Here is a 144,179-nt window from a genome sequence, read left to right as displayed (position 1 = left end):
CGTCTGGTCACCCTAATTAATGCAGGATACGTGGAAAATGCATGGACCTATTAAAGAAAATGCGCAGACGTTGGCTCAGCCTGGCTCCGCCTCTTCAGCTACGTAGCTAAGATCGCTGCCGTGGAGCACGAAAGGTGTACATCAATCCACACTCATCGGTTTGACCGTTTTGAGTATACCATCCGGGTCCTTTCACTACACTTCCTTTCGCCCTGATCTTAATTGCAACGCACTACGTACTCAAACTATATAAAAAAGAAGTCATACTAAAATAAAGTATAATGACTGCGGATAGTATGGATATTGGAACAAAGCAATAGACTATAGCTCTATGGCCACCTAGAAGGCTAGGCTATAACTACCGTCACCGGAGCAAGTCCGGCTGTTTTCAAAAGCATCTGTCATTACAAAAGCAACAACAAACAGATCGGAAATATCCTAACAACAGCACGGACGAGAGAAACGTGTAAATCCCTTTATTTACGGCGTTATGTTGTGATATTGTGTGAATAAATACCAAATATATATACCTTTACATTTATGGCAATACCTGTCTTGAAATTATACGGAGGAGTTATGCTGGTGTCGCATACCATTGTTGGGAACTGCAGTTACCGTTCCACCTGAACGGCAGTTACCGTTTCAGAACGGTAGTTACCGTTCCAGAAAGGCATATGCCATGGCATTACCGTTTCAGAACGGTAGTTACCGTTCCAGAAAGGCATATGCCATGGCATTACCGTTTCAGAACGGCAGTTACCGTTTCAGAACGGCAGTTACCGTTCCAGAACGGCAGTTACCGTTCCAGAACGGCATATGCCATGGTATGTCTGTGGTCGCGACGGCAGTTACCGTTTCAGAACGGTAGTTACCGTTCCAGAACGGCATATGCCATGGTATGTCAGTGGTCGCGGTTGCACATGCCACAGGCCAATAAACGATCTCGGCCCTACTGGACGTATGGGCCAGCTCACTAACCCATCCACATAATACACACAAGGCTACAAACACCCTGTTTGTGTTAGTGTGTACCTGTAACCCCCGCCCCCACTCCTAAATTTGGGCCAATAACACACACACACACACACACACACACACACACACACACACACACACACACACACACACACACACACACACACACACACACACACACACACACACACACACACACACACACACACACACACACACAAAGCTGCTTACAAACACATGCACTCACCTGTGCACCCAAGCATGCAACCACCTCAGATTCCGTTTATATGCGTCTGTGTTTGTGGGTGTGGGTCAGGCCCTCCCCCCTCAATTCCTTATGCAAATTCATATTTATTGTGCTATTCTAGTGACCACATCAACAAATATTGAGGTTAACAAGATAAAGTGCATAGCTATAGAAATCGACAAATAAAAAAAAGAAAGGCATTACCCTGATACCAATAGCTATATTTGGCATATAGCATACAACATCAAAGAGGGACCATAATGGCAATTATTACTTGAGCGTCCACTTTCTGAAGACAGCAACTGTTGCCTTTGGGTCGGTTTTTCATCTTTACTTGTGGTGAAGTTTGTGCGTGGGCATCACTGTACAAAGCACTGTACATAGCACTAAAGTTAGCACACAACATGCTAACAGGGTAATGCGCTTGAACGATACGGTACTTACATTCACATACTATGAAGCATTTTGATGTGCATACTAACATTCTAAAGCTCCCCTGCTTGCGTGTTTCTAGCGGATTCTGGGGGATTTCTAGGGTGTTGCTAGGAACCATTAGCATGCTGTCAAATTACATCTGATTGTGCCCCCCACATACCGTTCAAAATCCACCCAGAATGTCCTAGAAGCATCCCAAATAAAAAATGATATTATTGGCCATTTTGGCCAACGTTTTGAAAGTAATAATATTTGAGGGAATATTTTTTTGTTGTTGTTTTAGCAGCGAAATGCACCGTGTGCGTGTGTGCGTGTGTGCGCGTGTGCGTGTGTGTGTGTGTCTGTGTCTGTGTCTGTGTGTCTGTGCGTGCGTGTGTGTGCTTGTGTGTGCTTGTGTGTGTGTGTCTGTGCGTGTGCGTGCGTGTGTGTGTGTGTATAACACGCTATTTTATGTTGAAATGCGACGTAATCCAGTGTTCACGAAAAGTACACTGTCAACGTATGCTTTTGGTGACTGGGTTGGCTCTCAGATATACGTGTTTCTAACAAGATGATATCATTAAAAGTTACATAAAGTAACAGTTTAATAACACAAACGCAGGAAGCACGTGAGCTGCTAGTTTAGCGAAAGCAACCTGACGTCGTTGAAACATGCGAGCGAGCCGATCAAATCCTAATAACTATAAAACTAAAGATCAGACACAATCACTGACTGAAGATTATGCAAGTAAAAAGTATATTTCTCGCTAGAAATGTTATTAGAAACACGTTTAACGGTGAATCGGTCCTAAAATATTGCATTTCCCATTCAGATAATAAAGATTAATAAAGATCATACACATTCACTGACTTAAGATTATGTAAGGAAAATGTACATTTCTCGCTAGAAAAGTCATTAGAAACGCGTTTAATGGTGTATCTGTCCTAAAATATTGCATTTCCCATTCAGATAATAAAGATTAATAAAGATCATACACATTCACTGATTGAAGATTATTTAAGGAAAATGTACATTTCTCGCTAGAAATGTCATTAGAAACGCGTTTAATGGTGTATCTGTCCTAAAATATTGCATTTCCCATTCAGATAATAAAGATTAATATAAGCTACGCCGTGTTCCGGAGCCGCGGGGGATTCTGGGAATTGGGGTTCTCAGTTGACAAATGGGGCTTTTGTTAACTTGTTTTGTTGTTAGGATTAAGTGGGGTTAATGGGTTCGGGATTTTATGTGGTTGTGTGTTGTTCTATTAACATTGTTCGTGTGTTCATTATTGTCGACACCGTCACCGAGAGTGACGTGACCATCGTTTCGTGCAGCTGTTCCGTGTTGAAGTCTCGTTCAATAAAAAACAACTCTCGTTGTCGAGTGTTCAATAAAAACCAACTCTCGTTGTCGAGCGTGCCCCCCCCCCTACAAACGTGTCTCCCCCCCCTCAACAAACGTGTCCCCCCCCCCCCTTCAACTAACGTGTCCCCCCCCCCCCCCCCCCCTTCAAGGGTCTGATTCGCAGATTTCCCATGCTGATATCCCCGAAGATTCTCGGGCATCTTCGACAATTTGGCCATAGATTGTCTCATTACACGCTAAATAATATAATTATAGCCTTGTAGTGACCGTAACATAATTCACCTACAGTATTTCGTTATGTGTTGTTCTTTCAATTGTGTTGTTGTTTACTGCATGTCATTTACGTTCTTGGTGGTTCAGGGATCGCGGTCCCTAAGGATTACGTGCGTCTCATGACGTCACAGACCATGCTGGATTTGTTTACCTTCAGCACGCTTTGTTTTCCGGTTTTCTTTTTTACAAAATAAACGGGAGTCACACGGCTGTGTGCTCAACGTGCAAAGTTGTGTTCTTAACTTATTGCAATTTCCACAGCCTAATTATATATATAGGTTTTGGCATAAACATAACTAGGGTGCACTGTACTATCTGCGCACACCCTTTCTGAAGCCTCTCTCTCTCTCTCTCTCTGTCCCTCCCGCTCTCTCTTTCTCTCTCTCTCGTACCGTTTTGTGGAGCACGTTAATTGTCTTGGAACACTCCCATTCAGAATGCATTGGTTTACATTTCGTTTTGTGTAACACGCAAAAAGTCGGACTATCGTGCTCGGGAACACGCTTCAATAGATTAACGTTGAGCGCAGGAGCACGCAATTGCGTGATACCGGGTTGGGTATTCGCTCTCACTCAGCAGAACCTGAAACAGACAGAGGGTGACATTTTGAGAAATGTCTTGTGTGATTAAATGTGTTTTCTTATGAAGTTTGGCTGTGTTGCACAAAAAACGTAACACTCTTCCAACCTTTGTGATGGACTCATTGTTGCAGTGTTGACTCCTGAACGCATTTTTGTCACTGAAATATATGGATGCTGTCGGGTTTTTACGGCTGTATCAAAAAGCTCAAGTGACTGCAGCCTCGCATGAGTGCAGCCAAAATCCATTAGGGGTAAAGGGAGTGGGTGGATGCCTCTCTTACGAGACACCCAAGCGTCATTTGATGCACCTGATTTTTGTTTAGAGATGGACCTTCCTGTGTAAACACAAATCAGTAGACTGACCCACTTCAAAAGTTAGCAGTGAATGTCAACGTCATTTGCTTTGCGCTGCATTGCATAACCCATAACATTATTTTAGTCGATAACATTTAAGCACAATACTCCTTCATATTGTGGAGAACCTGTTTCTCCACTTTAATTTCCCATGTGTAATTAGGCTGAGACATGCTCTGCAAAACAATGAGAGATGTGCATGCTAACCACCATTTCATCTTTCATAGTCAAAGAAGACAAGGGTGTGCGAGGCACATGACTTTAATGTGTAGGCTACTGTATGTTCCCCTAGCCACATGAGACCGTCCAGGTATTCAAGTTTGAGTTTTACAATGGTGATCTATGGAAGCATATATGTAGCAAAATTCAAATGGCGATGCAATTTGCAATTCAATAAGTCATTACATTATGCAATTGACAATTCATTATGCAATTTAATAATGTAATTTGTAAATACGTTATTCAAAGTGTATTTTAATATGCAAAGGGACAATGAAATCCTCAATAAAATTTGCAAAAGTTATAACAATAAAAATAGAATAACATTTTGTCAAATTTTTTGAGTTCCTTTGTTCAAATTGAAAAGCTATGGCGTCCCCGTGATTGCAATGCACTTCGCCACGCTCCATGTGCTGCAAAATTTAAATTACCTTTCAATCCGCAAAAAACTCTGCAAAAGAGTTTTCAAAACGCTTTGCAAAAGATTTTGCAAAACGTTTTGCGGGAACTACGTCACTTCCTCGTCAGACCAGCTGATCATCCACGACCTAGCACTTGGCACTTTCTTTTCTATGCCTAGCATTGTGCCTGGTTTGACTGGGTTGACGTATAAAGTAATGCGGTGAAAATGGCGGAAAAGACGGTCGCGGAGCTGCTGCGGGAGGCCGCTGCAGCTCTAGAGGAGCAGCATGATGCAGGGTTCGAAACAGTGACCAACATGCCTGCATCGGATCACACCGGAGAAGGGCGTGCAAACCGCGTGTGCCACTTTTCTGCTCGTATAGGCTACTTTACTGAAATAATTATTCAGGGGCGTTATCTCCCTTGGACTTTCTGTAGGTATGCTTTGCTGATCTGAATAAATGTTGTGTCTCGAGTGATACTGCCTTGGCTCACATTGATCCAGAGCAAGAGACTACACCACATCAGGCGACCGAAATGATAGCGAAAGAGCGAATAACATAATCTTTGGCTGGGTTGTAGGCAGTGGAGGAAAACACAACATTAGGTTTTGAATAACTGGTGTAATGGCCTCTTCTTTATGGATACGAGACAAATTCCATGGTCTATAATAACATGGACAGAAGTTGATCTGGCTGCCTCCTGCTCTTAGGAAGTCTAGTTGTACTTTTGTGCACTCGCACTAGAGTGCTCAAGTACACCTAACCGTGCTCAAATCTGCCAGTGTGAGTGTGGCCAGTTTGGCCAGGTCAGTCCAACTTGGCCACTTGGGAGAGGTGTGCTGCTACGGTACGGGCCGCCACGGTACAGATGCTAATGAGCCGACACACGCACGGCTACGCAACCTGAACTGGATGACATATAGTCCATGCGACGACCATGGACATAATAAGGGCGACGAGCCTTCTTTCCCATTAAACGGAAAACATGGCGCCAAGCGATGTTTAAGCTTGTTTGCGTACTCGAAAAAACCCGCAGTGAGAGTGGGCTCTATCTGAGAATGGCTCCAAATAAGCAACAGACTCAGCAAAGTGCGAACTGTGTTCTCTGTGTTGTTGTCCATTGTTGTTAAAACTCTGACTGGCGGCAGACCTTATTATGGTCTATGCAGCGGACGCTTGGTGATGACGTGTTACGACGTGATGACGTATGTACAAGAGCCTACCGTAAAACGGCCAACGGCCACGGCCAGATGGCCTAGTGTGAGTGCACCTCTAGTACTGCAGCTGATCAAGCCTCTGTTGCTCAACGGCACAATGGAATGGAATCTCAGCTTGAAATAAGTCCCCCAATAAATGGTATGAGTTTGAATCCCATGTTCATTATGAAAAAAACATTTTCCATTTATTCTGACTCCAAATACGAATGAGATGGGTATGTTTCTGACATTTTATTGAAAACCAATCAGAGAGGCATTGCAAGAACAGCTACGAGTCTTTTCCCGGTTTCCAACCATGGACCGATTCCAACAGCTGCCGTAGCCACGACAACAAGCGACGCATTCGGCTGATGGTCACCAGTTAACACTGTCACTAGTTGAACTGAAACACCGATTTGCGCACCCTCATCCGGTGCAGGCATGTTGGTCGCTCTTTCGTACCCTGCATCCTGCTGCTCCTCTAGAGCTGCAGCGGCCTCCCGCAGCAGCTCCGTGACCGGCTTTTCCGCCATTTTCATGTCATTACTATCAACCCAGTCAAACCTCGCACAATGCAAGGCATAGAAAATAAAGTGCCAAGTGCTAGGTCGTGGATGATCAGCTGGTCTGACGAAGAAGTGACGTAGTTCCCACCCAGACGCGATTGGCTGATACATTTTGCAAAACGATTTGCAAAATAATTACATTTAGGGCATTAAGCAGACGCTTTTATCCAAAGCGACTTACATCGGTTAATACACACATTGACACACCGAGGGCAGTCAACCATGCAAGGCGACAGCCAGCTCGTCAGGAAGAGGAGCAGTTAGGGTTTGTGTCTTGCTCAGGGACACATCAACACTCATGATGTGTCCCTGGGGATCGAACTAGCAACCTTTCGGTTACAAGAGAACTGCTCTACCTCCTGACCTAAGCCGACCCAAAACGATTTGCAAAATCTTTTTAATAGTATTTTGCGGATTGAAATGTAATTTGAATTTCGCAATACACGGAGCGTATGGAGGACCACAAGTGATTTCTAAATTATATACTTATTGACTGTTTTATGTTGTTTTTGTAGATCCCTTTTTAATTTGAGCTACTTATTGATGGATTAATATTTAATTTGTAAATAATTTTTAGAATTCCTCTTTTTATTGCCCATTAAAATATCAAATAATGAATTACTTTGTATTTCTTTATTACTATTTCCGTGACACTTGTGGTCCTCCATAGGAGCGTGGCAAAGTGCATTGCAATCACGGCGATGCTATAGCTTTCAAATTTGAATAAAGGAACTCAAAAATGTTTACAATGTTATTCTATTTTTATTGTTATAACTTTTGCAGATTTTATTTAGGATTTCATTGTCAGTTTGCATATTCAAATACACTTTGAATAACGGATTTACAAATTACAGTATTAAATTGCATGATGAATTGTCAATTGCATAATGTAATGACTTATTGAATTGCAAATTGCAAATTGCATTGCCATTTGAATTTTGCTACATATATGCTTCCATAGTGATCAGTCTGGCGTTGGATGGGCAGCAATTGATTTCCACATATTGGCGCGGCCTATTGTGGTAAAAAAAACTCCATTCAATTTGTTTAACTGACTATTCTCTTGCTTTCCTTTGTCTTGCGATATCAGAAGGAAGTAAAACTAAAACATAATCTCCTCCGAGTAAATATCTGTTGATCATCAGTTTTTTTATTGCTCCGTTGAGTTCTACACTTTCATCCGTTGCCACCATCGTTTTTTTATATCTTCGGCAGACTGCAGGACTCCTTGCTTTGTTTATGAATTAACTGGAACTCTGTGAGATCTGCTGTGACCTGTCATTTCAAAATCCTGGGAAAGGCTTTCAGCTAGCTCAAGGTCAGACTAATATTTTGCCCTCGGAAGATCAGGAGGGTCTCACGAGGCTAGAGCAGTAGAGGCAGGAATGGCAGCTGTGCAGTTAGACACATATTCACATGATTATAATGATGCCTTTTGTTTGATAATCTTTATCCAAAGTGTAGTTGAACCCCTAACCTGGCAGTGTTAATGTCATGCTGTATCAGTTAAGATATTTTAAAGTGTAAATAGTCTGATAAGAAGAGGAGGGGACCAAGGTAGATAGGTTTCGGGCAATTGTATTTATTTTTCTAATTAATACTATAATTTTGACTCCCTTACATTTTCTTGAAGTAAGTGACATAGCTGAAGTACACACACCCGTTTCTGTGAAATTATCTGTGTGGTAAACAATTCAATTATTTTATTATTATTATTATTATTATTTTATTTAGCTCACAACTAATTAAAAACAACCAACATTTCAGCCTTTCTTTAAAGAATAAAAAATAATAAAATGCATGTAAATAGCCTTTTATTATGTTGGATTTGATGAACCCTGAAATGCCCTGCACACTAACACAGATACACCAACATGCATTAACTGGCTTATTTGCATAATAGTATCGATAGCTCACGCAAATCTGTAATACCCGTACTGAGATTGGTTTTCCCAACCACAAGCCTTATATAAAATACAATGGTTTAAATTCTTAAAAGATTAAAGATAAAAAAAGGGATATAATTGCATATTGAGTGAACCAAAAGAGAGAGAGAGACATTTCAATGTAATGAGTGTCCTATACATGTGTGTACAGACACTCAGATGGACAAAGAGTCAGACAAAGCTCAGTGCATGGATTCAGTAGAGACTTTGTTCCACGAAGCGTGACCTTTCCAAGCACTCAGCGGATAGAATGAAAAGGCGCTGAAATACCCAGTGCAATGGCGCCTCTTAGGAGAAATGTCCGTCATTTGAGATTAACGTGGCGAGAGGTTCCAGGGCATGCCGTGCCTCATAATACAGATAGAGAGACAAATACTGTGATTCATAGGGGAAGTCAACATGAAAGAGAACATACAGGGACCAAAATCCATCAAAGGGGCTGGGGAAAAGTTGTATTGCTATTATTTCAGTGCAATTTTTTGTTAATGGCCAAGCCATATTAGCGAGGGAAAGGCACTGTTTTGAGTTGACATATGAGCCAATTTCAATTGTAGACTGTTCTTGGCACATTCTGACCAATCAGGGCATCTATTCCTAATTGGTTCAGAGAATCCATCTTGCCTATCTATCACAGGTGAGTGAAATGGAAAGGACAAGGACATAATTGTATCCGTTTTACTTACACATTTTACTGTTCTTTCCTAATTCCAAAGTAGAAAACCAATTCTGTCTCAAGCTCAGACTTGTCAGTCTTCCCGCCCTGTCTACCTCTGTCCCCCTCACTCGTCTGTCACTCCATTAGTGCTTCTGATGCTGTCATCCATGGGGCCCTCGTAAAACTTTCAGCCTCTCACGCTTTCCCCCGTTCCATCCCATTTTCTCCCTCTTTTCTATTCTCTTCCCACAGGAAACCGGCCTGGGCGCCGTTGCCATGGCAACGGGGACAACTAGCCATGATCCTCCACTGAGTGTACCAGATAAGCCTGTTTAGATAGAACAGCCCATCCCCTCTTCTCCCTGGGTTTCGCCACTGCTCGTCTTCTCCTTATATTTGCTCCAATGTTTAACCGTGCTCTATGCCCACACTGTTCTTTTTTCTGTCTTCCTCTGATCTCTCTCCCCATTCTGACTCATTATCTGTGGCACTTTTTTCATTTGATTACCTCCTCAGCTCCTTTGACCTTTACTTGCTTCACCTCACCTAGGTTTCTTCCAGCCCCAGACCCCCGTCCCTCTGGGCCTGAGTGAAAGGGACAAGCCCTGAGACTCCCCATTACGACCTCAGGCGGTCCCGTGTTCCCCCTCGGCCCCCCGTGTTTCCCTCTCTCCTCCTCCTCTCAGATCATAGCAGAAACCTGAGAGAGGTTGGAGACTGCCTGGCCAACACCCCCTGTCCCTAAGACATTGGGTGCCAAAGATGGATACATGAGAGACATATATATATATATATATATATATGGTAGGATGGTAGTTAATGTAACAGCTAAGAAAATTAACAAACTGTTGGCAATTAGAGCTCCGTCGCTGAACCACAAGGACCAGAGAGACCGTGTTGGACTTTCCAACTAACAACAACAAAAACGTATAGGAGTTAGTGCATGGGAAGCACTCAAAACGTGCCAACAGAAATGCTGCCATGGCCACAAACTGAATAATGAAGTTAATTATCCACTAATAACCAAACTACCATATGCCCTAATTTCGTATGTTACGGTCAGGTGCTGCCTTCATTACTCTTTGCTAATAACCTATAATGCCTTTTTGAATTAATCACACAGAAACACAAACACACGTATGCAATGCATGCCCATACAAACACACCCATGAGTTTTTGTTAGCATCAGAAATAGACAAAAAAAAATAATAATAATCATTATACTAATAATAATATCTATATAAATATAATTATTATGGTGTGTGATTATATATATATATATATATATATATATATATATATATATATATATATTAGAGCTGTCAGTTAAACGCGTTATTAACGGCGTTAACGCAAATCAATTGTAACGGCGTTAAAAAATGTATCGCGCGATTAACGCAATAATTTTACTAAAAAATAAATTAAAAAAAAGATTTTTTTTTTCTTTGGCTCAAAACAAAGAAGCAGTAGCCTGACTGCTATGTTCAAATGACATTTGTTCAAAGCAGTCGTTTAATTGCACTAGAGGCTCTTTTTTTGCATCGTCCTGTTTTGATCAGTATATGCCAATGTTGTTATCAATAAAAAATCATTTGCACAAGGCAAGCCGATGCCCTTCACCATGTTCATAAGAGAATTAAAATGAGAAGAATAATGGGACAAAAAAATCAAGGGATATTTAGCATAGAAAAATAATTTGCGATTAATCGCGATTAATCGTGAGTTAACTATGACATTAATGCGATTAATCACGATTAAATATTTTAATCGCTTGACAGCTCTAATATATATATATATATATCGAGGGAATGAACATTTACAGAGATACACATTCAGGCATACACGCATTCAGAAACAGGCATTCCTGCACACACACACACACACACACACACACACACACACACACACACACACACACACACACACACACACACACACACACACACACACACACACACACAAATGTCTGCCCCCCCCCCCCCCCACACACACATACACACACACACAGACACATCACACACAGACGCGCGCATGCCCACCCACACCTGTTCTGGGAAGATAAGTGTTGAAACTGAGACCCAGAGTGAATGTGAAGCCTAACGTCTGCTGCAATGCTTAGGTTTAAACCAGCGACTGCTCAGAGCTAAACCGAAGTCCTCTGCATCCATCTACCAAAATAACTGTAGGTTAATCCATGCAACACTCTCCTTGCTAAATGTATGTTCTTTCTCATTATTTTCAACCCATGCTCCCAAACGTGTTATACAATGTTGTGTATATAATAATAATAATAATAATACATTTAATTTAGAGGCGCCTTTCAAAACACCCAAGGTCACCTTACAGAGCATATAGTCATCATACATATTTAAAAAAAAAACAAGACATTGTGGAAAAAATAAATAAATAAATAAATAAATAAATAAACATAAGCAATAAGAAATAAATAAAACAAAAACAAGACAAAACAAAACAAAAAAAACAATCAAAACAGTGATCAGTTAGACGTTGTGTGCGAGTTTGAACAGGTGAGTTTTGAGTTGTGACTTGAAGGTTGTAATGGTGTCTGACTGTTTTATGTGTGGGGGGAGGGAGTTCCAGAGCCTGGGTGCTGAACAGCTGAATGACCGGGCACCCATTGAAGTGAGTCGTGATGTGGGGATACATAGTAGTCCAGCAGAGGTTGAGCGGAGGGAGCGGGAGGGAGTGTATTCTTGGAGGAGGTCGCAGAGATAACTGGGGGCTAGGTTGTGGAGAGCTTTGTAGGTGAGGAGTAGGGTTTTGTATTGGATGCGGTAGTGTACTGGGAGCCAGTGAAGTTGAATGAGGACAGGGGTGATGTGGTCAGATGATTTGGTGCGGGTGATGATCCGGGCGGCTGAGTTCTGAATGATCTGCAGTCTGTTGATGAGTTTGGTGGGGAGTCCGGTGAGGAGGGCGTTGCAGTAGTCTATGCGTGATGTGACAAATGAGTGAACTAGGATTTCAGTGCTGGATTGGGTCAGTGATGGGCGGAGTCTGGCGATGTTGCGGAGGTGGAAGAATGCAGTCCGGGTGATGTTGTGAATATGGGGTGCGAATGAGAGGGTGTTGTCCAGGATGACGCCGAGGCTCTTGACTTTGGAGGAGAAGGGTACTGGGAATCCATCGATAATTATGAGTGGAGCTGGGGTGTGTTGTGATTTAGTGAGGGTGGATTTGGATCCGATGAGCAGGGCCTCGGTCTTGTTTCCATTGAGTTTCAGGAAGTTCCTGCTCAACCAGCTCCGGATCTCTTCCATATAAGATCCATCTCTCTCTCTCTCTCTCTCTCTCTCTCTCTCTCTCTCTCTCTCTCTCTCTCTCTCTCTCTCTCTCTCTCTCTCTCTCTCTCTCTCTCTCTCTCTCTCTCTCTCTCTCTCTCTCTCTCTCTCTCTCTCTCTCTCTGACGGAGCTGGTCGTGTAGAGAGCAGAGCATATTTTTTTCCAGTTTTTTTGCCAATGTTGGCGTCTTTTTTTATTTTTTTATTTTCTAACAAGTAGCTGTCTAAAGTCAAGTGTAAATTTGCTTAAAAAGGTCGCATTTGACCGGCTTGGCGGTTCGCCAGCCGCAGTTTTACTGCAAACAAACATTTGGTAGAATGGCCACGACAGGTGGTTCCGCGAAGCCCCGTCTCGTACTCACTCCCAGGCATGGCTGTAGGTGCGTGCCGGACAACTCAGTTACGGTGGAGGATGTTTTATTGGCAATGTGGGAGGTAATTGGTGGTGGAAAGAAAATCAGATCTGCCTCCCGTATGAATAAAGCCATTGTGGTTTTTTTATCGGAAACCGCTTTGGTGAATAAATTGATCGAGGAAGGGCTTGTTATTAAGGACTTATTTGTTCAAGTTTTACCTCTATCTTTCTCTGCCAAGAGGGTTGTTCTCTCTAATGTACCCCCTTATTTTGAAGATGAGATTTTGGAGAGGATCCTCTCCAGATACGGGGTTCTAGTCGGCTTTAAAAAGCAGACTTTATTTCATGTGGAGAGCTTCAGATTACAAACGTTCATGATTTTGAGTGAACAGCATCGGGACCTGGACGTGGCTGTGAAGCTGACACAGTGAGGGAAGGACTATGTTTCCTCAAACTCCATGAAATGTTTCGCTTGTGGAGAACACAGACATTTCAGGGGATCATGCCCGGGTACAGAGCAGGGAGGACGGCCTTCTGGGGCCAAGAACACTGCAGGTGCAGGTGCAGCGACGGCGAGTCGGGCTTCTGGGGAGCCGGCACAGGGTGAACGCATGCCTGGTCCCGCACCAACACGTACGGTACCTGTTGCGGAGACACCCGGGCCCGCACCATTACCAACGGGACCTATTGCGGATTTACCGACACCCGATCCCGCACCTTTGGCACCGGGACCGGTTGTGGACTCCCAGATCCCTGGTCCTTCTGGTGCTGGAGCACAGGGGACGTTCAGCTGGCGGGAGAAACAGTTTGGCGCAGAGATCGCCGCGTTGCTGGAGGACGCAGAGATCGCAGCATCTCTGGAGGACGCCACGGAGGAGGGCGCAGAGATCGCCGCGTCGCTGGAGGACGCAGAGATCGCCGCGTCGCTGGAGGACGCCGCTGAGGACGACACAGAGATCGCCGCGTTGCTGGAGGACGCCGCTGAAGAGGACGCGCACGGAACGGCGGGTTTGCAGCAGCTGAAACCGGCCAGTCAACCAGAACGGAGCAGCGGCAAGCGTAAAGCGAAGAGCCGTGTGAGCCAGGCGGGGGCGAAAACTGGGCGCAGAACGCGCTCTTTAGAGAGGAGTGGTGCGCTTGCTGGGGATGAATCAGAAATTGATTTTAACGAGTACCAGGAAGTGACCATGGAGAATGTGCAGCAGCCTGTACAGGGGGAAAGTGTGGAGATTCCAGGGAAGTTTGTTCGGGAGGGTAAGCAGAATTTGTATTCTATTACCAGACTCAAATTTCTGGACGACACAAAGGGTCAGCGTAAGATAAGCCTTACATCTTTCTTTCCTGATTATAATTTGTTTCTCCTCTCCTCTACTGCGGCTTTAAGGAATGCCACCATGACAGAGCTTACCATACAGAAGCGTTTCCGCATTAAGAAACTGCAGAGTACAGTAAGGGCTGAATTAAGTAGTCGGGCCAAATCCACAGTACCTCCCAATGAGTGTTCATAACCTGTTTTTACGGTTGGTTTTTCTTACCATCTTCATGGCCACTATTATTCTTGGGACCCTAAACATCAATGGCTGTAGAAATCCTAAGAAAAGAGTGGCACTACTGGACTATATTAATCTTAAACAGTCCTCTGTTGTCTTTTTACAAGAGTGTCACTCCGACCAAGATAACCAGCCTCAGTGGGAAATGGAATGGAAGGGACCAGTGTTTTTGAGTCATGGTTCTAGTGTTGCTGGAGTAGCTACTCTTCTCTCTCCTGGTCTACCTTGGCAAGGTTTGTCTCATGTGATGGAATGGTTTTGTCTTTCTTTAATATCTATGCTCCTTGACTAGGCCAGGAGAGATGTGTTTTTTTTAAAGCACTGTCTGACGCACTGAAAGGCTGCCCCCCAGATAATGTTCTTATTCTAAGTGGGGATTTTAACTCCACACTGGACCACACTTTGGATAGGAACCATGACGAGCCTCATCCCCAATCAGCCAATGAGCTGAGAGCGTTGATAGCTTATCATGGCCTTGTGGATGTGTGGAGAGAGGAATTTCCAGAGTCTAGACAGTACACCTGGTTGAAAACTAATCGAAACATGCCATCAGGGGCAAGGCTAGACCGTATTTATGTCAGAAAACAGGATAGGGGACGTTTTTTTGAAGACCAGTATTACCCCGAGGCCTGTCTGACCATCACTATGTCTCTGTGTCAATTGTCACCACACTTCATAGGCCGAAGAGCCCGTACTGGCGTTTTAACAGTAGGCTACTTCAGGATCAGGGGTTTGTGAGTTCTTTCACCTTTTTTTGGGAGACCTGGAGGGTGGAGAAAGCGCGATGCAAGTCCCTAACACAGTGGTGGGACCTTGGGAAAGTCCAGATTAGATTGTTTTGTCAGCAATACACTGCAAATTCCACCAGAGCGGCAACCACAGCAGCCTATCATAAACTAAACTTGAAGCAATAGAACAAGAGATTTTATTTATAACTGCGAAGGCCAGTGGTAGGGATATGGCAGGTTTTGAGACCTTTCTGAACCAGAATAAGTTGCAACTCAGGAGCCTTTTGGAGGATATCTGTTTAGAAGATCTGTTTAGAGCTGAAGATTGTGATGTATCTGCGGGGTATGAGCTCCTGCAAGATCTACCACGATTAGAAGAGGAGGAGGCCCTGAGTCTAGAGCACCCCCTCTCCTACAGTGAGCTCACTCAGGCGGTGCAACAGCAGAACTCTGGCCGGTCGCCTGGTTTAGATGGTCTGTCGGGTGAATTCTATAAGGCTTTCTGGTCTCTTTTAGGGCCTGACCTGCATACCGTCCTCCAGGAGTCTGTTGAACAGGGAAATCTCCCTTTGAGTTGTCGCAGGGCAGTCCTGTCTTTGCTCCCCAAAAAAGGGGATTTGGGATACTTAAAAAATTGGCGCCCTGTCTCCCTCCTATGCGTGGACGCAAAGATTTTCTCCAGAGCACTCACCAACAGATTAAAGGCTGTAGTAGGCTCAGTGGTCCATAGAGATCAAACATACTGTATCCCAAATCGATTGATTTTTGATAACCTGTTTCTGGTTCGTGACATCATAACCACAGCAGCCTATCATAAACTGAACCTGGGCTTTCATTCCTTAGACCAGGAGAAGGCTTTTGATTGGGTCGATCATGGTTTTCTGTTTAGAACTTTGGAGGCTTTTGGGTTTGGTCCAGTTTTTGTAGGCCTTATCAAGTTGCTTTATAAAGACATTTCTAACATCCTTAAGATAAACGGCTCACTCACCAGACCTTTCTCTGTGTCGAGAGGAATACGGCAGGGGTGTGGCCTCTCTGGGCTTCTTTATGCAATATCTATTGAACCCCTCCTTGTAACGCTGAGGGCACGCCTGGGCACCATCGCTGCACCAGGGATTCCACAAGCCCCTACCTTGTCACTTACAGCCTATGCGGATGACGTAACAGTGATTTTGCAGTCGCAGGAGGATGTGCAGGTGCTTTCCCAGGTTTTACAAACCTACCAAAGAGCCGCGTCCGCTAAGGTTAACTGGGAGAAATGTTCTTCCCTATTAATCGGAGATTGGCAGGACTCAACACCACCGGTTCTGCCACAACGTTGTGTCTGGAATTTGGAGGGGTTTAAAATTTTGGGGGTATATCTGGGAACGGTTGGATATATGAGTAAGAACTGGGAGGGGATGGAGGAGAAGATAGCAGGTCGGTTGCAGCGCTGGAGGTGGATTTTACCGCAGCTCTCATATAGAGGGCGGGTGCTGGTGGTCAATAACCTGGCGGCATCAATGTTGTGGCACAAAGCGTTTGTACTTGACCCCCCTGTCACACTCCTCTGTAGTCTCCAAAAGGCTTTTGTAAATTTATTTTGGGAAGGCTATCATTGGCTGGCCCCAGGGGTTTTATGTCTACCAGTGGCTGAAGGAGGGCTGGGACTGATTCACCTTGCAAGTAAGGTTGCCTCCATGAGACTACAGACAGCTCAATGTCTCCTCTATTCTCTCTCTCTCTCTCTCTCTCTCTCTCTCTCTCTCTCTCTCTCTCTCTCTCTCTCTCTCTCTCTCTCTCTCTCTCTCTCTCTCTCTCTCTCTCTCTCTCTCTCTCTCTCTCTCTCTCCCCATCCATTACTTACTTACTTATCATTAGACGTAAAAAATTGTCCAGTTGGACAAAACTAAGATGTTCCTTTTGTTCCACATTTCTGCATTGTACAATTCTGGCATGAAGAATTACAATGCGTGCATCCTTTGCACTCTCTAATGCTGTCATCAAGTAGTTTGTGGTGGCTGTTTGTTGTGTGTGTGTCTGAGGGGACCGGGATTAGTTTGCTGTGGTGTGGGGAGCGACAAAAGGTTAGAGCTCCGTCTTTGTCTCACAATATTGTGGCGAGCAGCCACAAGCAGGAGACTGGAGCCCAGGTTAAACGGTGACGCAACTCTCCTGCCTCAATACACTGCACGACCCCGAGAGCTGCCTTTATTTAAACACCACCACATAACAGAAAACACGGCACACCTGACCAACACACACAACACTCTCACTAATGGTCCCGATCACACTACACATCACAATAAAGACCCCAAACCCGTTGACCCCACTTAACCTAATAACAGAAACAAGTTATCCAAAGACAATAAAACCCCTTTTCCCCAAACATTATGATTACCCAGACTCCCCGGGGGGTAGGAGTCGCCACAATATGAATAATATTGTGAGACAGAATTCATAAATTATTTCAGTATCTCACCCTCCTCATCTTTTCTTACTCACATCTTCCCGAATCCCCTACCCCTGTGTCTCTGCTTCTCAAATGTATTTATTTTAATATTTTAATGTGACCATTCATTGATAGTTGGTCTTGTTTGCATTTTGACATTTTATATCATGGAAAGTGTCTTTGATTATTTAGAAAAGAGCAATATACATACAATGTATATTTATTAGTACTATTAGTAAATATAAATATACATTCAATTCATTGTTAGTCACTGTCAATTTTTAATTGGAATAGTTTACCTAGTATTAGGCAGGCGATTTAAAATATCCCAATCAGTGCAGACCTATTTGATTTAGAACAGGGTTCAGAAATGCCTGAACATTCCCAGTGAGGGGCTGCCTCCCACCAGGCTCTCACACACACACAAGGCTGTGGTTCGGAGAGCAGGCCGTGACCTCCACACGGAACTCACCACATAACCCACACATTCAGCTCTTAGTTGTCTCTCACTAAACAGTGAGCCAGCAATGGCCAGATGTCCTTCTCCATTGTACATATCTAGTGCACATTTCGAACTCTTTGGTCTCCTTCAAATGTGGTTTAGAGATGATGTTTTTATGATGTTAAGAAACAGAGTGCAATAGAGTGCACCTTCCTCTGCTAGCCAACAAGGACGACACTGCTCCTTAAAAGGTTTTGCATGTGACGCATATTGATATAGTCTATTAAGCATAGCTATAAAGCTTTTCCTGTAGTTACTTTAATGCAAATAAATAGCACCTACCAGCGAAACTTTGATTTGATGTTATATGCAGCAGTCATAAGTAGTCCTTGTTATGGACCAATTTGATTCCACATGTGACCATAGTTTGTCAGACCAAGATGAGGTAAAGCTGCAGTTCTTATAGGATCTCTTCCTTCAGAGGAAAATTAAATGTTTACATAGATAACAAATGGACCATACCATTCATATCACAATTTAGTCCACTCTTAAATTTGAGCTGTTCCCTGCACAGTTGAAAAGAATGTCTTCACTGTCTTCCCTGGGAAAACAAGCAAATGCTTAAAAATGTAACTAGATTTTTTATGTAATATAAGACAAATACATAAGGGATGGCATGCCAGCCTACTAATTCTTATTGCCAGCACACCAAAGGAGACCTAATACTAAGTGGTAATTTTAGATCAACTATTAGATAATTTGGGAAAAACTTGAATCCAAGGGACATTAAGTACAAACCATTTTTTACTAATGGCCCGTTCAGACTACACGATTCTCAGACATTCCTCCACGATTTACCATGTCACACTATACGATCGCAGAGTCAGGAAATCGGGGCTTGCCTCGTCGTAAGACTGGCCACACTACAAGATTCTCAGACATTCCTCCACGATTTAACGTGTCACACTTTAAGCGTCTTATCGTTCGATTAGAGTACCATATTAAGCGCTATATACATTTTATTTATTATTATTATTATTATTATTATTATTACTATACGATCTCAGAGCCAGGAAATCGGGGCTTGTCTCGTAGTAAGACTGGCCACACAACAAGATTCGACGGTGCGATGCTCTCTACTTTGTATCATTCACGTTTGCACGTTTGTTTATATCTGCTCAATGCGGCAATTCCTCACAGTAGTTGCGTTGCGCGTGACATGAACTATACAAAGTAGACTGTAGATGTGCATGAATGATGATAGTGTAGACAGCGAACGGTGTTACACCCACTAGCTTTATTAGCCCAGTTCCCACCACCAATAACGACCAACGCGCCCCAGCATGCTGTGCGTCCCCGAGACGTCAGCACGCAGCAGCAGTAACCATAGAGACCGTCAACACAGTCTAAATAGACGCAGCAACAACGTAGCCTGGCAACAAAGCCAGATCTTCTTGATCGAATTCATTTTTGCGGTTGTTACTCCTAATCAGCGTAGTGCAGTGAAGGCAGTTGGTAAACACTGCGCGTGAGCTCAAGCTGTTCGCGGGCTTCCCTCACGCAACTGGGGGCGTGGTTCCCTCATGTCATGTTATTAAAGGATCTATCTATCTATCTATCTATCTATCCATCTATCTATCTATGTCAACAATGTATACGTCATGCGATTCCCCAAAAAATTCTGACATGCCAAACATTTCGTCGTGGGGTTTTCGAACGTCGCAGACGAAAACATCGCAGATCGCAAGCATGTCACATTACAAGACCTCGTCTCGTCGCCGACTCCTCAAAATCGTGTACGATTCGCAAATTCGTCTGCGACGAAAGAATCGGGGCAAAATCGGGCTGAAATCGTGTAGTCTGGCCGGGCCATAAGGGAGGATGTAGACATGAGGAGGTGCCACTTTGTGGAGGTGCTCCTGGCTCCCAGCCAACTCCACTACTGCACTCCAAGCCAGCTACCGCACTCCCAGCCAGCTACCGCACTCCCAGCCAGATACTGCACTCCCAGCCAGCTACCGCGCTCCCGGCCAGCTACCGCGCTCCCAGCCAACTACCGCACTCCCAGCCAGATACTGCACTCCCAGCCAGCTACCGCGCTCCCAGCCAGCTACTGCGCTCCCAGCTCCACTACTGAACACCCGGCTCCACTACTGAACACCCGGCTCCACTCGGCACTCCCAGCTCCACTACTGTGGTCCCAGCCAGCTACTGCACTCCAAGCCAGCTTCACTACTGCACTCCAAGCCAGATACTGCCCTCCCAGCCAGCTCCACTACTGCACTCCAAGCCAGATACTGCACTCCCAGCCAGCTCCACTACTGCACTTCGAGTCCCAGGCAGCTGAACTACTGCACTCCCAGCCAGCTCAACTACTGCACTCCAAGCCAACTCAACTACTGCACTACAAGCCAACTCCACTTCTGCACTCCCATCATTATGAATCCCATCTCAATGTTCCATCTTCATTCTCCATGGGCTATGACACACACACACACACACACACACGCCCGCCCGCCCGCCCGCCCGCCCGCCCGCCCGCCCGCCCGCCCGCCCACACACACACACACACACACACACACACACACACACACACACACACACACACACACACACACACACACACTCTCTGCAGAAATAATATGCTCTGATTGGCTCATTCAGGGATATCTACAATTAGTGTCATAGTGCTCAACCCTCCTGGCCTCTTGTGGGTCCTGCAGCAAAGCAACCTGTCAGCCAGCTTCATTAGACTGGAGAATAGGAATGTGTTCACGAACACACACACACACACACACAGACACACACACACACACACACACACACACACACACACACACACACACACACACACAAACATTCACACACATATACACACACATAATGTATGCAAGTACCCATATAGTAAGTTAAAATATGTCAGGGGTTCAGTTCAGCAGAGATGATGCTCCCGCTGCGCTTGACTGGCTATTAGCTGCAGCTGCCGTTGAATGGATGAGCGAGGGAAAGAAAGAGAGAGTGAGAGAGAGAGAGAATGAGAATGGGAGAATCCACACGTTGCCAGGAAAAATGGAAAAATAAAGCTCTGTGTCTGTCACTGTCCTACTTTGTCAATGTTGCAATAAAAGTGTTTTAATTTGCCTCAAAGCACCCAAGGATGAGGTGCCAAAGGTAGTGGTGTGTTTTTTGGGATAAGGGATTACCCCATGAGGACTTCCCAACATACTCTTCTCTTAGTAGCACTTGGTTATTATATTGTTAAATTGTTATTTATGCATCATGTGTTAATTTGCAGTTCGCCCCCTAGGGATGAGTTGAGGGACTCACAGTGCAGTCTTTGTGCAAAGCGTTCTGTGAGATGCAATTGTGTTGAGAAAAGGGTCTTGAACAGTGAAGTTTCAAAGGCCATTTCTTTATATTTACAACCCCCCTAGGCTTTACCTTATTTTCATTTTGCCCAAATTTTGGGGAAGAAAATGCATAAAATATTTCCACAAATAAGGGTGTGGTCTTTTTTTCAAGTGAATATTTGAAGGTTATTTTCAGAAGAAGCTGTGGAAATAAAGAACAATATCTATAACAAATTAAAAAATATAAGCACTTTTACATGTATCACACATCTTAATATAACAATGAAGAGGCTGCTGTAGCTTTTCCTTTCAACAATTGCAATGATGGTTTGTTTTTATAAATTGTGGTATAGCAGAGATAGAAGAATGTTATCTTGCACTCTAAATAGTTTAAAAGTAAACCCAACTTGTTTGGAAGCCATCTTCAGTATTAGAGACACTCTTTGCTCAATTCACGTTTGATGCCTTTGAGACCTTCAAGAAAGATAAAACATAATGAAATTCAAGCCTGTTGAGCCAAGAACGTTTTTAAGTAATAGGTGTCAGGAAAAATGTCAGGATTCCTCTTTACAATTGAGAGACAAAACTCCCACAACCATGCTTTGATTTGTCGGCGTGTGCACATCGGTGCACGTGACTCACTTTTCTTCGTCGAGCGAGTGAAGGAGTTGCAGTGGAAATGTCCTTAATTGATAATTGTTCAGATGCATGGATTTTTCCTACTGCCCTTGGATCTTTTGAGTCACACTTGCCCCTAACGAGGAGGATGCCTTCACTCCACTGAGGACTGGCAACATGTCTTTCTTTTGCTCAGAAATTGCCCATTTGTATCTGTATGATGTGTTTGTGGTGCTAGTGTAGTTGCTTTCGAGCTGCACATGAAAAAGTGCATGTAGGCTATGCTGCATTTGGTAGCTAACATGATGAGCTCAGAGGGTTGGAATCTCTGTACGGGGTGAGGGTATCTTTAGGACTCATCCAACACGGCATTGATATGTGAGTAATGAGGGGGTATAGAGAGCATAAGTCAAGCCCAATTGCTGTCCCCTAAGGAACTTTCTTCAATAGAAATATGTAAGGCAGTCAACAGCGAGAGACAAATATTTTTTTATTCAGTTTGATTCGCGCCATGATACGGTGGCGCTGAGCATTCACCAAATAAAAAAAGGTTTCACAGTTAATGTAGCCGTTAGCACACCCCTATGAGTATTCAAGAGTTATCCAACACAAATATATTGCAACCAAGGCTTACAATAACTTTGTTTAGCCACAAAAAATGTCATAATTAATTACTGAACAATGACCAAGACAACATTATTGTTTTTAACATTATAAATAACATTCCAATGCGCCTATTCTTCCCAAAATGAGGCATTCATTGCGATCTGAATCGATGTAAAAAACCTATTCCCATGTTAGATCTTATGCCTTATGTTTGTGTCTCCCGGCTACTGGTGAAAAATTATCTTTCTAAAACTGTTTTGAACAAGGGGAAAATAGTTATTCCTCAATGCGCTTTCTTAATGCCATATTGAGACTGATAATGGAGAGTTTATGGAAGTGATTTGCAGGCAGCGTGATTGGACGATGTTTACATGAATTATTCACATTGACAGGCCTGTTTCTGCTGCTAATGATATTCAAAAGGGTTTTGAATGGGAAGTCCTTGATCGCCCACTTCACCCCCTCGCTCTAGCTGATTAGATCACTAGCAGCATGTTTCAAATGTCATTGTAAAAATGACAAGCTGCAAGGTTGTCTTCTTGTTATAAGATTAAACATTCTTATTTTTTATTCCTCTTCACTTTCGATTGAAACTTGCTCCACATGCTGCCTGCTTTGCCGCACACTAAACACTAGCAATAGGCCAATTATAAAATGCTGTTTTTATTCATCATCAACAAAGATGTTACAGTGTGTGAAGTTGAGAGTGATTTAGAGGCAGTGTGAAACTTAGAAAAATATTTTTATTTATGTTAAGTTTTAGGATACAGCTTTCACAATGTAGCCTACAGTAAAACTACTTCTGAAAGCTTCATCCAGACACATCCACTAAATTAGTTTTCTTCTGTAGAATATCTCCGCAATGAAAGTGGAAACAACAAACAAAATATGTTTTCATAGGCCAAAGTAACCGCCAGTGATATGCATATGCCAATGGTCAAGAAAAAGAAAAAGAAATCTGAATTCAGAGTTGACTTAAAGAGGGACTGTACGTCCACACCAGAAGCGAATTGAGCGACCAAATCGCCGGAAGTTATTCACTTTCTATGGGCAAGAGCGACCAAAGCGACCAAAGCGACCAACGCTACCAGCGGCCAAAGTTGAGCGACCAGAGCGTCAAAAAAAAGTTGAAAACGTTTTAACTTTATGCAAATGACTATGACGCGCTTCAGCGGCCAAACACTGACAGCCAATCGGAATGTAGACGCTCTTCGCTTGCGTGGATCCCGGGGAACACCGGCAGGCACTTTGGTTCCTACCTACCTTTATTCACTCACTGAACAAAATGTCGGCTGAAGTATTAATCGCGGCTGTAACTGGGCACCCGGTGTTGTACGACCCAACCCTTTTTCAGTTCAGAGATTGAAACGCCATAGTGGTTTGGATACCAAGTGATGAGCGGGAGTATTTATACATCTAGAACGTTCGTATTTAAGCGGGAATCATTTTCATTTGCTCTCCATGCCACCAATATAACCAACCAATCGCGTGTAGCATGCTTTAAACAAAACCAAAAAAGTTTTTGAAATCGTCACATAAACAAACTAATCGACAAGACGAGGGATAAATGAAGAGGGATATATCTCTTGTCTTTTATCCCTCTATTCCCCAGTAATCACGGAGCTTGAGGTGAATAATTGCTAATTAAATAGTCTAGATATATAGCCTAGTCAAGTCTTTATTAATACCAAACGACACAAATCGTCGGGAATCCATTTAGGTGGTTCGGCCCACACAGGAGTCAGGACAGTAGCCTACAAGACCACACAGAACAAGTCTGACTGGACATACACACAATACATCACATTAAAACTAGACACGCGTTGATAGATAGATAGACGGATAGGCTTAGATAGATAGATATGTTCCATTATTTGCCTTGCGGAGCCAACCAGTCCTGTGCACGTATGCAAATTAGCCATGTGCGCCAATGTCTATTTGTTTTGAGTGCGACGAATGATATGAAGGTATTATTGTAGCAAAAGTCTTTAGCACCTGTAACTGCAGAATTTGAATGCGTACACTAAAGTCACAGTAAATTTGAAGTCGTATATATTTATTTTGCATGTGTACTCTAAAGTCACAAATGTGTAACAGTACATTTGTAGTCGTAAAAAATAAATAATATATTTTTTATACCATTGTAAACACAAAATAGGGTCTACGAGTACGCAAATCTGTGTTACAGGTGCACAAATCCTTTTGCTACAATTATTGCAGCGCAGTTGGTGCAAAACACATTCGCACACCCGTGTTTCATAATCTGAGAACATGCCCAAAAGGTGTGCATTCATAAACCCAAATTTGAACTAATGCATCAGAAGTTGCACATCTGTGAAAAATTTTCCTCACAAATAAAATGATAAAGAACGCTATGTTAATTCAGCATTTTAATGAGCGAGGACAAATCCATTTTACAACTGCTCGAATCTGCTCCAGGAAGTCTCAGCTGTGGGTTTTTTTGCAGGTTGTTTTGCACCACGTCTAGGTGGTAAATGTGTAGCAAAAGTATTCGTATCTGTAGATGCCAGATCGTCCGTGAGCGGGACAAAATAGTCCCGCCCATAATTTCCTAATCCAATGAAAATCGCCGGCAGGGATGCGTTTCTCAAATTACACTGGGACCCCCTGCGTGCCAGCCATGGAGCTATAAAGATCACAGCATACTCAGCGCGGGATAAGTTTCTTTCTGGAGAAGTGAAGAGGGCGTCCTACTAAACGGAGGTGGGTATCCTACATTATGTTAAATTAAATGACTTAGTTCAAGTGAATTCTCCCCAAAGAATTGCATTAACATTTCTGAATTTATGTTATGGCGACCATTAAAATACATTGAAGGACATTTGCGGCATGTTTATGAAATATTTTGGGGGGAATTCACTTGAACTAAGTCATTTCATTTAACATAATGTAGGATACCCACCTCCGTTCAGTAGGACGCCCTCTCCACTTCTCCAGAAAGAAACGTATCCCGCGCCGCAGAGGGACTATTTTGTCCCGCCCACGGACGCTCTGGCATCTACGGATACGAATACTTTTGCTACACATTTACCACCTAGACGTGGTGCAAAACAACCTGCAAAAAAACCCACAGCTGAGACTTGCAGGAGCAGATTCGAGCAGTTGTAAAATGGATTTGTGCTCGCTCATTAAAATGCTGAATTAACATAGCGTTCTTTATCATTTTATTTGTGAGGAAAATTTTTCACAGATGTGCAACTTCTGATGCATTAGTTCAAATTTGGGTTTATGAATGCACACCTTTTGGGCATGTTCTCAGATTATGAAACACGGGTGTGCGAATGTGTTTTGCACCAACTGCGCTGCAATAATTGTAGCAAAAGGATTTGTGCACCTGTAACACAGATTTGCGTACTCGTAGACCCTATTTTGTGTTTACAATGGTATAGAAAATATATTATTTATTTTTTACGACTACAAATGTACTGTTACACATTTGTGACTTTAGAGTACACATGCAAAATAAATATATACGACTTCAAATTTACTGTGACTTTAGTGTACGCATTCAAATTCTGCAGTTACAGGTGCTAAAGACTTTTGCTACAATAATACCTTCATAGAATGAGTGCAGATCATGATTTGCAGATGCAGATCAGTGAAACATATTTTAACTACTACAGCACGCAGGGTTTTTTGTTCTCGGTTGTAATTAGCATACATTTTAGGAGGTTTTTTTTATATTGGGGGGAATCACTGTCCTACTTGTTGTCGAAGCACCTTATCCAACAAGCAAAACCGTCTCGGCAATATGGCCAAAGTGTATGGGAGAGTTCACTCTTTGATATGGCTGTCTGTACTAAAAACATACGGCTCCTTTAAATGCGTCTCCATAATTGAATTGTACGTGATGAGCGACTTGAGCGACCAAAGCGAACAGAAATATTCGCAGCGAAACTTAGTGAGCGACCAAAGCGCCTTTGACGCTTTGGTCGCTCCTGGTGTGGACGTACGGTAGACCGAATCCCGTTTCTTTGCTCGAAGCTAAATCTCGCTGTTGCACGATCACGGGCAGCGAGCCGTGTCCCGAATGCCATTTAGGGGAGAAGGGTCCATCTGCAGGCTTGGCCGTTTCCGTTATGACACAAGAACGCCCTTTGAGTCCTGGTAGCGTTTCATCAACCAATCACGAGGTGTTTCGAAAGGCATACTGGGTTTCGCAAGGCATACGTATGCCTACGTGTGTCGTAGACCGTACTTGCCACTGCCAGCAACCATTTAAATGCATCTGAACGTCAATGATTTGGGCTAGGCTAGACTTTTAACCCCTTGACTAATCAAGGGGTTAAATGGCGCCAGGGTAAACACAGTTGCACTCATCAAAAGAGGAGCTGACCCAACCCATGGACTCTGCGGGAGCGCGTGGATAGGTGGATGTTGTTTTGGTGCTTGGACCTGACGAGGTCTAGGTGCCAAGATAACAACAGAAATAAAATATTTCCTTAGAGATTATGATAATAACAGACATTTTATTAAAAAGTGATTTTATAATCTAGAAAAAACAATCGGCAATGCCTAAAATTAGACCAAATAAGTACGATAAAACGTTATCCAAATTTCAAATTCAGGTTATCCACAATGACAAATGTCATTTAAAATAAATAAATAAAATAAAAAAAGGATGTGTGTGTGAGCCTGTTCTCGTGTGTGTCTCAGGGCCGCCGAGGTAGGGGAGAATCCTCTCCTACTCAGAGTGATGGAATACATAAGGGGATACTGAAAGCATACTTCAGATAAAACAATATGGTTCATTAGTAAATGGAAACAATGTATCAATTCAGTGTTGAATAAACAAGATATGGACAACATAGAGGGTTTGGGTTGGATACATAGTAGTGGATAAAAATTTGGAAAACACTAAATGCAAGCAATAGGTAGAATAAAAGGTTAAATTAGGTCGTCCAATCTAAATAGATAGTGTAGGGCAATCGGATAGGATTATGAAGGGAATTGTGATTTTGAGTAACGGTTAAGACAGAAGTGAGTCGCCCAATATTGAAAATGCAAGTTTTAATAGTGTGATTTTTGTTTTCTTTCACATCTCCCTAGTTAAAGGTTGGGTATGGGATTTGCGGAAAATATTTAAGGAAAATATGTTTGAACAACTAACTGCTGCCTCTCCTGGAACCGTCACCTTATCGTGGTGGAGAGGTTTGCGTGTCCCTGTGAACCTGAGGGCTGTGTTGTCTGGAGCCTTGTGCTCCTGGTAGGGTCTCTCATGGCAGAGTGGTCTCATGTGAGGGGCCAGACTAAGAATGGTTCAAAAAATCCTCAATGAATAACGGAAGAAGAGGAGATGTGACTCGGCCCGGAGGAAGCCCTGGGCCCCCGTCCGGAGCCAGGCCCAGACGGAGGCCTCGATGGCGAGTGCCTGGTGGCCGGGTTTGCCACGGAGCCCGGTCGGGCACAGCCCGAACAAACTACGTGGCACCCCCCCTCTCTTCATCCCATGAGCCCACCACCTGTGGGAAGACCCGTTGGGGTCGGGTGCGCAGCCACATGGGTGGCAGCGAAGGTCAGGGGTCTCGACGGACCAGACCCGGGCGGCAGAAGCTGGCTCTGGGGACGTAGAAGGTCACCTCGCTGTGGGGAAAGGAACCGGAGCTTGTGAGGGAGGTGGAGCGCTATCAGTTAGATCTGGTGGGGCTTACCTCCACGCACAGTCTCAGCTCTGGTACCGTACACCTGGATAAGGGTTGGACTCTATTCTTCTCCGGAGTTGCCGAGGGCGTGAGGCGCCGGGCGGGTGTGGGGATACTCATAAATCCCCGGCTGAGCGCCGCGGTGTTGGAGTTTACCCCGGTAGACGAGAGGGTCGCCTCCCTGCGCCTAAGGGTTGTAGGGGGGAAAACTCTGACTGTTGTTTGTGCGTATGCACCAAACAGCAGCTCAGAGTACTCGGCCTTCTTGGAGACCCTGAATGGAGTCCTGTATGGGGCTCCAGTAGGGGACTCCGTAGTTCTGTTGGGTGACTTCAACGCCCACGTGGGTAACGATGGAGACACCTGGAGAGGCGTGGTGGGGAGGAACGGCCTCCCTGATCTAAACCCGAGCGGTCGTTTGTTATTGGACTTCTGTGCTAGTCATGGATTATCCATAACAAACACCATGTTCGAACATAAGGGTGCTCATAAGTGTACCTGGTACCAGAGTACCCTAGCCGAAGATCAATGATCGATTTTGTGATCGTGTCATCTGATCTGAGGCCGCATGTTTTGGACACTCGGGTAAAGAGAGGGGCGGAACTGTCAACCGACCACCATCTGGTTGTGAGTTGGATCAGGGAATGGGGGAAAATTCCGGATAGACCTGGTAAGCCCAAACGAGTAGTGCGGGTGAACTGGGAACGTCTGGAGGAGGCCCCCGTCCTAGGTATCTTCCACTCACACCTCCGGCGGAGTTTTTCTGGCATTCCTGTGGAGGTTGGGGGCATTGAGCAGGAGTGGGCGGTGTTCAAAGCCTCCATTGCTGAAGCTGCGATGGCTAGCTGTGGCCTCAGGGTCTTAGGCTCCTCAAGGGGCGGTAACCCTCGGACACCGTGGTGGACACCGGTGGTCAGGGAAGCCGTCCGATTGAAGAAGGAGGCCTTCCGGGATATGATATCCTGGAGGACTCCTGACTCGGTTGCAGGGTACCGTCAGGCCTGAAGGGCTGCAGCTGCTGCCGTGTCGGAGGCTAAGCAGCGGGTGTGGGAGAAGTTCAGAGAGGCCATGGAGAAGGACTTTTGGTCGGCACCAAAGTGTTTCTGGAAGACTATCCGGCACCTCAGGAGGGGGAAACGGGGAACCATCCAAGCTGTGTACAGTAAGGATGGGACTCTGTTGACCTCAACTGAGGAGGTCGTCGGACGTTGGAAGGAACACTTTGAGGAACTCCTGAATCCGAATAACACGCCCTCTATGTTAGAGGCAGAGCTAGAGGTTGATGGTGTTTCGTCGTCAATTTCCCTGGTGGAGGTCACTGAGGTAGTCAAACATCTCCGCAGTGGCAAAGCCCCAGGGATTGATGAGATCCAGCCAGAAATGCTAAAGGCTCTGGGTGTTGAGGGGCTGTCATGGTTGACACGCCTATTCAACATCACGTGGGAGTCGGGTACAGTGCCAAAGGAGTGGCAAACCGGGGTGGTGGTTCCCCTGTTCAAAAAGGGGGACCAGAGAGTGTGTGCCAATTACCGGGGTATCATACTTCTCAGCCTCCCTGGTAAAGTCTACTCCAAGGTGCTGGAAAGGAGGGTTCGGCCGATCGTCGAACCTCAGATTGAAGAGGAACAATGCGGTTTTCGCCCCGGACGTGGAACTACGGACCAGCTCTTCACTCTCGCAAGGATCCTGGAGGGGGCCTGGGAGTATGCCCATCCGGTCTACTTGTGTTTTGTGGATCTGGAGAAGGCGTATGACCGGGTCCCCCGGGAGAAACTGTGGGAGGTGCTGCGGGAGTATGGGGTAAGGGGGTCTATCCTCAGGGCCATCCAATCTCTGTACTCCCAAAGCGAGAGCTGTGTTCGCGTCCTCGGCAGCCAGTCAGTTTCGTTCTCAGTGGGTGCTGGTCTCCGCCAGGGCTGCGCCTTGTCACCAATCCTGTTTGTGATATACATGGACAGGATATCGAGGCGTAGGCGTGGTGGGGAGGGGTTGCAGTTCGGTGGTCTGAGGATCTCGTCACTGCTTTTTGCAGCTGACGTGGTCCTCATTGGATCATCGGCCTGTGACCTTCAGCACTCACTGGATCGGCTGGCGGCCGAGTGTGAAGCGGCTGGGATGAGGATCAGCACCGCTAAATCTGAGGCCATGACTCTTAGCAGGAAACCGATGGATTGCTTACTCCGGGTAGGAAATGAGTCCTTAGCCCAAGTGAAGGAGTTCAAGTACCTCGGGGTCTTGTTCGCGAGTGAGGGTACTATGGAGCGTGAGATTGGCCGGAGAATCGGAGCAGCGGGGGCGGTATTGCGTTCGCTTTACCGCAGCGTTGTAACGAAAAGAGAGCTGAGCCGCAAGGCAAAGCTCTCGATCTACCGGCCAATCTTCGTTCCTATCCTCACCTATGGTCATGAGGGCTGGGTGATGACCGAAAGGACGAGATCGCGGGTACAAGCGGCCGAGATGAGTTTTCTCAGAAGGGTGGCTGGCGTCTCCCTTAGGGATAGGGTGAGAAGCTCAGCCATCCGTGAGGAACTCGGATTAGAGCCGCTGCTCCTTTACTTAGAAAGGAGTCAGCTGAGGTGGTTCGGGCATCTGGTAAGGATGCCCACTGGGCGCCTTCCTTGGGAGGTGTTTCAGGCACGTCCAGTGGGGAGGAGACCTCGGGGAAGACCCAGGACTAGGTGGAGAGATTATATCTCAACACTGGCCTGGGAACGCCTCGGGATCCCCCCGTCAGAGCTGGTCAATGTGGCCCGGGAAAGGGAAGTCTGGGGCCCCCTGCTTGAGCTGCTCCCCCCGCGACCCGACCCCGGATAAGCGGACGAAAATGAGATGAGATGAGAACTAACTGCTGTACATAAGTTTGTAATCCCAGCAAAAGAAGCACAGAGTTACAGAGTTGGAGGAGGAACCACCAAGAGGGGTGGAGCCAGGTGACCAAGTGTACCTGAGGATGTTCAGGAGGAAGTGGAATGAGCCCAGGAGAGAAGGACCATACAAAGTCACCAACGCAACACCAACAGCCATCCAGGTGGAAGGAAGTGCCACCTGGTATCATCTCAACCACTGCACAAATGCCGCTCAACCCAAAGCCAGGGATGAGCGTGAGGAGGAGGGTGAGGAGCCAGATGCAGACACACCTGGGGCTGACCAGCTACCCCAGGACCAGACCCAGCCGAGCCAGGAGCAACAAACACATGATGATGCTGAAAATGGGGAGCTTGTTCCTGATCCTCTACGGATTGTGCCAGATTCCGCTGGCTCAAGGACAGATCCAGAGGAAGGATGAAACCATGGAAACAACACAGACCTGGAAGAGCCAGGAATCAGGGGCTGGTACTGAAAGAAGCCTGAGAGAAACACAGGACAATCCGGCCCCAACTCATTTAGGAATATTGTGGGGAAAAACGGTCTGTCTAGTTACTGGACCAGATAAAATGAGACGGAGAGGTAATAAAGTCTGTCGGCACGAGGACCTTGGATTTATTAAGTAAAGTGGCAACGGTTATACAGAGTCATAAAGCGTGAGAAATCGAATATGTCTAAGTCCCTAATCAGCGCTGATGGTTCGTCCGGAGCTTCGCCTCCGTGGAAGGTCTGCTTCAGAAGAAGAGTGAAGAGTCCCTGTGTGGTACAGTTTTTATGCTGTATCCTCCTCTCGATGAGGTGTGTGTGGTTCTGTGTGTTTTGCTTGGTCTTGGCTCCCAGGCCCTGGGAGAGCTTCGTAACGGGGGAGAGCTCCTCGTGTCTCCGGTGTGATCAATTAAAACGGGGGAGTGCCCCCCCCCCAAAGTGTCTCGTGTGTGATAATTAATGTGGCTCTCAGGCCCCTGGTGTGGGCAGGGGTATCTCTTGGTTCCTCCTAACGGGGAAGAGCTCTCAAAATGTCTCCTGTGTGATAAATTAATGTGGCTCTCCCGTTCTTGAGGATGACTGGTGCATTGTCTGAGTGTCCACCATCTGCCTGCCTGGGAGATGGGGCCTTCAGCTCCGGCCTTGACCTGACTATATATTATCATGTTTGTGTTCGTTGGGTTAGAGCAAGAGTTGACTATATTGTAATGTGTCCATGTGATGTGCTCATCAGGCTAGGGTAGGAGTTAGCTATATTTATAATGTACATGTGATGTACTCAGCAGGTTATTTTTCCCAACATATCCCCCTCAAGTCGTCGCAAGACGACTTTTACTCATTTGGGGTACGAGGGATAGGACTCCAGCACGGGACTACCATCATAACACCATTAGAAATAACAGAAAGAAGGCAAAATGATCATAAAAACAAACAACCATGAGCATGGGACTAAAACAACTCGCTGGACCTGGTGTATGGGGAAACCACGTGGGATACGGAGCATACGGTGGTGGAAACAGGACGCTGGGGCCGGATGATCTTCATGTATTGGTGCGCTGCATTGCGTGGGGGCTCTTGGACAGTGGGGCAGGGGTCTGTTCCATGTTCTCCAGCCGGATCAGGTCGGGCCCCTCTGGTGGTCCCTCGTCCAAACTCCCCGGTGTATACTCGATCCCCAGGTAAGCCTGGACGGCACCCGCTGCACCTGTAGTGCCCATCGCTCACTGGGCTCTCCATCCATCCCTGCCGAAATCTGATTGCATCATCCTTGGGTAGTTGGTCGGCTCCGGGCGTGTCTGCATCTGGCTCCTCCTCTGGCCCTAGAACTTTGTGTTTCTCTTGCTGGAATTACAAACTTATGTACAACAGTTAGATGTTCAAACATATTTTCCTTAATTCTATTTCTAATTACTCTAATGGAAGTCCCTTTTGGGACCCTTGAATGTTAGGTGAATGCATGGGTCGACCCTTAAGCATTTCATGCGGGGTTAGATGCGTCGTTCTGTTAGTCTTCATGCGATAACTCATTAGTGTCAGTGGTAGTGCATCAATTCAATTTAGTGCTTGCACAAATGTTGTTAATTTTTTGTCTTGAGCGTCCCATTCACTCTTTCCACCATACCTTGTGGTTGAGGATTGGGGCGTAATCTAGTCTTTATTTGACATGCAAATGTTGAATCACTTGTTTGAGTGTTCTCTGAATAAACGTTTTGTCTGAGCTTATTTCTGACGGAATTCCAAACCTTGTCATGACTTCTCCAGTCCGAAACTTGATTACTGTAGCCGCACTTTGGTCTTTTGATGGGACTGCTTCTACCCATCTGTTGAACACTGTTTTGTTTTGTTTTATATTTCACACTCATTTAGCTGGATGTCAATCATTGTTTGCAAGTATGGTGAAAAAAAACCCCTTGTTTTCAAAAAAAAAAATCAAATTCTCCTCAATACCTCCCCCTTGCACAATGGTCAAAACCATGCACATTAAATGATAAGCAAATCTAAGAATGCCGTTGGTGCAACCAACGTCGAAACGTCTAACCTTAACCATCAGCAAACTAAAACCAATCTTTTGGGAAGGGAAATCGAAACCAGTATGTCCAAAACCAAAGCCCAATATGGGTGGGTTTACCATCAGCCGCCGGAGACCACGCTGTTCCAAAGTCATGCACTAAACCGAAAAACGTACATGCGTTAGTGGGCTTCTATACCACAAAGGTAAAATAAAATAAAATAAAATAAAACGCGACATGCCCCGTTCCAAGACCACCTCTGCTGCCATAGCTGACATATCTGACTCCTGTTCCTCCTCCACCTTACACCCCAGCCGGCACTTCCTATGATTGTTGCAGCTCGTGACTTCATGATCAAGTAAGCCAGTGCCCACAGTGACTCTGCCAAGTAATCGTGACTGTGCCTGCCTTAGGTCGTCCTGGGTGTCAAGGTGGGATCTTACCCGTCGTTGGCTAACCAGCCTTCCATACTGGCTCGCTGCAGGATGCCATACCTGGGATACAATCAATCCCCACCAATATGGTGGTATAGATCGCAAAGTGGAGGGATGGAGACAGAGTCTTCAGCCCCAACTGCCCTATGCAGCCAAATGTGTGTGCGTAATGAATACTCCTCAGGGAAACTATAAAACAAAAAGTCATTTATCAGAGTTAAAATTATTAAAGTGTTGCAGCAGCAGTAGTGGCATTTGAAAGGTAAACCCACTACTTCCGAATCCAAATTGACAACATAGCATGTAGGATCCCTTCCCAGCAGATGTGGCATCAATCCACCTGTCATCCTTGACCAAAGAGATACACCCCATATTTTAATAGGTGTAGTCCTACTTGTACAGTTTATCAAGATTACGTTTTTACTTTATGTATATATATATTTTTTTAATTATTATCCTCATCTTTATCATATCCATATTTATTCAATTATTCCTTCCTGTGTGAAAATAATATGAATCACTTAGTTAATAGCAACACCTTCTTTAGTCCAATTGCATTAGATTAGCATCACTGTTGTCCTATTAAAGTATCAACGTTATTGTCCTTATAACCTCCTCATGAACTTCGATGTTCATCATCATGAATGATAACTGTTGTCCTAGGAAGACAAAAAACAAAACTAAAACTAAAACAAATTAGCCATAATGTGAATATCCACTGTGTGTCTCCCTGTTTCTCTCTCCCTCCTTCGGGAGAACACGCTCTCTCTCCCTCCTCAGTACGGGGTGCTGTTTGGTGCAAGACAACAGATAAGGGTGGAATGTGGCTTCTCTCTCTCTCTCTGTGTCTCCCTCCCACGTTGGGTGCGGCCATAACGCCTTGAAAGCGAGTGTGCTCTGGGGGCTGGGTGTGAGAGAAACCATGGGTAGTTCCTTTTCTCGGCCAGCAGAGGGGTTGTTCAGGTGAAACCTATGGACAGAGACTACAAGGAACTTCAAACATGGCAGACAGGGAACTACAAATTTATCAAAGCCTGAAAACTCAACAGAGCTCTACCTGCATTCCTTGGATATGTGGTATTTTATGGCGTATGGCCACCACACGCTTTCAGTTGAACACACTCTATTTCCTTTCTCTGTACTGTGTGTTAGTGTGTCTCTCTGTACTGCCTGAATGGTGTAGCTCGACAAATGGGGGGGGAAATGTGTTCTCTCTCTCTCACCCTTCCTCACTCCCCTTAGGGTCAAGCAGCAGCTAGGACCGTTAACAGATAAGCCTGGAATGCAACATCCTCAACTCCCCATCATGGAACAAGACCTAATAACTATCTCTCACACACAAAAAGATCCTTCTGTCCCTTCATTCACAATTAACTTTTCACTTTATTATATATAACTTAATACTGCTCCCCCTTTCCAAATTTCTATATACACAAAACTAGAAGCTGACCACCGAAATTGGTACAGGCCTCGTCAGGCCGAACCAAAACACCCTCACAGGTTCTAACTTCCATACAATTCTAGGGAGGGGAACTACAACATGAGGTGGAGTAGAGGACTTCAAATATGGTGGACGGGGACCTCAAATGGGAGGACTACACATATGGGAAAGGGGATTACACTCTGGGCCTGAAAATCATACAGAGTCCCTTCTCGTGGTCCTGAAACAACCGTTCATTGTTAGAAAAACACGCACTCTATCGCTACCTCCAACTATCTAGAGGGAAAATGGTCCCTCTCGATCGTCCTCCGACTTTAGCTCTCCTTGATATCTCTCCTTGCTATCTCTCTCGCTCCCTCTCACACACACACCTAAACAGACCTTTCTCATTCTGTCTCCTCCAAACGCACACACAGAAACATCACCTCTTGCGTACACGCGCACAGAGACGCACACAGCCTTTCTCACTCTGTCTCCTCTAAACGCACACACAGAAACATATCGACAGACCTCTCGTTCTGTCTCCCGCAGACGCACACACAGAAACATATCAACAGACTTCTCATTCCGTGTCCCGCACCCACAATCATCAGACACGGTAAAATAGCGTTGAGCATAACAAAGCAAGCAAGCGTTGCACACATAGCCGGGTTATCATTGATTGATTTATTTCTATATTTAGCCGGCCCACAAATACGCTCGTTCTCTTTCTTTCTCTCTCTCTGGGCCTCTTACACACACACACACAGCCACTCCGTCACTCTCTCTCTGGGCCTCTTACACACACACACACAGCCACTCCGTCACTCTCTCTCTGGGCCTCTTACACACACACACACACACACTGTCTCTCTGTGTGTCACTCGTGCCCCAGGCATACTGTTTCCTCTGCAAAGGGACTCTAACCCTGATAAAGGACTCTAACCTTCTTACCACATAGAATTATTTAATACACATTCATTACTTGGCCATCGGTAGTCTTGTATCACTATGACCGATTCTTATAGGCCCTAGGGTCTCGAGGGTATTTTCTTCACCATGCAACGATTCTAGTTTTTTTTCTTCTCTTTCCCTCTGGGTTCCACCCGTGGCCCAGGCATCCCTCTGGGTTCCACTCTTGGCCCAGGCATCCATTACTCGGCCATCGGTAGTCTTGTATCACTATGACCGATTCTTATAGGCCCTTCTCTTTCCCTCTGGGTTCCACCCGCGGCCCAGGCATCCCTCTGGGTTCCACTCTTGGCCCAGGCATCCATTACTCGGCCATCGGTAGTCTTGTATCATTATGACCGATTCTTATAGGCCCTTCTCTTTCCCTCTGGGTTCCACCCGCGGCCCAGGCATCCCTCTGGGTTCCACTCTTGGCCCAGGCATCCATTACTCGGCCATCGGTAGTCTTGTATCACTATGACCGATTCTTATAGGCCCTATGGTCTCGAGGGTATTCTTTCACCATGCAACGAGCCGATATTCGATGTGTCACGCGTTCAGGGTCAATCGGGTTTATGGGGAAATGCTGGAATGCAACTCTATTCGTCCCCACGAGATATCCCGTAGCGAACCGCTCTCACAGTCTCACCTCCTAATGTGGTTCCTATATAACTATGCAGAGTTTGGATTTTATCAACAGGTTCTGCCTACCTTTTGTTGGGCGTACGCGAGGTGAGACTGCAGGAATCGGTCCGGTGCTCCGGGGTCTCGAGGCCGTGCCGCTCTCTGTCTCTCGTTTCCCAGTTGCGGTTCAATTCAGAAAAAATCACGTCGGTGGTCACCAAATTGTGGGGAAAAACGGTCTGTCTAGTTACTGGACCAGATAAAATGAGACGGAGAGGTAATAAAGTCTGTCGGCACGAGGACCTTGGATTTATTAAGTAAAGTGGCAACGGTTATACAGAGTCATAAAGCGTGAGAAATCGAATATGTCTAAGTCCCTAATCAGCGCTGATGGTTCGTCCGGAGCTTCGCCTCCGTGGAAGGTCTGCTTCAGAAGAAGAGTGAAGAGTCCCTGTGTGGTACAGTTTTTATGCTGTATCCTCCTCTCGATGAGGTGTGTGCGTTTGAGGTGTGTGTGGTTCTGTGTGTTTTGCTTGGTCTTGGCTCCCAGGCCCTGGGAGAGCTTCGTAACGGGGGAGAGCTCCTCGTGTCTCCGATGTGATAAATTAAAACGGGGGAGTGCCCCCCCCAAAGTGTCTCGTGTGTGATAATTAATGTGGCTCTCAGGCCCCTGGTGTGGGAAGGGGTATCTCTTGGTTCCTCCTAACGGGGAAGAGCTCTCAAAATGTCTCCTGTGTGATAAATTAATGTGGCTCTCCCGTTCTTGAGGATGACTGGTGCATTGTCTGAGTGTCCACCATCTGCCTGCCTGGGAGATGGGGCCTTCAGCTCCGGCCTTGACCTGACTATATCATGTTTGTGTTCGTTGGGTTAGAGCAAGAGTTGACTATATTGTAATGTGTCCATGTGATGTGCTCATCAGGCTAGGGTAGGAGTTAGCTATATTTGTAATGTACATGTGATGTACTCAGCAGGTTATTTTTCCCAACTATAGTTAGTAAGGAAGAGAGAATAGTCTTATATGCTCAGATACCACCGCAAAACCAAGTTAATGAATTTGTGTTTACTTTTATGTCAGGTAACCAACCATTATGTGCATTAACCTTCCGCCAGAATTATGAACAAGCGCATAGGAAAAGGCGGTGTGAAGTAGATATTCAACCTAAACCAATGAAATGGCGTTTAACAGTAAAGTCAGAAAAAACATAAATATGAGAGGATATATGCCTCTTAAAGAAGTGTCAGAAAGAACATTCAATTTTGCATTAGAAGCAGAAGATGTCATGGTCTGTGTAGTGTCTGCCCCCGGTCCCCAGCTACCAGCCTCTGCCCCCGGTTCCCCGCTACCAGCCTCTGCCCCCGGTCCCCAGCTACCAGCCTCTGCCCCCGGTCCCCAGCTACCAGCCTCTGCCCCCGGTCCACAGCTACCAGCCTCTGCCCCCGGTCCCCAGCTACCAGCCTCCTCCCTTACGGACAATCAGAGTGGGGGTGGTGAGTTTGGGGTACCACCTGGTTCCTCCTGGCACTCCAGCTCCCGCACTGACTCCGGCCCCCGAGCCCTGTCCGGTTCCTGAGCCCACTCCTCGACTTCCAGAGGAGGACCGGCCTCTTCGCCTGTCTGAGGAGGTCCGCCCTGCGCTCCTGCCTGAGGAGGTCCGCCCTCTGCTCCTGCCGGAGAGGGCCCGCCCTCCAGACCGTCCAGGGGAGGCACGCCCTCCGCTCCTGCCTGAGGGGGCCCGCCCTCTGCTCCTTCCAGCGGGGGACCGGCCTCTGCTCCTGCCGGAGGGGGCCCGCCCTCCAGACCGTCCAGGGAAGGCACGCCCTCCACTCCTGCCTGTGGGAGCCCTCCCTCCACTCCTTCCCGAGGGGGGTCCCTCTTCAAGGCCTTCCAGAAGGGTCCCGCCTTCCAAACCTTTTGGAAGGGGCACGCCCTCTTCTCCAGAGGGGACATGCCCTCTACCTTGCCTTCCTGAGGGGTCCCGCCTTCCAGAGGGGGTCCGCCCTCTACCTGACCTTCCTCCAGAGGGGACCCGCCCTCTACCTGACCTTCCTCCAGAGGGGACCCGCCCTCTACCTGGCCTTCCTCCAGAGGGGACCCGCCCTCTACCTGGCCTTCCTCCAGAGGGGACCCGCCCTCTACCTGGCCTTCCTCCTGTGGGGACCCGCCCTCTACCTCGCCTTCGCCGGCCTCCTGAAGGGTTCCGCCTTCGCCGCTGCCAGCCTTCAGAGGGGTTTCTTTGCCGCTGCAGGCCTCCGGAGGGACTGAGCCCTCATCGTCCTTGCCGCCGGCCTCCTGAAGGGTTCCGCCTTCACTCTGCCTCTGCTTGCCCCCCAGGCCGTCCGCCTGAGGCTCCCTGCCATGCCCTGGGGCAGTTTTCTGGCCGCTCGCCTGACACCCCTCCGCTCTGACCCAGTCCATTTATTTATTTTTTTGATTGTTGTTGGTCGCCTGGGAGTCGACCCTTAAGGGGGGGGGTACTGTCATGGTCTGTCGTGTTTTGGTGTGTTTCCCTCCTGTGTTGATTACTGCTCCCTCCCCTATTGTGTCTCAGCTGTTCCTCGTTGCGTGTCTTGTGTTTGTTACTTAAGCCCTTGTCTTTCCTTTGTTCCCTGTGCTGTCCTGCGTGTTCTCTGTAGTTACCCTTGCTCCTTGCTCCTTGCCTTAGCCTTTTGGCGGAAACAAAGTGCAGTTTTCCCCTAACCGTCTGCATCTGGGTCCTACCTTCCTGCCTGCACCCACAACCCTAACGGAAGACTCTTGTATAAATCAAAAATCAACTGGGTAAGGTCGTTGAAATTGATCAAAGCAATCCACTAAAAACTTCACAGAAAAAAAAAAGACAAAGTAACACAGCCACCGATAAAGTAGATCAACCTCCAGTTAGAGATAATGGGATAAATTCATTGGTAACCACTAATAGATTAAATTCAACTCTAGATGCAAGTAAATCTAATGAAACTTCTGATATCAGGGATTTAGCACAACCATCAATCACTAATGTAACTTATATTAGAGAGGAAACAACATTAGCAATCACAAATGTAACTTCTATTAGAGAGGAAGCGACAATACTAGCAACCACTAATGTAACTCCAATTAGAGAAATAACAGTCATGAGTGATCGAATAAACAAACTAGCAACAAATGGTACAGCAGCAACTGCTCAGGGTAAAATAATATTAACAACAATGCTAGCAAAAGTAGAGGTGACCACAATAATAATATCTAAAGAGGATAATATAGAAGCACTGGCAACCGACCGCTATATCAATGGCGAATTTAGAAAATATGGCGACAAGGATCTTAACATCGACACCAATGTCTCTTGAAGAGACTCCCGTGGAGCAGACAACCATTCGGGAGGGTAATTACACTAAAAGCATTGGTCGCCACTCAACAGCTAGGGCCCTAAAATAATATAAACCTGATCCCAGTGGACGCATTAGGGTAAGAACAAAAGACCAGTTGTTCAGGCAAGCAAAAGCAAATAGGTTGTATAAATGGATCGAATTTACTGGAAAACAAATAGAGGCAAATAACTGTTTGTGTGGCAAAAATTGTCAGGATGCAGTATATGTGGTAAATACTAAATAGGATTTTGAAATTTGCTTAAAAGAACGGACACAGCAGGAATATGATCCAGAGGTCAATTTAAAATAGAACACGAAGAGAAGATATCCCATACCAGAAAAAGTATGCTATATGTTCAATGAAATGTTTTCTGTTGTTAGGATCGAGTCACCATAACAAATATCTTGAAGATAAATATGACGGAGAGCCATGGAACGTAATTATGAAAAGATGCCGAGAATTTGAAATCAATATTACCATCAATAAATGATGTTGTCGGTAACTTAGAAAACAATAACCTAAACAAACGGAAGAGAACATACGAACCAGACGAGAACATAAGAATTGATAAAATAGGACAACCCAAACCCCCCACATTTATACAGCATACCGATACATGAAGATAATCAGAGCTATCCAAATCTATGCAAGCTTGTGGACAATCTTAATTTTTTAATTTGTATTATTTGTACTTATTCTTTGAAATATCATTTTTTGTTTTATATTTTTATGTCATATATTCTGAAATGCTAATTTTCAATGCATGCTGAAAATACTATGTTATGATTACTATGTGTGAATTCTAGTTAGACATTTGATAGGATTATATGCTGAATATGGAACATTGTGTTGTTATGATTTAGAAGGGTGTATGGTTCCATATGAACGAATTGCAGGAATAAAAATGTTAATAGGATGTACCACATTTGATAGAAATTCCTGAGAATTATGCAGGTTGAATGCCATGAACATGCTTAAAGGTTTTTAACGATGATGAAATGTAGTGCACTGTTCTTAGCAGTCACAAAAGGGAAGATGTGTGGCAGAAATTAATGATTATATTCTATGGTAAACCATGATTATTATTAGGCCTGTATATCTAATGGTAGAAAACAGGAGCAGGAAGCTACGGAGACATTGCATGCTGACCTCAGCCTGGTGTCCTAAATTATCTCGGGTGACCATTTGGTTAGAGGAATTTGTGATTGATTATGGGCGGACACCTCAAACAAGAAACTGCTGAGTGCTGTGCTGTAGTGTGTGAATAAGACGCTGGAATCTATTAATCCGGCAGTGTCTTTGCAAAGCTCACTCGGCTCTGTTGTTGCTTGCTTACGGGTAGCAATAAAGTCTCTGTCAATACCTGATCCGGACTCTCCGATTCCTCATGCGTATAGCTAGTTGATGTGAATTAAATAAGTCGTTAATAGATTCCACGACATGACTTGCTCCCGCAATACCTTGTGAGAAAATGGAAAAAAATCCCAGGCAAGATGGCTGGCGAAAAGATGCGACAGGATCGAAAACCATAAATGTAAGGGTTTTCTGTGAAAATAATCATTAATTAATGATGATGACCATCGCATTATCTTTATGCCGTTTTAATGTTGTATAGGCATTTTCTTTATAACAAGCACAACCACCAAAACTCCTGGAGCAGAGCTCCCAGACTCACGCCGGGGGCTCCGTGGGCAGCCTGGCTGCGGACTTCGAAGCCTGGCCGCGGGCTCCTCAGCCCGGCCGCGGGCTACGCAGACCAGCCGTGGGCTACGCAGACCAGCCGCGGGCTCCAGGTTGAAGATAAGCTTTAATCCCCTGCCAAGTAATGCCATAGTTAGTTTTAAAAATGCTAATTAGCCTGGAGAATGGTGGATCAATGTGATGCATTTTTTCATTTATTTTGGTAGAAATATCTTCTATCTATTTAACTACCTACCTGTCCGGTCGCTGCCATCACAGAGCCCATCCCTCCAATCTCAATCACCACTTCTTCATTGGTAGCCCTACTTGTTCACACTACCTCCGTCCGTCTGAGGATTTCATTGACTTTGCATGGGGCGCTCGCGATATGCATTGTGGGTCCGTCCGTCCATTCGGCTCCGTGGGCTGCGTCCAGTTGAGAAATGTTCAACTTTTCAGGCAGCGCCGGATCCGTCGGCCAATCAGATTGCGGTTATGCAAATACACTCCACGAGTTTCCTGGATCCATTTTTGCAATAACAAGCAGGAAGAAGCAGGAAAAATCCGCCGGTTATATTTTTTTAAAGAAATGTGGAATGATAGCATTGTTTTTAGTCACCTGTACTTTGTGTCTTCTTTTGTATTTATATCCACACATCGGCTTTGTAGCAGGAAGCGATTTGATTGGCTGCAGTATTCGTCTGCAGAGACTAGTCCCCTATACGTCAGACACGGCCTCGGCCATCCGCCGACGGACGCATGCAATGTAATGTGAACAAGGCGTACGCCCCCCAACCCCCAAGAAGATAGAAAGATTCAACATCCACTGATGGTTTAAAACCGACCGAGATATTGCTAAAATGTGATGGTTGATGCCTTTTGTAATATGCAATATTAGTTCCATTATTTCACTGGTTCTTGTTTGTACGATATTTATGTTTTACATGGATGCCATACTACCTCAAGTTCTATGTTTATTCAGAGACAGATATTGTACCAAAAGATAAAAAATAAAAAATAAAAATAAAGATCAAAACCCTGTCAACGACTACTAATGACGTACTGTAACTGGGTCTTGAGGGGTTGTTGTCCCATTGCGTAGGGGTTGGGTTAAGAGGTAGGGTTAAGGGGTAGGGTTAAGGGGTAGGGGTAGGGTTAAGGTGGAGATTTTGGTAGAGCAAAGAAACGGGATTCGGAAAGTTTGTGTTTCACATTAAGTATCCGTGTGGCCTTGGCTGGTCAGCAATGGATTTCAACGTAAGGGCTCAGCTGTCCACTGTTAAACATACTCCTGCCAATCTGATTCAATAACAACTTGACTCTCTCTCTCTCTCTCTTTTCTCAATTGCCAAATCCAGTTGAAAGTATACATCTTCTCGTCTGAGAGTAGACTTCAATGCAGATTTCTGATTTGCTCTGTAGCTAAATATTCCTTGCGTGCCACCATTGCTTGTTCCTTTTCATCATGAACTGAAATGCCCATTCCCTAGTGCCATTGGTCCTATCATTCTATAACTTTTGGAAGAGGCATTCAACAGGCTCAAGGCCCAATCAGTTTTGTAGTCAGTGACAGAACTTTCACTTCAGCTATTTGTCAAATACCGGATCAAAATGTGTGTAGTTGAGCGAGTGAGGAATCAAGCAGCAGACAGTGAAAGTGAATCTGAGAGGAGCAGAGGAAAAAGGTTAGAAGGGAAGTTGTCAATATATAACACTGCTCCCTATTTGGACTGTTGGATCTCAGTAGACTGGCAAATGTAGATCTGGGTTAAAAACATGGTTCTGGGTCAAATTCACCTTTTCACCAAGAAAATCTTTTTAGATCATCGACCTGCATTCACAGTCACTAGTTGTATCCTTTCACAATCAAGCTATCTACAATGGTAGCCTGAATTCTCCAATGTTGCCTTCCCCTGCTTTAAAGCTGCTAAAGGTACGATTTGAGAGTAATACAGAACCTTCAGAGAGCAGAGAGGAGCAGAAGAAAGTTTGAAGATAAACAACCCAAAACAAAAACAAAAACCTCCCTCTCTGCTCCCTCTCGCCCAGCTTTTCTCCAGCATTAATTATTTAGATACTTATATTATTTAAGAACTTATTTCCAGTATCTATATGCAATACTCATATCAAGTTTGCATTTACACACTTTGGTGGTGGAGCTATGATAGCGCTGTGTCTGTGAATATGATTAACATTTATTCCATGCCCTATTAGACCAAACGATATTAAACCTAACATTAGTAGCTCATTGGATCACCTACGTGTAGTGCTAACAACAGCTCTGACTTGTTTCTGCTTCTTAACACAGAGTGGTCAACACAACAACACAACAGCACATACAATTATATGGGTCTGAGATAAGTGACACCCTATATGTGTGACTTCTTTACCAGGGCCGGCCCTGTACACCTGGTTGCCCTAAGCAGGATAATTTTGGGGCCCTGCTTTGCGGTTGATAGAGTAGTTTTGCCAAAGAGAACCAGCAACTGGATGCATTCATAACCCTTACGTTTTTTATCCGTACCTCTCTGAACATGATTAGCCGCAATTATTAAGCCACTACTTATTAAGTATACTGTGGCGACTCCTACGGGGTCGCGCAGGGGATTCTGGGTATCCGGGTTGCCACACTCCTCAAGCCATTGGATACCATCTCTCACTCCCTCTCAGTTGAAAAATACAATAACTTCCTATCCTTCTTGCCAATTACCGGGGTATCTCACTTCTCAGCCTCCCTGGTAAAGTCTACTCCAAGGTGCTGGAAAGGAGGGTTCGGCCGATCGTCGAACCTCAGATTGAAGAGGAACAATGCGGTTTTCGCCCCGGACGTGGAACTACGGACCAGCTCTTCACTCTCGCAAGGATCCTGGAGGGGGCCTGGGAGTATGCCCATCCGGTCTACATGTGTTTTGTGGATCTGGAGAAGGCGTATGACCGGGTCCCCCGGGAGAAACTGTGGGAGGTGCTGCGGGAGTATGGGGTAAGGGGGTCTATCCTCAGGGCCATCCAATCTCTGTACTCCCAAAGCGAGAGCTGTGTTCGCGTCCTCGGCAGCCAGTCAGTTTCGTTCTCAGTGGGTGCTGGTCTCCGCCAGGGCTGCGCCTTGTCACCAATCCTGTTTGTGATATACATGGACAGGATATCGAGGCGTAGTCGTGGTGGGGAGGGGTTGCAGTTCGGTGGTCTGAGGATCTCGTCACTGCTTTTTGCAGATGATGTGGTCCTCATTGGATCATCGGCCTGTGACCTTCAGCACTCACTGGATCGGCTGGCGGCCGAGTGTGAAGCGGCTGGGATAAGGATCAGCACCGCTAAATCTGAGGCCATGACTCTTAGCAGGAAACCGGTGGATTGCTTACTCCGGGTAGGAAATGAGTCCTTAGCCCAAGTGAAGGAGTTCAAGTAGCTCGGGGTCTTGTTCGCGAGTGAGGGTACTATGGAGCGTTAGATTGGCCGGAGAATCGGAGCAGCGGGGGCGGTATTGCGTTCGCTTTACCGCACCGTTGTAACGAAAAGAGAGCTGAGCCGCAAGGCAAAGCTCTCGATCTACCGGTCGATCTTCGTTCCTATCCTCACCTATGGTCATGAGGGCTGGGTGATGACCGAAAGGACGAGATCGCGGGTACAAGCGGCCGAGATGAGTTTTCTCAGAAGGGTGGCTGGCGTCTCCCTTAGGGATAGGGTGAGAAGCTCAGCCATCCGTGAGGAACTCGGATTAGAGCCGCTGCTCCTTTACTTAGAAAGGAGTCAGCTGAGATGGTTCGGGCATCTGGTAAGGATGCCCACTGGGCGCCTTCCTTGGGAGTTGTTTCAGGCACGTCCAGTGGGGAGGTGACCTCGGGGAAGACCCAAGACTAGGTGGAGAGATTATATCTCAACACTGGCCTGGGAACGCCTCGGGATCCCCCCGTCAGAGCTGGTCAATGTGGCCCGGGAAAGGGAAGTCTGGGGCCCCCTGCTTGAGCTGCTCCCCCCGCGACCCGACCCCGGATAAGCGGACGAAAATGAGATGAGATGAATGAGAAATCTCAAAACTGTGCTTGCTAAATTTCATCCACATGTGGATTTTGAGACGAGAGGGGCGAGCATGCTGGATTTTGTTTACACCAACGTAACCGGTGCGTACCGGGCTGTATCGGATCACATCTCCGTCAAGCTGATCCCAGCATACAGACCGTTCGTCAGACGCTCCAGACCAGCCAAGAAACAGGTGAAAACCTGGCCAGCAGGAGCCATCTCTGCCCTCCAGGACTGTTTTGAGTGCACCGACTGGCATATGTTTAGGGAAGCACCAACCATCGACGGCTTCATTGACCTGGAGGAGTACACAGCTTCAGTGACTGGTTACATCAGTAAGTGCACTGATGACGTCACTGTCACCAAGTCCATCACCACACGCTCCAACCAGAAGCCATGGATGACTGCAGAGGTACGTGCACTGCTGAGAGCCCGAGACATAGCCTTCAGAGCAGGTGATAAGAAGGCTCTGAGCATAGCGAGGGCAATACTGGCCCGGGCTATCAGGGACGCTAAGTGTGCACATGCCCAGAAAATCCACGGCCACTTCAGAGACAGTGGAGACACACGGCAGCTATGGCAGGGCATCCAAGCCATCACCAACTACAGGTCATCTACACCAGCCTGTGACAGTGATGCCTCTCTGCCTGATGCGCTGAACGTGTTCTACGCCCGGTTTGAAGCACAAAATGATGTGATGGCGGAGAAGAACATCCCCTCTCCCGACGAACAAGTGCTACGTCTGACCACGGCTGAGGTGGAAAAGTCACTGCGCAGAGTGAATCCGCGTAAGGCTGCTGGCCCAGACAACATTCCCGGGAGTGTACTCAAAGGATGTGCAGACCAGCTGGCAGATGTTCTCACGGACATCTCACGAGCCGCTGGACGTTGAGGGCTCCCCGGTGGAGATCGTGAAGAACACCAAATTCCTTGGTGTCCACATGGCTGAGAGCTTAACTTGGTCCCTCAACACCGGCTCCACTGTTAAGAAAGCCCAGCAGCGCCTCCACTTCCTGAGAAGGCTGAAGAGAGCCCACCTCCCACCCCCCATTCCCACCACTTTTTACAGAGGGACCATAGAGAGCATCCTGGGTAGCTGCATCACTGCCTGGTTCGGAAACTGCACCAAACTGGACCGCAAGAACCTGCAGCGAGTAGTGAGGACAGCTGAGAAGATCATCGGCGTCTCTCTCCCCTCCATCTCAGACATTTACACCACTCGTTGCATCTGCAAGGCAACCAGCATTGTGGATGACACACTCCCACCCCTCACACTAATTTTTCTCACCCCTTCCGTCTGGCAGAAGGTACCGGAGCATCCAGTCCGCCACAACCAGACTACAGTACAGCTTCTTCCCCCAGGCCATCCGACTCCTCAACTCTAAGGGACTGATCTGATCATCTCTGTTGCCCTTGGTTTATGCACTATTGCACTATTGTTTTTTATTCATATTTATTATATTCATATTTATATTCCCGCACTACTCAGACACATAGTCATATTTATATTTATATTCCCGCACTACAAATTCCACACAGTCACTTTACTGGTTTGCAGTTATATGTAGCATGTTGTGATGTTGTTGTTAATATTGTCGCTCTATGTTGCACCTTATGTTCTTGGGAAACGCTATTTCATTTCACTGTATACTGTGTATATGGCTGAAATTACAATAAATTATCTTGAATCTTGAAATCTTGAATCTTGAATATTTGGAAAATTTGGGTAGTGAGAAATCTATGAAGCATTGGTTATTGGTATAACACGAGGCGTTTTTGTTGTTTAACCAATTAAAACAACTGTATTATCTGATCCTTCTCCATTTAATACCTGCATTTCTATTGCATTGTACCTTGGAATATGTTCTCCATTCAATACACAATACATAGTATTTTGGTCCTTTGGAAATGTTGTAGTGTAATAACAAAAGAGGAAAACATGCAAAAATGTTTTAATTTGTAATCCAACTTATACATACACAAGATAGCATGTCTTTCATGGAACATATCCAAGAAAATCAACAAAGTAACATAACATGAAAAAAACCAATATGTACATTTTCTATAAATTTACAGTGACAAGCCAATCAGGAGATACAGCGTATCATTAGCAGATCAATTGTTTTTGTATTGAAAAATTGTGCAACAAAACACAACCAGGTGACTACCGTACTTGGTGTCAGCTGCAAAACTGTTGTGATTACAGCCAAAAGAGCACAAAATAAACAACAATTCTGGTATCACTATACACATGTTCTCTATAGCTTTGGAAAAGGTCCAGTTGATAAAAAAAACAACGTATACTCTTACATACCACTTTGTGTTCAGCTCAAGTCTTTGTTTGCTTAATCGGCTGAATTGACAGTAATTGAGTTCTAACACAACACACTCTGCTAACACTCAAATGGGGTGAAACTGTTCAGTTGTTTCATCGATTTTCCTGGTTGTAGAAAAGCCACTACGGCGAGAATTTGTGCAACACAATGCTTTCCACTTTTTGTCTGTATCTCTTTTACTACCTGTATACATTCAGAAATCCAATTGGGATATTGAAAGTGTAGTTATTATAGAATGATAATTGTATTAAGAGATTGTAGTTACACCTGTAACGTCTACAGGTATCAGAGTGGTCTTTTGAAAGTTATGAAGGAAGGACAAAGGCATCTAAAAAAAACATAACTATTTTGTCTGTTCTAGCGTGTTGCGGTGACTGGACTGGATGCCTGGACTCTCCTCATGGTTAACCAGCCAGCACCACATCATCAATTTAATATGATTTGCATGTATTTACCTGTATGTCAATTATGGCACCCATTGCACTCCTGACCATCCCTGGAAGAAGGGATCCCCTACTATGCGTTTCTTCTCAAGATTTCTTCCTTGTTAATTAAAGGGAGTTTTTTCTTGCCCTTGTGGGGGCTTGGGTAAAGGGGGTGTAATAAACATTTGGCCTGTTTAGCCCTTTGAGACTGTAATGGCGATTAAGGGCTATACAAATAAAATTGAATTGAATTGAATCTGCAGTTTGCAATAAATACCTTGTTTGCCCTCATTTGTGTTTGACCAATGAAATGGTCAGGCAACAACAACAGAATGTGAAAGAACTAAAAAGATAGGTAGCTCTATGGTAGTAATGGTATCAGATGCAAATTAATAAGTTGTCTATCCTTGCTGTGCAGAAGAGTTGTATTTATTTTTGACTGGTGCCATTGCCAAAGCTGTCTCTCACACAGGGTTTGTCCTTTGAAGCTTCATTCCAGTGTTTCTCTGTGGGAATGGTTTATACAAACAAAAACACACTCTGGCAATGGGATATGACCCAAACATGCCCACAGACACATGCAAAAAACACTCAAACACGCACACACACACACACACACACACACACACACACACACACACACACACACACACACACACACACACACACACACACACACACACACACACACACACACACACACAGAAACAGACAGATTCCTGGCAACACATTTTCATTTACAGTCAATGCCAAAGTTGCAAAAGTTCAGGAGCTTCAAAGCATTGAAAATAAAACAACCAACAAAATAAAAAAAATGTACAAAAAGGCACATTTTAACCCAGTGCTTCTGTACTGTGAGTTTCAAGTGTAAAATGAGCGTCTTCAGCATGGCTAGGTGCACTTGCAATCCTCATCTGCTGTTAACCTTAAGCTCCTCGGGGCCCCCGTGAGCGTTCCTAGCTAGCTGCTTCCAGGAAGCATATCAACTTGCATCACAAGGGTCCCCCGATGCCAGTCATCGCATATGCTCAGATCCGCCGGATCAGCTTACATGAACGCTAGCGTTGGCATTCAACTACTCCTCAATGCCACTGTCATGGAAATGCCGAGCACGCTAGAAAGTCAGCCCCGCATCGCGGTTCTTCCGTCCGCACCATGTTTTGTTGTTATTCATCAGACATCCTCGACAGTGCAGTCCCTCTGTAGGCTGTCCTCTAGAGAATTCGCACACGTTTCATTCCCACGTCATGTCCTTAATGATCCCTTCCATCAATAACAATCATATACCCCTTCCCCTACCCCCACAGCACCTGTGAACTTCCCCCGTCCCCCTGTTGTGCAGCACCTCCCCTTCCCTCACTCCCATGTCTGACACCTCCATATCCTTGGCTCATCCTTCCCACCCTTCCCCCTACCCCTCCCTCTTCTCCTCGACTATCCTTATCACTCTGGAGTGGATCGGAGCACCGGGGGGAAGGGGGAGGTGTGCAGGTGGGGGCAGGGTAGGGGTGATGCAGCGGCGATGGAGCGCTGCGGACCTAGTCGTCACTGCCGCCACCGTACAGGTCGGCCAGCCTGTGGAAGCGGGGGCCCCAGTCCCCCAAGTAGTCGTATTCCTGGTCACCGCAGCTGGAGGACGAGTGAAGGGAGCTGAGGGAGCCAGCTGCCGAGCCGCTGCCCTCGTAGTCGAACACCAGCAGGGAGTCGTAGGGTGGTGCCGCCGGGTCGTTGTCCGCCGCCTTGAGGCCCTGCAGCACAAGACATGTCAAGTTCCCTCGTTAGCATTGCCCTGAATCACGTCAGGTCCTCTCATTAACATCACCATGAATCATGTAAGTTCCCTCGCTAGCGTCACCCTGAATCACGTCCGGTCCACTCGTTAGCATCGTCCTGAATCATGTCAGATTTTCTCGTTAGCATCGCCCTGAATCACGTCAGATCCTCTCGTTAGCATAGCCCTGAATCAATTAAAGTCATCTTGTTAGCATAGCACTGAATCAATTAAAGTCATCTCTTTAGCATAGCCCTGAATTATGTCAGGTCCTCTCGTAAGCATCGCCCTGGATCAGGTCAAGGCCTCTCGTTAGTATCTCCCTGAATCATGTCTTTACCTCTCGTTAGCATCGCCCTGAATCATGCCAGTTCCCTCGCTAGCATCGCCCTGAATCACATCAGGTCCTCTCGTTAGCATCGCCCTGATCACATCAAGTGCTCTTGTTAGCATCGTCCCGAATCACGCCAAGGCCTCTCATTAGCATCGCCCTGAATCACGTCAGGTCATCTCGTTAGCATCGCCCTGAATAATGTCAAGTTTCTTCGGTAGCTTCGCCCTGAATCATGTCGAGGCCTCTCGTTAGCATAGCCCTGACTCACGTTGAGTCCTCTCGTTAGCATCGCCCTGAATAATGTCAAGTTTCTTCGGTAGCTTCGCCCTGAATCATGTCGAGGCCTCTCGTTAGCATAGCCCTGACTCACGTTGAGTCCTCTCGTTAGCATAGCCCTAAATCTACTCAAGCCCTCTCATTAGCATACCCATACAAGCAACATTTTTATTGATGATGATATGGGGATGAGGGTAAACCAGTGAGTCCGGCACGAAGACTGCTTAGTCAGTCAGCACCTATTCGTTACGTACACAATCACACACTAATATGTAAGCAGTGCGATTAAACGTGGACAATCCCGACATGGGCGACATCAGACCAACTCACAATTAAGAACAGCATAGATGAAGTAAACAATTACAAAAAGCATAGAATGAATACAGAAAATAATAAATAAAAAAGTAAAATAAGCATATATTCAAGATATATAAAAATGTGGCAAACTGGCATACGCATCGTCGTTTGTGATAGGTTTGTCCGGAGGCTGGAAATGAGACAAAGAACCCCCTCACTTGTGCATGTAGTGTTTTAGACAGAGACTGAAGAAATAAGAAGCTCTGCGCTGACAACCGACTCAACAACAAGTTTCATGACAATCTATTCTGTATTCTCCTGTATTCCTGAGAGGACGTGTGTGTGTTAGTGCTAGTGTGTATGTGTGGGTCTGTGTGTGTGTGTGTGTGTGTGTGTGTGTGTGTGTGTGTGTGTGTGTGTGTGTGTGTGTGTGTGTGTGTGTGTGTGTGTGTGTGTGTGTGTGTGTGTGCGTGTGTGTCTGTGTTGTTGCGGTTTGCTCATCTATCTATCAAACCCTAATTGTCAGGAGGCTGAAATAACAGCAGGGGGCATGAGAGAGAATAGATTGGGGCGAAACCAAGGGAGGAGGACGGGAGGGGCTAAAAGGAGGGAGCAGGGGGTGGAGGGATGAGGGAGGGGGACGGAGGATTTGGGTCAGGGTGCACAGATGCTGGGTTTATTCCTCTGAGGAGATTCAGCAGATTACCTAGCCACATATAAAGATCTGTGTGTGCATGCAAAGACACAAACTAATGTACCAATTTTTGTACCCATACACTCCCAGCACATACCACAAACACAACCCTATAGTCAACATCCACTTCCAATAAGAAAAAAATAAAAAGAGGAGAGAGAGAGAATAAGGGAGAGAGAGAGAGAGAGAGAGAGAGAGAGAGAGAGAGAGAGAGAGAGAGAGAGAGAGAGAGAGAGAGAGAGAGAGAGAGAGAGAGAGAGAGAGAGAGAGAGAGAGAGAGAGAGACTTTTGGCTTTTGGAGCAGTGTCGGCTGTGTCTGTGTCAGTGTCTGGCAGATTAAGCTGTCTAGAGCTACTCGCCATGTCTGACAGCTCCTGCCTCATTATTCAGAGTTCTGTTTGGCAGATGTCTTTATCCAACCTAACACACTGTAGATGCTTCATGAACACAAACACACACACACAAACAACCCCTAACACCTTGCCTCTCACACAAATGCACACATACCTACCCCCCCCCAACACACACACACACACACACACACACACACACACACACACACACACACACACACACACACACACACACACACACACACACACACACACACACAATGCTTATTTCTGCATTTACTAATATTGATTAATGGTTTATTTAATTATTGTATTATATTACCAAAAAGGTTTATGGAGGAATGTTTACTGTTTCTGTAAAGAGATATTATTACAATAAAACCAAGTGAAAAAGGAAGCAATATTCCAAACTATATTCCAATCATGCCTGGAACACTCACACGCTAGGTGTGAATGTGGCTGCAATGTCTGCATCATCCCCTTTGGGGGGATAATCAGCACAATCAGGAATGACAATGAATTTAACTGAAAAACCCTGAGATATCTCTCAGGGAAACAGCCCCAAAGTCTCTGGGATTATTTAAACACAGTGGATTTACCTCAGATGAATTAAAGAGGCTGTGACTACATCTGAAGATGGCTAATCCAGCTCATTTGCAGGCCTAATTAAGACTTTTATTAGGTCTGTCCGTCTGTCACCCCATTCTGCCCTGCTTAGCCTCATTATAAACCTCTTGGGTCTGAAGACTCTCTTTGGCGCTTGTCCTTATCTTTCTACTAGTCAAACATCCTTCTATATGATTATTATCATGCTGTTATCTGTTCAAAAGGTGGTCAATAGAGGGATTTCAGGGACCTGCCGCCTTCGCAGGCGGATCAGTAGAACAGTAGATCTTCTACCTAGTGCGTTGTATGTTTGTGTGTTGTGCTTTACTTCCTTCCTTCCTCTCCTTCTTTCCTTTCAAAAATAACAATGGTCTCTAAAGACTTGTTAATTAGCCTAATCTTTATTCTGCGTCACCTCGTGAATGAAGTCTCCGATGTCCCCCGGGTGGGGTGCGGCGGAGCGTACGGGGTACTGGTGGTCGTGGTGCATGGGCCTCTCGTCCAGGCGCCGGATGCCCACCTTCACACACTCGGCCTCCAGGGCATCGGGCTGCTGCAGCTGACTCAGGTCATAGTCCTGCAGGGGCATATACAGCACACCACACACACACACACACACACACACACACACACACACACACACACACACACACACACACACACACACACACACACACACACACACACACACACACACACACACACACACGTACATGCACGCACGCACACATAGACATACATACACACACACACACACACACACACACACACACACACACACACACACACACACACACACACACACACACACACACACACACACACACACACACACACACACACACACACACACACACAAACATATAGTTAGAGAATAACAATGTTCTACATCCTATTGCTAAAACCAATGCACCGATTCCAGACAAAGAATCTGTTAAATCAGATAATATGATCGAAGATCATGTAAACAAAATGATTGGGGAATGTTTCGAGGGATGAATGTGATGTAAATGTTTGCCGCTGTATCAGGTATGTTTAAGGAGGGTTTAAATTCACAGAGGGACGTAGGCAAGAATTTGAGAAGGAAGCCATATATCATATGATGGACTGTGGTTATGATGGATAACCACAGAATCCACTCATGGCAGCTAATGTAACACATGGTTATAATAATGGAGGGAGGGAGTTTCAGTTAATAATGGATAAGGAGCATTGCAGATTTAAAAAATCTACGCGCAATCAAAACTGTTGTATATAATACTATTTACTGTGAGTGTAGAAATGTGAATAGAGAAAGTGAGGACACATCTTACAGATGGGTTAAGACTGGACATTGGACAATATTTCACACTATTAGATAATAATAATAATAATACATTTAATTTAGAGGCGCCTTTCAAGACACCCAAGGTCACCTTACAGACATATAGTCATCATACATTTTTTAAAAAACAAGACATTGTGTAAAAATAAATAAACATAAGCAATAATAAATAAATAAAACAAAAACAAGACAAAACAAAACAAAAAAAACAATCAAAACAGTGATCAGTTAGACGTTGTGTGCGAGTTTGAACAGGTGAGATCAATGATATCGATATATGACGTTTTTTTTCCTAATATCAAGGATATAATTCAGCACTCGGAAATCTGTGTGAGACATTGTTTAATGTGTGAACAGGTAAAATATAAAATAAATAAGCTCTCAATGAGCTATTGAGATTAGGTGCCCTATCTTGCGCCCAGCGCAATTGACTTTCTACCTGTACCTGTATTGTTGCTAGTTTGCACCCGCGCAAAGCAGATTTTCCCCCGCAGCAAACTCACACCACTAAACCTGCGCCCTGAGAGGCGTGTCGGCGAAAAGCAGTGGCATGTTGCGGCGAAAATGATACATGGTGCTATCTTACAGATCAATTATGCAGCTACGCAACTGACCGAAAAATAGGTCTTGCACTAGCGGATAGCGCAGTTGGTGCTGCTATTTTGACGTACCATGGCAGGTCGGAACTGCTACATAAGCGTACACATCAGTAGGCTATACACAGCACAAACGAGAAACGATTTGCCTAATTGAAATAGTATGATGGTGATGTACATGTTGGAAAAAATTCCATAAGGGCTGCATGAATGAATACTGTAGTAGGCTATGCCATGCGGTAAAATAATAATAATCACAGCAATAAACTCGAACAAATATCCCAGCCTTCCAAAAAATAATCTTGTTTTAGGATAAATGATAACGTTGGTTCAATTATTTGGGAAAGAACAGCTGATACAGCGGTAATAAGTTGTAGTTTTGAATCAATGCATCTGCAAACACAGTACAGCAAACACAAATTTTCTTGACACAGAAATCGTCTACCAGCCCATAACCTTTAGGATTGATTGATTGATTGTATTTGTACATTGTACTACATTGTTTTACCGCGAGTGAGTGTTAAAAAGAATAAATGAATGCAGGCGCGAATGTGTGTATGTGTAAAGAATGAATGAATGCGTGAGCGTGTGTGCGCATCCATCTGTTTAAACACACGCAAACTAAACAAGGCGATAATGAAAATGTATACAATACTGGTAAGAAACAAGGTTTGTTAATGCATTGCCGCATATCATTAAATACACCCAGAGTTGCGGCCAAAGGACCGCAAATCATAGGTTTGTTACGTTTTCTTTGCAGAAATTTACATGACAAATTGGTATTTCGGAAGTTGTAGAAGAAAACGCTATTCCATCTGTGAATCAAGCCATATTATTTGGCCATACACTGAGCCATTTGAAGTTTGAAATTCATGCAGTCATGCATATGTCTCAACGGAGACTGCAAACGCACTGTCAAAATATCAACTCGTCAGGTTCAAATGCGCTTATGGCTCTTAAAGGGGATGGGAGATGCACTCTCATTGGTTTATTGCAAGTTATGCCCAAATCACACCTTACGGGTAATTAGCCTACCTCAGGGCAACCCTTTTTAGATATGCGTCAGGCGTAAGAGTCATTTATTCGCCGGTATAAAAGCAACATCGCCATAGAACCACCCACAAAGCTACTTGCGTTTGGCGCTTTTCACTTGCGTTTCAGACCTTTAAAATAGGGCCCTAGGAAGCAATAATGTCATGCCTGATCACGTTGGGTAGAGGTGTTGCTGCACTGTCTCCACAGAGACAATGCAGCAATATCATCATGAGCAGTTATAACTGGAGAGAAAGTGAAATCCGCAAGCTGCTGATCATGTGAGAGAAGGGGATGCAGTCGTAATAAACAAAGACGTTGAAAGATGGCGTGATCTAGGACAGAGACGCAGAGGAACTGTCCTTACGAGGCTTTTGTCGGGATAAAAAACCCTAACCCTAACCCAAATGTGGTCAGCAAATAAAGAACATGTTGGCGTTTTTGCACTTGTAAATAGTTAATAGCATTTGTAGCCTACACTCAGACATGAACTCATTATTGCATGCGGGTGTCTTCATTCATAAAAAAAAAAAGTTTCCTCGGTTTTACACAGGAAACTTGAGATAAGACGGTGAAATCGCCGGGCGCGCCAAGCCTCGACCGAACCGGATTGGCAGTGTAGAAAGGCCTTATGCTGGAGAGAGGGCAGTAGTGCGCACCTAAAAAAGCAGCCAACCACTCTTAAAACAGTATCACTGCACGTAGAAATGCGTAATGTCGGGTCACCATTGTTGTTGCATATAGGCCTATAGAGGGGGGTTCCATTTAATTTAATATTGCATAGTTTCAAATAACTCCCGCTCAGCCCCTCGCAGATTACGCGTGACCGTGACGAGTGTGTCTCTAACCTTCCGGGAGTTCAGACCCTCCAGGATTTCACAATGTTGCGATTTGCAACTTCAACCAATCACCGCGAGTTCAGGGTGGTGAACTTTAACGCAATTTTAACCAACCACCGCAACTTTCCCAAAAATTTGACTAATCAGTTGGCGTCGTCTAGAACTGATGTCGACAAATTACCTTCCGCCTTACTTCCATGTCTACTACGTTCGAAGCGATTCAAGCATTCATGCAGCATGTGCGCATCCAACGTTTCACACTTGCCAACCAAAAGATCGCGAAAAGCAGTATCTTGGTATTCACATGAAAGCGGGGGGATATTATTTTGCACTGCATGCAACATTTTGGAGGAACATAAGCATAAATCTTACATTAATAAGCATTTTTTTTTAACATAACTGCAGAACTGCAGGCAGGACGTCAGACGACGAGGCGGCAGATCACTATGACACAGGCTGTTGCATCCAAGTCAATTGCCAGCGCGAAGAGAATCAAGAATAAATTATTCACAGGATAATTTCTCAGTGTTTTTGTTCTTTTAATTAATGTTTTTTTCAGTAATAACTTAATATTTAACAAATTACTGGGGGAAAATTCCAGTAATAACTTAATATTTAACATCAGGAAAATCTTTCGCAACTTTTATCGCAACTTTCACTTCCTGTCGCACTGTAATCGCTAGGAATGGGCATCGAGTCAACCGATTCCTTGGAATCATTAGCAAGCCAGCTTAACGATTCCGCTTATCGGTTCAGGTCCCGGAAAATGTGTCATGACGTCACACACACGCTGCTTTGTTTTGGTTCAGAACGCAGCAAACATGGCGCTGCCGAGGAAGAAGCGCATTGTGCGTTCACACCAAACGCGACGGGGCGACAAGATCCCATACAAAGTGAACGTAGAGACGTGTATCGGGCGAATTTTCTGCTAGAGAAAACCGGCGACAAGTTTTGATTTGTCGTGCCACACTTTCGCCGCGCACAGGCGAGCGCGTTCACGAGGATTTGTGCCGCGACACCGCGAGTTCAGGGTGGTGAACTTTAACGCAATTTTAACCAACCACCGCAACTTTCCCGAAAATTTGACTAATCAGTTGGCGTCGTCTAGAACTGATGTCGACAAATCCTGTCGCACTGTAATCGCTAGGAATGGGCATCGAGTCAACCGATTCCTTGGAATCATTAGCAAGCCAGCTTAACGATTCCGCTTATCGGTTCAGGTCCCGGAAAATGTGTCATGACGTCACACACACGCTGCTTTGTTTTGGTTCAGAACGCAGCAAACATGGCGCTGCCGAGGAAGAAGCGCATTGTGCGTTCACACCAAACGCGACGGGGCGACAAGATCCCATACAAAGTGAACGTAGAGACGTGTATCGGGCGAATTTTCTGCTAGAGAAAACCGGCGACAAGTTTTGATTTGTCGCGCCACACTTTCGCCGCGCACAGGCGAGCGCGTTCACGAGGATTTGTGCCGCGACACCGCAAGTTCAGGGTGGTGAACTTTAACGCAATTTTAACCAACCACCGCAACTTTCCCGAAAATTTGACTAATCAGTTGGCGTCGTCTAGAACTGATGTCGACAAATTACCTTCCGCCTTACTTCCATGTCTACTACGTTCGAAGCGATTCAAGCATTCATGCAGCATGTGCGCATCCAACGTTTCACACTTGCCAACCAAAAGATCGCGAAAAGCAGTATCTTGGTATTCACATGAAAGTGGGGGGATATTATTTTGCACTGCATGCAACATTTTGGAGGAACAGAAGCATAAATCTTACTCTCACACTTTCGCCGCGCACAGGCGAGCGCGTTCACGAGGATTTGTGCCGCGACAAATTCGCTAGAGTTGAAATATTTCAACTTTCACGCGAATTTCGCGTGATGACAGCCAATCAGCGTTCAACAGCGTGACAACTGAGTGACATGTGTAACGTAACAGCCAATCAGCGTTCAACCATCAAACTCAGTGCAATGTAGTCCGGGGTGAACTGCAGCATGGAGGAGAAAGTGATTGTTGCCGTTTGCGACTCCCGGAGCTCTATATATAATAGTATATAATGTAATATAATTGTATAGATAATATCACGGCCAAAAGCTCTGTGCGCCTCCGGATGGCGCGGGGAGCTCTCGTAGGAATTGGGCTTCTCGGGGTTTGTTTACCGGCGTTGCTATGGTTTCCGGTCTTGTGGTTTCCAACGGTTTACTAGGTAGGCCCATCTAATAAATCTCTGTCTAATCAATACTTCATTTTGTTTATGTCAGTTGAATTTTGTTACAAGTTGAATGCAAATGAGCACTGTTAGTATTCCAAAAGGCACAAGCTCTTACTTGACTGTTTTCAGTCTGTGTTTTTAGTTTTATGGCACATAATGATGACATTTGGGCTTAAAAAGCCAAACATATATTTTTTTGTCTAGACCAATTGATTTGAAAATGTACAATTTCCTAATACTAGACGCACTTCTGATCAGATATTAAAGAGATTTAATACAAACAAACACATTTGTACTTATTTTCTCACCCAATGAGAATCGATAAGAGAATCGATAAGGAATCTAGTAATCGCAACAAAAACCTAAAAAACACTGCAACCTTCATCGCAACTTTTGGGAAAAGCTGCAACAATGGAAAGGCCACAACAATCTCAAAAAAGGCCCGCGAAATCCTAGAGGGACTGAGTAGTAGCAGGATTTGATACAATTAGGGTTGTGAAAGAAAAAAAAGTTCACTGTGTCCGGCCCTATACATTTAAGCTAACAGATATAGATATCTGATATTCAAAAAATATATGTAAAAAAAATTATATAACTTCAGAATAATCTGGCGAGCCAGTAATGGCTTGCGGGCCGCCAGTTGCCGACCACTGGTATAGTGGATAAAGGCCGTAGTACCACTACATATGGCTGGACATCTAGCAAGCTAGATGCACATAGACTTTGTCACTCTAACTGGGTCTTCATTCATTCAGACAGCTGGTGTCGGGAGAAGCCAAACGTACGCTTCTGTCCCTTCTCCTCTGCACCCCCGACCACCTCACTGGAAGGGTTTCATTCAGTATTTTGTTTGGGTTATTTGGTTTGAAATGTTCTGTAATGGTCGGTGGGCGTGAAACACAGACTTTGCCAAAAATGTTTGTTCTCTCCTTTGCTTTCACTATTGCTCTTTTCCACAATAAATAAACACAAGCAGATGAGAGGGTATTGCTACAAGAGACAGATATACAGACAGAAATATAGATAGATGTATAGATAGACTTGAAAGTACATAAGAGATTGAAAATGTGTTCAGACTTTTTATTGCACCCACACATAAAAAGCCCAACAGTACTATACCTATGCACTCCACCTCATTAAACCAGTGTTCTAAATGTATTCTCTGAGCCAGGGCAGCACTGCCATTTGTGTCGTTGAGAGCTGGATTTTACAAAGTTTTGGGAACTTACAGCACTTTTCCCATACTTTCAGATTATAATATAGTACTTTTACTTAGGCTAAGTTTTGCAAACTATGCATGTTTCCATTATTATCATCCTTGAATATGGGAAAATGTTTGGCTATTTTTTAGCGATTCAGGGCCAGAAGATTTATAATGTGCGAAGCTTCGAGAGAATGGGACAGTAGAGTCTGATGCAATATTGCAAGATAAATACACACTGACACAAAAGAAGCAATATGAATAGAGAAGAAAGAAAGGAAGAGATATGGGCCCATGTGTCTGAGTATATGTGTGTGTATTTGTGTGTCTGTATGCATTTGTGTGTATGTCAGCGTGCATGTGGTGTATGTGTATATGTCCGTATGAGTACGTTTGTTTGTTTTTTATGTGAATGTGTGTATGAAGGTGTCTGTGTGTGTTTATGCATAGATATATATGTGTGTGTGTGTGTGTGTGTGTGTGTGTGTGTCTGTGTGTGTCTGTGTATGTGTATGCTAGGGGTGTAACGATTCATGCGATGCATCGATGAATCGATTGTCAGTCCTACCGATTCAACTAAATTGATCTGCTAAAATAAATAAATAGAATGAATTGCTTTGGCTTCACCAATAATCAATATAAATGCTTTAAATCGTATGAATCGATTATGATTAATGTTTTAAGACTTAGTTTACACGTTTATTTTGTGAAATGCAGCTCGGTAATCCGTAACTCTGTCATCAGCTAGTCAGCTTGCAAGGAAGTCCCACGGGTGTTTTTTTTCTCCCTCACCCTCTACTGGTGCATTTCAAACATGGCAGAGAGATTGTTAATGCACCAGCAAACTTGAAATCCAAAGTGTGGAAGCATTTTGGCTTCGCAAAGAATGATGGTAAAATTGACAAGGGGTGTCACATTATTGCATGTTTATTTCACGGATATAGAATTTCGGTTCAAAGTTACTGAATCGAATCGTGGTTTACAGAATCGAATCGAATCGTTCCAACAAAACAAAATTGTCCTTGAATCGAATCGCCAACTACTGAATCGTTAATCGAATCGAATCGTCTGAAGCCAAAGATTCACACCCCTAGTGTATGCCATAGAAAGAGATCAAGACAGAGAAAAATGGCGGATGATTAGAAAGACGAAGAGGTGAATTACCTGGTCTTCCTCTCCTCCCCCCTCCTCGTCGTACTTCAGGATATTGTCTCGCACGTCGTCCTCTGGGTCGATGAGGAGCTGCTTGGCCTGCCGTTCTTTGTCCCTCCTTTTCATCCACATCACAAACATCAGCACCATCACTGCAGCAGGGAGACAGGGGCAGACTCATTCAAAACACTGTAGAGCAGAGTGCTTGTCAGGGGCTGAATGGACGTTTCTCTGGTCGAACCCGACCGATGGTCATCCTTCTCCTCCTGAGCAGTTAGTATGTTTTGGTTCAAAAGCTCCAAAAATGTGTTCACAGTGTTAATTTGAATAAATTAGCAGCAAAACGCTTTTACTCAAAATGGCACATAAACGGCATGCTGTTGATTTGTGACTTGGATCACTCCAATTCACTTGAGGAAACTTATCTCCTGGGCCCTGAGGGATGGCCCCCGCACACCGTATGTAAAGGGGGGTCGCTGGGGCCGGCAGTGCGTATCGGCTTGCTTTAGTTGTCAAAACATAACGTGATTTTAATCATAATTCTAGTTAAATATTCTTTATTATGTTTTCCGCGGTGGCGCTCCAACTAGTTAGTTAGCATCAACTGAAATAAGAGGTTGTTGAATGCTGGGTGGTTTTAATAAAGCGTATTAATAATGAAAGCAATGAGCAGCTATGGTTAACCCCTTCCTTTTACAGTCCTCTAATTACTAGGTATTTACCCGGTACATACATGGTAAATCATATTGTATTACTGGATAATTACCACTGGTAATAAGAAGGTAAATACAGAGGTAGTTACCCGGTAAATACATGGTAAATCATAGTGTATTACTGGGTAATTACCACTGGTAATAAGAAGGTAAATACAGAGGAATTATCCGGTAAATTATAGTGTATTACTGTGTAATTACCACTGGTAATAATAAGGTAAATACAGAGGAATTACAGCGGAAGTACCAAATAAAACCTCCACTATTCCCCATCAACTTAACTAAGTACTGTGTTTAGTAATGCCCCATTTACACCATCCCGCTAATGGCCGCTAATGGCCGATGGACCACCGATGTGGAAGTCGGGGTGATTCGGGTGACATCGGGCTAAAAATGTATGATCGGGTCAATTTATCGGGGTAGCATTTACACATACCCGATGTTATAACGATAACATAACGATTTATGACAGGGAAGACACCCGAAGTGCGTTTGGCGTCATTTACACGTCAAATGACGCGTTTGGTGTCATTTGGCGTCATTTCGGGAGAAGGCCAAGGGGAGACTGGTTTAGACTGATATTTATTTATATATTTATTTATATTACAATAGCGATTTTATAATAATAGAACGCCTGTTCTAAATGGGCGAAGTACCCCTTTAATTATAAAAGTAGGACATCCATCCATCACCCCCTATTTATACCCAAGTGACAGATTGAGGGTCTTCCTTAACATAATCTGGTCACAATCGTTATTTGTCGTGAGACTATTGGTATAATTCGGCCTGCAATCTGTATGTTTCGGGTTACATTGGCTAAAAAATAAATAGCGTGACTCTATTGGGTGTAATTCGTGTGCATTCGTGTAATAAACGTGCTATTCCGTATGTCTTCCCTAGAGACGTCGGGTGTCTCTCGGGGGTCTTTCGTGTGTTGAGGTTGCCGATATAAAGACGATAAAACACGATAAAGCGTGGAAAATTAACGTATATAGCCGATGTACCACAGGAAAATTCCCGAACGACTTGCGATGTCTTACGTTATACTCCTGTTCTATTCCCCATTTAGCCGATTAGCCCATAGTAACACCTGGTAACCGATTCTACCCCGATAGACCCAAAATTAACAAACATGTTCGTTCTTTGCCGATGTTGCCCGATGTTACCCGATCATTGAGCTTTTCTTCCCGTTGTCTAACGATGTTCCCGGGAAGAGTAACGGTGTTTCCCGATGCAACCAGGCTATTTGCCGATGTTATAACGATAGCTGCTGATTTAGCCATCGGTCACCATCTGGGCCCACTATCGGGTAGGTGTAAACAGGGCATAACTGTTTTAGGTTTGTAATAACTCAGATTTTGTGTACTTCCTAGGAAAATAGGCAACCAATTCTTAGAAAAACCTATTATCCAAGGTTTATGTTGGTAACAGCCCAAGTTTAGTGATGTACTATCTGGAAATTACCATACTACTTTCCAATAAAATACCTTTTCTTAGTTATTATTCATAGCTACACCCATTTAGAAAGGTTTTTTTTCGATTTAGCACTATGGAATAACTTACCTGGTAACAACCTCCGCAGGAACAGTTTTCCTCTAGTGTCATGGTACATCTTCTTAAATACTGGGTACGAAGACGTTTTTTTCCATGAGTTTACCAGGTTCTTACCATATAATTTATAATAGATACATTCCATTGTCCATGCCGTCAACACAAACTTGTACCATGTACGTTCTGCGACGTTACCAAGTAAAACTCGACAATTTACCCAGTAAGTAAGCTGAAACTGTACTGTAAAAGGAAGCCTTGTTTGTTTCCATGGTATTACCAGGTTCTTACCTTATAATTTGTAATACATTATTCCCATTTACATGCAGTCAACTCAAACTTGTACCATGTACGTTCTGCGACGTTACTAAGTAAAACACGACAATTTACCCAGTAAGTAAGCTGAAACTGTACTGTAAAAGGAAGCCTTGTTTGTTTCCATGGTGTTACCAGGCTCTTACCATATAAGTTGGAACTGGTTATTGCCTTATCCATTCAATCAACACAAACTTGTACCATATATGTTCTGCAACGTCGTTCACCAGTAGTTAAGCACTTTAATTGTTCGCCGGATATTCGGTTTAGCCCGTAATGTATTGCACTTATGTTGATGAATCCGATTGGGTGGTAAACCGAAAATCCGGCGAATATCAAACCGGAGGCTAACTTGCACCTGTTGAGGTGGCATGCTCCGGTAGAGCTGCTCTTTAGCATCGCGCTAACCGGGGCTAACAGAGCCTGTCTCTCCCCGTCCTATTAACTGTACTTCTGGGAGAGAGCCCGATTAAATCCGGATATTTTAATAAGTTGGGTGTTATAGGTTTTAAACAACATGTCTGAGTTGTTTGAATGACAGAAGCTCTGCTAGCTCGATGCTAAAGTGCTAACCGGAGCTAACAGCCTGTCCCCTCCCATCCTATTAACTGTATTTATGGCTATACCTTTTTCTCTTTTTAATATGACCAAACACAATGGCCAGAGGTCCAGCATCTTTTCTTAACTGATAAACAAAATAATCTTTGAGTTCTACATGTTCTAGAAATGTTCATTAATTGACAGTCCTAATGTTTATTTTCTTGTCTTCTGATTCTTTATTACAGTATGGAAGGGGAGATTTGGAGGTACCTGGTCAGGCCTGGGTCAGCCTACAAATCCCAGATGTGGAGACTGCAGGGATACCTCACAGAGAAGACACTAAAGAGCCATCTCTCATTCATCGAGTGGACTCATTGGTTTGCGAATGACCACAAAGATGCTCCCATTGGCAGATTGCTGCATGGCATTCGCCACTTATTCAAAATGTAGAGGTTGAAGCAGTCTTCATTGTGGTCACTTGCCATAATACTGTCATGTTTTTTATCAAAACACCACCAGTAACATTTAAATTGAGTTGATGTGGACGGCTCTTTTTTTTGTCTGATTTTTTCAATATTCAGTGCCTGTTTGTGAGATATGCATTGTTTTTAAGATAAGCCTTTGATTTTGTTTAATTTTAATATGCCTTTCATTAACAGTGGTTTGGGGTTTTATAACAACAATTAAAGTGCTTAACTACTGGTGAATGACGTTGCAGAACATATATGGTACAAGTTTGTGTTGATTGCATGGAAAAGGGAATAACCAGTTACAACTTATATGGTAAGAGCCTGGTAATACCATGGAAACAAACAAGGCTTCCTTTTACAGTACAGTTTCAGCTTACTTACTGGATAAATTGTTGTGTTTTACGTGGTAACGTCGCAGAACATGCATGGTACAATTTTGTGTTGACTGCATGGAAAAGGGAATAATGTATTACAAATTATATGGTAAGAACCTGGTAATACCATGGAAACAAACAAGGCTTCCTTTTACAGTACAGTTTCAGCTTACTTACTGGGTAAATTGTCGTGTCTTACTTGGTAACGTCGTAGAACGTACATGGTACAAATTTTACGTTGACTGCATGGACAATGGAATGTATCTATTATAAATTATATGGTAAGAACCTGGTAATACCATGGAAACAAACGGCTTCGTACCCAGTATTTAAGAAGATGTGCCACGACACTAGAGGAAAACTGTTCCTGCGGAGGTTGTTACCAGGTAAGTAATTCCATAGTGGTAAATCGAATAAACCCTTTCTAAATGGGTGTAGCTATGAATAATAACTAAGAAAAAGTATTTTATTGGAAAGTACTATGGTAATTTCTAGATAGTACATAATTAAACTTGGGCTGTTACCAACACAAACCTTGGATAATAGGTGTTTCTAAGAATTGGTTGCCTAATTTTCTAGGAAGTACACAATATTGGAGTTATTACCAACCTAAAACAGTAACAACTACACGGTACTTAGTTGAGTTGATGGGTAATAGTGGAGGTTTTACTAAGTACTTCAGCTGTACTTCCTCTTTATTTACCTTCTTATTACCAGTGGTAATTACACAGTAATACACTATAATTTACCGGATAATTCCTCTGTATTTACCTTCTTAATACCAGTGGTAATTACCCAGTAATACACTATGATTTACCATGTATTTACCGGGTAACTACCTCTGTATTTACCTTCTTATTACCAGTGGTAATTACCCAGTAATACACTATGATTTACCATGTATGTACCGGGTAAATACCTAGTAATTAGGGGATTGCAAAAGGAAGGGTTACCCAGATGGGTAAACCAAGGCAAAATATTCCAAAAAGCCCGTCCTACTTATGATGGATGGAACTGATTGGCTATGAATAAACATGAACTGAACAGGGAGGTTTTTTCTTTTTCCTTTTCTGTAAATCGGTCACCCCCAATAGCACATGTGTGATTTTTCTTGTTGGGTGAATAGTGCAAGTCCTTCTGTGCAATTTCATGGAACCTTTCCACAATGTCCAAACCACCTTATTTGTACTCTAATACTTTGGAAGCCGCATGTCATTGAAGATCTTCCATAACAGTGTCGGACCCAGACCAAAGAGTGGATCAGAAAGCCACTCTTGTTGTCGCAGCAACCTTATGTAATGTTGAAGTTGAGATTTTTGTCTTTTTAAAATCAAACTTGCACCGCCTTAACCAGAGAAATGATAAGGATAAATTATCAGTTGATGAAAATGTAATTCTGAAGTAATTCTCCACCGGCTCCGATTCAGAAGGGAAAGATACGCAGTATAATCTTTTATTAATACGGTGTTCCCAGAAACCGCAGGGTTCTCAGAAGAACATCCATTCGTGGGAAATCGTCCACACCATCTCTCCACCCCTACAGACCACCATGAAATTGACTGACTTTATTTCCTATCGTCAATTTTTCGTTAACCCTGAAGGAAATGGATCTCAGGAGCATTGCTCGAAGCCTTTGAAACTCACATCTTACTTATTCTGTGGACTTTGAGGGTTTATGCGGATGTACAAGTTTACACGTGTGTCCGAACGCAGGGCATGCTCACCCAGCATCACGATGATACAGATCAGGATGGCGATGATGGCCCCAGTGCCCAGGCCGGCGGCGATGATGCGCTCCATGTCCACGCAGTCCCCGTGCTGGTCACACTGGCATACCTTGACGCGCAGGTAGGAGGTGTTTGACATGGGCAGGTTGCCCGAGTCTGTGATGATGACGGGTACCGTGTAGATGCCGCTCTCCAGGAAGCCGATGCGCAGGCGCAGCTGAGCTTGTTCACCTGGGGTTCGGAGGATCATTGGAAAAAAGTAATGGAGAATTGTATGCATTATTTACTTATCGCTGTGGGTGTGTCTCTGTGTTTTTATTTGTCAAACCCAATTCAACAAATATGGTTTGGATTGAACTATGTCGAAGACTATATGATGATTTCTGAAGAAAATGTGGGTGGTTGCACAGGTGCCCCATTATCACACTAATTATTATGAATTAATTATTAGCACACATGCTAACAGGCTAGCATGCTAATATAATATGTTGATGAACAATATAAGCAATAGGATAGGGTTCCTGGTCTATCTAATCCATACAGCGCCCATACTGACCGTTGAGACGCATGAGCGTCCAGTTGCGGCGGGTGTCCAGGGGCCGATTTGCCAGCTCGAAGGCAAAGGGGCCGGCGTTGGGTATCAGGTCGGGGTCGCTGGCTGTGATGTTGATGCCGTTGGGCTCGGGCCGCTCGCACATCTCCACCTCAGGGGGGAAAACGTGCGGCGCATTGTCGTTGATGTCCAGCAGGTATATCTGCAGGGTGCCTGTGCCACTGGCAGGGGGGTTTCCTGGAAGGAGACGCATCATACAGGGTCAAATAAATAAATACATTGTGGCGTGAGGGGGGTGTTGGGTGTGGTGGGCTTAATGACGTTACTCACTACAAATGCTCATGAATGTCGTTATCTCTCCCCCCCCCCCCCCCCCCCATGACACTGGGTTCGTCCGGTGAACGCCCAGGCTGTCTGCAGGGAGCCAACCAAGCAATATGGTGGTGTGCATTTGTTTATATGTGTGTGTTGCGGAAAGCACATTGGCACTCAGTGTTGGCCGAGTAAAAGACTGTTCGCGAACCTCCAATGTTCTCCTTCCTTAGAGCCCGGCAGAGGCTCTATGGCTACATAAATCAAAGAAAATACAATTGCTGGTTGTCATATATCCCTCCAACAGCTACCCTATAAAAAAGTACAAAGACATCATGAAGTAAATGAGGTTTATTATGTTCCACGAGATTACTTAACACTCATTATTGTATTGCTATTAATATTTTACAAAATTCATACAAAGTCAAAAGTAATGCTACGCATGCAGCTCCACTACAAGGCTAACAAATAGGTATTGTTGCGTGATTATCAAAGCATTGCGTTTGTTCGCAGTATTACATCAGATGATTTCTGGTGTGTGGACACAATATTGTGGGCTGGTCATGGAAAGAGGACTGGCGATATGTATCATGAATCTCAATATCCCACAAGAACTTCTAAAAAAGTGTGTGGGTAAGCGATTGGCAAGTTGGCCATGGATTTTATTATGATCATATTGCCAATTTAATCTAAACCAGGGGTCGGCAACCCGCGGCCCGCGGCCCATGGGCCGCATGTGGCCCTTTGGCGCCGCCCTTACGGCCCTTTGGATAAAATAAAATTAACTCTACATTTATGGGATTAATTTTCCTATGATTGTTGTAGGCCAAAAGTCAATCATACATTATCAATTTGTAAAAAATATTGCTTGTATATTGCATGAAAAAAAAAAGAATCTGAAAAAAAAACATGAAACTGGATGAGAAATGTAGGGGGTGTTTGATTATCTCAATATAGCAAGTTAATATAGTTTTTTGCTCATGCAGGCCCCAAGTGTTGCTGGGAATCAATGCAACAAGACTACTAAGCACTCAACTGGACATCTCACATCTCATCTTCGTCCGCTTCTCAACTGGACAGTCACAATTAAATTGTTTGAAATGTTTATCAGTGTTGATATTTTAAAGCAGGGTTAGGTTGATATTTTCTATGAGGCAATGATATTCAATTCATTTGCACAAACACGGACCAAAACCGAAGGGCCTACTCAATTTCAACTTAAAAACCTGATAGTGGATTTTTCCTGCATTTCTCCCTCATTTCTTGTTAGATGTTAACATCCACTCAAATGCTTGTTTTGTAGCCTATGTTTTATTGCAATTGCATGTATTCAGTGCATAAACTCCAATTGTGGTATATGCCTACACAGGCTATTTAACTGCTATAGTAGCTAAATAGCGCATTACAACAAATATGCGGCCCCATACAGCCATCCACACCCCTTTTCTAACCAACAATGGCCCTTTACAAAGAAAAGGTTGCCGACCCCTAGTCTGCACGGAGGTAGTCTGGAAGAAACCACAGGACCATGTTCAAGGTCACCTAGAGAAAGCTCAAACCCACTCCCCTTAAATAATCTTTTTTTTGTTTGTGTGAAAAGCTATGTTTGCATATTGGTTAAGCCACATCACAGGAGGTTTACGCTAAAAGGATCCCGGCCTAGTGCTTGTCAACATGAGTAGAGGCTGAGGAATTATAGGACAGGGCAAAAATACTGTAATTTGCCTAGTGAGAAGGGCAACAAAATCTAATCACAAGGAATCACTGGAGACCCATTTGGAGTTGGGGCAAAGTGGAGGCTGTTCAACCTTGAATGATTTTTTGTCTCAGGAACAGATAAGTATCTCTCTGTGGCCGTGCATCCAGAACCCAGCTGGAGGTCATAAACACCCTGGCAGAACAGACTGTCAGCCATTCAATGTATGAGACAGTTGGGTGAAAGACTACCTGACAGGCAGACTACAGTCTGTGAGGCTGCAGGACTCTGTGTCACGTGGGGTGGTCAGTTACATGGCCAAGCAACTGTGCTGGTTCACTTCCTGTTCACCATTTGGTATTCTGACTTAGGGTACAATTCTTTCTTGTCACCTACAGATGTTTTCGGATGTCTCTGTGATTGGTGGATCAGTTGGGGTGGATGCATAAAAGACTGGTTGGTGACTTTGCTAAGGGGTGCAGCAGCTGAAACCATCTGCAGCTCAACACAGGGAAACCAGGACGTTGGCGACAGACAAGAGCCCCAGTCACCTGTGTGACTATCCATGGGGAGCTGGTGCAATCCTATAAGTGCCAGGGGGTTCCCCTGGATGGCCTTGGCAAGATGGACATGCCTGGGATCACTGAAGCAGCATATGAAAGAGCCTGAGCCCCGGAGGCTCGTAAACCAGTTATTTGCGTTGTGTGCTCCGAAAGCAGCCTATAAGCCGTGGAAGCTGACAGGATGGACAAACTGCTGGGGGCAGACCTTGTCTTGGTAAGAGGGGCTTCAGGTGAGAGGAAGGTGACTGAACCGCTGGCCATCGTGGACGAGACCTCTCATCCACTGCGTGATACTCTGGACAGGCAGAGCAGCAAGTTAAGCAGGAGACTCGCCTTGGTGCCGTACAAAGCTCCATCTGAGATCCTTACTGCTTACTGCCATCAGACTTTCAATGCCACAGACTTTTCCCTCCTCTTTATGCACATCACTGTCGGCGACTTACACATATTAACCCGACACCTAGTTTTATTATCATTGCAAACATACTAGAGCCCGACCGATTTATCGGTGGGCCGATATTATCGGCCGATATTAGGCATTTTCCAAACTATCGGTATCGGCAATTATAATGGTGGATTAATGAATGTATCTATCATTTTTTTTTCATATCTTAAGTTTGCATATTTTGACATTTTATTTATCAGAACTTGTGTTTGAGTGTTTGTGTGTGTGTGTGTGTGTGTGTGTGTGTGTGTGTGTGTGTGTGTGTGTGTGTGTGTGTGTGTGTGTGTGTGTGTGTGTGTGTGTGTGTGACATCAGCGAGTGAGTGGACGAGTGAGGAGAGCAAGCGGTAGTGTGTGTGTCAGTTTAGTGAAGTAATGAACGAGTCCGGTTGTGATAATAGAAGAATAGAAAAATAAAGTACCCAGCCTGTCAAGAATCGTTGGCCGCTACATTCCGACCATATTCCGACCTATAAGCAGACCCACTGCCGGTCAAAGTGAAGGGTGTTGCCCCCGAGAGAGCCTCGGCCCTGGAGGGAACGTCTCCCCTGTGCTCCTCGACTACGGTCTGGGAGCCGACAGCAGGAAAGGTGTAACACTAACCATCTCATAGTTGGAGGCGGAGCGCAAGAGGGTATACGTGCTCCAATAGTGCGAATTAAAAATAAAGCACATATATTTGAATGATTTTAGCTGGTGTGTGATTGATCGCGGGCACGGGTCGGGTACTTTATTCTTTCTTACTCACAACCGGACTGGTTCATTACTTCACTAAACTGAGACGCACACTAACACTCGCTCTCCTCGAATTTCACTCACTCGCTGACGTCGCACGCACGCCCGCCCCCCCGCCCGCGCACGCCCGCACGCACGCACGCACACACGCACACACGCACACACACACACACACACACACACACACACACACACACACACAGCCAGTGATATGCGCAGGCCGACGAGATAGGCCTACTTTCTCGTGCTCACAAGATACTTTGCATGCCCACTGCGCAATGTGTCGTCTGAGCGACATCTTTTCTTTGTCATTATTGGATGTCAAATAACGGTCTACTGAAGGGGTTGTTATTTAACGCCAGGCGACGTCTACCGACGAGATAGGCCTACTTTCTCGTGCTCACAAGATACTTTGCATGCCCACTGCGCAATGTGTCGTCTGAGCGACATCTTTTCTTTGTCATTATTGGATGTCAAATAACGGTCTACTGAAGGGGTTGTTATTTAACGCCAGGCGACGTCTACCGAACGTCTAATGTTGACGCCCTTCGGACCTCGCCACGGAGGCGGGCTGCGAATGCGTCTGCTACCGTTGCCTCAAGCCGACAAGGGCCCATCTCACAGAAAGCAGATGAACCAGACACTCTTATTATAGGAGACTCAACCATCAAGGATATAACCGGTAAGAAGATCAAAACATGCAACTTCTCATATGGAATGGTTAGTGATATCAACCAGAAACTAGCCACAATCATATTGGAAAACCCCAAAATCTCACAGATTATTGTGCATGCAGGATTTAATGATATTCAAAGAGAACAGTCAGAACTTCTGAAGAGGGATTACACTGATCTATTGGATACACTGGACAAAATACACTCATCAGTGGACCCATATCAGCAGTTGACAGGGGAAGAAACAGATTCAGTCGTCTACTTGCACTGAATACATGGCTTTCCAGAGTCTGCAATGAAAGAGGAAGGGGCTTTATTGACAATTTGAACTTATTCTGGGGGCGCAAATATCTTTTCAGAGCAGATGGCCTACACCCAAACAGGTTAGGCTCAAAACTGTTAAGGGACAATCTTCTCTTCTCGCTTTCCCACAAATCTCCATGGTCTGACGCACAGGCCACAGTCAGAGCACAGGTTGAGAAGAAGCGAGACTACAGCCTCCCCCACACATCTACTCTGCCACTATCTGACACACAGAGCAGACAGCCCACAGACCTTGAAGAGAGACAACAGCGCGCCCGACGCCATCAACACTGCGCCTTCCCCCATCGCTGAAGCTGGCTTGGCGAGGAACGGCCACCCCCCTCCTCTGCATTCCCCCATCGACGATGACGTCCAGCCTCATCTCTCCCATAGCCACAACAACAACTCCAGCCCCAATGACTCCTCCCTTTGCGATTTTCCAGCTGAATTTAAGAAACTGGAATATGTTGGCATCAAACTTGCATCTATGTCAATGATAGCATCGCCAGGTCATGGCCACAGGCTGATAACACCCAAGAGGATGGCGCCCCAGCGCCCCCCCTGTACTGATAGTAGTCCTGAGTATTACTGAGACAAAAAAGGGTTCAGCCGCAGACACAGTATAAAGGAAGTTTCACATAATCTGCTGAACCCAAGGTTGCCTACGTCAAAACAGGGCAACTTTTGCATTCATGCTGTAACCACTAAGAGAGAAAACAAAGGGAAACTTAGACACACTGCTAACCTCACAAATCTCATATCTATTGCCTCCAAACCAAAAACAACCTTAAAGCCTATCAACAACACCAGGATGGCTCTACTTAATGTGAGGTCTCTTAATAACAAATCATTTTTAGTTAATGATTTTATTACCACTTCTAAACTGGATTTTATGTTTTTAACTGAAACATGGCTGGAACAAAATAACAGTGCAACCGTTCTGATAGAGACAGCTCCTCCCAACTATAACTTTTTTGATGCATGTAGATCTGGAAAATGAGGTGGAGGGGTTGCTGCTGTATTTAAAAATGTATTTCAGGGGAAACAGATGTTATTTGGTGATTTTCCATCATTCGAATACCTTAGTGCTGTATTGAAATGCTCCCCCAGAGTTCTCCTATTAATTATTTACAGGCCACCAACATATTCTGCACATTTTTTCGATGACTTCACAGAATTATTGTCTAGCATCTCCACAGAATTTGACAGTCTAGTTATAACTGGTGACTTCAATTTTCATACTGATGATTTGAATGACAAGTGTGCAAAAAAACGTTTTAACATTTTTGACACATTTGAACTGTCTCAACATGTGAAAGAGGCTACTCATTGTAAGGGGCACACTCTAGACGTGGTTATCACAAAGGGCCTCAATGTTTCTGATCCTTCCTTGTCTGACCACTTTTGTGTTTTCTTTAACATATCTTTTATTCCCGACATACAGACAAAATCAAATACTGTCAAAAAACGGTATATCAATGAAGATTCTAATATACTTTTTAAAAAGGCCATCTCCTTTCTACCACCTCTCAACCCATGTTCTGCTGATGATCTTGTAGAAGACTTTAATTTGAAAATTTTGAAAGTCATAGATGTCATTGCACCTTATAAGGTTAAAACGATTTCTGGAAAGCAAAAGGCACCCTGGAGAAAAGCTGCTTCTGTAACAGCAGAGAAAAAAGAATGCAGGAAGGTTGAACGCATCTGGCGTAAAACAAAACTTCATATTCACCATGATATCTATGAAGAGAGCCTCCTTGCCTACAATTTAGACTTAAAAAATGCTAGAGAAACATTTTTCTCCAATATCATTAAAACCAACACTAATAATGCAAAAACCCTATTTGCAACTGTTGACAGACTGACCAACCCCCCAACACAAATTCCACCTGATCTCCATTCCACGCAGAAATGCAATGAGTTTGCAGCTTTTTATACTGATAAAATTGAAGGCATCAGACAAGCCATCAATATCTCCACTTCAAACAAAAATGTTGGACTACCACCCTCTTCAGGCAAAAGTAACGCGGCAAGGATGGCATGCTTTAATGTTATAGACTCTCAAAATCTTGTGGAAACTGTGACACAACTAAAGCCATTCACCTGTTGCCTTGATACTTTACCTACCAACCTCTTTAAGAATGTTTTCGACTGCCTAGCAGTAGACATATTGCAGATAGTTAACAACTCTCTCCAGTCAGGCAATTTCCCAAAAGCTTTGAAAACTGCTATTAAACCCCTTTTAAAAAAGCGGAGCCTAGATGCCTCTATTATTAACAACTACAGACCAATATCAAATCGACCCTTCATAAGTAAAATCATTGAGAAAGTTGTCCTCCAGCAACTTAATCACTTCCTGGCATCAACTGGTTGCTATGACACCTTCCAATCAGGATTTCGACCCCTGCACAGCACTGAGACCGCCCTTATTAAAGTTGTAAACGACATCCGTCTTAACACAGACTCTGGCAAAACCTCAATACTAATGCTACTTGACCTCAGTGCTGCATTCAACACTGTAGACCATACATTACTTCTGGACAGGTTAGAAAACTGGGTGGGGCTTTCAGGCACTGTCTTAAATTGGTTTAGGTCCTACCTACAAAATAGGAACTACTTTGTTTCCATTGGCGACTTTGTATCGGAATCAACCAACGTGGAGTCCCACAAGGTTCGATCTTAGGACCCTCTTTATTTAACATTTACATGGTCCCACTTGGGCAAATCATGCAAAATAACAATATTGACCATCATTGCTATGCTGATGACACGCAAATCTATGTATCGCTATCACCAAATGACTATCGGCCCACAGATCTGCTGTGCCAGTGCATTGAGCAAGTGAAAGAATGGATGTGCTGAAATTTCCTTCAACTAAATGAGGACAAAACAGAGATAATTGTATTTGGTTCTAAAACGGAAAGGCTTAAAGTAACCCAACACCTTCACTCTCTGTCCCTGAAAACCTCAATCAAAGCCAGAAATCTAGGGGTTATCATGGATTCAGATTTACATTTCGACAGTCACATCAAATCAGTTGCAAAATCGGCATATTATCACCTTAAAAATGTAGCAAGACTTAGAGGGCTCATGTCCACCGAAGACTTACAAAAACTTGTACATGCCTTTATCACTAGTAAGCTTGATTACTGCAATGGTCTCCTTGCAGTTCTCCCAAAACAAACTCTGAGGAAGCTTCAGCTTGTTCAGAATGCTGCTAGAGTTCTAACAAAGACCAAAACATTGGCTTCCTGTAGGTCAGAGAATTGATTTTAAAATCATGTTGCTAACCTATAAATCCCTACATGGTTTAGGCCCAAAATATTTAACTGATATGCTTCCACTACATAAGTCTTCTAGACCACTAAGATCCTCTGAGACCAATCTGTTAATTATCCCCAGAGTAAACACGAAACATGGCAAAGCAGGATTTAGTTACTCTGCAACAAATAGCTGTAATAAACTCCAAGAGGATTTAAGACTCTTAAATATATTGCACTTTCTAATATTATTATTATTATTCTTATTTTATTTTTTTAACTTTGCCTTTATTTTCTATTTTAACACATTCTACCCATTTCTTTGCATATGTTTTCTTTTACTTATCTATTATTTTATTTTATTGTATGACAATGTTTATATGTGAAGCACTTTGAGTCTGCCTTGTGTATGAAAAGTGCTATATAAAAAAAGTTGCCTTGCCTCTGTGTAAGGGCTATTTATAGTCCAAATGTGGTCGTTTTTGGACGTCTTTTCAACATCAAATTTAGACAAATTTTAAATGTCACTTTTATACAGTGATGCCAGTAACGCGTTACTTAATAACGCGTTACTGGCCTCGGACCACTTTTATCAGTAACAAGTAATCTAACGCGTTACTATTTCCAAACAAGTAATCAGATTAAACCCTCCGTTTGTCGATGGCCATGCAAATGACCATGTGTTTTTCCATGCATGAGATTTGTTTACAATTATGTTAGTTTTGATGTGCCTTTCCCCGGACGTGATTGGTTGCTGCATCGGAAAGCCGAGGATCCAGGAAGAAAAAATATGGGCGGGCTCAACATTCGCGGCAGCTTTACTCCGATTTACAGCTTGCCATTTAGGTCTTCAAATGCTTAGTTTGTTACTTGATTGAGGCTCTTGTTAGCAACCAGGGAACTGGGCCAGGGTAAGGTTGCTAGAGGTTATCGAAAACCGACACGCAGTTACATCTTTGTTAAGAAACACTAGGCGCACGTGTATTTTTGGAGCTTCTCTTTGGTTATATTCATTTCTTTGATTTGGACAGCACCCAATGGTCCTTTTCCTTTTGTAGTTTTGCCTCCTCTGTTAGTGTTTAATTGAATACCCCAAGCTCCGGGTTAAATAAACAACTTTAAGTTAACCAACGACATCTGGTTTTATGTTGCCAACCCTTCTCCTAGCGGGGGACGTAAACGTCTCCAAAGACTTCAATCTATCAGAGGCGAGTGTCGAACTTGACTCTCCAGAGTCCGCGCCACCAGTTGTTATTAGCGGCGGAACTAGCGCGTGGGAGCCTCTACATTATCGCCAGAGAACTAACCCCACGGGGAGATCTGAGCAGCTCGAGCGCTAGAACGCGCTGTTTACGTCACGCACGTTGAGATGCGTCCGGTGATCGCCCCGTAAAGCGCGCGTTGATATTTTGTCAACGCATTAAAAGTTGGCGAAAGCGGTTGAAAGCCGTGTGTCAGTGTGTGCACCCCAGGGCCGTAGCACCAAATTCTGGGCCCTGTATACAAGAGGTACTGATGCCCCCCCCCCGAATTCCCCCTACCAGCCCCATGCGCAGAATTGTTGAGGGGGGGGGGGCAAAAAGTTAGTTTTGGCAAAACCGGTTGTAATTTTTTATTTCGAGGCGGCAGGGGGTGTTTTCGCAGCTTAATGTAAGTAATAAAGTAACTTGTAATCTAACTTAGTTACTTTTAAAATCAAGTAATCATTAAAGTAAATAAGTCACTATTTTAAGGAGTAACTAGTAATCAGTAATCTGATTACTTTTTCAAGGTAACTGTGGCAACTACTACTTCTATAATTTATTTATTTTATTTATATGTTTATGGTTGTTTCCGTCGGAAAAAGAGAAACGGTCGACTGCTTTTGACCCATCCGGAAACCGGTGAACACATGCACACATGTGGAAACCACCCATCCACATTTTTTGTGCACTGGTCGAATTCCAACCGGCCCCCTTACGGTTACTGGTCCAGCTCCTTAACCAGTAGGCCACATACCAGTGCACACACACATGAACACACACACACACACACACACCAACCCGGTATCACGCGATTTCGTGTTCATGTTAATCTATTGAATCGTGTCCCAGAGCACGATGGTCAGACTTTCTTCGTGCTACACAGAACGAAATGTAAACCAATGCATTCTGAATGGGAGCGTTCCTCTGATGTTTCCGTGCTACACAGAACGAAATGTAAACCAATGCATTTTGAATGGGAGCGTTTATCAGACGAGAAAGAGAGAGAGAGTGTGCGCAGACAGTACAGTGCACACTCTAGTTATATATATGTCAATATTTCCGATTTTTTAAGCAGACCTCTTCAAAAACTGAAACGAACGTGCGCGTTTCTCAGACAATTATCGTGCTCCACAGAACGAAACGAGAGAGAGAGAGAGAAAGAGAGAGGGAGGGAGAGCGAGAGGCTTCAGAAGGGGTATGCCCAGATAGTACAGTGAACCCTGTAGTTATTTATAGGTCAATATTTCACAATTTTTAAGCAGACCTCCTCAAAAACTGACAAACAAACGTGCTCCACAGAACGCGCATTTCTCAGACAATTAATGTGCTCCACAAAACGAAACAAGAGAGAGAGAGAGAGAGAGAGAGAGAGAGAGAGAGAGAGAGAGAGAGAGAGAGAGAGAGAGAGAGAGAGAGAGAGAGAGACTTCAGAAGGGTGGTGCGCAGACAGTGCACCCTCTAGTGATATATATATGTCAATATTTCCAATTTTTTTAAGCAGACTTCCTCAAAAACTGAACAAACGTGCTCCACAGAACGCACGTTTCTCAAACAATTAAAGTGCTCCACAAAATGAAACAAGAGAGAGAGAGGGAGACAGAGAGAGAGAGAGGGAGACAGAGAGAGAGAGAGAGACAGAGAGAGAGAGAGACAGAGAGAGAGACAGAGAGAGAGAGAGAGAGAGAGACAGAGAGAGAGAGAGAGAGAGAGAGACAGAGAGAGACAGAGAGAGACAGAGAGAGAGAGAGAGAGAGAGAGAGAGAGAGAGAGAGAGAGAGAGAGAGAGAGAGAGAGAGAGAGAGAGAGACAGAGAGAGAGAGAGAGAGAGAGAGAGAGAGAGAGAGAGAGAGAGAGAGACAGAGAGAGAGAGAGAGAGGCTCCAGAAGGGTTGTGTGCAGATAGTACAGTGCACCCTCTAGTTATATATTTGTCAATATTTAAATTTTTGCAATTTTGAAGCAGACCTCCTCAAAAACTGAAAATAAACAAATAAATAATAATATCTGTGTAAACCAATGCATTCTGAATGGGAGCGTTCTCTGATGTTAACCCTATATATATATATATATATATATATATATATATATATATTGATCATACAGGAGAGGCCCTCGTAAGCCCATCAGTTACTTGGCTCCGCAGTGCAGCTCTCTTTTCCACTGTGTTTCGAGAATTTCTATCGATATAATGAGACAGGATGTAATGATAAAGGCAAGAAAATAAAGGCTCCATGGTAATTATAATTTAAATATAATTAAATTAAAGCGTGAAACGAGGGAATAAGACCATTTAGTTGTGGGCCAGCCGAGGCTGAATTTGAACCGAATTCGGCCTATAACCTTATTTTTTACATCGTTTTTATATTATCAATGTTTTTATATTGTCTGGTATACCGGAACCACACTTTGGCCTACACATTGGTGGAAGTGCAGATAGGCTACAGATCTTGTTATAACGATAATTGAATGAAAGCTACATGTCTACTTATAATATTATAACTAAAGAATTGTATAGTTATATATAATGTATATTTTAATGGGGGGGCAGGGGGGGCAGGCTGCGCAATGCATGCTCTAGCATACAGATCTTCTTATAACGATAATTGAATAAAAGCTACATGGTCTACTTATAATATTATAACAAAATAATTCTATATTTATATATATATAATCTATATTTTAATATTTAATTAATTTAATATTAAACCAATGCATTTCAATCAGGTGATTCTTTTGGACTTCAGAAGGGGGGAGCGGGCTGCGCAGGGCACACTAACAGATCTTGCTATTGAATAAAAGCTACATGGTCTACTTATAATATTATAACTAAATAATGTTATATTCATATTTAAATATAATATATAGCCTATATTTTAATTTGTAATTAAATCAATAAATTTCAATCAGGAGATTTTTTTTCGTCTTCAGAAGGGCCGCGCAGTGCACGCACTAGTTATGGATTGGTCAAAACAACAAACGATTTTTGCAGCAGACCCCCTCAAAAATTGAAACTAACCACGTCCCTTAAATCCAGTCTCACAGGATGTAGTATAACTACGTTGGTCCACCGCGGAAAATACATTATAATAACAGCTCTAATCATGACATGTCCTATTCTTTTCAATGGGGCTAAGTCCATGTCAATTGACTGTCATGGTTGCTATGGTGGTTGCTATCCACCACCCCCTCTGCTCCTTACATGGCTCCAAAAACCACGCGGCAACGGAGCTGCCGTCAATTATGTTGTTTTTGTCGTAAACTAGGGTCCGCTGGTTAGGATATAGACAGATATTCCAAGGTTTCCTTCAAAAGGCACCTTGGATGTGTCTATTTTCTGCAGTTTAGACATGTACCGTAATTAATAAGTTACTTTTTTAATCTATATATTTTTAATCTTTGTCTGTTGGCTGGTTACGTTACTCTGAGAGACGCGCATGGACGGATTTCATGGTGTCACAGTCTATTACCTATTCTTGAAAGCAAAACACCAAGCTCATTGATTTAATGAGGCAGGGTTATTTGAAACAATTAATTAAATATGTGTGAGAGGTCATTCCTCCTCCTGAGTGTGCTTCCTATTTATGTCTAGTGTACACCCCTACTGTCCACAAGCACCCCCCCCCCCCCCCCCCCCCCAAATGGATTTGGAGAATTGTTGCCACGTCCCAGTGGTGGTGGTATCATATATATGAAAGAGGGCATTCAATTATACTACATTGATCAATTAGGAGGCCAAAGCCCTAAAGGAAGTGGTGCAATATTAATAAGTTACTTATAATAAGTCACCCCAATTCAATTATCGTTATAACAAGATCTGTAGCCTAACTGACCGTTGAAAATCCACTTTTTGGAGGTCCCATGGACGTCAACATTAGACGTTCGGTACACGAAAAAAAAAAAAAAAAACTTCAGTGGACCCAAATTTGACGCCGAAAAGACGTCACTCCAACATGACATTGGGACTATAAATAGCCCTTACAGGGAGACCCCACGGACGTCAACATTAGAGTTTTGTAGACGTCGAAAAAAAGACGTTGTCCGGCGTTACAAAACAACCCCTTCAGTGGACCGAAATTTGACGATCAATAATGACACAGAGAAGACGTCACTCTGACGACAGATTAAAAAAATAAACAGATAAATACACTTACAAAGTGATTTCCCCACGGGGAAAATAAAAGTAAAAATGTAGTGGGATCATGTATACATTTCCTACACCTGTCATAGGTGTCCGAATGACTTCCAAAAAATGTGCCCAGTTCAAAGGTGAAATGTCAATATGACATCCAAGTTGGGTCATGGTTTGACATCCAAATAGTGGACCTAGTTTGGATGTAAAATAGATGTCCAGAATTGGTCATGGACCGACGGACCAGATATAGACATGATCTGCACGTCTATCCAACGTCCAATGTTTAGTGAGTGGTTCTAACTATGTGCGCTGGGTTTCTATTTTCTACTGTGAGTTGATTGTATTTCCTTGGCCCGTCTTGGTGCTGCAACAAATTCATTTCCCCACAGGGAAAATAAAAGTACTTTTCCATCTATCTATCTATGAAGAACCAATTGAGGGTAATCCACGAGAGCAAGCTCCGCTGAGAAATCTCCTCCTCAGTGATAAAAACATTTGATAAGAGAATTGTCTGGAATGGATTGCAATTACTCTACTCCGCTGTATGCAGGACAAAGCCTTTCCCTTCCCTCACTTCACCCTGTCACAGTGTAGAAGCCTGCACTAGTGGAGGTCAGCGCATTGCATCTACCGGCCCTCTGAGTCTGGCTTCTCTCTGTTTAATCAATGCCGATGCACGCGACTACATCACCAAACATGGGGTGAGCAGCAGATCAAGTCAAGAACAACAGTGAAACAAACCCAGCTTCGGGTTCTTGGCAGGCTACAACAGAGCTGCCCATGCACTGCACTCTGGAAATGGTACCAAAGTCAGGTTTGTGTGAGTGTTGAGTGTTGGGCGGCTACCGTTGTCGCTGGCCATGAAGGTGACGTTGTAGAGGTTGTTCTTGACGTAGGGCGACTCTCTGTCCAGTACTGCCCGGGTGGAAATCCTCCCGTTGAGGTTGTCTATCTCCAGCCAGTTGGCCGGGTCGAACAGCTTAGTGTACCTGTGTGTTAGAATCGTTAGACCACTTCACAAAACATGTGTACAGCCAGAGGACAAGCGCCTTGAACGTATCTCTCCAATGTTATTCATAACCAATAAAACGTACAGGCAAGTGAAATAATCAATGACCTTCATATAGTGATCACATATCATTCATGATAGAACATTTGCTGCCCGACTTTAAAACAATTAAAAAAGACAACAATGGAAAGACCTTTTGAATCAATGGTTCTGAGCTTCTCCAGTATTTGCACAAGCTCACCACATTTAGTTGAAAAGAAGAATCTCTGATCAATGATTAGAGCCGCGTGGCATGTCCGCCATATACATCAAAGTCAGTCAGTCAATGGAAATTGAATTGCAGCCAAGTCTCTCTTGTTAAAGAGATGTCGAATATCATTAAGACCCACCAGTTTGGTCATAATGAGACTGAACATGTCTTTAACAAGGGAAATGTTCAATCTTATTAAGATTTAACACCTCTCTTGTTAAAGGGATACTTCACCGGCGGAGATATGAAGGTAATATGAGGTAAATAATTCTATGTATTATAAATGTGCAAAGAAAACCTTGAAATCAGTTCATCCTATCCTGAGAAAAGGCAAAAAGTGTCTCTCTGGCTCAAAAGTATGAAATCCTCCAACTACCACAGTGCATTGCGCTCGCTGCACCGGCCGCAAGTTTCCGTTTGGAGGGGGAAGGACCCATGGTCCTAGCGCGAATGTTAGCGCGAGCAAACTTTGTGTAAACATGTCCCTGTGTATCACGGGGACTAGTTTAGACTAGTTTAGACATTTGCTAATTACAGTCGCTCAGCATATCAAGTATTTGTACTTGATACTTAACCTTTTCTCCCCAGTTGACATAAGTGTTTATCTTATACAGTAGGCCTACCAAACTATAACAGCACTTGGGTTAGTAAACAAATCACAACACCCAACATGAATTTGAAGTTTTATTCATGAAAAAAGTTATTCACAAACAATTTCCAAAAAAAAATGTGTAGGGTGCGCTTGCTAGAGTCAAAATAGTCACAGCTCATCTTGAGCATCTATTGTCTCTTGGTAGCCACGGTTCTGCCCATCTTGTGCTGGGTAATTAGCTCTGATGGCCTGGACAACACAGGAAGCCGATACTGTCTAAGAAAGAAAGAGAACAACATTAGCAAAGCAAGATAAATTATGCCTTGAGTAACCTGTACAGCATTACACAGACTTCAAGCTAAAGTAACGTAGCCTATGCTCTGCCAATAAGATCGGCTATTTTCGGATAACTACATTGTCACGTTTCCCGGGACTCAAAACTATTGTAGCCAATGTGTTAGTAAAAAACAACAACACTTACTCTATGCTCAGACGTCTGTTTCTCCCTGCAGGCTTTCGCTGGCGTTTCCAGTTGACTTTCTGGGTCCGGAAATATGTATCCAATACCCAACTGCTCAGGTGAGGCGTAAAGCCTGGGTGAGAGGTTACAAACATGGCCCAGTCCTCACCAGATTCAGCCATTTATGCTAGAAGAAGCATCGCAGAAATTCGCTGCAGCACAGGGACTCTGTGTTAGTGTCTATAGGCGAACAGAGCAAACCGGCGTGCTCCGGCTCCTCGATCTCGGCAACAGGCAAGGCTTGTTCAGCTGCAGCCGCAGCAGCCTCCTACTCTATTTGTGTCAATTCCTCCTGGCTGTATTCTGGCTTGTACAAATAGCCCTGAATGTACGAATCTAACAATAGATTTCCAAAATCCACTTCGGTTGTTTCACATTGCAAATCAGTTCTCTAACTAAACGGTGAAGAAACATGGCAGACATTGTGATTAAATCTCGTACACAAGCTCCCGCCACCCCTCATTCCTTATTGGTGGGCTCACAAATTTGCGGAACAAGTTGCTTGTAGTCCTCGGCCCTTCTAGCAGGCAAGCAAAGTTTTACTGTGATGACATCAAACGAGTCATTTGATGTGAGAAAATTAGATCAGGAAAGCTGGGCCAAGGGAAGACTGGGATAGGAAAAAAACCTTTGTTTTATATTACAATAGCGATTTTATAATGATAGAACACCGGTTCTGAATCGTGAAGGATCCCTTTAAAGAGAGTTAAGGTTTCAATAAGACCAACCTGGTTGAAGAATATCTAATAAAGAATTACTCAAAATCAACCAGCTTCTGGAAGACGTTAGTCGGATCGGGGGGGGGGTTCCTTACCGGACGGTCTGCCTCATGTATCGATCAGGGTCCTGGGCGGTGAAGGTGGTGAGCAGAGAGCTGGCGGGGAGGCCCTCCTCCAGCTTAATGGACTTGGGGTCCGGGGAGAACTCTGGGCTCTCATTGACGTCGACCACGCGCACCGACACGGTGGAGGTGGACTGGCGAGGCAGGTGGATGCCGCGTGCCAGCTGGACTTCGTTCTCCGTCACCACCGTCAGCATGAAGGAGCGGCTGAGCTCATAGTCGATGGGCTGGAGACAGAGGGGAGGTGGTTGGGTTAATTTGTGTCTGGTCGGGGTCTCGTTCGAGCCTCACATGTATGCGTTCCTTTGCACTGGTCTTCCACTTCTATTATTTGGCCTCTGGTTATCAGCAGTTTCTTTGAGGATATTTAAATATATCCTCAATATCCCAATATATTCCATTTATACGTTAACCATTTTACATAATTTCTCTTCCCTTTTCTTCCCCTTGTTTTGGTTTTATGTTTTTGCATATTTTAACTGATAGGGGGTTATTTTAGATTTGCTTTATTTCATTATTATTATCTTTAATTCTAATTATTTATGCGTACGATTTTGCAAGATTTCCTTTGAATAATTCTACCCTCATTTAATCATGTACTTATTCCTGCATGGTCTTTCTGGCATTTTCTTGGTCAGCTATTCAAACGCATCACTCACTGAAACAGCCTCACTTTAATCCGTCATGCTCTGCCTCTGCTCTGCAATGTATTTTGAATGCAATGTCATTTATTCTAAATTGTTCTCATCAGAGCAAAGAAGGATTTTTAAAACAACTGCAACAAAGAGGATGGTTCAACGGAGACTGAGTTTCAAGTTGAGTTATTGCAGTGCACATTGACTGATATATCTTTCTCCAGATTAGGCCAGAAACCAGCCTGGAGGAAGGTCATGGTTAGGGTCAGGGTTACCTAAGGGTTACCTAACCCTTACCCTAGTCACAGGGTAATCTTGAGCCAGCATAATGGGAGAAGAGCTTTTTGACCCATCCTTGCCAAGCGTGTGTGTGTGTTTGCGGTAAAAACAGTGAAGCGCACCTTGACCACAGTGAGCAGGCCCTCGTTGCTGGTGGGGTCGGTGGGGATGGAGAAGCGTCCGGTGGGGTCTCCGGAGATGATCCGGTATGCTGCATTCCAGGCCGAAGTGTGGGGCTGGTCCTTGTCCGTCACCGTCAAGTTGGATACGATCACGTTGACCCGGTTCTCCTTAACATCGCCGAAAAACTGGCAGGACAAAACGGAGAGAGAGAGAGAGAGAGAGAGAGAGAGAGAGAGAGAGAGAGAGAGAGAGAGAGAGAGAGAGAGAGAGAGAGAGAGAGAGAGAGAGAGAGAGAGAGAGAGAGAGAGAGAGAGAGTAAATAAAAGATAAGGAGGGATAGACTTAAGCAACAATTTAAACAGTCAAGGTTTAAACTGCAATAAAACATTTTTCTGCAGTTTGGTGCAGAGGAGGGAAACATGGTTGGCAGAAGAGCTGGAACAACTTCTGAATCCATTAGTAGAACTTCTCCTTATTGATCAAAAATAGTTCTTGTTTTTTATTTGTGTTTATTAGTTATAATAAAATGGAACAATTCATTTACAGGGCAAGAAGAGGTGAAATTGGTTCAGGATGGTTCATTTGTCTTGTGCTTCTGTCTTCTTACAAGATCGCAAAAGTCTAAAGACAAAGCAAACTCAAAAGGAGGATAGGAAAATAGGAAAGGAAGGAGAAAGTACTGGGCTGTTCCTCCAATGAGTATCGGCTGGAGGGAAGTGGGAGGTCCCCAGCCTACCATGTCTGTGGTGAACTCTGGCGGGTTGTCGTTTACGTCCGTAATTCTGATCATGGCGGTGGCTGTGTTGGACAGGCCGTAGGTAGGGTTTCCCTCCATGTCTGTTGCCTGGATGATCAGAGTGTACTGTGGAACTTTCTGTAAAAAAAATCATAAATAAAAGAAAGAAAGAGAGCGACCATAAGGCTGGGATCAAATGCATAACAACATGTTAAGCCGTGATATGGAAAAGGTAGCATGAACAAAGAAATTAACAACGAAAAAAAAGGTTATCCGCAGTGATCGCGCCAGGGTTCATACGACGATTTACGTTTGGCGCACCTCTGAAATGTTGAAGCTCACGTCCACACCGATGAAAGTGCCAAACTGTGAGTATAATTAAAATGCCCGTTTGCAAACTGTTGCCGCATTTCTTAAATGCTGCATCAAGCCAAAAAAGGGCTTCAAACTAGCTTGTCTGGGATCTGTTTACAGACAACTCTAGTGGATGTAGAGGAGCCAGCATACGATCTAGAGTTTTACAATATGTACAGCTTGCTCTTGATGTAGCCCACACATAAAAACACACACAAGCTCTAATGTCTGTAGTCACGTAGAAAGAAATACATCTATTTATTTTGGCACCTGAAATGTACATTCTTCCATCTGTCTCTGTCACTCACCTCAGAAGAATACAATATTTTATTTATAGTATAGTATTTTATTCTGCATTTACCAAAATGCAATTTAATCCGTTCTAAGTCAAGCCTCTATGTAATTTTAATGATTCTGTTCATCGTGAACGTTTCGGCTTGTGGTCTGATTAGTGATCAAATGTGATGCTGCTTAGACTTTTTCTGTATTTTTCTACTGACATTTAAGGAAGATGAAAGGGACAGCAAATGCCTGTCTCCGGTCTTTCCATAAATTTGGAAGATGCAAATTTGTAGACTGACTTAGAAGGCTAAGCAGGGAATGTCATTCTGAACCCTTTCAAGTTTGGGGTGGTGAATTGATGATATGGGTCTAGCAGTCTAGCAGCCAAGATAGTTGCCAATACTAAAGTTTGATATGGAAAGTCCTTCAATGTTTCCTTTAGGTGTAGGTCATACATTTCATTGCTCCATTTGGCATTTTACAAAAATACAGACAAAAGACATCATCGTTTTTTTTTTCAGTAGCTATTAATTACATTATTTTACCAATTCAATCATGGCTGAAACAGGATTTTTTTTAAAAAACAAAATGCAGTGAAATGATTAAAAGTAGGTCTCGAAGTTAAGTTTTTTTACATGTTGATAATTAAAATGGCATTCTCTAAGATTTCCTTAAAAATCTTTTTTGGTAAAACAAATGGCGATAAGCACTGAATGTGTGTGATGGACCTGACTTCCCAGAGATCAAAACCAAGTCATCTGTATAACGTCATTTGGCAGTTGGATTGCTAGCCTCTCTTCGGAACAACTGTGCGCAGTTTGGGATTTTTTTTTGTTGCCACCCAGTTGGCCACGTCGAAATAATGCAAATGCAAGGGCTTTCATCACTCAGCCATAGACTCCTTTTTCATTGTGTTACCTCAGTAGGCGATAGATAACAGACATGTTCTAATGTTCAAACCTTTGAGATTATTACTTTCAAATAAACCAAAGAAATATGTCCATAAATCAACAAAAGTTTAGAAGATGCCACATAGGTATCTTATAATAGCATTTAGTCTTCGAAAGATATTCATCTTCCAAAGGTATTTTAAAGATAAACACACAGAGAGACAAACACACTGATCTACAAACAGAAACACTAGCACACAGAGACACAATCACACAGCGATACAATCACACAGAGATACAATCACACTGACACAAACAAACACAGACACAAACACAAACACAAACACACAGACACAAACAAACATACAGAAACACTAACACAAAGAGACAAAACAACAGAGACATAAACACAGAGACACAAACACAAAGAGACAATAACACATAGACACAAACACACAGAGACACAAGCTAACATGGAATTTAACACAAATAGACACAAACACACAGAGACACAAACACACAGATACATTAACACACAGTGACACTAACACAAAGTGACACAAACACACAGAGACACTAACACATATCGACACAAACACACTAACACAGACACTCACACACAGAGACACAAACATACAGAGCCACTAACACACTAACACACAGAGACACAATCACACAGAGACAAAAACACACAGAGACACAAACACACAAAGACACAATTACACAGAGACAATAACAGAGACACTAACACAAAGAGACACAGAGACACAACAGGCCTCGACATTAACGGTTGCCCGCTTGCCCGGGGCAACCAAAAGTCATATTTGGGCAAGTTGAGATTGATTTCTGGTTGCCCGAACGGGCAAGTGGATTTTGGGTGGATGTTAATATAAAGACTATTTATTCAAATATTTTTAGAAACTGCAGAACAACCTTTTTTGCTGCAAAATAACACAAAATATAAGTATTTGCAATTGATCAGCGCGCCGTCTTCTCTTCTCTCGGAAAGCGAGTTAACAGACATGCATCGCTTCAGTGCGAATATAGCCCCGCCTTCTGTCAGGTTAGCCAACAAAGCTAGCATCGCAAGTGCAGCGCCTCCGCGAACGGTTTAGGTAGAAGGAAAATGGAGGAGTGCAGTTTGGAAGTACTTTGGATTGAGGCAAATTACCAAGGAAAGTCATATGCAAGAACACGGTTTTGGGTTTCATAACTGTGCACATGCACAGCAATAGCGATCTTTTTCACGAAATTGGACCCTCACAAACTATATATTACATGAAAGCTGAGCCTCCACTTATTCCAACAGTCCAAACCATATCATTCTGTGTCTAAAACTCGCAAATAACAACTTAAGAAGAAACGTCCCCTCTTCTTTTAACAACCAAAAATGAAGTGTTACCTTTGTGATTTTTGTCCACAAAGTTGATTCTGGTCGAATAAAACCACCATAAACAGATAACCCAGTGTCTGGGCCAAATTTTGCAACTAAACATGGTATTTTCAATCAATGAATAAGAGAAGGTTTCTTAGGAAATAGGTAAATTGCCTTCAATCAGAAAACGTATTCTTCAGCGCAATCTAGTGGCCATATGTTTATTTGCGAGTGTTTGGCTTGGTGCATTCGAATATATTTGCCCTGAAATTTAAATAGAGGTGTCAAGTGTCAAAATTGTAAGATAACCTTTATTTGTGTCTCAGAGTAAGACATCGCTCCCAAATGATAACGACCAACTGATAATTATTTCAGGTGGAATTGTTATCTTCCACTTATGCTGTGTTCCATGGCTTTATTCACTTTAACCAAGTATCATCCCCATTGAATATTTCACTTGCACAACAATCTTTCTTTGGCACAAAGATGAAATTATCGCCCTAGCAGTTGTGGAGATATACTCTATTTACTTTGGGTATGTTCTTTCCTGAAAAAAACGTTTCCCCTGATATCGAAAATGCTATAGAATATCGATATTTTTCCAGGTATAGTGTCAAAGTTAGAAAATCCAGTATCGTGACTGACAACACTACTAGAAACGCGATTGTGATCATTCAGTTAGAGCTACCAGAAAAGTTAAAAAAGACATATCTTTGCTACTACCTCTGACATTTAGTCAAGTACATTTGCATGAAATCATGCAGGTCTACATATAACTTGGCGATAGCTTTAATAGGTTGCAACGGTGGACTGAAATCACTTCATGGCACGATGTGACCGCTCGATAAATAAGTAAACAAAGGGAAGTTTGTTATTTTTTAAGCACAACATGTGTGGAAGCTAACATTCAGCTTCAGTCTGAGCTAGGATGAGACCAAAACCAGGCCGCATGCCTGGCAAAAAGAGGCCTGTTCAAGATTCTGATTATAATTTGGGCAAGTGAACATCACATTCGGGCAAGTTGAACCTGACCTGTACTTGCCCGATGGGCAAGTGCTTTTGAAACCTTAATGTCAACCCCTGCACAAACACACAGAAACACTCACACAAAAATATACAAACACACAGACACCCTAACCCACACACAGACAGAGACAAAAACACACTAACACACTGGGCGTAACTTGCAATAAACCAATGAGAGTGCCATCTCCCATCCCCTTTAAGAGCCATGAGCGCATTTTAATCTGACAAGAAAATATTTTTACAGCACATTTGCAGTCTCCGATGAGACAGATGCATGACCACATGAATTTCAAACTTCAAATGGCTCAGTATGGCCAAATAATATGGCCTAATTCACACATGGAATAGCGTTTTCTTCCACTACTTCAGAAATACTCCTCAAAGAGTCCTCAAATAAATTTTGGCAAAGAAAACTTAACACACATATGTTATGCGGTAACTGTGGTTCTATTTAATGATATACGCAATACATTAACCAACATCGTTTCTTACCAGCATTGTATGCATTATCGTTATCGACTTTTTTTCCCAATATGCATGTGTCCCCCCGTTAGTATACATTGCCATGGACTGCGTTACGTGTTTAGTTTGCTTGTGTATAAACAGATGGACGCACACACACCCGCATTCATTAATTATTTTACACATACACAAACGCGCGCCCGCATTCATTCATTCTTTTTAACACTCACTCGCGGTAAAACAATGTTTGATCACGATCAAATACTCATCAATCCTAAAAGTAATGGGCTTTTACACGATGTCTGTGTCAAGAAAACATGTGTTTGCTGTACGGTGTTTGATGCATTGATTTAAAAGTACAACTTATTATCGCTGTATCAGCTGTTCTTTCCCAAATCATTTACCAAGAATGTGTGGCTAGGTAGATGAGAGAAGCAAAGGGTATGCGCGAGGTGCACAAGCAACATTAGGCATGCGCCCTTAAATTAGCATCTGAACAACGCGCCACTGACTTTAAACCAGGTATTTCCTGGTTTGTGGCGGAATTTGTTTCTGAAACTGCAAAATAGCACCAGGGAACGTTTGCGCCAGAACACGCCTCCTCCTTTCACCGAACCGCCTTGGGACGCAAGATCATTCCCTAATTTACCGACTCGTGGCGGTGGAGGGAAAAGAACGCTATTCGCCAGTTGCAAACTAGCAACGACACATGCGTCAGTGTAGAAAGTAAATTGCGCTGGATGCAAGATAGGGCCCAGAGACAGTAACACAGAGACACAATTACACAGAGACACTAACACACAAAGACACAATCACACAGAGACACCAACAAAGAGACACAGAGACACAATCACACAGAGACACTAACACACAGAGACACTAACACACAGAGACACTAACACACAAAGACACAATCTCACAGAGACACTAACACAAACACAAAGAGACACAGAGACACAGACACAAAATCACACAGAGACACTAACACACCAACACAGAGACACAATAACACAGAGAAACTAACACACAGAGACACAAACACACAGAGAAACGAACACACAAAGACACAATCACACAGAGACACTAACACACAAAGACAAAATCACACAGAGACACAAACACCATGAGACACAGAGACAAAATCACACAGAGACACTAACACACCAACACAGAGACACAACACCACAGAGACACTAACACACAGAGACACAAACACACAGGGACAATAACACACAGAGACACAGAGACACTAACAGCGTACCTCCCGATCGAGACCCGCTGCGACGGAGATGATGTCGCCCGTCTTGTTGTTGATGGTAAACATGTTGGAGGAGGGGCTTTCAGGATTCTGGGACAGGATCTTGTATCGCAGCATCCCGTTGGCCGTCTTGGGATCATCTTTGTCTATAGAAGTCACTGTCATCACAAATGACCCTGTGGGAGTGACACACACACACACACACACACACACACACACACTAATGTAAAAGATGAATAAAGTAAGACTAATGACTAGGTAAGATCAAGCTTTAGTGTTTGTGTGTGTGTGTCTTTGTGTGTCTATGTCTATGTGTGTGTGTGTGTGTGTGTGTGTGTGTGTGTGTGTGTGTGTGTGTGTGTGTGTGTGTGTGTGTGTGTGTGTGTGTGTGCGTGTTTGTGTGTCTATGCTATTACCAGGTTTGGATCCCTCCGGTACAGAGCCGTTAAATACGGTATGGGTGAACTCTGGTCTGTTATCATTCATGTCGATAACGTTGATGACGATGTCGATGGGGTTCTCCACCTGGTTCCCGTTTAGGTCCACCGCATGAGCTCTTAGCTACACACACACACACACACACACACACACACACACACACACACACACACACACACACACACACACACACACACACACACACACACACACACACACACACACACACACACAAAGCCATCCGGGTGCGTTCACATCATCATTAATATTTAGATTTCCTTTGAATTCAGTTAACATGTAATACTTTGTAATTCAGCTTTCTATTTCTCGCATGGTTTAAACCAAGCCATTGGCAAATTAGGATACCACACCGTTGTCCTCTGAAATATTTCAGACAACAGCAACAGCAAATATGCAATTCTCTCTATCTGCCCGTCCCTAGAATGGGGACACTAACTGCTATACCTTGCTTTGAGATAGACATAGCAGTCAATAATGGTTTCCTTGCATAGGCAGAGAATCCCAGGTCCGGTTCTTTGCTCCCCACATCTGCAGGGCCAGCCGCATGCTATCAGTTGTTGCGCCTCTAGTTTGTGCTAACCAGCCCACCGTCATGTTCAAAGCCCAACACAACGGGGCGTCTGTTCACAACCTGGCTTTTTACACTACTTCTGTGCCTCTTTTTGTTGAACGTGTTTCCTAAACATCATAGATCCTAGCCTCAGCGTCTAGCGTCTTGCCTCTGGCGCAGACGACTCCTTCTGAAACATGAATATTCATCAGACGTGAGCCCCAGCTGCGCCTGAGATTCGCACTGTGCTCTCCCCCCCTGCTGTTCCCAAGATCAAACAGGAGTTCCTCTCCTCGGGGTGTCTGCGAGACTGGGTCGGAAAAAGCAGCTCAAAATACGTCTGTTAAATCTGTATTTACTGTGTGGCTGAAAGACAGACAGATAGACAGAAAGACAGACAGGCAATGTTCCCTCATTGGGGGCTTGGGCCTCACATGGAAGTTGGCGATGTGCTCCCTGTCCAGGGGCTTGGTGACGGAGAGCTGGCCAGAGATGGGGCTGATGATGTAGATGCCCGTGGGGGGCTGGTCGGCCCCGGGGCCCGTCACGCTGTAGCGCAGGAGACGGTTATTGTCCCGGTCCGAACGGATCTGCGGCACAGACGGGTAAACGATACGATCATGTATTCCCCCCTTGCAACAGTGGGGGGAATACACCTCCCCCCCTCTCTCTTGCCGCTCTCCGCCCAGCGGAAGCCTCCGCCTCCAGGTGCCCTTCCCCGGGAGCGGAGAACGCCTGGGGTGGAGGTCAAGTGGAAGGAGTGAACAATGTGAAGGTGGACCTGGATGAGCTGAGATGGAGCGAGAGCAGTACTACATACTACAAAGTAAATCAACGGACACAATGTCAACACAAACACGTACCAATTGATGTGTGTGCAAAAGTAGTCAAAAGCCAAAGAAGACCAATCACACAGATTGTGATTGGTCACAATCTGTGACACTAACACTGTTTGTGTTAGTGTCTCTGTGTTTACAAGCGGGTTTACACAAACTAACATGTGATAGCAGGGCCATTATTATTACCATTATGTTTATTATACCATTATAAGTACTAGTGGCATGGCGTCAGTAGTACTTATTATCCCCCCACTTTGAGTTCCAAACAGTCTGCTCTCTTTGTGAAAGAGAAGCATGGCAAAAACAACTTGTGTGTTTAGCTTTAGTCACGGGGCTCTCTCTTACTCTGACAAGCTCCTCTGGGAACTGTCCCCGGGAGTTCTCCGGCACGTTGATGGGCGGGATCACCCAGTCCCTCTTCACTCGCCTCACCACAGAGCCGTCGCCCCCGACAACCTGGCTGTGCCACGGAAACACAATCTCAGGCACCCGCCGGAACCCGGTTGCATCACCTGCAGTCTTCACCTGCGAAACGGAGGAAATATGCTTTAGGGGAGGCAGTTGTGCATGCTTGCACACACACACAAAACCAAACACAAAAAAACGCACAATTGGTCTTAATCCAATTACATTTCCCCTCCGTAGAGATTGCTCTTGATGCAATAAATGAAAATGCAAACACATTCAACACGGTGTAATCCAGTCGTCCCTACTCACTCCCCTTTAAGGGTAAAGGCATGGAAAAGGGAAAATGTCCTCCTTTATATGTTGTTGTATTCCCTGATGAATACACAACATTTACTATTGGTATACACCAGTGTTTAATACTTTATTCTGATTCTGGCTTTTAACAGTTTCAAATCATTGGGCTACAAATCCAACATTAAACCAACGGTGAAATAAAACTATCCATCAGATGTTTCCTTGGCAATGCACAAACAATATGCTGAAATTTCAGCTGTTTGAGTTGATAAAAACGACTAACTCTTAAAAAATAATATCTCATCAATCTTGCTAAAAAAAGTATGGATTATCTGGCGCGTAGAGCGTGTACCATATAGGCTCAGTCCTAGAACGCATGGGTTTGAGTCCTGCCCGTGGTCATTTGCTGCATGTGCTCCACTCTATCTCCCATACCTCCCTCTCTATCTCACTCTATAATAAAGCATTAAAATGCAATAATAAATCTTTAAATAAAAAAATTATGCGTTATAAAGGAGAGTAACTAATATCTCATCAATGTTGGTAAAAAAACTTTACGTTATAGAGAGTAACTAATATCTCATCAATGTTGGTAAAAAAAATGATACAGTGTAGAGGCGAGTAACTAATATATCATCAATGCTGGTAAAAAACTTTACGTTATAGAGGAGAGTAACTAATGTCTCATCAATGTTGGTAAAAAAAATGATACAGTGTAGAGGCGAGTAACTAATATATCATCAATGCTGGTAAAAAACGATACGGTACAAAAGGGAGTTACTAATATCTCATCAATGTTGGGAAAAAAACGATACGGTATAGAGGAGAGTAACTAATATCTCATCAATGTTGGTAGAAAAAACGATACGTTATAGTGGAGAGTAACTAATATCTAATTAATGTTGGTAAAAACGATACGGTATAGAGGAAGGTAACTAATATCTCATCAATGCTGGTAAAAAACTATACGGTATGGAGAAGAGTAACTAAGATCTCATCAATGTTGGTAAACCACTCTTGGCTTCACTAACCACGTGGTCATTTTTTTTGTTCGACATGGTTGTACATTTGAACGAGACCCCAGTCTGTGTTTATTCCTTACTTTTGCTGGTGCCCAGCACACTGCCTTCTGACTAGGGTCAGCCATTTTATATTGTTCGAGTGATTTATTACTCCGGAATACTAAGTGTTGTGCAAGGGTTGTTGGGTATGTTAAGATTGTCCTTCACCTCACCCAATCTGACCAGGGCTGCACCACTTCAAAATCTTGTAGTGTGGGGGGGAACCTCGAGGACAGCCAGGTACGCAGTATATTTATTGTCAAGGGGGAAAGACAATAGCCAATTGGGAGCCAAGGCTACCGGTAATCACACAGGATCATGGCGGCAAAAGCGTGGTTAGTCTTGTAAAAAGACCAAGCCAGGAACTAGCCTTATTTCTCCTTACTAGATTGACCTGGACTCAAAATTCTTTCATCATATTAATCTCTAAAATCAGATGCATCTTTTTCACCCTGTTCTTCTGCTCTAAAATTTTTTACTTTTCACACAATTTCATAGAAAAGCCAAACGTCCACAATCTCAACCCATTTTGCCTATATGACCATTTTGTTATTGTATAACTACCATACGGCTATCATTAGGTGGATACCATTAACAGTGCACATTTTCAGTCCTGTACTCTTTTAAGAAAGCCCTTAATTATCTTGTGAAATGTGTGTTCTGAGTTTTCTTGATGTTGTGTGCTTATCAATCGACATTTTCACCATGTGAATGAGGCTTCATGCAGTGCAGGAATGTCAGTGGCTCAACGGGATAATGTGCTGCTGATCTGTTGAGAGTTTGATTCCTGTTTAGTGCATTATGAACAAGCTGAACATGACATTCTGTCATTGACACTCATTTAAGAAACACAACATTGAACAGCACCTGAAACATCAGGCAATCAATATTCCGGCTCTTTAGTATCCAAGAATCGGACTGCCAAGACATAGTATGGCATTAAGGGGAACTTCTTCGTTAACCATTTTTCTTTCATAATTAACTCTGTTATATTTATATTTCTTCCGTTAGTGTTCTTGACTACAAATGTTTAATTTCCCCAGAATTTCAAAGATTTTTCAGGTATATCCTTTGAAGAAAGCCCTTAATTCAGTTGAGAAATGTGTGCTTTGAGTTTTCTAGTTGTTGTGTGCTTATCAATAGACATTTTGACCATGTGAATGAGGCTGCAGTTCAGGTTTATAAGAGGAACATCTTTCCTTAAATATGACAATTATATGTCATATTTAAATATCTTTCATTAGTTTGTTCTTGACTTTTTATTTTGCTCGGACCCCGTTAATCGGCGCTTGCGGTTATATTTATAATTATAATAATAATAATAATAATAATTATTATTATTATTATTATTATTATTATTATTATTATTATTATTATTATTATAACAATTTTATTATTATATGTTACGATATCTTGTGCAAAGCTAGCATAGAATGGCCACTTTCATCGTGGTTTAGCTTAAGTCATGCTTTTAAACAGGAGATTGCAATTCCGACTTGCGAGAATCGGGACCTGGCTGTTGGGCAATGAAATCGGACAGTGGGCCTAATTGTTATCTTACATAGGCTTAACCATCAATATAATCCATTCCTCTTCATCGATTGTTTGAAAAATGGCCAATTGTGTACCCTGCAGTATTGGCCACAGCTACAATAGGGTTTGAAATATTCTTTCACATGACCTTACCTCTTTCGTTCCCTTTTCTTGCAAGATGAAATGCACGTGCATCTTCCACACCTGCTTGGACTGCGTGTCTCGGGCGTACACCACCAACGGAGTGGTCTCCTCATCGGACAGGTGGAGGTGGCGTGCAGCGTAGAGGACACCGTCCACACCGACCCTGAAGTGCGACTGGTCCTTTGCTTCAAATACCACCCTGCTCTGACCACAGTCCCTGAAGCTCACTGGAACAGACACAGAATAGAGGCAGTCAGGCATGACCTGTTCAATGGAAACACATCGGCTCCTTTCCAAAGATAGACTTATTTTGTTGCACTTTTAACAATAATTGCTATTCATCTCTGAACGCAAATGCTGTATAGGATACAGATATACTATTGTGTAAAACATTCAAGTGTGTGTGTAAACAATTGCAGCATACTGGAGAAGGACATTCAACGATATAGACATAACATAATGTTTAGAGAGGGATATGGAGTGCTTCAGGAGTCTGTGGCAGGCAAAGAATAATGTGTGAACAACCACTGACTGTTGTCAATGTGAGCCTGAGCCAGAGGTGCAGATTACCCCTTTTGTATGTGTTATGTGTTGCTATGTCTCTGAACTTACTATCTCGGTGGAAACTATCGCGAAATCTATGGGAATTAATACTCCCAAAATGTTCACTACATGTTTAACTAGCACACATTCATTGGCTGAAAATGGCTGTGTTCTCATAGGGAACATCCAGGCATTCACACAGGCACAGGCACACGCACACACACACACACACACACACACACACACAAACACAGACACACACACAAATACACAAACACAATATAATGTGGGGGAACTGGGGCAGAAAACACTGTGAGGGTGGGAGAGAGGATAAGGCGACTAAACACTAATCATGTGTAGCAGGAGCTAGTGCAACCATTAATAACAGCCAAGCTAGGATCAATAAACTCAGGGTTATCGGGAAGTCATCAATTCCCTCTTACAGAAGGACATTTTGTAGACTCATGGTTGAAAAGAAAACACGAACATGGGAACACAAAATGTTGCATAAAACAATTCAGAGAATACAAAGATTCTTGCTTGTACATAAATAAACTTTGCTGATTTGACCTTATTTATATGCATTCATCTATTTTCTGTTAACATATACATTCAGTGGAAATATGTTAATGAATTTGAATGCAATGGTATGTCGATAAATACATAATCTGTTTGGAGCATTTATTGATTTTCTATATAATTTTTTTTTTTTTTCATATATTGATTTTGTGTGTTTCCCCTCAACTACAGTACAAATGTCATAAGGTCTACTGATGCCCAATATTAGCATAATGCCATTATGCTAATGTATACAACGTTTTGTACTAAGTGCATTTAAATATGGACCTATTTCAATTGCTATCAATAGCATGTACAATTAATAGGTCCAACCATTAGTTATGTGAAAGCAAAACAAGTGAAGTATCTGTAATTACTTCACAACGGCGTAATGGAATGAACCGATGAATTTAATGGATAAGACCAGGCAGGCGTTTACAGTCAAGCTCTGAAGTAAACACAGTCAGAGATACAGTATGTGAGCCTGCAGAAATAAAACAATATTTGGCTACAACGTATTGGTGTTTAAGACCTACACCAACCGAACACAACCCTTGAAGTAGATTCTCTTATTGTAGACTTTAGACCTTTTCTTATTCTGTGTATATCACAATCAATGAATACATTGTTGCAAAGATTATAGGGGCTAATCTGCTGTTGGTCAACTAGTAGTGCAATGAGAAGACTGCAAGCTGTGATGATCAACACCATGTTCTTTATGCTAGAAAATAATAATGAAAAAATACATATTATTATTAACGCCAAACCATAGTTTCACTCTGCACTCAGTCAGACATGCGAGAATGAAGATGTAGGGCCGCCCAGAGTACATAACCCTTTGGCACACTCATAGCTTGCGCATGATATGTAACTCTTGCAAGCACACAAATGATGCACTTCTTTAAGCACACATGTTCTACTTGACACACGTCATGCAAAACTCTTGGGGGGGAGGGGGGTGCAGAAGTTGACGGCATGGCTGGAAGTTAAGTGTGCAAGAGAACTCAGTTAGCGTAAGAGACCACTCAGTGTCTCCTGAAGTCGTTGTGAAAGAAAGCCTTTTAATCATTGGTTATATTATGATCAAATATATTTAATGTTAATATATTGTCTATATATTCGTTTACTGTTAATAAATGTATCAACTAAAGTCTGTATCAGACAAGACCCTCTACAGTTAAGTAAGCCGCGAGTAGCGACCCTTGGATTTTTCAACTGTTTCAACTGTTTATAAGAACAAACACGTTTGGAGGAAACATTAAGTACTTATATCTAAATAAAGTAAATAAACACTCATTCATTTATTTCTAAATATAATAGATGATATTTTTTTCTGTAGCCTATTTAAGAAGAAGAATAAATCCTTATACCTTAAAAATGTTACTAATGGAATACTTACAACCCCTAATTTAAATATGGGGACATTGTGTGTGTAATTTTAAAGAATACAGGCAATTGTAGCAACAATATTGAAAATATGATGACATATAGACTCAATCCGGATTTTGGCGAGGGGTCACACTTCCAACATAATAGTCCTATTGTTTCCGCGGCTCATTTAACTCCAGTGTCTTGTCTGATACGGACAATACTTAATCCATAGGTCTATCTTCCAGGAACTATCCTAAACAACCTCCCATACAGGCATCACATTAAGTAGGTTGTCACGTCATGCATCCGTATGTTGATCCACAAAAGTTTCAGGTCTTACGGCCCCCCGCCCCCCCTACATGCACAGACAAAACAGGACTCAAGCAGTGGGTATTTGACTCAGCCACAAGGCTTAACTTGATTGAACAGTGCTGCTGCCCAAAGGCTCTGCGTTTTGCGTGTTCAAAGTAAACACAACATCTCGTTTACTTTTCTTCAATGAGAAAAGTAATATTTGTTGAGAACACATAATCATTGTAACTGCAAATCTGATGATTACCTCTCCAGACTGTTAGCCTAAATTATCTTCAGTCCTTGATGATTTAATGTTTTCCATCTGTAAACTGTTTGTCAATAATGTGCTATCCTTGAGGACTGTAAAAGATTCTTGTGGTCGGCCGTTAAATAGTGCATACAAGTTCTCTGTTCAGGGCAGAGATGGAGAGTTAAATGCGAAACATTCCTGTGGTTCGGTTGTTGTCTCGATTGTCAAAGTGCGTTGATGAAACACAAGCAAATGCTAGCCTATAGGCTGCCTATAAGCAGACATATTAGCCAGCAGCAGACACGTAAAAACAAGATTAACACATCTTTGAGAGGTAACCAATGACAAAACCAATGCTACAGCAGGACTGGAACGGGACAGCAGGCCGATGATGGCTCATGAACAGCCACACTCGTGGAGACATGAAAACAACCATATGTTCTCTCGCTTGAGTTGAAAGTGAGGATGGTTGAAACCTTGAAATTGCACGCCATTATTTTTCTTCATAGATTTCTTGCGTTGCCATCGGCCGTTGGCGAACACATTATGCTATTGGTGTTCAGTTAGTTTATTTTTACCAAAAACTCAGCCAATCTACATGTGTAATGAGATCACAACCGGTAATCATTTGATTACATCACCCAAAAAAAGGGGTTCTAATGTCATATATTTCACAAGTATTAGAAATGATTCTGGAAAAGGCCACCTCTCCATTAACAATACTCATTCGCTCTCATTTCAAATTCATAATCATATTTTATAATCATATCCAATATGAAACGTAACATTCGGCTTTTGACATTCAATCTTTTTCAGCCCACACTGCCATACACACACACACACACACACACACACACACACACACACACACACACACACACACACACACACACACACACACACACACACACACACACACACACACACACACACACATCTCCTTTCTTGGTCCCATCTTTCTGCACCATCTCTTACTTTTGCTCAAAATTGGCTTTAATATCCTGCTGTTTTTCTCCGATGTTTGGCACATGATCCTGGCTCACAGACTTGGAACTCCTCTATGCAGACCTCCCCTGATATGAGGCCAGGGCTAGGATAATGTCATGTGATAGGGAGCATTCTCAACAGTTATGCTGTATGCTTCCAAGCATTGGCGCAGTACACAAAAGAAGAAGTACTGTCTCCACTCCTTAGAAATCTCAGCAAAACAAAGAATGTATAATATGTATCTGGCTAGTAATATCTCAGACATCAAACTTAAATACTGCCAGTAGTCTGAGTTTATGCCAAAAATATTTTATGTATTACCCCGTCTTGAACGCATTCCACCGTTGCTTAAGCTGGTCAGGTAATATTGGAGAGTCTTGTAAATGTAGTGGACAACGGTAGATGTCAATCAAGCTTTATGAGCGTAGAAAAACCGAACATAGAAATGAAAGCCATGGTAATGTCAAAGAGCTGTGCTAAAGGAAGAATGATTAATGAATACTAATGATAATATGGATAGGCAGCATGGGAAATACTATGATTTTATTTAACAGAAATATTCCTTCTTTACTTTCTGTATTAATATATATTTTAACACATTTGCCATAGATACCAATCCTTAATTTGACCATTATAATTTTTGTAGTTTTATGTACTAATAGGATATCACGTTCACTACTCCATCAAAATACATCAGACCTACTTCCAAATAATTTCGCCTATATTCCATATGTAAATGCATTGGAACGTAATAAACAAAGCACACCATTCAATTCCAATGTTTAAGAATAACCTTATATTGGAAATCAGTTCTGGGAAACCATTCTGCCCTCTAGACTTGTCACAGGTGATACACAAGAGACACTATTTAGGGCTGCCAACTGACAAGCTGAATATCAATAAGGCTCGATCTATCATTCTCACCACACTGTATTAAATTGAAGAGAGACAGCGAGAGAGACTGACACACACACACGCACTCCCACACACACACACACACACACACACACACACACACACACGAAGACAGAGACAGAGAGCAAAAGAGAGAGAGAGAGAGAGAGAGAGAGAGAGAGAGAGAGAGAGAGAGAGAGAGAGAGAGAGAGAGAGAGAGAGAGAGAGGGGTGTGATAGGACAGAGGAATCACTGCCAACATGAGATATATAAAGTGAGACTCTGAAAGCCCATAGGGACTTGTGTGTGTGTGCATGTGTATGTGTGTGTGTGTGCGTGTGTGTGCGTATGCATGTTTACATATGAGAGCACACACAAGCACACACTTGTGCTCGCAAAAACACACACACACACACACACACACACACACACACACACACACACACACACACACACACACACACACACACACACACACACACACACACACACACACAGAGGAGCAGGAGGAGGACCTTAATCAAACGTTTTTTAGAGCTGATATTTGTACCAGGCTTTAATGTACAGCGTATGTTGATCTTAAATAAATGGTGAATTTTGTTATAACACTGCTATGCACATATTTGTCCTTGTGTTAGGTTAAAAAACTGCAGCAGATGTTTAAGACCACAGCTCCCAGCTACAGTTAACCTATAGTCAGGTTTACTGTAGTCACTATAATCAGGAGCCCGATTAGGCTCTGATAGGGCCCCCACCCAAACAGGGATTTGTCCTCTCATTAGTTGTACGGCCTCATTAACAAAAAAGCAGCAACAACAACATGTCTGAGATGGCCAATCATTGAACACTTACATCTGACATCAGATCTCGTTCATGGGACACATGACACAAATTTGGAGGATAAGTGCATAGTTTATCACAAAGGATGGCTTCCTTGGGTCAGCCGATGTTAACGCTGAATTTCATACATTGTATTTTGCAGGTGACTTCGGCGTTCAAAATAATTAAGATGACATTTTATCGTTGAATATTTAATTTAGAATTTCTTTACATTGATGATTTATTGAAGATTTTAAGAGTTAAATTCAGAATCAGAATCAACGCTGGGAATCCGTCCTTTTATCACAAAGGATTTTTTGATGATATAGGTTGCAGAGTTATGACGTTAAAACCAATACGTGACATGTCATGAGGGGAGCTGGACGTGGCTGAGCTTGAGGAGGGATTGCACATATATTATGTTCTATGAATACATTAAGACATGTGGAATTATGGCGGTGCTATTGTGACAAGGGCTCATATTTAATCGTGTAAGAGCTACTGTGTGGCCCTTCCCCAGGGAGCAGCTGTGTTGATCCAACAGGAAGAACAACGACGTCCCACTTTCAATGGAATGGATGGATGCATGGGATACACACACACAGCCTGATGCAAACCCTCGCAGACACATCCTGATGTAAACACGTGCACTTAGCGACAAACACAGACACACACATCATGAATCAAACACATGCAAGTGCAGACACCCCCCCCACACACACACACACCCTTCCAGATGCAGAACGTTATGCAATGAATGTCTTTGATTGGTTCAAATGAGTGCCCCCATATGATGCCTCTGTTCATAAAACTGCATGATGTGTGCATTTCACAAATGAGAAAGGAAGTGAATACTAGAATGTGATAACTTGCAAGGAAAGAGTTCCGTGTTTGTGTTTGCATATTTTGCATGTCTTGATTTGTTTGTTTGTGTGCGTCTGTACAATGAACGACATAAGCCAAGACAAGCACAGTCTATATGCAATGAAATTAAAACAAAGAATGGAAGACAATAGAAATGCCTTCGTTCCTCAAAATAATCACAGCTGTTCTTTGAAGCTTCAGCAATCTTCCCGCGGGAAAGAGTGTCGATGTGTATCTGTTTGTATGAGACATTGTGACAGCCGAGCCTTACTTCATGAAGTCTGTTTAGGGGCTCAGTCAAAGGCAAAATTCTTATTTCCACTTTCTACGCAGGTGTCTGAATGTATAAAATAAAATCCCACGGCGGTGAGAAGGAGCGTACTGGTTTGCATCTGTCACACTACCGCTTTCCCTGCAGGATTCCCATTATATATATTGGGAATCCTGCAGGGAATCCGCCACCCGTGGCTTTGTATACATACAAAACCACGGGCGGCGATGATGTTGTAGTGCGATGTTGCGAGTTTGCGAAAAGGATGATAAAAGTGTGAATTTGGGTGACAATTTATTTAGGTTATTTAGGTCTACGTGTTGCTCAAACGTAATCTGTAGTTTAAAAAAAACTTCACTATGATGACATAATCATAAATAAGTTAGGTGTTTAGTGACTTCAGCTGACAATTGCATTGTATTGCAGTAATGCACTTCTTGGCCTCGCGCATGAAATCAGACCAATGTTCGGCTCAGAACTAACGGTTACGCTGCTCCGGTTACTTCTGCCATTCAACTTGTTTCATTTAGTTGGTCAAGCCAGAGCGTAGACTTCCAAATAATACCAGTTTTTTTCTGTAAATTTGATCTAACCATTATTTTAAGCGCACCGGTTAGCAAAAATTGCGCTTCTTCTTCTTCCAATGCTTCATAAAATCTTCTGCCATTCCTCCTCACCACTCAACAAAATGCTAACCCTCTATATGCATACCAGGCAATTGGGGGGTGTAAGAAGCCATTTATGCTAGTTTGTGGGCATGGTCAGAAAACTCCTAGCCTGGCACCGCCCACCTACCTACTTCCGCTCAATTTTCATTTCACTTCAGTACTAGGTCTGGGTCTGCTTAATGTAAATGCGTTCAATGTAAACCAGATTTCTGGCGGTCTAATCAGCGAACAGAGGGAGTGGCTGAGAACGATGACGTCTAGGTCGCGTGCCAGTTTCAGTTGTAGTCAGAGGAAGACAATACGAGAGAAGCTATTCGGTCTGTTGTGGCATCGGTGCCGAAAATCGATCAATTAAAGCCGGAGCAAGAACAAGCTTTGCAGAGTTTTGTTGGTGGCAATGATGTTGTGGCGCTTCACCCCACCGGGTTCGAGAAAAGTTAGATTTTCCAGCTGGCTCCGTTAGTGGTGAAGGAGCCGGTCCCATCGCATGACATACGTCACGACCAGGGCTGTAGTGGAGGGTAAACGCACGTAAACGCCGTTTACGCACCTCTGGAATTTAGGAAATAGCGTTTACGCACCTCTAAATAGCGTTTACGCACCTCAAAGGTCCCTGTGCCTTGTATTCTGCCGTTGGAATAATCGGAAATAAATTCAGCAATATTTTTAAAACACCTAAGACAAGGTTTCATATTGTTGAACAAATAAACGCTGTAATCTGAATCATTTTCATCTGCGCTGTAGGCCTATGCTATTATGGTCTGTGACCCTCCAATCAGTGCCTTGCGGCTGCGGCAGCAACACCAATCAGGATCCAGGAAAATATGTAAACAGGAAGTATGTAAACACATGGCCCTGCGCGTTGTGGATTATCATGCCTGCCTACCTGTCATTAATTAGCCATGGATATCAGGCGATTTCTGAAGAGACCTTCGAGTGCTCCCACTCCAACAGATGCCCGAAAAAGGCCACAAGTACAAAGTAAGACTGAAGATGATCATTTCACATGAGTTGTTTTTGTGATTTATAAATCAATTTTACTTGACGAACTATTAAGTGACTACGAGCTTTCAGATTGGCCAATGCGTAGTCATGCTATCCGTGTACTGCCCACGTCAAAATGAGTGAAAGTCAGTCAGAGTTTTACTATCCATATTAAACTCCGGTTTCGGCGTATGAACTTCGCTATAGCTTGGTCGCTATGTTAAAGCCTCAATTTGGAGATGCGAGGTTGGCGGTTGCAGCCGTGGACTCCGCGGCTGAACCGTGGATCGGGCGGATGACGCGACAAAAAAAAATATTTTAATTAAATTCGGGCGGTTGGCGGTTAAACCAATAAAAATAAAAATATTTATAAATATTTGTATTTTATATATTATAAATATTTTTATTTTATTATTTATTTTCTTTAAAGATATTTTCCCAGCAAACTGGCCTGTTCCCTAGAGGAGCAGTATGGGGAATCCAAGTTGAAACAACTTGCCCAAAGGTTCAGACTTGATGACAGAAAAATTCTTGAAGGCTATAGGGATTTTAAGGATAACTCAAGCATCATTCCAGAAAACCTTGCACCACTCCTGAATATCGACCATCTCATTCCAGTTAGCACTGCTGAGTGTGAGAGGGGGTTCAGCTTAATGAACATCATAGTGTGCCCCCTGAGATGCAGTCTGCACTTGGTCACAGTGTCGTCCTAGATGTTTATTCAACTGAATGGCCCACCACTCAGCCACCACAAAGTTCAATCCAACACGTATGTGAAGTCCTGGCTGGTGAAGCACAGGGGAGCCATGAACTCCAGAACACGCCCCTGCAAGGCAGGACCTGACGTGGAGGACAAGGAGGCCCTCTGGGTACTACTGTGAAAAGCATGCATACTAATACACACACATACACACATGCCATAGATAGATAGTTCTTAATCTACACATACTTTTCTTTACTGTTGAAATTTGAATAACTTGAATAAACTACAAACACATTCATTGACTGTCATTGATTGATTTAATATGACTTTAATTGATAACATAATGGAATATAGCCAGGCTAGCCTTACAGAGTCGCAACACTTTGCGTTGCGTTGCGTTGTGTCGAGGTCGGTCTGATAAAAAAATTCATAGTTTACCCACCTCTAATTTGACCACTACAGCCCTGGTCACGACCAAACGCTATGCGATTGGTTATGGCAGATCGAGAGTGGCACTGGGCAGATCCAATCATTTTAAAACTTCTACAGACACCCGCCTCCAAGTGAGTGAACGTTTGTCAATTGAGCAGTTCCAGACCTTCTGTGCAATTGAAATGAAGTACGATGGTCTGGTGGGACCAGGCTAGAAAACTCCTGCACCAAACACAATTTCAGGCAGATTGAGATTGAGAGGAAACAACCCAGACCAGTGTTTCCGCTAGAAGAAATTGGTGCCGGTCATGTGACCGGGAAGGTTTTATTTTACCGGTCAAATTGGAAAAAAATCGGTCGGATATTGTCTGTGTATATTGCACATAAAAAAATGTATAGGCAGACTTTATAAAGAAGAAGAAGTGTATGATCATATTTTGATTCGCCATGGTTGTTAAATACCGGTACTCCGCAAAGCTTGCCGCCGGCTTTCGCTAGCTTGCCGCTGTTTAGTTCATAAACCTACGGTGGTCTATAGCGATCAATTTGAGCGAGTGGACGAAATGTAACAACTCATGTATTTTATCACATAGGCTACGCTACAATCAAAACCCTCATTGTTTTACATGAATTGGCTAAACAAATGACCACTGTAGCATATTTAAACACAATTCAAATGAACACATTCAAAAGTATTTCTGCTCAATTTAAAAGGTTGAATCTCTTCGTGACTGAATGTTTGTATACAGCGCTCATGCTGTATGCAGGGTTGATGCGCTCCACTTTTTTCTGTGGAGAACCAGCGCGTTGAATATTCTGCATAAAACGAAACCGGATCTTTTTCGCCCGTTTCGGCTCTGTGTGGACGGGGCCTTATTTCCAATCGGTCATATTGACCGGAGACATTTAGAATTTTCGGTCTTTTTACGGTCAAAGACCTGTAATTACCGGACAACGGGAACTCTGACCCAGACGTACGGGGGGGGGGGGGGGGGGGGGCTTCGCGTCTACACAGATTTGTACACAGAGTTGAAGAAATGTATCCCCTGGTATGTGTGAAAAAATGTATGTGTACAAGGGACACATTTATTAATCAGGTTGTCTTTTTCTTATAATAACATTGTGCTTTAATGTCCCACTATTCAGAATCTGCCATTTCTTCGCTGTTTTCTTGGTTTGCGCATGCACTTTTCTCTACACAGCGCCCCCTACAGCTTCGTAGTAGATATTTTACAACACTGTCGTAACAACTCTTTCACGATCCCTCCCCATGCACTTATACACCAGCCATGTGCATTTGTTTTCAAAGAAGCCGGCGAATGCGTGGAGCCATGTCCGAAGTAGATGTTCATAAAGTGTAGACAAGGTTATACATTTTTTAAATGGTGTATTTGTATTGCAATAAACATAAATCCATCCTTTTTTATAGTTGACGGGGAGAATTTTTCAGTGTAAGAGTGTTGGCCAACTTAATAATCTAAATAAACAAGAACCTGGATTCGGGGATTCAGCCTGTATCTGAGGGACGAGACAGACGAACAGCAAAACACCCATGGAAACAAAGGTGTTTCCATTGTTGCAACCAAGCAAGCTAGAAATATACAGGGCTCACAACAAAACGGTTGAGAAAACACATTTTTACAGAGGGTACTTTCAATTTCAAAAGCAACACGGCCAAGTCGGCGTCTGATTTGCAGTCTTCTTTTTCTTTCAGTTCACGCTATTCCTGAAAAGCTCGCCAAACATTTACTCGTGTCTGGCTCTCAACGTCGGTCAGTCTCCCTTTTCTCTTCTTCTGTTCCTCCGACATTGGGTTTCTCTGTCTCTTTTTAGTCGGCTGATCTATGATGAATGTAACAATCCCTTAGTTACTTGTGTTTATATCGAGCCGGTTCCGTGTTTGGAGAGTGGGCGGCGGGTTGCCGGCAGAAACTTCCCTTTCTCCGCCAAGAAGTGCGAGGGGGAGTCGAAACAACGACCAATCGAACAAAAATGCATAATAGCACCATTGCAATGACTCTTAACCTGTTATATTAAGGTAAATCAAGCCAAAAAAGTTGCATAGTTCCCCTTTCACTCATGTCTAGTCTCTTTTCTGGTCCAACTTCTTTTTATTCTTCTTTTGTTCCACCGACAGTCGCCTCTTGGGTCCCTTATCAGTCGTTTGATCCATGATGAATGCAACAATTGCCTCGCAACTGGCTGTTTATATCTAGCCGGTGCCATGTTTGGGGTGTGACTGTGCCGTAAAGCATTTTCGAAACTACAATCTGACTACATTTTCGAGGAGCGATTGGATACTTCCGCTGCGTCACATCCGGATTGTGTCGGTCCGAACAGAGCAAGTTGCATATTCGCTTTTTCCTTGGAGAAGTGACTTGGGGCAATGAAACACTCGTCAAAAGACCCAGAAATGGTTCTAGAATGATCAGAACGACTCTCAACCTGCATAATTAAGGTTATTTGGCTACAATTGTTGCATAGTGGGCCTTTAAGGCTAACGAGATTGATATATAGTGCCCCATTTCAAGGAAAAAAAACGATAGCATGATGGGGCGAAACACCAAACTAAATAAGGCAAAGCCAGCTGAATGAGAATGTGACAGCCTGCCTGTGTGTCTGTAAGATTCTATTAGCATATCTCTCTGTTCCTCTGCCTGGCGACTTATTCAGGACGGAAAGAAGGGACTCGTCAGGATGCCATCAGTAGGTCTCAATAAATTCCTGTCTCCTCCATCTCTCTCTTCCTTCATCTCTCTCTCTCTGTCTGTCTGTCATTCTACCTATTTTATTTGTATCACTATTTCTCTCACCTAGTTGATTTAACATCCCATGGTTTGTCTCACGTGCTCTCTCTCTCGTTATCCATGTGCATCAGTTAGAATTTGTTTTATTTTTTGAGTTTCCCACAGTGCACATGATGATGATGTAAACGCACAATAATACAGATTGAAACTGACAATGCAGACGGTGAACACATGCAGACAGAGAGTGTTTAAACAGAGAAAGCAACATTAAAATAAAGTAGAGCTAAATTATTTGGTTAGACGATGTTACTACTCACCAACTTGACCTTTTATTATCTACATATTACTTTTTTCTTTGTACATCTGTTGGTAGTTGTTTCCAGAGGTGGGAAGCGTCTACTGAAAAGGTGGTCTAACTGAAGGTATGCTTACTTACTGGAACAAGGCAGTCCAGTCTTGTGGATTAATAAATACAGAGAGTGGATGAGGAGACAAGCTATGAAGTATCTTACACATAAGCCCTGCATCTGCATATTCAATTGATGTTCCTTGCTTAAAATAGGATATTTACGTGGTGGCTCTTCGGCTTTTGTTCAGGCACCTTGAGGGCCTGTTTGTAGGTGGAATCAATGGGCTTCAATGTGGTATGGCCTGTGATCAAAGCTGTATTCAACTAGTCAGGCAAACAGCACTTCTCTCCTGAGATCAAGATTTGTAGTTTGGTGACTTCAGTCACTCGTGAAACATTGAAAGTGTTTCTCTTCCAATTGAGGTGCAAGTATGAATCACCGAGCAACTTTGTAACTTGGAGCATCACTTTGGTGCGAAGGTGAGTAGCCTGGTCTGTGTTCCCAGCGAGCATGTATTTTACACCCGTTTTGTTTATAATATATCAACAAAACAGGAGGAGTCCAAGGGTAACTCCCTGTGGCACAACCCCATCATGGCTTAGGCTGGATGAAGTCTCACTCTGAAATCTGTATGATTTCATCTAACTCAATGTGTCAGGGGAGAAATTGAACTTGGAAAGTTATGCGATAAGCACCTCATGGTTGACAGTATCAGAGGCTTTCATTAGGTCTAACAAGACAGCCCCAACTGAAGAAAAAAACTGTTGGCAGTTTCTGTTGAATGGTGATATTGGGTGTGTGTTTAGTTGATGACAGCCTCAGCCCCACAGGTTTAAGCAGCCTCACCTGGCCCGAGGCAGGTTAATTGGACTGTGGGGCTAATTGAGGCATGTAACAACTAAACGTCAGGATAATGCGAGTTGTGCCGTTTGAAAAGACAGATCGAGACAGCCCTCAATCTGATATAGTTTAGTGAAGACGGGCTCTGTCCTTTCAGCACAATATATTATTATGGGGTTTCCCATTTTAATCCAAGTGTGAAATAGTGTAGCGAATGGCAATTTGTGGATGAGGTGGATTATGATAAAGTGCATTATTTAAGACCCTTTGGAGATGTTAGTATTTGCGGTTGTTTCCCTGTTCAATAACTAAAAGTAGGCTATGACTTCCTCGGGGTAGTCAAAACAAAACTTTGCGATACACCTGCAAACCATTATGTTATCCAAAGCAGTTATGCTGCACTGCAGGTAGACATTGGCTTTAGCGCTGACTGCTATTGAGATGAATAATCAATACATATAACAGATGGCGATAATTATAAGTCACTAAATGTAATGAGACGACACTGTGTTGAAGAACATAAATAGGCTCATATATAGTGTCCTTGGTGACTTTTACCAAGATGGGAATAGTTTCATATGTAAACAATACCATTCAGCTCTATGATTATTCTTGTATTTTTTTTTATAATAATCATGTGGCATAGTCAAGGTGTACTCAATATGCAAGGTGACGTTTTGTGGGCGTATAAATATTGACATTATCCCATTCGATGTCCCATTCCCTAATCTCAACTTTACGCTCTCACTCAGAAAAGGACGAATAATTCATCGCGTGTTTTCCATTCTGATGATGGGCACCATTATCCCTAGTATATAATTTGGATATTCGAACAAACTGTAACCTTACCTTCTCCCTACGGTTTCGTAAATATGCGAAGACATATAAAAAAATACTTTGTATTTTTATTAAAAAAGAAGCCGAATACTTGAATATTGAAGTCTATTATTAATGATATACATAAATAAATGAACAAATAATGCTGGAATAAATTATATTATATTATGCATTTATCTGACGACAGAATATTTAGAGCACATTCATTTTTCACAAGGGCCATTAATTTGATCATAATCAATTCTAATATTAAAATCTAAATTAATGCAGTTGAGTGATGTATAACTTTTCTTATTTCTTTAATGTAATATATTAATTTATTTAAAGGTACTGAGGATATAAGAGAGTTAAAGATATCAGAAGATTAGCATAATATATATTGAAAGATTACACACAGCAATTCCATCGCCCATTTAGAAATTGAATATAATTTCAATTTCAATTTAACTAACTCTAGCTCTGACTTTGTTTGGACCACGGCTATTAATTGCCTTTGTTACCTTTGCATGTTTTGGTCTTCAGTGTTTGACGGGGACGCGTGAAGGCGAAGAAGGGTGAGGCTTCACTCACTATCATTCAATCGCTATCTTTTCTGACAAACATAGAAAAAAAGAAATTGTCGAATGAATCCACTCAACCCTGAAAATACCAATATGTCGCCAATATACCTCTCCAGAGGGAGGGCTGACCCTCACACACCCACGTGTGCACAAACCCACAGACGCACACACACACGCAATCACACGCACACACACATACACACACACACACACAGATGCTGACCTGGTCGTACATCGGGCAGATGGCTCAGTCGCTTGTGTTTCCAATATGTCAGGCCTAATGCCGAGAATTAGCATGTGAAGACAGCCAATGGCTGATGATGGATGTGTTGCTCAAGTAGCACTCGGCGAGACACAGCGGATAAATCACAGTCAAGAAGGACAACATTTACAGACTCAAACTGGCCGCAACCTGGTTACACATGTCCCCTGTCTTTGCAATGCTTTAATGTTTTAGTGTTATTTCGCGATGCCCTCTACTCTATATCAACAGTACAATAAAACGATACCTAGAGCACAAAACGCAGGTTGTACAGTAAATGTTATTAGTTCATACAATAAGCCTTGGCAATTCAACAGCACTTACTCAAATCAACCATCATTAAGCGTACACTTTTATGAAGTAAAGGTGAGCTTTACTAGATTATTTGCATTACCAAACACTCTTTAATATAAGGAAGGCTTGACACAGAAAGGATACGGATGGGATGAGGAGTTCAAGTGTGAGACAGAAAGAACAAAGAGAGGAGAAACAATTGACCATGGTGTGTTTGTGTTTGTGTGTTTGTGTGACGAGGAAAACACATGTGATCTGTGATCAGAAAGCCAATGAGCCCCACTGAACATCAGCACCTTTTCCTAAGTGATGACTTGAGCTGGTTGGGCTGAACCTGAGACAATTGGCACCGCCAATCATCACCTTCTGCAGACGTGTGGCACACACACACACACACACATGACGCACACAAACACACATACACGCATGCAGACAAACACACACGTGCACACTGTATCTGTCTAGCAGGTCCTCTTCACAAGGTTGCTTAGTGTGTTAATGAACACATCTTCTCACATCATGTCAGCCACATTCCAGAAAGATCCGAGAACATACCTTCTGGTGTTCACCACAGAAATAGTCACAGTGCAGAGTGCAGACAACGTATTTGAGCTCTGACCATGCAGTAATCACAGTTATCTATGGGCAATGTACTGATGGTTTATTCTAAATGAGTCTGCCTAGAGTTGTTGCTCATCTCCCACTACACTCAACCTTAACCTAAACACCACCTCTAATCCATTCCAAACCACATAGCTGAACCTAACGATATCTAAAAGATCATACACGCCATGCAACTCGTGAGCTCCTCTACATGTTGCCACGAGAATCGGCTTCCCTTTGTGTTTTGCCTACCAGCAATGCCTTAGCCTCTTGCTTTATGTTGGCCAACTATATTTAGAGCTATAGTTAGGCTTTTTTTGGCTTTAATGAGAGACTATGGATTTTTTAATTACGCTCTATAAATGTACGAATGTAAATTAAAGTTTTACGTAATCACATGAGTAAGTGTATGTTTGTGGTAGTCATTTTGACATGGTTGGAGTCTGGAGATATGCGGATGGTTAAAGTTTGGGTATGCAACTCTGTGTGCATGTCAATAATCTCAAAAGACTGTAAGATGAGTGGAGCAAATTTTCTGGTTGACACACTAATGAGGTGGAAGATTAAACAAACAATATGAATAGAGGAAAGGCAGACGCAAGACAAACACATAGAGCACCAATAGCATAAATGCTACCCATAGCCTAAATGCTACCACAAAGCAATACGAAGACTGGCAGGCAAGTGTGTTGCAAGCACTAGGTGTGTGTGCATTCTGTTTTAAACGAATAACGACGTTTAGGATGACGGCAAACAATAACGTGCTGCAGTATGAGGGAAAGTGCTTGAAATGATGACATTTTGTGTTGTTACTGAAAAGCATGTCTTTGAGGCATCAACCGTCAGCTCATATTGCATATTGGATAGGCATGGATCCTAAAAATAGATTGTGACGGTGTTCCAAAAGAAATCAGATATTAGCCGGCGAAGTGTGAAGGCTTCCTGTGCAGCCCTGGTGACTGAGCCAGCCTCACAATGAAACACAACAGGACACCCACAAATGATCATCTTTCTAATGTACACATTTGTCATGCTAACAAAAGAACGTGCATTGGAGGGAAATGTGAAGGAGTGTCGAGGGTACTTAGGGGTACTTGGCAGTAGTCTTGCAGAACTGCAATGGAAGGATAATTGTGAAAGAGTGAAGAATGAAGAATGAATCTTGACAAGCTCAACTCACACACACACACACACACACACACACACACACACACACACACACACACACACACACACACACACACACACACACACACACACACACACACACACACACACACACACACACACACACACACACACTCAGTTGTTGCCTTGGTATATCATATTAGGAGCATGCAGACTGGCAGAAAGGCTGAAGCCTGTTTCACTGGACTGTCCATCCCACGGACAATGATGTAGCTTGTCTCTTCCTATGGAGCTCATCCTCCTCTCTTTCTGTAATCACTTTCTTAATACTCAGCGAGTAACCATCCAAAACATGACTTGTTGTAAGTTGGTGGCATTCACTTGTGACAGCAACTTAACCTCCCCAGTAATCAATGAACGAATGCACGGCCATACGATTAGATTAAGCATGAAGAGGTGCACTTAGTTTCTGCAATTTCTAAGCTATATGCTTAGCAACAGATATTAAAGGGCTATCTAGTAGTTTGGGTAGAAAATATGCAAATAAAGAGACACTGGCCACAAACACGTCTCGATGTTTCTCTTAGCAAGGCTAAGAGAAGGCCAGAAATCGTATTGCTATCCAGTCTACCGAAACGCAATTTCTGTTCCTTTGCTTACGAGCTGTGTACGACAGGTTACAGCCCGGGATGACCACAGGACAACAACAACAAACAAAATCATTGAAAGATATTCATATATGTAAGGTTCCATCTAATGTTTTTGACGGTTTGAGTACAAACGGGAACAAGGTTGACATGAAACAGAGTGCAATTCATGTAAGGGTTTATCCGTGGGTCAAATTATGTTAAACAAGAGTTTTCGCACGTGGTTACAACGCGCGGGCGAACCTCTAGTTGTAATTAAACCCATAGCAATAATGTGGAAACCCCAGTCAATAATTTAACAAATTTCTGAGTGCATAATGTAATAACATTTTGCCTATAATGTTACAGCGTAACAACGTAACATTATAGGCAGGCATTGTGCATTAATTCGTAAAATTCGTTCACCACAAATGACTCTTAAAAGCAGTGCCACTCAATGACATGCAGAAGCATTATCAACACGCCCACTAAAGGGGTGTGAGAAATACCGACTTTCTACTCCTCATTCACATATAAGGTAATTTACATTTCCTACGGAGAAAATACTACCTCGGAGGTAGTATTATTCGGGAGATTTTCAGGGTACAAATGTCACTCAGGATATGTTGTTCACACATACAGCCCATCAACAGAATATCAGGACTTACACGTGTGTCTGAAAGCAGCTAGTGTGTGAACATTTGATTACATTATGAAATTAGTCAATTTATGGTCACAGGGGAAATTGTTCAATGGAAAGTGTAGAATACTATGCATGCAAATCAATTATTAAATAGCTTTAACTGTTATTCAGGGCTGAAAAGTGCATTGACATTTTAAAATGCAAGGCATATTGGTTAGTTAGAAGCAGTAGCCTACAGTCACACATAGCATACACACCAAACCTAAGAAAGATAAAACAACTAAAACAGTCCGCAGGGGGGAGGGGGGATATCAACGCTGAAACAGAAACTAGAGAACTCCCAGCATGACTCGCACACCCGGTCACTGCTGCTACTCGCTGCAAGGGAAAGATTGTTTTATCTTTCCTGAATTCTCAACTGAAACAATAGAGAAAATATCATTCCGGCATGACGGCAAATCTCTGCAAACTGAGTGCAGAAAGGGCGGTTGGGTCTTTCAAGTTCAAGTGTGTTTCTTTCTATATGTGTACCTCTATTAATCTTTTCATGTCTTCAGGAAACGCACACAGACCTGTTGGTAAGCATTTATTACATGTGTATTCTTTTTATAAATAAATAACACTGATTTTGTATGCTGGCCCTTTGATGGGCCTCAACTTCTTTGAATCTCTGAAATGCTTTTTTAACTTTCAGAAATAAAATTGGAGGTATGAATACCTCTTTTGAAATTGATCAACAAATTGCGAAATCCTCAAGTTGAATTTGGTAGCATTGCTACTTTATTTGACCTGATTCAATAATCAAAAAACATTAGCCTATGGTAGACAATAGTCTTTTACACAAATTCTCCATGAAGTATTGATTAGACAGCGATTTATTAGAAACCTAATAAACCGTTGGAACATGCAAGACCGGTAACCATAGCAACGCCGGTAAACAAACCTTGCAAAGCCCAATCCAGGGTTGAATCCGAATACTCATACTTATAGTATGCATTTTGTAGTACGCCACAAATATAGCGCGTCCGAATGCTCAGCACGCATTGTGTAGCACAGAAAACGATTCCGAATGCGTACTACCGCCACAGTAAACAACGGAGTTCACTACGCTATCCCATAATGCAACCGGAGTCTGGTAACGAACGAAGAAGAGATGGCTGACCCGACACTACCAACAGCGGCTTAGAAAGACGTTGTAGAAAGCGGCGAAAAAAAGAGACATTAAAAAGAGTAAAAAAGTAAAGTAAGTAATTAAGTAAAAAGAGACATTTTTAATTTAATAGCAACGATGACAAGACGGAAAACAGGTAACTTATCAAGGTAATTTTGCCGGCATCTGAGGGGAGATACGTCATCTCCAAACATCCGGTGGAGTTTCAGCAGTCTTCGGAAGCGATCTACGCATAGCTGTAGAGACCGTACTACACTGTCAAGTGTAGTACAGTCAAGTAGTAGACACTGAACAGAAATAGTATGTACTAAGTATTCGGATTCAGCCCAGGTCTTACTGAAAGCATTTAATGGTCAAAATATTATTAATAAATATTAGAATATATTTGAATATTAATATTAATAAACAAACAAACTTCGAGTATGATTTTTGGGCAAAAGTCAAAGCCCTAATTCAAGACTGGGTTTCCAATGTTCGACACTCACACAAGAACGCACACACACTAAAAGGCCTGCTCCATTTCTCTGCGGTGCCTGTGTTTCATCATATCCAGTTTGTTTTGGAAAGCGAGCTCTTCTCGCCTGTACCCTGTGGGTGCTGACCGTGTCTAGCACTTCAATCCCACCAAACCCACACACACAAAAACCCACACACATACACACACTGCTCCTGCACACACATCATGCATTGACTTTCAAATCCATAATTCCTACATCACACAACAGTGTTTCTCATATTTGAGGTCCCCATTTGTAACAATAAAATAGCAACATAATACCCAAGACAACTATCACCTCAGATGACATACTGACAAAACAAGTTTTTTTATCAAGGCAACGCTCAAATTCAAATTGGCTTTGACAGAAGCCCCACTCCCTCATCATTCTTTGGCTAATTCATAAATGTATCCTATTGTGCAATCAGCAGTGCATGAGAGGGATAGGCAAGGAAAGTGTTACTACGAAATGGATCTCTTTAAAGAATTTATGGAAAAAAGACACAACATTTAAAAGAGACTGAGATCTCTCGCTGAGACAGGCAGCACACCACTCACGACAGCACACAACTCCCCGCCCCCCATCCACCCCGTCCACCCCGTCCACCCAAACCACCCCATCCACCCCTATCACCCCACCACCCCTGGCCCTTTTGGTGACTTTTCTGTAGACAGGACAAAAAGAGGGAAAGGAAGACAGTGATGTATGAGGCCATCAAAAAACTGGGGCGATCCCCTGCATGGGGAGGGAGTTAGAGAGTGAGAGAGAGAGTGACAGCATCAGAGAGAGAGAGAGAGAGAGAGAGAGAGAGAGAGAGAGAGAGAGAGAGAGAGAGAGAGAGTGAAAGAGACAACCGTAGAAAGGGTGTAAGGAAGGGAGGGGGAGGGAGGGCTTGGGTGGAGGGAGGGAATCGGGGGAGGGCGTTCGGATAAAGCGGAGATGAATGTGCTCATTGTATGCCCCTGCCAGAGACCGGGAGATCGCTTCTTTATTTTTTCTCCGCAAAGTCTATTTCCACGTGCGCGCACACAAGTGTTTCTGTGCTCGTGACCGGCGGCTGACAGTAAGTTGGTGAATATATCGCTGACTGCTGGTCAATGCCCCAGCTAATAAGACAGGAATGCACATGGGAACCGGACAGGAAGGTCGGATGGCCATGCACCCCCCCCCCCCCCAATGTTCCGCTTCACTCCATTTATCTGTGCTGTGACCCTGATAACACACAACAGCCTCTGTCATCCTCTCTCAAAATGACCTCCTTTTTTGCTCAACCGCCTCGATTCCTGCCCCCAGATAAAGGAGAGGAAAAACGTCCCCTTGCTCAGAATACCCCCTTTCATTTCCATCCCCTCATTAATGATTTACCAGGCCCTTATCTGCTCCAATTAAATAATTAACCATGGCCTCGTATATGCACTCATTTTCTACCATGTTCACACACACAGGTCTCTCACACACCCCCGAACACACATGTCTCACACACACACACACACACACACATACACACACACACACATGTCACACACATACACACACACACACATGTCACATACACACACACACACATGTCACATGTCACACACACACACACACACACACACACACACACACACACACACACACACACACACACACACACACACACACACACACACACACACACACACACACACACACACACACACACACACACACACACACGGCCTGGTGTACACACCAATTTTCTACCATGTACACACCCCTTCACACAAATGTCTCACACACACCCACACACACTACATTATCCCACACCCTGAGTCCATTCTCCTTGTCGTAGCTGAAATGGCACGGTCAACAAAGTGACGCTGGTGTCTGTGGTTCAGCAACATGGTCATCACACATGCAGGCATGTGTGTGTTAAAACACTAGGAAGGACACTCAGAGAGTTCTGTCCTCTGGGGCTCTGTCGGTTCTTGTCAGTGCTGCCTCGTTACAGTTCACAGAACACGAACACACACACATACAAGGCACCCATGCATGCATGAGCACACACACACACACACACACACACACACACACACACACACACACACACACACACACACACACACACACACACACACACACACACACACACACACACACACACACACACACACAACACACACAACACGAGACACAGGCTGCTTGTTATTCATTCTCTCTCTCTCTGTCTTTGTGCAAAGTCAATGTAGGAACGGCAAGTCTATGAGCCACAGGAGTCCATGCTATGTTTTTCCCATTGCAAAGAAACACAATCACTCTCTGTGGCGCTGTACGCCGGTTTGTGCTGGCTGGTGCAGGAAAGAAAATAACATTATTGCACTCACATACAAACTCACAGCACGAGTCCCTGTCGTTAACAGACACGGGTCCTTGCAGCGTATGGATAAAGGTCTAGACGAGGATGTACCGTGAGGGGCCAATCACACTAGGGCCGCGGCCCCGTGCCCGAGCTCATTTGCATACTAAAGTCTAGAATGTTTGGCTAGTGTGACCACGCCATCCGTATTCCAGCACGGAACAGCCCCTTGGCCACGGCACACTTGGGAGAGGTGTGCCGTAGCCAAAGTACAGATGCTAATGAGATGACACGCGCACACGTGCGGATACGCAACGTGAGCTGGATGACGTAGTCCTTGCGCGTCCCTTCTTTCTTTTTAGGTCCATGCCCTTCTTCCCCACAACAATCATTTTAAACAATGGCGGCAAGCGGTTCACGAGTGGGTTTACGTCGGTGCGATAGTGAAGTCGAGTGTTTACTTGAAATTTGGGCCGGCAACAGCATTCACGTTGTTGTTCTCCATTGTTGTTCTGGCGGGGAGGACGCTTGGTGATGACGTATTTATCGTATTACGACGTGATGACGTATGTATGAAGGAGCAATCGTGCCCAGGCCACGGCCTTTGGGAGCAGTGTGACCACGGGCCAGCGCCGGGGGGAGTGGGGAGGGGGGGAATCGTGCTGAATCTTCCTGCAGCACGGAACAGGCAAACTTGCCTAGTGTGAGTGCGCCCTTAGACTGTCATTGAATATGTAGGATTTCAATATTTTACTTTAAGGCTGAAGGAAATATACCGTAAACTGTATTTTTGATCATATAGTCTATTCATCTATCGATGTTCATGACATTACTGTGATCATGGCTAAATGCTGCATACTGCAAAAAAAAATTATAATTGTTTGCCGTTATTAGTACAAATCTCTTATTAATGTATGCAACATAAAGATGCTTTGGTGTTCCAGAGAGCATGAACATGTGATCAATCCAAACCCACCCAACTGTACTGACAAAAATACTGTTTGCTATTGGCATGCTGACTGTTCTGTTCCACACCTGAATCCCAAACAATATCTAATGCTGTTATGATAAGATAAAAATCACCCAACAAATAAATAAATAAAGATATTTTTCTTATTCACCTGTTACATTCCATTTCCGGGCAAAATAGGAGCCAACAACACCAGATAATCTGCTTTGAGATAGTTGATAAATTACTGACTTAATACACAAACAGTATTTTTATCATTTGTGTGTGTGTGTGTGTGTGTGTGTGTGTGTGTGTGTGTGTGTGTGTGTGTGTGTGTGTGTGTGTGTGTGTGTGTGTGTGTGTGTGTGTGTGTGTGTGTGTGTTTGTGCGTGTGTGTAGTTATAGCATCCAGTGCCACTGAGGGCAGAAATACATTCAGATTCTGTGATAAAAAACATTATGTTACCATAACGTTACAGTTGGAAGTGAAATGTTCTGAACTGGTATCACTCGAGGAAAGACAGGCCCTGTCAGGATGTTGTCTTCCTGCTAGACTGTGAAAATCCTGGCGTTGCTCCAAGATTTAAGACAGAAAAGTGCTGAACCAAAGTAACTTGACTTGTCCTGCTGAGTTTGCTCAGGCTGGATGATATATTGTACTGTAAACTAGCATGCCAGTAGTAGATGTTCACAAAACTATAGTCGATATTTGTTTGGCAAAATATTATTTTTGCCAAAAAAAACATTTTACAAATGATCAGCCAAAATAGATGGAATTGCAACTACTATAGCAGTAAGACATCATAGTTACACAAAAAATATGAAATCGCCCTAGTTCTGTTACTTCTGAAATTCGAGTATGAATTAATAATAATAAGAATAATATGAATCATAACAAATGAAAAGAAAAAACTAATATTATGTATTCCTAATTTAGCACCTTAATGCAAAACCTTTTCAAACAGGTTGTCACAAAGTGCTTAACAGACAGAACGGCAAAAACCCAAGTCGGTGCAACTAGTGGAAAATAACTAACAAAAAAGCATGATGGAAAAGTAATTCTGTAAATCTGTAAACGCTGACAGAAGATGAGACCAGACGGTAAGGTCATTTTCAACAGATGAGTTTTTAAAAGCTCCTGCAAATTGTTCAACAAAAATTGCAGGCATAATAGACAAAGTGAAATGGTACCAGAGGCCAGTGCTGCTAGCGGTCACCTCTGGATCGCGGGCAGTGGTTCCGCACATTCTGCTGTGGTTTGATTCATTGTACAATTTGATTAAAAAACAAATAGTTTTCTTCACTGGTGGCAACCAGACTGAAGAAAACGGGGGATTCGTAAGCTTTGACTGGACTTAATTGAAAGCTGAAAAGCTGTGTTTTCGACCAGCGGAAGGCATCTAAAACTGATTGGGACAGACATGAAACAGAATTGCATTCAACTAAAAGATAAAATTCATAAAAAAATGAAGGTTCTAATGAATCCCTAATCTGAGATGTTACAAGATATTACTATCCTTCGCAATGTATCTACGTGGAAGAAGCAAGATTGAACCAGTTTATTTACATATTTTTCACGTTTCATTCTTGGTCAAGGATGACGCTTGTGCTTTTTTTATCAACAGCTATGAGGTCAGTGGATGAATATTGTTTATGATGTTTTCCAGACCAAATACGGGCACCACAGATTTGTTCTTTGTTCAGCAGGAGGAAATAATAGGCTGTCCAGTTCTGAAGGTCACAGAAACTGTTTTGTTGCCTGGACAAGCTACTGAGGTTATAAGTGATGCATGCAGCTGCATGTCATCTGCCGAACAATGGTAGGAGATGCCCCTATAGTAGATAATGATCTGGCCTATCTGGCCTATAGACAACAAACACAGGATGGGACAGAGGACGGTCCACTGAACCACTAACCCACCATCATGCAGCACATTGGAGTTGTCAGAATACAGATGAGGAAGTAACTGAGCTAGTTGTAACATTAGGTGCATCTTCTCATCCTCGCTTCAAAACAGCCTTTTCTCTTAGGGCATTGCAAGAGTCTCACTTTCAGACAAAAAAGCTTTCTGAAGTTTGGAGATCATTTATGACGAGGTGTAGAACTACGTCCAAATTGTTATCTGATCCAACACAGACTACATCTAGGTTCATGAATCCTCTTTTTGGCTGATAAATTTTCAAGGATGAGTAACTGCTTTTCTTTTTGAGAATGACTTTGATGAGTTTAATGTTTAACGTTCAGGCGGTGCCCCTAAGTATTTTTTCTCATCTCCTAAAGAGTTCCTTTCCTGTCTAAGCTGTATCCACCGCAGAGTCTGCGGACGTGCAGTCTGCTAGGAGCTAGATCATTTGCTACAATGCATTTGATTGACCCGTTGATGCGCTGTATGACGCTGTAATGTGACTTTTATGATCACAGCAGTCTGTTTTTGCAGCTCATGTGGAAGAGTGAGAACAATATGTTGTTCCTGTAATGGCCTTGAGGTCGTTCACAATCATTCTAATTCAATTCAAAGAGATGTGCGTACATTCTCGTAATACAAAGCCAATCGTTTCTTTCTTTGTTCAGTTAGGAACTTAGTGGCTAGTTCATCTTCATATTATGCATTTTCAAAGGTCCCGGTTTTATTTCATTAAAATGTCATTAAGGATTGAATATTAATGGGTTTTGGCCATATACTAGTGTGAGGCAATTCCCACCATCAATGGGACAAATATGGATTGTTTTTTCTGCTGGCTGCACAAATCTCCAACAATGGTTACGCTCTGTTGACGGCAAATCTTTGACTCTCTCAATCCGGTTGAGTGAAAAGCAATGGGGGAAAACACGGACGCTGATCCACACTTTTATATTTCGGTCTATGGTCTAGACCTGACCCTTGCATGCAAACTCTGTGGCCACTGGCCAGATATGTGAGCAGATCTCTTGTGCTTATCATTTTAAATTCTTCCTTGTAAAATGCTGTTCATTGCAGTTTCACTCCAAATAATGATTCCAATCTGAACATGTAGTCAATTTAAATTAAAGTTTGGTATAAAGATAAAAGTACACCTGCATAAAGGTATGTATGTGGGTGTGGTCATACTTTAACATGATATCCATCCTACTTTAGCCTTCCATAAGAACATAATATGTATAAGTACTGTTTCTTTATTTTCTTTCTCTGGATCTTTCTTTCTCTGCATCTCTCTTAATCCCTCCTCACCTCCCACACACATTTCCTCGAACAACCACAAATTTAATCAAATCAAAGACGCCATTATAAGCGCCAGTTCCACTCAAAGAGCAATCAAATATCACGGCGAGGACTTCTTTCCAGACACACAGCCCCCACCAACAGCTAGGGGATTACCACTTTAGCACTGCTGCCCATGTCACACTTATTCCGAGTAGTTTGGATGGAATTGTGTGTGTCAGTGTGTGTCTCTCTCGATATGTGTGCGTGAATCTTTGTATGAGTGTGTCTGTTTGTGTGTGTTTGTGTGTCCCTGTGGATGTGTGTCTGTGTGTGTGTGTGTGTGTCTCCGTGTTTGTGTCTGTATACGTGCGTGCACATGCATGCGTTTGTGTGTGAGTGTGCGTGACACCAATACGACACAAAATAAAAAATATGGAGGTGTGCTAACGGGTGAATTAGATGACTCACCGTTGAGGAGATGCTGTCCCTTCTGTAGGTCTGCATCCACCATGATACTATACTCCTGGTCCGGGAAGCCCCTGGTGCATGAAATCGAGACCTGTTCCGCCCCTACAGACCCCTGCGCCGCTCCGCCATACACACAAACAGCCTGGACAGAAGGGGAGAGGGCAAGGATGAGATGTATTGCATCGTGGTAACACTGGAACACCTACCGAATATACAGTACAGACTAGCTTTTGGGTCCCATAAATACAAGCAGATCCTCTCAAATTATAACAATATCAACCATAGTTTTTTTAATTGCTGGTTGCCATGTTGTTTGGAAAATCAATGATAATATATATATTTGTGTTGAGGGGAAATATATGGTGAAGCAGGAAGAACAACGATCTGGTTTCATACATTATCTGCACAGCTCTTATTGGTAAAATGGCGCTATTCTATGGATCATTTTGGTGTAATTTTCAAGTTCCTCTTTGAGCTCAATTATTCATGTTGGGGATCTTTTATCACTCAGACGTTGTTCATAAGCAAGGATCCTCTGGAGTCTCTGCTTTGTAGTTGCACATTGCAAAAGCAAACCCAGAAAACATTTTTGCATGACCAACAGATATTTCAGGTGTTTCATCTTTAACATTAATATCGTACATTTTTGTCTGATCGATTTGGTTCACTGCTATTACTCATGTTATTTGCATGTAAGGGTGTGTGTGCGTGTGTGTGTGTGTGTGTGAGGGGGGGGGGGGGGGGGGGGTGTATAGGATGATGTATTTGGGGGTGATCTGTCTGTGATGAAGTATATCAGACATTCAGTGTTAATCTTGCTGATCTTGATTTATTAAATGTTTTGATCTAACTCAAGGACAAGATTGGATGTCTGTTTTAAATCTTGTCGAATGGAGGCGACATTTATAAAAATATATCAAAAACACGCTCAATAGCAATTAAATCCAAGTCTTTCACACCAACTGAAATCAACCATCGGTATATAGTCTTAACTGGGTCAATTAATGTTTCTATTTACCGTCTAGACATCCTACGATCAGAGAAGGACCCCTTCCCCCCTTCAAAAATAAATAAAAAGTAAGCACCAGGCACAGATTTAGGACAACATTACACAGTGAGGGAAATGTAAATAGATCAATTGGACGCTGTCAGAACTGGCAATTGCCAACAAGAGTAGGTACAATTTGCCTTGTTGCTGTAGAAGTTAGTGCCATGTGGCCCAACGATGCCAGGAATATATGACGATCAGCTCCCTCGCAGTATTGCACCAATAAAAGTGATTTGTTATTCTTATTGGAGATGTTACTTTTTTGATTGCTGGTGTTGTTGCTGCTGCTGATGTTGTTGTTGTGGGCAAAGTAAAGCAAACTGGCAGCCTGATTAATTCTTGTTTACTCTTTACCCGTTTGTGGGGCACGACTGTATAGGATTTATAACGTGTAAGTGCTAGCTTACGCAGTCATGTGATTTATCCTTTTACAGAGGCCTAACCTATGTTCCTTGCAGAGCCAACATGTTATGAGCCTTTGTCCTTGTAAGCAGCCCCAAGCTATTCACCCATTTTTCAAACTGTTTACTTGGAAAACTAAAGAAAAGTCGTCACTGTAGGCTACGGTTGTCATGGGGACTGTATTTGTCTTGAGATGCTGTCTGTCTGTCTGTCTGTGTTTTTGTCTTGACGTAAAAAGGTGTGTGTGTGGGGGGGGGGGGGTTATTCTCAAGTTAAAGCACTCTGGCATACTAGAGGAAAGAGGACATGAAAACCAATGGCTGATGTTGACCCCGGGTATGAAGCGGACGCCCAGTCACACAGGATGCAATTGATCATCACTCCCAATGAGCACTCGGCGTCGCCTACAGGCCTCATGTTACCCACCCCGAGCAGAGGGGTTCTTGATAACACGGGTTCCCGCAGGTGGATATGCAAAGGATTAGACCAGCATATATTTAAACAGACCTCATAGATGCTTTTAGCTGTAATATTTTAATCATTATTCGACACCCTCTCTGTGTTGGCTACAAATTGTTTAAAGCCATAGGCGAAAACAAGGATCTATCCTTGGGCACCGATGTCGGTCCTTGTTTCTATTGGATATAAGGCTGCCCTAGATAGGGCAACATTTAACAGTGTAAGCTGGTATCATCGTTGTGTAAAGCCATTGCAAGTCCCCGATACATTCTAAATATTGGTTTCTATTCTCGACCACAGACCTTCATCTTAGAGAAATGTGGAGGCATAAAGCGTCTTGGTGAATATAGAATCGCGACACTAGACGTAAAGCGAATTATCTTCATCTGTAGTGATTTGAAATGTTCCACCATCAGCAATTAACCATGCGTTTATGTCCGACCTAACCGGGCAGCAGCACCGCATACACGGCATCATTCTTCGGAGCCTCATCAGGATGCAATAAACGGCGAATTTGCGACTTGTCGGATCACAAAAATATATAAATTATTACCTGTAACGTTAACGATGCCACGATGAGGATCCCAGCGGCTCTGATGAAGTGCATTGTTAATACGGACTCCTGGAATTCCAAAATATACATGTGTTAAAGACGCTGAATCCAGAGCTTTTTATAGCCCGTTAGATCACGGCCAGCATGGAGTAACCTTCCTCTCTTGGACTATTCTCCTCCTCGTCTAATCGGCTCAGCGTTGTTCCACCCTCCTCCTGCCTGCCTGGTACTGAGGCAACGGGCTAGTCGTACTGGAGGAGCAGCCACCCACAACAAGACTCACGGTGGGCCCTCTAGTGGGCCACAATCGCAACCACCCTAGTCTAGCACTGAGCGTGCGCGTGCGCGTGCGCGTGTGCGTGTGTGTGTGTGTGAGATATATGCATTACACTGATAAGCATATTTAATTGAATTCCAGACAGTTGTTCAGTTGTTGCCAGATTGTTTTGCTGCATATTCGCATGATAAGGAATACCCAAACTTATATGAACACAATATTATCAGAAAAGCTGTTTTCCATGAATGCAAACAATTTTATTCTTCCAAATGGATAGTTGATTTGGTATCTGCTCACACAGTATGCACAATTGCAGAACAATGTTGCTTTGGTTTTGCAGGCCTACCCATCTCAGAATGGACGTCTGGCTCTAGATTCATAAACAACCTTTCTGAAATAAAGGAATGGAAACAAACAATATTAATAAAGCACATAACAGGATAATCACATGAGATATGATGTTTCATGTCTGATCTCATTCATTGGTCTTATGCACACTTTAAAAAAATATCTTAATACGATAAAGGCTATTAATATCATTAAGAAAAGATAATATACGAAAAAATACTGCAGGACTCCATGACCTCCCAAAACCAGCTCATTCTACCACCATTCACACACATCCTGAAACCATGGAGGACCACTGAATAGCTGTCTTCACACCACTGCTCAAAGAAATTAGAATAAGTAGTAGTGTAGTTATTACCAAGGACAATGTCATACATATCAGGTGGTTCTGGCTGCTTATAGTACGTTGGTTGCATTCCAGATATTTGGGACAAGCACCCCCTACACACACGTCACACACACACACACACACACACACACACACACACACACACACACACACACACACACACACACACACACATTCTGATCAGAGTAGGAGCAGAGTAGGAGCAGGGAGATAAAGGAAAGCTGTGGGAGAGACATTTAAACCAACTGTATCTGAAATTACCCTGAGACACGTAGTGAGTAGTCAGAGTGCAGAAAATAGAAAAAAAAAATATATATCCCGACCGAAAGGTCAAATCCATTGCTTTGTGTACCACACAACAATATCAAACTAAATAGCTCAGCAACACAGGGACCAACCACATGGCAAAACAGGGAGCAGGTGTCAAACAGGAATGGCAGGTGTATAACATCCAAGCATCTTACCACGAACGCAAGATACATTCTGTCCTGCTCACACTGCCTTGAGGCAGCTTTACTTTACTAGCGAAACCACAGCTAGGAGGCGGATTGGGTGGGGGTGTAAAGAGGTTGGGGCGCAGAGAGAATCCTAGTATGAAAAATACATGCGTTGAGACGAGATATAAAAAAGAGATGCCTTGAGGGGGAGCCTCAGAAGGAGAAGGAAGAGTAGAAAAAGGCATTAGGCACACGAGAGAGAGAGAGAGAGAGAGAGAGAGAGAGAGAGAGAGGGAGGGAAAGAGAGATGTGGTGGTCATAAGACGGTGAGGCAAAGAAAAAGATAATACAGAATGAGAGGAGAAATAAGGGCGCATGGCTTCACGTCTAAAAAAATACATGCCTCATTTTTAAATCAGTAGTGTGGATAATTTAGCATCACAAAGCATCATGGCGATGAGTGATAAACTAAGCTGTTAGATTATGTTTTGTGATGACAGACAGAGAGTCATACAGATAGGATACAAATAGGAAATATAAGATTCTTGGCTGATGCATTTTTGATGTTACACTGTCTTTCATTGAGGAGCACTGTGGCACTTTATGTGATACTGTGGCCTGACCCCACTGTGTGATTCCACTTCAGGGACCGGTAACCCTAACCTCTGAAAACAAGGCTCTGCATAAACACAACAAACAAACAATAAACACATTAAAAAAAACAAGTGAAGTCACTCACAAACGCAGAAGTACAACTTCCAAGTTCAGAAAGGAAGATACATTCCCAGTATTTTGAGTCAACCATCTGGGGTTCCTAATCAACAAAACCCAGAACATGTAATGACCCAGATCAGCTGAGCACGTAGCAGAAATTCAACGAAAATTAAATTTTTATATTAGATAATCAGCTTTATAAGCATTCTCCCTACTTCATATGCAAATCGCGGTCTGCAACATTGACTGTTTCTGCGAAAATGCTTGAAATTGTCCTTTGGTCCAACATAGAACACAATCCAATGTCAGCACAGGTTAATATTTTCTATGACTGATGTTGCAGACCACATTCTTTCCTGACACGCGAAGTGTGTGTAATCACACACACACACATGTGGCGCTCGCACGGTCGTATCTCATTGGCGGGCCAAATTCTCTGGGCGGGCAAGGCAGAGAAAGGGGAGGAGCTTAGATCCTTTATGACAACATATGGGACCACTTTCCAAATCAGCACGCTTGAGCCTCCATTTTTTCAAAGGCGGGCAGAACACCTAGTGCTCGTTTTACCCCAAACGCAAGTTTTAGCCACTGGGGGACCATAGGCCGGCTAGGGGAACTCACATTTAGGTTAGAAAACCTCATGAAGTGAGATTTTCATGCCATGGGACCTTTAAAATGTCAAAATGTTACTTGAACTCTGGAATTAGCCTTACAACACACAATGTCACATTCTAACATAAATGCGTTTGCTAGCTTTAATTTGAGAAGACAAAAGTTGCACTCCTATCTGCGGCACTGAACTTTGCTTTTCTTTTGCATATAATATTGACTCTCCTACACAAGAGTGACTCCTTTGAGCAATCAGAACCTTAGAACAATGTTCTTCCCTGACGCCTACACACATTCATACATCCTTCCTTGTACAGCCTCCACTGGCACAAGGATGTCAACAAAAGCGTTTTTCCATACTTCTGCAAGTTACCCTCCCCCCGCACACAAACACACACACGCACAAACACACACGCGCACACACACATGCACGCACGCACACACACAAACAAGCACAAACAAACACACACAAACACACACCCAAACCTCCCACAGAAGGCTTTTGTGCACATGTGCATCTCTAGTTTAATTTACATACCCTAGATGTTTGATTGCGAGCAAATGGTCATTACAATTCGTTACAATTCGTTCACAGATATCGTTATTAATCAAATTTCACCATTAGACCATCATTGATATGGCACTAGAGCTCTATCAAAGCACATAAATCGTTTTCATGCTGTTCCTGTATCTTGTTTGTTTCACAATTATTTTCATACAAAATGAGTGGTCAAACTCTTTACTAAATGGCATGGTCAACTTTGAACACCATATTAATATATATGTCATAATATATTAATGTAGTGGTATGAGGCACTGTCACACCAAATTTGTACCGGGTGCCAAATTTGTACCGGGTACGTAATCAGTTGTCCGTTGCCAGGCAACGGACAACAGATTACGTAAGGGGTTGTCCGTTGCCAGGCAGGTTTCAAAAAACAATCGCGCTCATGTTGCCAAAGACGAAATAATATAACACAGATAACGGATCGCTAGATAACACTTGTTTTTACTTTATATTTGTATTGTATTTAATTGTTTAATCGAATTTAGCTTAATCGAAAAACAAAAAATATTTAGACGAATCAAGACGGACACATTTTTGCACCAGGACACACTGGTACAGGCAACAGCAGAGTCCTCTTCTCAACAGTCACTTACTTCAGCCTCCTAAAACCCTCCCTCCAGACATTTCCACCACCCAATGCACTGCGTTCCTGGACTTCTTCAGCTCTAAAATCAACACCATTCACCAACAACTGGCCTCATCTCGCACCCCCTCTGATGACCCACCCTGGATGATCACCTCTGGCCAACCTCTCATCAGCTCCCTCTCTGACTTCACCCCAGTAACAGAACAGACCGTTTCAGAACTCATCCGCAAAGCCAAAACCACCACCTGTCAGCTCGATCCTCTTCCCACCTCCCTTGTCAAAGCATGTCTACCGTCCATCTCCCCCATGATCACCAACATAATTAACTCCTCCCTCACTACTGGTACTGTACCCCCCACTCTCAAGCTGGCTGCCATCACTCCCATCCTGAAAAAACCTGGTGCTGACCCAGCTGACCTTAACCATTACCGGCCCATCTCCAATCTCCCTTTCATCTCCAAAACACTTGAAAAGGTGGTTTCCGCACAACTACAGTCCCACCTTGACACAAACAATCTCCACGAACCATTCCAATCTGGCTTCCCTCCAAAACACAGCACTGAAACAGCCCTAGTCAAAATCACCAGTGACCTCCTCCTTGCAGCTGACTCTGGATTACTCACCATTCTCATCCTCCTCGATCTCAGCGCAGCATTCGACACCATCTCCCACCCTCTGCTCCTGGACCGCCTGGCTGGCATTGGGATCACTGATGCTGCACTCTCCTGGTTTACATCCTACCTCACCGGCCGTCAACAATTTGTTAAACTAAGCAACCACAAGTCTGGGTGTTCAGGTGTCTCACTGGGTGTCCCCCAGGGGTCAGTCTTGGGTCCACTCCTGTTCACCACTTACCTCCTCCCGCTGGGCACACTCCTCCGTTACCATGGGGTCCATTTTCACTGCTACGCTGACGACACACAGGTCTACATCTCTACCAAACCCACCGCTGCCATCCCCCCCACCTCCCTCATCACGTGCCTGGAAGAGATCCGGAGCTGGTTGAGCAGGAACTTCCTGATACTCAACGGAAACAAGACCGAGGCCCTGCTCATCGGATCCAAATCCACCCTCACTAAATCACAACACACCCCAGCTCCACTCATAATCATCGATGGATTCCCAGTACCCTTCTCCTCCAAAGTCAAGAGCATTGGCGTCATCCTGGACAACACCCTCTCATTCGCATATTCACAACATCACCCGGACTGCATTCTTCCACCTCCGCAACATGGCCAGACTCCGCCCATCACTGACCCAATCCAGCACTGAAATCCTAGTTCACTCATTTGTCACATCACGCATAGACTACTGCAACGCCCTCCTCACCGGACTCCCCACCAAACTCATCAACAGACTGCAGATCATTCAGAACTCCGCCCGGATCATCACCCGCACCAAATCAACTGACCACATCACCCCTGTCCTCATCCAACTTCACTGGCTCCCATTACACTACCGCATCCAATACAAAACCCTACTCCTCACCTACAAAGCTCTCCACAACCTAGCCCCCAGTTACCTCTGCGACCTCCTCCAAGAATACACTCCCTCCCGCTCCCTCCGCTCAACCTCTGCTGGACTACTATGTATCCCCACATCACGACTCACTACAATGGGTGCCCGGTCATTCAGCTGTTCAGCACCCAGGCTCTGGGTGCTGAACAGTCAAACAGTCTGACACCATTACAACCTTCAAGTCACAACTCAAAACTCACCTGTTCAAACTCGCACACAACGTCTAACTGATCACTGTTTTGATTGTTTGTTTGTTTTGTTTTGTCTTGTTTTTGTTTTATTTATTATATTTACTTATTCTTTTCAATGTCTTGTTTTTTAAACGATTTATGATGACTATATGCTCTGTAAGGTGACCTTGGGTGTCTTGAAAGGTGCCTCTAAATTAAATGTATTATTATTATTAAATCAATTAATATGTTAATACAGGATCTAGTATCACAGAACTGGGACATGATTTATAATGAAAAAGATGTGGACGGTGCTTATAATATATTTTTGGAGATATTTAAGGCAAAGTATGATAAACATTGTCCAATCAAAGAATACAACAAAAAAAGAGCATGTGATTACTGTCCATGGTTAACGAAAGGTTTGCAAAATGCTTGTAAAAAGAAAAATGCATTATACAGGAATTATATTAGACAGAGAACCAAAGAAGCAGAGGATAAATATAAAAAATATAAAAATAGGTTAATCAGTATTATAAGGATAAGTAGGAAAGAATACTATAAGAATAAACTACATCATAATAAAGATAACATAAAAGGGATATGGAACATATTAAATAGTATAATAAGAGATGGTGTCAAACAAAACAGCTTACCTAAATATTTCAAAGAAGATGATATTGAAAATTACAATATGGAGGAGGTGGCAGATCGTTTCAATAACTTTTTTGTTAATGTAGGCCCTGATCTAGAGAGTAAAATTTGGTGAACAGAAATCCATGCTCAATGTTCCTTGAGAGAGTCGAAGAGAAGGAAATATTGGACATAGTAAAAAACTGTAAAAATAAACAATCAACAGATTTTAATGATATTGACATGTCACTGGTCAAACTGGTCATTGAGGGGATTTCTAAGCCACTTACTCACATATGCAATTTATCATTTCAAACCGGTTCATTTCCAAATCAAATGAAAATAGCAAAGGTCATTCCACTGTATAAAAATGGGAGCAAACACCTCTTCACAAACTACAGACCTGTCTCACTACTGCCTCAATTTTCAAAAATACTGGAGAAACTATTTAATAGCAGATTAGATTCATTCCTGGAAAGATATAATGTACTCTCAGAGAGTCAATGTGGTTTTAGAACTAAAATATCAACTTCTCAGGCATTAATGGAATCCATTGAAAGAATCACAGACGCAATTGATAATCATCAATATGCAATTGCCATCTTCATTGACCTCAGAAAAGCTTTTGACACTATCAATCAAAATATATTAATTAATAAACTGGAGAAAATTGGTTTAAGAGGCATGGCAATAGACTAGATAAAAAGCTATTTGGACAGACGGAAACAGTTTGTGAAGCTGGGTAACCATAGCTCAAATTGCTTGGACATTGCTTGTGGAGTCCCCCAGGGGTCAGTATTGGGACAAAAACTTTTTTTTACTGTACATAAATGATATATGCCAAGTATCCAGGTTGCTGTCTATGGTACTTTTCGCAGATGACACTAATGTATTTTGCTCTGGTGATGATCTAGATACATTACAAAATAACATAAATGAAGAGTTGTACAAACTGAAATTATGGTTTGACTGGAACAAATTATCTTTAAATGTGAGCAAGACCAAAGCTGTGTTCGAAATCGTTCCCTATACACTCGTTCCCTATTCCCTATATAGTGTACATGATATAGTGCACTATATAGGGAATAGGGAACGAGAATTCGGACACTACGCTGAACATTTCTAAGCGTCAGTAAATGCGCCGGGTATTTGTGTGACGCAGAAAGATGCGCCCACATCATGTAAACAAACCAGGCACTCACGAGGAAAGCTGGAGGTTGTATTGATTTTGAATGTTACATTTCCTTGTTCAAGTATTTTGAATGTTAAATATTCTATGTTAAATCCCAAATAAATTGTTGACATTTCTAAACGAAAGCCGGAGACTCCATCATTAAATGTATTAGTTTTCGCGGTTATTCAGCTTCTTCTTCTCCTCCGGAAAAACACGACCGCATTGCATTGTGGTATACGGGAGTAACATGTAGGGAACATCGTATGTACCCTATTTTAAGTCCACTATATAGTGCCCTATATAGTGGACCACTGAGAATTCGAACACCCTACAAAATGGCGTGCACCCTATTTAGTGCACTACATCCATGATAGGGAACGATTTCGAACACAGCTCAAGTTTATGTTCTTTGGAAGGTTCAGGTTAAACACACAGTTAAAGATAGAAATTGATGGGGTGGCTATTGAACACGTGCACAAAATCAAATTTCTTGGTGTAACAATTGACCACAAGCTCAGCTGGAAACCACATATTACACATGTAAAATACAAAGTAGCAAGAAGTTTAGCAGTCATAAATAAATAAAGGTTCTGGATCATAAGTCACTTCACACTCTCTACTGTTCTTTAGTCTTGCATATTTAAACTACTGTACTGAAGTCTGGGGTAACAATGACAAAAGTTCATTACAGTCACTAATCATTTTACAAAAAAGAGCGGTAAGGATCATTCACAGGGTCGGCTATCTGGAACATTCCAATCCACTATTTCTACAGTCTAAATTATTAAAATTCACAGACATCGTCTCATATCAAACAGCAATAACTATATACAGGGCTAGGAACCATTTGTTACCATTGAACATTCAAAATTTGTTTGGTGAACGTGAGGGGGGGGCATAGTTTGAGGAGAGAACTCAATTTCAAAATTCAGATGAGAAATTCCACCATGAAAAGTTTTCGCATTTCCATCACAGGTGTCAAGTTGTGGAACAATCTGAGCGAAGTACATAAGCAATGTCCAAGCAACCCATGTTTTTAAAAGAATGTACAACAATTTAGTGTTCACAGGATATAGTGAACTGCACTAAGAGTCAGTAGGTTTGTGTATGTATGTATGTATGTATAGGTATACTGTGTATACACGCTGATGTGTCACATTCATACTGTTACTTGTTAAATGTATGTTGTAGATATATATATATGTACATACTTACATATGTATATTTATTTATATAACATAACATTTTTATATTCATTTATTATTATTATTATTATCATTATTATTATACAGAGTAAGTAATAAGAGGGGTGAGAGTACATACGTTTTTACTTCTTCTCACTCTTTTGGATATGTTTACATTAATGTTTATTTTTATTTCTTGTTTCTTTTTGCTTTTTATTTTTACTATTACTATTATTATTTTTGTCTTTGTTATTCATTCTTGAATGGCTTTATTGTTGTAATAGGCAAAATTTGTTGTTTTTGTTTTGTCTACATATTCAAAATAAACATGAAAGAAAGAAAGAAAGAAAGAAAGAAAGAAAGAAAGAAAGAAAGAAAGAAAGAAAGAAAGAAAGAAAGAAAGAAAGAAAGAAAGAAAGAAAGAAAGAAAGAATAATACAGATAACGGATCACTAGATAACACTTGTTTTTACTTTATATTTGTATTGCATTTAATTGTTTAATCGAATTTAGCTAGTAAACCGAGTGTTTAAAGTGTATCATAGTCTAGCTAGCTTGTGTTAATTTAATTTCCTTAATTTAATTTAGAGAATAGATTATAGGTAATAGATAGATGGATAGATAATAGATAGATAGATGGTTAGATAGGTGAGCAGGCATTTACTAACTGGTAAATGTTTTTATGATTATTATTCACGTTATCCCCATAACATTTAGCTATTACCGTGTAGGGAAATAGATAAATACAACATAATACAATACAAATATAAAGTTAGGAACGCTAATAAATGTAATTAGTAAAGTAAGTGTTATCTGTCTTGTCGCGCTCAGTGAACGAGTTCGCGAATGTTCTTGGACCTTCCCACGTAATTCGACGTGATCGTCTGTTGCCAGGCAACGCTCGACGCGATCGCCAGGCAGGTTTGGAATGGATTACGTATGGATTACGTAGGCGGTACAAATTTGGCACCCTGTACAAATTTGGTGTGACAGCACCACTGCTACTTAGACACAGGCTTCTGTTTTACCACGCCCTCTCCGGCTCGTTCGCCTATCATGTTTGTGTCGAGGGGATAAAAGTAGGCCGTGCCCTTCCTCTCGCTTCCTGCCTCTTCGGCCCGTCCACTTCCGGGTCGTTGCCCTCGCCGCTCACCTCAGAGCACAGATCTGCCGAGATCCTCATCGCGATCGGGGCAATATATTGGGGTCGTTTACCGCCGCTGACCAGAGCATAGTCTGCTTGTCGCATGGTGCGTGGTGGCTGTCTCCCCTGCTACGCCGATCCTCTTCACCCCTCTCCCTCTTTAGAAGGGACGCAAAATAACCGGACTGAGAACCGGGGTTATGAACGCTAAACCGAGAGAGCTGAGCAATCATGGTTATTTAAGTCATTGCTACGTTGTCATTGCTGCTGCTTTGCTGCCGCTTCTGCCGACTTGGTTCGGGGCTCTGTCTGCTGCCCCTGGTCGGCTTGCCTCCTGCTGTTAACCCTGTGTCCCGCTGCTGCTGTGCGTGGTGCGGTGTGTGCGTGTGTGGCTGCCGCTCGGGTGGGCCGCTGCGAGCTCCGCCAAGACTCACCCCTGGTTTGGACTGTGTTTGTGTGCGTGTGTGTGTTTTTTAGTTACGAGTTAATCTCATAAGGTGTGGTGTCGTTGTTCATTTAATTTCCATTTGGAAGGGGAACTTCTCCATCTGAGCCCTTGTTTATTTTTGTTTAAAACATATGTTATGGTTACTTGTTGAGTTGATATCCCTGGCCAGAGACTCTTTAATTTTCTTGTTTTCTTTCATTTTGATAGATTTTTGGTTGCTGCAAATTAATACTCTTTAGTTTATTGATAGATTTTTCATCAGTTGGTTTGTTATGTGATATTGTTTGTGTCAGTTGTGAGCCCTCCTAACTGTGCCTCTTTCTCGTAGAGCTGAAGGCCGACGGTGGTGGCGGTGGTCCTCCTGGGTGGTGGTGGTGATCCCTTGTGTGCGTGTGCTTCATTTAAGATTTTATTCGTGTGTACTTCATGTTTTTGCTGTGTGTGTGGGGTGCTCTCGTTTCTTTTGTTGGATATCACTTTCCCCTGTCGACCACTCCTCCAGCCGGTAAGCCTCAGCTTGTACCCACTTCCTTCCCCAGTTGGGCTTACTTTTCCTTTTTATCTTTTTGTGCCAAACCGTGTTCATTATAATAAAGTGTTTTATGTTATTCTTGAACTCCGTCTCCCGCCCTCCCTGATTGAACGAACTGAGTGTCTTATTGTCAGAGGTGACGATCATAATCGCATTATCACAATAATAGTGTACAGGTCCTTGGGCCCTAACCCAAGGTGGCGTTGTCGGTAACAAAGAGAAGATACTCTGATATAAATTAGTAAAGCCTCCTCGTGTTGCCACAAACTTGGCGTTGTCGGCAGGATTTTTAATTCAGTGGAGGTGGAGACGTGTGTTCTATGTTTTCTCTTTTTATTTCTGTGTTTTTGGTCCTCAGATAGCCAGTTGTGAGTGTGAATGAAAGGCAGCTTAAGGCGAACCAGCGGCGAGTATTGTGTTTTTTTTGTTTTTCTTTGGTAGCCGTAGCATTAGTGTTCTCAGTTTGGTCGTAGCTTTGAAATGGAGGGAGAGCTACAGGAGTTGATGGATTTGGTGGCACAGCTGAGGACAGAGAATGACGGGTTGCGGTGGGAGCAGGCTGCGGCCGTGCCTGGTCCTAGTGCTGCACCTTCCATTCCTGCTGAACCTTTCCCAGTGCCATCCGCTCCTACCGCTCTGGTAACGGAGCGACTGGTCCTTGTACCCTGTGATAGGAGGTGTCCCGTGTTTAGGGGTAGGTCAGGTATAGGGTTAGAGGAGTGGATTGAGGAGGCTCAAGCCTGTATGAGGTCACCTGTCCACCTTCGATCAAGCGTTCTTTCTGGTTGACCATTTGGAGGGAGAGGCGCGTGAAGAAATATAATATCGCCCGGCCACAGATCGAAGTGATTCAACTAAAATCATTGTGGTTTTGCGAGAGCTGTATGGTCGCTCCGACTCGTACGTTGCTTTACAAGGGGCGTTTTTCTCAAGGCGACAGCAAGAGGGGGAGACCCTTCAAGAGTTCTCACACGCGTTAATGAGTTTGATGTCTGCGGTGAAACAAAGTGCTGCAAGCGAGATGCCAAATGCAGACGTTTTGTTGCGCGATCAGTTCATCGAAAATGATATTGATGGTTCCCTTCGCCGAGAACTAAAACAACTCACACGCAGGCAGCCTACCGTCTCTCTGCTGGACGCTAGGGCAGAGGCAATTAAGTGGGAGCGAGAGGGATTGCCAGGGGGTGTGCGGGGCCGAAGCCAATCAGTACCCTCGATGCTGGGCTTGCAGTGTGGCGTTCGGACTGCTACTTCCGTGGCTAGTCCACCCCAGGCTTCAGAGTTGCAGGAGGTGAAACAGATGCTGAAGCTCCAACAGGAACAGATTAACTGTCTCACAGAAACTCTTGCTCGGCTGCAGATTAATCCGCAGCGTAATCATTCCTCTTACCGTGGTCCGGTAATCTACCGGCGGTGTCAGCTGCCTGGCCACTTTGCCAGGGAGTGCAGAGGGGAACGTGCCCCTCCTCCACCTCCACCGCCAGTTTCTAGGCGGGATCCAGCTCAGCAATCGGGAAACTAGCACCCGTTGAACTGCGGAGCCAAAGTTCGAGGGGAGGCGCCACAGGCTCACCAGTTAGGTTAAGGGATGGGGGAGAGACTAGGCTAATCAGTGCTTGTCCACACATGGACGTGGTTATGGGGGGAGTAAAGGTTCCTTGCTTGGTGGACACTGGGTCCATGGTGTCCACTGTCAGGGAAAGCTTTTTCCGGCCACACTTTGCGACTTGGGGCCAGGAGAAACTTCAGTCTAGCCATTGGCTTCAGCTTTAAGTGGCCAATGGATTGCCCATCCCATACCTTGGCTACTTGGATCTCGAAGTCGAGCTCAGTGGTAGGACTTTGCCAGGGTGTGGGCTATTGGTCGTCAAGGATCCTCCAGCTGATGTTTCTCTTTCTGCCCCGGGTGTCTTGGGGATGAACATCTTACGAAGATGTTATAGCACCTTGTTTGGGCAACATGGCTCTGCCCTGTTCAATCTGCCCACCGTTACCGAAGCACCAAAGCCTGTGGTGCAGGCATTGCAGAGATGTCATCAAGCTTCTCTGACTTCCCCTGCTGATGTCATTGGCAAGGTCAAGCTGCGAGGCAAGAAAGCTTGCCGTATCTTTGGTGGCACTATGCAGCTAGTTCCAACCACCTGTTCTACCCAACATTCTGGGACTACTGTGCTCTTTGAGCCCTCGGATCAGGGCCTTCCTGCTGGGCTGCTGGCGTCCCCAGCACTGGTTCGAGTTGAGGGAGGTACTGTGTACATACCTGATGTCAATGTGGGCACTTCTGATGTGTAGCTTTACCCCCGTACAGAGGTTGGTGTTTTGCGTGAGGTTTGTGTCGTGAGCTTACCTTCTGGGGTTAAGGAGGTTCCATCTTACCTGGCCGTTGTTGCATCCCAGGCTGTGACTTCTACGCTGCAAGATCAAGTAGACGTGGTTAATCTGTCTGCTTTGTCAGCCGAAGAGCGGGAGGAAGCCCGCCTTCTTCTTGGGAAATATGCTTCTGTCTTTTCTTCTCACGACGGCGACCTGGGTTGCACAAACCTGATAACGCATGAAATCCCGCTTCTTGACGACACTCCCATTCGTCAGCGCTACCGGCGTATTCCGCCATCGGAATATGAAGTGGACAAATAACACATCAGCCTGCTGCTTGATACGGAGGTTATCCGGGGGAGCTGCAGTCCGTTTGCTTCACCGATCGTGCTGGTTAAAAAAAATGATGGGCGTCTGCGCTTGTGTGTAGACTACCGGCAGCTTAACAGCAGAACTCGAAAAGACACGTTCCCTCTCCCTCGGATTGAGGAATCGCTGGATGCACTCACCGGAGCCCGCTGGTTTTCCACCAAGGATTTAGCCAGCGGGTATAACCAGGTTCCGGTGGCAGAGGCCGACCGACCCAAGACCGCATTTTGTACTCCTTTCGGACTCTTCGAATGGAATCGCATGCCTTTCGGGTTGTGTAATGCACCCAGCACGTTCCAGCGACTCATGCAAAGGGTTTTCGGAGATCAGCAATGTCAGTCGTTGCTTTTGTATCTGGACGATATTGTGGTCTTCTCCTCCACCTTTCAGCAACATCTTGAGAGATTGGAAGTGGTGCTTCAGCGGTTGCAATATGAAGGTCTGAAGGCAAAGTTGTCAAAGTGCTCCTTCTTCCAACACGAGGTGCGTTACTTGGGCCATATCATTTCGGCCGAAGGTGTTTCCACCGATCCAGGCAAGGTTGAAGTGGTAGCCAGCTGGCAGCCTCCAACCACCATCTTGGAGCAGCGGTCCTTTCTTGGGTTCGCTAGCTATTATCGGCGCTTCGTGGAGGGCTTTGCCAAGTTGGCTGCACCTTTACATCGCCTGGTTGCTGAACTTGTGGCGTCCAAGTCCGGTCTGAACAGCAAGTTTTAGAAAGGTGGACGGGAGAACATCAGCGGGGCTTTGAAGCTTTAAAATCTAAGCTTACCACTGCACCCGTGCTGGCATACGTTGACTTTTCCCTCCCATTCATCTTGGAAGTCGACGCAAGCCATGGAGGCCTGGGCGCAGTGCTTTCGCAAGAGCATGGAGGAAAGGTCCAACCTATAGCATATGCCAGCCGAAGCCTGAGGCCAACCGAACACAACCCAGTCAATTATAGCTCCATGAAGCATGAGTTTCTGGCGCTAAAATGGGCTATGGTGGACAAATTCCGTGAGTACTTGCTTGGCCACAAATGCATTGTCTTTACGGACAATAATCCGCTTAGCCACTTGTCATCGGCTAAACTTGGAGCCCTGGAGCAGCGTTGGGTAGCCCAACTTGCGTCGTTCGATTTTGAGATTCGTTACCGCTCTGGCAAGAGTAACACAAATGCGGACGCTCTGTCTCGCTTGTATCCACCCAGAACCGTAGTTCTTGAAATGATCATCTCTGGTATGCAGCTTCCACAGCCCTTGAAACAAGCTCTCCAGGTCCGAGGGCCTGCAGCCTGTCAGGCTGCTATCCAGGCTTTGCCTCAGCATCTGAGGCAAAGCCAGACATTGGAGAACTTCAGCGAGCTGACCCTGTGACCCAGGAAGTCCTTGTGCTTTGGCAGCAGAAACGATACCCGAATCATGAGGCACGCAAGCAGTTGTCCCCATCAGCTTTGGTGCTCCTCAAGCAGTGGGAGCGATTTAAGGAATTGGCCGGAGTATTGTTCCGGCAAGCCTTTCGCTCCGATGGGGGAGAAGTAGTTCTCCAGGTGCTGTTGCCAGCTGCTCTAAAGGATAAAGTCCACACGGAGGTCCATCAAAATCACGGTCACCAGGGGGTGGGCAGGACTCTGGAATTGCTCAGGCAGCGGTGTTATTGGCCGGGGATGTCGTCTGATGTGAGGCGCTGGTGTCAAACTTGTGAGCGGTGCCAAGTGGCTAAAGACTCCGGGCCACCAGGTCGTAGCTTCATGGGACATCTGCTTGCTTCAGAGCCTAACGAAATCCTGGCGATGGATTTCACCCTGCTCGAACCAACCCATAATGGGCTGGAGAACGTCCTTGTCTTGACGGATGTTTTCAGTAAAAACACTCTTGCCATTCCCACTCGTGAGCAGCGCGCCTCTACAGTGGCACAGGTGCTCGTCACGGAGTGGTTTTCAAAGTTTGGTGTTCCAGCACGCATTCATTCTGATCAGGGTCGCAATTTCGAAAGTACTCATTCAGCAGCTGTGTGGTCTTTACAACATTGAAAAATCTCGCACCACACCGTACCATCCTGCAGGTAACGGTCAATGCGAACGTTTCAATCACACTCTTCATGATTTGCTTTACCTCTCTCTCGAAAGCGCGAATGGCACTCTTGTCTAACTCAGATATTGCATGCTTATAACACCACACCGCATCAATCCACTGGGGAATCCCCGTTTTTCCTCATGTTTGGTCGTAAGGCAAGGCTCCCTGTTGATTTCTTGTTGGGAAGGGTGCAGGATCCTGTTGGGGGGACGGTAAATGACTGGGTCCAGGAGCATCAGACCCGGCTACACTTGGCTTTTGAAGGCGTCGGAACGTCGGAAGGAAAATCATGATCAGTCTGTCCGGTCAGAGCCGCTTTTGGTGGGTCAGGCAGTTCGTCTAAAGGAGTTTGTCTGGAAGGGGCGTCATAAGATCCAGGACAGGTGGAACCCTGTGGTGCATCGGGTGATTAAAGCTCCCCACGGCAATGGTGCGGTGTATACAGTTGCACCAGAGGACGACCTGGCCAGGGTCAAACGGGTACATCGAACGCTGCTTAAAGCTATAGTCAGGATGGCTGCTTCAGGCAACAAACCTGCTCCTCTTTCCATCTGACTTGACCGGCCTGCAGCGTCTGAGAGCTTTGATGGCTGCAGTAAAGGACACCATCCTCGCGCCAGCTGCTCATCCCGCCGGAGAAGTCCAGACGGCCCTTGCATCGGCGATACCTGTTGCCACAACGGCAACATTGCCCACTGCACTTCCTGCCCACTTGACGGTGCAGCCACCCTCTGTCAGTGGCGCTCCCTTAGCAGTCCCTCTTCCAGTGAGTTATGAAGCTGTCCGGCGTCGGACAACCCGACCTACAGCTGGTCAACACTCAAACTTCCACCATTTACCCAGGCCGGCCAATGAGGTGGCTCAGGCCGGGCCCTCAGCCGGTCAGTCAAATTATGTGTTTGCTGTTTTTAGGCCATGGTCTTAGTCAAGATCCTTCAAGAGCATTGTCGGGTCGACGATGAAAATGGGGGGGGTGGATTGTAGTGGTATGAGGCACCACTGCTACTTAGACACAGGCTTCTGTTTTACCACGCCCTCTCCGGCTCGTTCGCCAATCATTGTTTGTTTGTGTACTGGTCCTTGGGCCCTAACCCAAGGTGGCGTTGTCAATAACAAAGAGAAGATACTCTGATATAAATTAGTAAAGCCTCCTCGTGTCGCCACATTAACAACAAATGTATCCTTGATTATTGTTGACATGAGTTTAAGTGGTCAATATATTTCATGTCACTTGGCTTTCACAAACATACTTTCAGAAACAATTGTGAACATAATGCCTAGCATATTAGTAAGTAGTTGTAAACACGGATTTGAGTTATTTCATTTGTGATGTACACCAACATTCCCCATATGGGATTAATAGAAAAGTACATTCTTATCCAAAGTATTAAGTAGCAAGTGTAGCAATCTATGTACATACATCTACTGATGCCTCTGGACACATCATCAGTGCTGTGCCTGTGTTGCCCCCTTGACCTAGCCAAGAGGGTATGTTGCCACAAATCCTGTGGTCTATTGTTGAACAAACAAGAGACACGAAACAAAGCTTCATTTAGTCTTGCTCTGAGGATTTATTCTGCACCAGGACATTTGTTCAAATCCTTGACTTTATGCTTCATAAAGTCAAGGATTTTTATAATGACACATGACGACTGACATAAACTTTTGACTTCAGAGATATGGAACTCCACGGTATGACAACATGAAATCAAACAATCAGTATAATAAACATATCAACAATAAGTAAATGCCTATAGCTACTTATGAGTATTTCTTGAAATGTCGCTTTATATCAAATAATATTTAAAAGGTAGGAACTCCATTTAATACAATACAAAAACCCTTGAAATAATATATTAAAATTTCATTTTACGGATGGTGTAAAACAGATCACAAACCCACGTTTTAGATAAACTAACCAGCGGCTAAACCGTGCCGAGGTGAAACTCAAGTTCACTTCATGAACCCAATGTCAGCGCAACTCCCGCAAGAACCCACTAACACAACAGCAACATTAGCATGTAGCTTCATGGTCACATCACGATCACAAAACATTCACACAGCCCATTTCTCTTCTTCTGACCAAAACTATTAAACTCATGACCCTACTAAAC

General features: G+C 43.6%; 1 protein-coding gene across 1 annotated transcript; it reads right to left on the bottom strand.

The window, feature by feature from the left end:
* Positions 1-50,203: 50,203 nt before the first annotated feature.
* cdh2 (cadherin 2, type 1, N-cadherin (neuronal)) lies at positions 50,204-126,883 on the bottom strand. Its single transcript, XM_056604533.1, has 16 exons — positions 126,636-126,883; positions 124,174-124,315; positions 97,068-97,285; positions 93,964-94,143; positions 93,214-93,369; positions 92,187-92,331; positions 91,774-91,946; positions 86,124-86,261; positions 85,387-85,572; positions 84,324-84,577; positions 81,985-82,127; positions 67,780-68,013; positions 67,221-67,454; positions 61,549-61,688; positions 53,590-53,751; positions 50,204-50,591 (listed from the first exon to the last, which is right to left on the bottom strand). Exons 1-16 carry the CDS (start codon positions 126,723-126,725, stop codon positions 50,382-50,384), a joined length of 2,805 nt encoding a protein of 934 aa, XP_056460508.1. The 5' UTR covers positions 126,726-126,883; the 3' UTR covers positions 50,204-50,381.
* Between the last annotated feature and the right edge of the window lie 17,296 nt (positions 126,884-144,179).

Source organism: Gadus chalcogrammus, chromosome 12, assembly GCF_026213295.1.
Source record: "Gadus chalcogrammus isolate NIFS_2021 chromosome 12, NIFS_Gcha_1.0, whole genome shotgun sequence".
Taxonomy (NCBI): domain Eukaryota; kingdom Metazoa; phylum Chordata; class Actinopteri; order Gadiformes; family Gadidae; genus Gadus; species Gadus chalcogrammus.
Note: the sequence above shows the minus strand (reverse complement) of the source record. Positions and strands in the feature narration are given on the sequence as shown.

Excerpts from the sequence above, each read along its gene's own strand:
- cdh2 (XM_056604533.1), bottom strand. The coding sequence starts at position 126,725 with ATGTATATTTTGGAATTCCAGGAGTCCGTATTAACAATGCACTTCATC. Across the intron at positions 124,316-126,635 it reads TGGCATCGTTAACGTTACAG|GCTGTTTGTGTGTATGGCGG; the intron begins GTAATAATTTAT and ends CCTTCTGTCCAG. Across the intron at positions 61,689-67,220 it reads CTGTATCATCGTGATGCTGG|TGATGGTGCTGATGTTTGTG; the intron begins GTGAGCATGCCC and ends TCCCTGCTGCAG.